At 46.6% G+C, this 142,736-nt stretch overlaps 3 protein-coding genes and 1 pseudogene across 5 annotated transcripts; 2 read left to right on the top strand and 2 right to left on the bottom strand.

The window, feature by feature from the left end:
• Window positions 1–5,253: 5,253 nt before the first annotated feature.
• LOC308431425 (large ribosomal subunit protein uL6-like) lies at window positions 5,254–19,521 on the bottom strand (annotated as a pseudogene). Its single transcript has 4 exons — window positions 19,156–19,521; window positions 18,623–18,843; window positions 18,222–18,262; window positions 5,254–5,342 (listed from the first exon to the last, which is right to left on the bottom strand). The product of its transcript is annotated as a large ribosomal subunit protein uL6-like (transcript).
• Window positions 19,522–21,532: 2,011 nt separating this feature from the next.
• BUB1B (BUB1 mitotic checkpoint serine/threonine kinase B) lies at window positions 21,533–79,432 on the top strand (the record flags this gene model as incomplete). Its single annotated transcript, XM_080930927.1, has 25 exons — window positions 21,533–21,684; window positions 33,025–33,064; window positions 33,537–33,646; window positions 34,945–35,094; window positions 40,964–41,023; window positions 42,067–42,211; window positions 46,135–46,331; window positions 46,974–47,140; window positions 49,103–49,317; window positions 49,595–49,686; window positions 51,528–51,760; window positions 56,092–56,204; window positions 61,001–61,116; window positions 62,101–62,150; window positions 63,767–63,824; window positions 64,823–64,931; window positions 68,872–69,134; window positions 69,878–70,014; window positions 70,560–70,700; window positions 71,120–71,220; window positions 73,355–73,504; window positions 74,942–75,084; window positions 76,785–76,959; window positions 77,782–77,888; window positions 79,201–79,432. 25 exons carry the CDS (start codon window positions 21,533–21,535, stop codon window positions 79,430–79,432), a joined length of 3,456 nt encoding a protein of 1,151 aa, XP_080787053.1.
• Window positions 79,433–124,294: 44,862 nt separating this feature from the next.
• Window positions 124,295–131,479, top strand: LOC308431397 (serine/threonine-protein kinase PAK 6; the record flags this gene model as incomplete). 2 transcript variants are annotated; one of them, XM_080930859.1, is made up of 8 exons in its annotated part: window positions 124,295–124,498; window positions 125,307–125,960; window positions 128,316–128,813; window positions 128,949–129,082; window positions 129,374–129,500; window positions 129,588–129,713; window positions 130,255–130,389; window positions 131,312–131,479. In XM_080930859.1, the coding sequence occupies 8 exons, from the start codon at window positions 124,295–124,297 to the stop codon at window positions 131,477–131,479; spliced, it is 2,046 nt and encodes a 681-aa protein (XP_080786985.1). The 2 variants fall into 2 exon arrangements, with proteins under 2 accessions (XP_080786985.1, XP_080786986.1); XM_080930860.1 differs by lacking the exon at window positions 130,255–130,389.
• A 5,319-nt stretch (window positions 131,480–136,798) lies between these two features.
• On the bottom strand, window positions 136,799–137,977 carry ANKRD63 (ankyrin repeat domain 63; the record flags this gene model as incomplete). The annotated part of the gene is made up of 1 exon (XM_080931792.1): window positions 136,799–137,977. One exon carries the CDS (start codon window positions 137,975–137,977, stop codon window positions 136,799–136,801), a length of 1,179 nt encoding a protein of 392 aa, XP_080787918.1.
• Between the last annotated feature and the right edge of the window lie 4,759 nt (window positions 137,978–142,736).

Consider the following 142,736-nt stretch of genomic DNA (forward strand, 5'->3'; position numbering starts at 1 on the left):
AACTGTGGGTACTGTCTCAGGATTCCCCATGATGCACAAATCAGGACCACCCAGACAGGGTACTACAGTTACCTTCTCTCTTCAAAGGATTATTCACTAGGGTGGTTTGAAAAGGAGCCCAAAGACCTTAGGCTTCTTGTAGCCCATGCTAAGACCTACAGGTACCACAACTAGAACCCCTTCTTTGGGGTTCACAAGGCCCTCTTAAGACACAACTATTAATCCAGAAATGGTGGCACACACTCGTAACCCTTCATTTGAGAAGTGCAGACAAGATAGTCAAGAGTTCAAGGCCCGGCTAGAGAGATGGCTGTTCTTTCAGAGGTCCTGAGTTCAATTCCCAGAACCACATGGTGGCTCACAACCATCTGGAATGAGATCAGATGCCCTCTTCTGTCGTGCGGACATACATGCAGACAGAATGGTGTATACATAATAAATAAATAAGAAAGAAAGGAAGGAAGGAAGGAAGGAAGAAAGAAAGAAAGAAAGAAAGAAAGAAAGAAAGAAAGAAAGAAAGAGAGAGAGAAAGAAAGAAAGAAGTAAAGGAAAAAAAGAATTTAAGGCTAGTCTCAGCTACACAGAAAGTTCTATGCCTGTATGGGCTGTATGAGGCACTAGTATTAAAACACACCTAATTAATAATGATGATGATGATGATGATGACAAACAAAATCTTCAAAAAGAAAGAAAAGCTAGCATGTGATAGAGGACCTGCAGAAGCAGGTCTTGTAGGTTGATGTCAAGGTGATGCATGATTGGACAGCAGAGAGTTGGGCAGGGACAAAGTTTTGGTAAGGTGGAAGAGAACTCCGGAGATTTAAGATGAAGACAGCAGAGGAGGATGGTCCAGATCAAGGTGAACTAGATCAATTTTTATCTTGTCTAGGTGGGCAGTTTATATCTGAGGAACGAGATGTGTGGGTGCCAGGCATTGTAACTAACAGCCTTGAGGATGGTTTGGTAGGGAAATAGACCGAGTGTCCGACTCCACACTGGAATGGCTCCCTTGGAGTGAGAGCTTTCAGAGTGAGACTCGGGTAGCAACAGACTCTAATATTTACTGCTACAGGGTCTAGTGGCACCCTCCCAAAGCTTGGCAGCCACGTGAGTGGGCTTTCTGAGGGCAGGATGATTAAGTCTGGTTGTCATTTTAGCTTTGCCTTCCTATGGGATTCTGCTACAGTGTAGGTGTGTTCTTAGTGTGCAGTCCAGTGGTTCGTGTGTTGAAAATTAATCCACATTAAGAGGCATTAAAAGGGTGAATGTAGCTAGCACTCTAAGATGTGATTAACATAAGTTTATTCAATCTTGGGGATAATTTAATCCTGGTGGCTTACAGTAAGAGGGAGGGATGCCCAAAGACAACACCCCCCACCCCCAGATGTGTGTGCTCGGCTCCCTGACTCTCTCTTAGTTTTGTTGTTGTTGTTGTTGCTGCTGCTCCTCCTGTTGTTTGAGACAAGGTCTTAGGTCACTCAGGCTCGTTTGGAATTTACAGTATAGAGGAGTATAGCCTTGAATTCCTAATCCTGCTTCCATTCCTAAAGGCTAAGATTAGCTGAGATTAGAGACAGATCTGTAGCGACAAGCCTGCTACAACTAATGGTCTGTTTTTATTACAATTATTTATTCATGTGGTGTGTGTGTGTGCGTGTGTGTACATGTGTGTGTGTGTGACATTGTGTAGGTGTGGCAGTTAGAGGACAACTTGTGGGTGTCAATGAGTCAGTTCGCTTCTTCCACCATGTGTGGCATGGGATCTGAACTCAAGTCAGTGTTTCAGGCTTGGTAGCAATGCCTTATCCTCTGAGCCATCCTGTTGGCCCTTCTAAAAAACTAAAATATGTATTTTTGTCTTTGTTGTTTGACATTACATTATCTTGGGACTGTGCCAGCAAAAAAATAAAATAAAATATTAACTAACTAACTAATTAATTAATTAATTAAAAATCCATCCCAGATATGGCTTCTCAACCTTGGACCACTAGAACTACAGTCAAAATAAACCCATACTGCCTAAGTTGGTCTCACAGGCTCAAATGATCCTCTACCCACTGCCTCGGGTGTAGTCTGTGCAGCAGCCAAACATCCTTCCTTCCTTCCTTCCTTCCCTCCTTCCTGCCTGCCTTCCTTCCTTCCTTCCTTCCTGCCTGCCTTCCTTCCTTCATCCTTCCTTCCTGCCTTCTTTCCTTCCTGCCTTCCTTCCTCCCTCCCTTCCTTCCTGCCTTCCTTCCTTCATCCTTCCTTCCTTCCTGCCTTCTTTCCTTCCTTCCTTCCTCCCTGCCTTCCTTCCTTCCTTCCTCCCTCCCTTCCTTCCTCCCTGCCTTCCTTCCTTCCTTCCTCCCTCTCTTCCTTCCTCCCTTCCTTCCTTCCTTCCTCAGTTCTTCTTTCTGCCCCGTACCCTCCAGTTATTTGTTTGTTTGTTTTTTGAGTCAGTGTTCATGTTCATGTAATCTATACTGGTCTCTAATTCTGCATAGTCAAAGATGACCTTGAATTTGTAATCCTCCTGCCTCTGCCTCCTAAGTGTTGGGATTATAGGCATTCTTCACCTGCTTTATGAGGTGCTGGGGACCAAACCCAGGGCATTGTGCAGGCTACTCCAACATTTTACAAACTTAGCTACACCTCTGGTCCCACCCTTGATTCTTCATAACTTGTCCAGATGGTAGTATAGTGTTACCGGTGACAGTAAACAAACTAAAGCAGACACCATATTTTTCTTTCCATGGAGACAGGGTGGTGCTACCTCTGCCCACCATCCCATAATGATCCTCAAGCTGGAGGGTGTGGGGGGGGACTTCATCCCAAGCCTGCAACACCCATGAGCTCCAAGCATGCACACAGTGCCAGTCCTCATGTGATGCCACCAGAGTCCAGGTCATAGGTGAGACTCCAGCTGGTGCTCTGCTTAGCCAAGGAACTCTTGGTGAGGGTCTCAGCAGAAAAGTCATGAAAGGGTCAAAAGGTGGCTAGTCCCTGAGCCCCTCAAAGGCTCAGATTCCTAAAGAATTTGTAGAGCAAATCTGCTATACCTGGCGTGGCCTGCCCATCACAGACACTTAACTGAGAAGCAGACATCTTATTGAAGGCAGGCTTACCTTGGGTATTTATTACCCAGAGTAAGACTTATTGCCAGGTGTGGTGACGGACATCTGCAATACAGCACTTAGAAGATGGAGCAGGAGAATCAGGAGTTCATGACCATCCTCAGCTACGTAGTGAGTTTGAGCCCAGCTGGAACTTACATTCTATTTAGTCCCAAGTATAATTGAAGACAATTAATAGTCCACAAGGATAAACAAGAGGCAGGTAGTAAGTACAGGGTAAGCATTATTCCAGAAAATGTGAGTTAGCGGTAGTTGTCATAACAGCATGCACATCTAACTTCCTTACAAACAAATCAGATAGGAGACACCTGGTGACTCACAGACTTCTTTCACGTTTATCAGTGAGGGTTGTCGACGAGAAACACGCTTCCAGCACCAGGACTACAGGGCCCGGTACAAAGCAAATTTGTTATCAGTAGGCAGTTCTGCTGCAGGGAGGTATCAGGAGAACCCTGCACTTGATCGTGAGGTCCCCTCTTCACACACGCACACACTTCTACCAAGCTTAACCCACCTGTTTTCTCCTCCAGTCTTCCTCCCCCAGTGGTCTCTTCCTGGAAGCCCTGTATCACCTGGTCTTTTTGCCCCCTGACTTCTAGTTCATTTGGCCAATGGGAAGCCCTGGGTGGAGACCAGAAAGCTGGAGGAGAGAGAAACTGGAGGGGGTATCTTGGGGGAGGGGAAGCAATTGTTGAGGTCTCATCTTGACCTGCTCCTGTCAGGATCTGCCTTGGTTGCTGTTCCTCAATGAGTTCCTGGGTGACTGTCATAGTTCGTACCATCAGAACTAAGGCCAACTGCTTCCAGACACTGCTGTCCCTTAGTCTCTCATGTCTGTTCCCGGTCTCTCTGCTCTTTGTAAATCATCATGACTCATCTCACTTATAAAGTAGCACTTGTTTCGGGCTAGGACTTTGACGGACATAGAAGGTGTTTCCTTAGAAATGGTTATGTGGCCTGGGAGATGGCTCAGCCACTCTTGCACATGAGAAGTGAAGTTTGAATACCCAGAGTCTATATAAAGTTTGGGACTACAGCATGAGTGTGTAGTCACAAACACTCCCAAGGAGAGGTGGAGGCAGAGATAGGAATCCTTGGACCTCACTGGCCCTCTACCCTGTATACACAGCAAGCTGCAATAAAGAAACCTTGTCTTAAATAAGGTAGAAGGCAAAGACCAATCCCAGAGGGTATCCTCTGACTTCTACGCATGCAGAGTGGGATGGAGGGAGGGAGGGAGAGAGGGACTAGGAGAGGTAAATTTGTTTCTATGACAAAGAGCCCAGCAAACATGATGTAAGTAAAGAATATTTTTCCCCTACATAAAAAGAAGCCTTGGGATGGCCAAGCAGGATACTCTGCTTTTCCTGTCTGCTTCTCCTTAGCATATAACTTGTGCCTTCCAGTTTCTATCCCACAGTCACATGATACAAGACCTGTTCCAGACATCACCACTGTCTCTAAGACAGGCAGAAGCTAAGAGGAACAGGCAACTTCAGATGTTCGTTTGGGTTATAACTAGAACACGGGGACAAGAGAGACGAAGACACTGGGGACAGAACGGCAGGCTGAGGTGGACAACCAATGGTCTACTGGGTGAGGTACAATGGCCCATGTGCTTGTCCGGTTGGTGGAATGTTTTCTCTCTCTCTCTCCCTTCCTCCCTCCCTCCGTCCCTCCCTCCGTCCCTCCCTCCCTCCCTCCCTCCCTCTCTCTCTCTCTCTCTCTCTCTCTCTCTCTCTCTATTGTTTGTTTGGTTTTTCAAGACAGGGTTTCTCTGTGTAGCCCTGGAACTCACTCTATAGACCAAGCTGGCCTCAAACTCAGAGATTGCCTGCTTCTGTCTCCTGAGTGCTGAGATTGGAGACTGGAATCACCATTGCCCAGCGAGCCTTTTTTTTTTTTTTTTTTTAAACATTTTCTTGATTAGGCTTGATGAGGTAGGGTCTCTAGCCACAGTGTTCTTTTAAGGCCTCTGCTTCAGTTTCAGTCTCCAGGTTCCTTCCTCCGACTTCTCTCATTGACGGACTATAATCTGTAAGAGGGAAGAAACTCCCCTGTCTCACATTGCTTTTGGTCTGCGTTTTATCACAGCAACAGAAAAGCAAACTAGAACACATCCTAAACTCTCATCCTGCCATTACAGGAAAGGGCGGGGGTTGATGTTGGAGAAGTCATCCGGACAGTTAACCTCTGAGATGATGTCATTGTCAGGGCTGAGGATGCAACCTGTGCCCAACATGATAGCGGAGCATGATGATAAAGAAGAATGACTTCCACTAGGGACACGCTTGAGGAAACAACTAGCTGTCTCTAAAGCTGCCATGTGTCCAGTGCCTCACCATGCTGACAATTATCCAGACCACATACGCAGGGGCCGAATCAAGGCACAACCTGAAGGCTCCTTTGTGAAATCTTCCTTCCAGTCCTAGAAGCTCCCTCTCCATCCCCCATGTACCTTCAACCCCTGGCCATCTGCTCTCACTGCAATGAAATTGGCCTTTTCACAAGATGATGTCCTAGACCATTGGACTAGGGCCTACTCTGAGATCCTACCTCGATGAAAAAGGAGAAGGAGAAAAAGGAGGAAAGAAGAAAAAAGAAAACAAAAAGAAAGAAGGGTGCCAGTGAAAACATCATCGTCAAAAACAGGAATGGTGACATACACCTATAATCCCAGCCCTAAGAGGTAGAGGTTGGAGCATCAAGGAAAGTTCAAGTCCAACCTGGGGTACAGAGGAAGCTCCATCCCAGGAAAGTCTCCACCACAAACAACCAAAAAAGATGAAGAAGTGGAAGAAGATATTTTTGTCATCAAAGTCATTGACCCCATCACAGTTGATGGCATTGTCACCTTTCTTATGCTTATCTATTTCCCAATAATGCAAGGAACACTTAGGAAGGGTCACTGGTGCTGGAACTAAAGCATGGCCCCTCCACTTTCTCAGGCTCCTCAGTCCTGCTCCCCTCTGATACCCTGTAGCAAATTTTCTTTTCCTTTTCTTTCCTTTTTCTTTATATATATATAAAGAAAGTGTGTGTGTGTGTGTGTGTGTGTGTGTGTGTGTGTGTGTGTGTGTGTGTGTTTTGAGGCCTCAGATTCCCAAGAGCTAGGATTAGAGCTACGTGCCACCCCTGTTTAACATCTGTAACATGTCTAAAGCCAACATAGATTTAAAAAGCATCTTGCTAGCCTGGTGGCTCACTCCTATAATACTGCCCCTTTCCAGGTGGGAGGCCAAAGCTGTATATCAAGTTCAAGACCAGCCTGAGCTCAGACCTGCCTCAAAATAACAAGTGTTTCTTAAATTGGGTGAGGCCAAGAGTAGGCGTGAATCTTATGCTGTATTTCATGATACAATGGTTAATATGATGTGTCTGGCTGGAGAGATGGCTCAGAGGTTAAAAACATATGCTGCTCTTGCAGAGGACATATTTCAGTTTCTAGCACCCATGTCAGTCTAAAAGCCATCTGTAACTCCAGCTCCAGCAGACCCAGGGCTCTCTTCTGGACTCCTCCCTGCCACAAACAAATCAGAAGTGAAAACAATGACATGCCTTCGAAGTGGAACTTCCTGGTTTCTTTAACAACCCAGTTGTGTCATGTGATGTTTTTCTGGAAGTTGTCTTGTGAGAGGGCATGTGATGTTTAGAAAGAATATAAATGGAACCCACAAACAGTGAGGGAAGGTTTGTGCATTGCTATGCCATGCACCACTTTGCTGGACTTTGCAGGTCTTCACTCCATAGAGAGGAAGGCACCAAGAACTTCTCATGGTATTCCAGCTGATTCTGGCGGTTTCTGCTGACTCAAGCTGATTCGGTGGAGCCTTGCTGTTTCTGCTGCGTCAGGCTGACACTCCACTATTGATTCATGATTGGTGCTTGCTATTGGACTGGATGGACTACTGGCATCTTGACAACAAAGAATGGAATTGCCCCAAGGGTTTACTTCTAAACAGATCCATAAGACCCTTTTCCTATTAACCTTCTTTCCCCGCTACCTCTGGATGCTGAGTTTGAAGGGAAGTTGAAGTGTTTAAGAACCCTAAATAAAGTAGGTTTTGGGGAAAAAAATCTAAGCTTATATGTCTTCTCTAGAGTACATGTTCAAACTTGACTGGCATTGTGGCAAGATTGGTAAGAAGGGCCTGCATGCCAAGAACACTGTTCTTGTTGAAAGGGGATTAAGGAATTAGATTATTGTAAAGCAATATGAGTACCTATGGTAGGGAACCTGGACTCAGATGGCCTTGAATAACAATGCATTACTTTGCAAGAGGTTACATGGATTTTAATTATCATACAGAAACAGTACAGTCATAAATTAGTTAATTAGAAAGGGCATCAGTTAGATTGGTGTGGTAGTTTGAATAAGAATTACCTACATCTTAGCCATTCTGATGGCTGTAAGTTGAATCTCAAGATCATTTTGATTTGCATTTCCCTGATGACTAGGATATCAAACATTTCTTTAAGTGCTTATCAGACATTCCAGATTCCTCTGTTGAGAATTCTCCGTTTAGCTCTGTACCACTTTTTAAAAATTGGATAATTTGGATTGTTGGTGTCCAACTTCATATGGAAACACGAAAAACCCAGGATATTTCTTGAATTCTTTCTATATTTTGGGTATTAGTTTTCTGTCAGATATAGGGTTGTTAAAGATCTTTTTTCTAATCTGTAGGCTGTCACTTGTCCTGTTGACAGTGTTCTTTGTAGTACGGAAGCTTTTCAGATTCATGAGGTCCCATTTGTCAATTGTTGGTCGTAGAGCCTGAGCCATTGGTGTTCTGTTCAGGAAGTTGTCTCTTGTACCAATGAGTTCAAGACTATTCCCCACTTTCTCTTCTATTAGATTTAGGGTATCCAGTTTCATGTTGAGGTTTTTGATCCACTTGGATTTGAGTTTTGTGGAGTGTGATAAATATGGGTCGATTTGCATTCTTCAACATGCAGGCTGTAGCGTGTAGTTTAAAAAAAAATGCTACCACCTTTTGCCCCCAAGACTGCAGCCCAAGCTCTGGCCCCTTCTAATTCCCTTTTGTTCCACTCTGCTTAGCTCTGGGATCAGCCACCACCAGCCCTAACCTGGCTTCTATTTCTCTCTGCCTTTGCTCCGGGAAGGTTCATGTTATCAGCCCATTCCAGAGACCCTTAAATCTGTGGATAAAAGACACATAGACAGTTCTATTACTTTAGAACTTGTCTGCTAGGCACAATTGCTGGGTACAGATAACTCCTGCCTGGAAGGCATGCCCTTACAAATTTATTATCTCTGTCTCTCCCTCTGCCCTAAACTTAGTGGCTTGTATCACTTAGCCCCTACCAACGTTCTTGAACATCTGCCTGTAGTAGAGTCCCCAGGTCCTAGCCTTACACGATTGCTGCCTGCTTGTTCCAAAGCATGGCAGAAAAGCCCCCCTCTTCCCCTTACAGCAGACATCCAGTTAGACCAGTGACATTTGTTGAAGATGCTTTCTTCTTTTTCTTTTTCTTCTTTTTCTTTTTCTTCTTTTTCTTCTTCTTCCTCTTTTCTTCTTCTTCTTCTTCTTCTTCTTCTTCTTCTTCTTCTTCTTCTTCTTCTTCTTCTTCTTCTTCTTCTTCTTCTTCTTCTTCTTCTTCTTCTTCTTCCTCTTCTTCTCATTGTATGGTTTTGCTTTCTTTGTCAAAATCAAGAGTCCATGGGTGTATGGGCTTATTCTAGGTCTTCAATTCAATTCCTTTGATCAACCTGTCTGTTCCTATACCAATAACATGCAGGGTTTTTTAATTACAATTGCTCTGTAGTATATAGCTTGAGGTTAAGAACAGTAATGTTTCTAGAAGTTCTTTCATTGTTCAAGATTGTTTTAGCTATCCTGGATTTTTTTGTTTTTCCATATGAAGTTGAGAATTGCTCTTTTAAGATCTGTAAGATTGTGTTGGAATGTTTGTAGGAATTGCTTTAGATCTGTACATTGCTATCAAAAAATAACACATGCTAGTGAGGATAACACACGGAGCAAGAGGGACATTCCTCCATTGCTGGTAGGAGTGCACTCTTATACCACTTTGGAAATCAGTTTGGTGGTTTTTCAGAAAACTGGGAATAGTTCTATCTCAAGACCCTGGGCATATGCCCAAAAGATTCCCTAATGGACTCTGTTCATAGCAGCTTTATTTTTAATAGCCAGAAGCTGGAAACAACCCTCAACTGAAGCATGGATAACGAAAATGTGGTGCATCTACACAATGGAATACTCTTCAGCCAGTAAAAACAAAGACATCCTGAATTCTGCAGGCAAATGGATGAAACTTGAGACTATCATTCTAAGTGAAGTAACCCAGAGCCAGAAAGACACATATAGTATGTACTCATTTAAAAGTGGACATTATGCTATAATCCACAGACACAAAGAAACTGGGTAAAAAGGAGATCCCAAGGAGTATGCGGGAATCTCACTCAGAAGGGGAAACTAAATAGTCATCAGAAGTGTATGGAGAGAAGGAACTGGGAAGGGGAAGGGGTGAGGCAGTTAACAGGGATGGTGATCAGGTGTGTGGTGGGGAGAGGGCTGGGAGTGAGAATAGAAATCGGCATGGGGGGTGCTGGAGAGATTGCTCAGTGGTTAAGAGCACTGACTGCTCTTCCAGAGGTTCTGAGTTCAATTTCCAGCAACCACATGGTTGAGTCACAACCATCTGTAATAGGATTTGATGCCCTCTTCTGGTGTCTCTGAGGACAGCTACAGTGTACTCATATAAATAAAATAAAATCTTAAAAGAAAGAAAGTAAGAAAGAAAGAAAGAAATTGGCATCAGGGGCATCTCTGGTGACTAACTGGAGGCCAGAGACTGAGGAGGATATAGGGAGTCTAAGGGGTGACCCTAGCTGACATTCCTACCAGAGAGGGATACAGAGACTGAAGTGGCTGCCTTCCATAGCCAGACAGGATTGACACTATTAATGATATCCTGCTATACTTGCAGACAGGAACCTAGCATAACTGTCTCCTGAGAGATTTCAGCTAGCAGCAGATGAAGGCAGATATAGAGACCCACAGCCAAACATCAGGCAGACTCTGGGGAGTTTTTTGGAAGAGTAGGAAATAGATATGAGCAAGTCAGAGAGGTCAAGGACATTACAAGAAGACCTACAGAGCCAACTAACCTAGAACCATGGGGGCTCAGAGAGCCTGGCCACCAACTTGGGAGCATTTAGGAACTAGATATAGACCCTTTACACATTTGTAGCAAATGTGCAGCTTGGTTTTCATGTGGGTCTCCTACCAAGTATAACAGGGGTTGTCTTGGTCTCTGTTCCTGGCTACTGGATCTCCTTCCCCCTACCTGAACTGCCTGGGTGGGCCTCAGTAGGTGTACTGGCTAGTTTTGTGTCAACTTGACCTGAGCTGGAGTTATCACAGAGAAAGGAGCCTCAATTGAGGAAATGACTCCATGAGATCCAGCTGTGAGGCTTTTTTTTTTTTTACTAGTGATGGGGGGGGGGTTCAGCCCACTGTGGGTGTGGCCATCCCTGGGCTGGTAGACATGAGTTCTATAAGAAAACAAGCTGAGCAAGTCAAGGGAAGCAAGCCAGTAAGTAACATCCCTCCATGGCCTCTGCATCAGCTCCTGCTTCCTGACCTGCTTGAATTCCAGTCTTGACTTCCTTTGGTGATGAACAGTGATATGGAAGTGTAAGTTGAATAAACCCTTTCCTCCCCAACTTGCTTCTTGGTCATGATGTCTTGTACAGGAATAGAAACCCTGACTAAGACAGTAGGAAATGATGTACCTAGTCCTGTTGTGACTAGATGACCCAAGGTGGATTGGTACCCAAGGGTGGCTTCTCTTCTCTGAGGAGAAGGGGAGGAGATAATGTGGGGAAGGATTTGTAAGGGTGGGACTGAATAGAGGAGAGTGGGGGGCTGTCATCAGGATGTAAAGTGAACTAAAAAAAACACAAAGAAAAATATAATGGTAATATTATTTTTTTAAAAGTCAGTACACATGAAAAAAAAAAAAAAAAGGAGAATTGCCCCTATAGGCTCATATATCAGAGAGTGGCACTACTTGAGAAGGATTAGGAGGTGTAGCCTTGTTGGAGGAACTGTGTCACATGGGTTTTGAGGTTTCAAAAGCCCAATTCAGGTTCAGTATGTTTCTCTCTTCCTGCTACATGTGGACCTGGATGTAGAACTCTCAGCCACTTCTCCAGAACCATGTGCCTATGTGCCACGGTGCTCCCTGCCATGATAAAATTTGACTAAACCTCTGAAACTGTAAGCAAGCCCTTACAAGAGTTTGGTGTTCATGGTGTCTCTTCACAGCAATAGAATATGACTGTGACACTCAGTTATAGCAGGGTTCAGAGAGGATTTCTCCTATAGATTTTATATTTTATATTATCGCACTGTGGTCTGTTACATAGATACATTTCAAAAGTTTTATTTAATAGTCACAGAGATGCTAGCTCCGAGAGAAGAGGTCAGAGGTAAATAGCTATTGAGGAGACTAAAGACACCCCAGCATAATTTGGCTCTTGAACAACAGCCTTCTACCTCTGCATGGTCATTAAATTCTAATCAGCCAGACTGCAGCATCTTTAGCTCAGATGTGGCATCTTCAGGGTGAACTTTAGTTCACAGGCCTGTATGAGGAAGTTGGGTCATTTAAGGAATTCATGCCTTCCATGCAAGACTGAGTTAATTCTTCAGGTAGTGAACAAGCTCTTGGTTTCAGGAGACAGGTTGCTGTGAGCCTGAGCTGGCTAGAAAGTGAGGCTGCCCCTTTCATTTTCTCTCTTGCATGCCTGCCTTCTCTTTTACCTTTCTGCTTTCACCATGAACTGTATGAGGCCTTCACCCCTATGCTGCTTCTAGTACAGTGATCTCAAATAGACCTCTTTCATTTACAGTTTTCCTGGTCTCTAATATTCCATCCTCCAAGTGCTAAGTGGCTGATTTGCTGATGCTCAAAGGTGACCCAAGCCTTAGACCGTGGCACATGTTCAAATCATGGCTGGAGTTCCCATCTTGCTGTGAAACAAGTCTGCTCTTAAACATATTGTACATTATTTACAATTTTCATCTCACCAGGGGTCTCCCAACCTCAGCAGTATCCAACTGGTTGGGAGGAGAAGCTGGATACATGGCTCTCCTTACTCCTCCTGAACTAATGAAGATGGTGGCAGCTGGACAAGGATCACACCTCACAACTGTGACCCTAACAGATGATGGTTTGTGAATGAAACCATTGGAAACTGAGTGGGAATAAGAACAAAGGCTGAGACAAAGCCTGTCTAGGTACAACCCATAGTTCTCAGCCTTCCTGCAGAATGAGTCTAATCTCTTTGATTGATGATATTGTGGGAGGGTGATCACAGGTAATGGTGTTTGTTTGGCATATCTGGGATTTAAGTAGACCAGGGAACTTCAGAATCAAACCTTCCCTGGTGCTTGGAAGGAGGAGAAACAAGGGAAGGCTTGTGAGACCGTCACTCCAAGACCTTCCAGCTTTCTTTCATTCAGAGTATTCAGTGTGTCAAGTGTCATGCTTTGAGTTACTCTTTCCCACAAGAACCATCTTGTTATTGTATTTCTATTTATTAATTAATTGTGGTAGTTTGAATGGCTCCCGTAGGCTACTATAATTTGAATGCTTGAGCCCCAATTAGTGGTGCTCTTTGGGAAGGATTAGGAGGCAAGGCCTTACTGGGGCAAGTGTGGCCTAATTAAAGGAGGCATGTTACTGGGGGTGGACTTTGAGGTTTTAAAAGCTAATGCTAGGTCCTGTGACTCTCTCTCTGCCTTCTACCTGCAGGTCAGGATGTAAGTTCTCAGCTACATGTCTGCCTGCCTTGTTACCATGCTTCACCCTCTGAACCCATAAGCCAGCCCTCAATTAAATGCTTTCTTTTATGAGTTGTCCTGGTCATGGTGTCTCTTCACAGCAATTACACAGTAACTAAGATGTTAATTAATTAGTTTGAGACAAGGCCTAACTACATAGCTAAGTACAGCCTCAAACTCACAAACCTTTTGTCTCTACACTGTGAGAAGTGACCTGTTCTTTATAAGGTGCCTATCAATGTCTCTGGCTCTAATCACTAAAAGTCAGTTGCACCCCAATCTCAATATACTGTGCAGACAACATGTCTCCCAAATATAAATGTCTCTAAAAGAGAATAAAAGCAAAATTGTACCAAAGAACATTGCTCAGCAAAGTGTGGTTGGTCTTCAGACTAAAAGCCTACATCAAACCCCACAGCCAATCAGAAATCCTAGATCTCTTATCACACCTGAGACCTACAGAACCAAGATTTTGAGTTTTAAAACTGTTCCCAGGTGTTTATCTACACAATAAGGTTTGGGAAGCAATAGCACAATAACTAAGCAAGTTGTAATGTTTAATCAAATTACTCTCCCTTGAAAAAAAGTGGACCCCCATGTAGTGTTTCTTAGTGTGTGAATGTAGCTGGGGGATGCTGACATTTTGTAATGGTTAGGGTTTTTTTATGATTTTATTCTTATTTTTATGTCATTGGTATTTTGCTTACATTTATGTATGTGTGATAATGTCACATACCCTAGAACTGGAATTACAGACAGTTGTGAGCCACCATATGGTGCTGGGACTTGGACCTGGGTCCTCTGTCCTCTGGAAGAGTACCCAGTGCTTTTAGCCACTGAGCCTTCCTTCCAGCCCTGATGCTGACATACTGTATGGGACATTCTGGTATTGTATGGAATTACCTCCCACTTTGCAATACATCCTGTCCAAAGCCCAGTGTGCTTTTTGTATTTCATAACAAGTAAAAATATCTAACAAGTACCCTCTTACACTCTTTGGGACATGCACCTAGGTTGGGGTGCTTTGGTGTATGACACTGGAGAGAAGTGTTCTTTTCAACCAGAAGAGTCCTTCCACTCATAAGACCATGGGTACAGGGCTGGAGAGATGGTTCAGTGGTTGAGAGCACTGACTGCTCTTCTATAGGTTCTGGGTTCATGTCCCAGCGACCTCATGGTGGCTCACAACCATCTGTAATGAGATCTGATGCCCTCTTTCTGGTGTGTGTCTGAAGACAGATACAGCGTATACATACAAAATAAATAAATAAATCTTGAGAGAGAGAGAGAGAGAGAGAGAGAGAGAGAGAGAGAGAGAGAGAGAGAGAGAGACCATGGGTACATGCAATCTGCCTGACTCTAGCTCTACCTGTCTACAGATGGACTCAGGCACTGCGGAAGGATGCGGTAGTTAAAACATCATGGTGCTTTTTATTGCATCTTTCCCCTTCCCCCGGGGGTTGGGGCAGGAGATACAGCAGGATGGCAGGCTTGAGCCTGGCCTTTCTTACAGTGTCGGGGCTGTGGGCAGCAAAGCAGTGGAACAAGAGAGAGCCAGGAGCCCTTCAACCAGTAAGACCAGTTGGGCCAGTTCTCCTTGGCTCTAGCACTCTCAGTAAAGCAAACAAATGAGAACTTGACATCAGAGAGTCTGGGGTGAGGAAGGGAATACTTGGGGAGGGGTTGTGGGGGATGTGGGGGGATACTGACAGTCCTGTGCTCTGAGGGAAGGGATTATCAGGCCCTTTTGTCAGGAGGGAGGATTATGTGGCTCCATAGTACAGTCACCAGAGAGCTCAGAGGAAGCACCCAGACAGAAGGCAGACATACCACATACCCCACACCTGAGCTAAAGAGGCTGGGTTTACCCTCCAACCTGAAAAAGGGACTAGGTCTGCCAGGTTGGGTTTGGCCTCTGACCTTGCGCTCATCGGGCTGTGGACCAGGGTAGCTCCCGCCAGGACCCTACATCTCTCCTCTGTGCCTACCATTATGACTGGCAACAACCCTCACAAGTCCAGTGGGCTCTCGTTTTCTCTCCTTTAGGATTCACTTTTGTTTGTCAGACCCCTCTTAGTCACTCACCCTGCATGCCTCTGACCACAGCCATGTTACCAGTTGGTTGTCTTGATCACAGGACTTACACTCTCTTCCTATTTATGTCTCTGGTGACTGGGATAGCAGCTGACACACAATTCTCAAGAAATGTTTTTGTTTTTCGTTTTTTATTAGATACTGTCTGTATTTACATTTGAAATGTTATCCCCTTCTCCCACCCCGGTCCCCCACACACACTTGTCTTCACAAAACTACACTAGCTCCCAATCACTCTCTACACCTCTGTGCCTTGGCATTCCCCTACAATGGGAAAATGTGCCCTCACTGGACCAAAGGCCTCTTCTCATATTGATGCCAGATGCTATTCTTCGCTGCATATGCAACTGGAGCCATGGGCCTCTCAATGGTGCTCAATGGTTGGTGTTCTAGTCCATGGGAACTGTGGAGGATTTGGTTGGTCGACAATGTTGTTCTTCCCATGAGGCTGAAACCCCCTTCAGCTCCTTCGTCCCTGCCCCCAGCGCCCTCACCTGGATCCCCGTGCTCAGTCTGATGGTTAGCTGTAAGCATGCTCAGCTGCATGACTCTGGCAGAGCCCCTGAGGAGGCACCCCTATCTGGTTCCTGCAAGAAATGTTTGTTGAATTAACATATGATATTTTCATGATCTAATAAGGCCACATGCTGGTGTTTATTGAGCTCCTGTCTCAGGGCAGATGTTGAGCATTTGATGTAGAGCGAAGAACCTTTGTTCCATGGCTTCTGCACTCCAGGCAGGAGACAACACAGATCCTGAACATTTCAATGTTAAAAGGTCTTCCGATCCATTTCCTTGTTTACAATTGCAGAGGAAACTCTGGCCCATGGGTTTGTCATCCCAGAGGAGTTTTCCTCATGGTAGTAGTCATAAGTAATTATGTTCAGCATAATTCTACATGCATCTTACCGTTAGCAGGAGCACAGTGCCAGCTGAAAACATGGACAACGGTTACCAAACGTTCCCACCTCTCTCTTGGAATGCCCATTGACTTCTACAATTCCTTTCCAGGGATGGGAAGGTGGGTACAATTTCCCAAGTAAATTAAGAAAACAAAGCCCCTTTCAGCTGATTTGCTGAGATTGTGGTAGTGGCTCAGGTATGTGAACACTAGTCTGTTGGCCATGCGCTTGTAGAAGTTACAGAACCTTTAATGGAGCCTTGCTGGAGGAAGTGTGCCACTAGGGGAAAGCTTTGGGAGACTATAGCTTCACTCCACTTCCGGTTTTCTCTTTCTCGCTCTCTGTTTCTCTCATCCTCTCCCCATCCTGTGTGTGGATGGAGATATGATCTCTCAACTTTCTGCTCAAGATACCTGATACCAAGCCACCCCTACCATTATTCCATGCTCTCTGGAACTACAACTGGCTTAACACCTTCTAAATCTATATTTTATCTTTGCTGACCTGTTACCTTCCAGGCAGTCCCACCCATAGGGCTGCTTTCCCTTTCCACCTACATTGATGGATGGTTTTGAAAGACCAGGATAAAGCCTGACCCCCTAACAGGTAAAGTAGAAGACCCCTAGCAGGTAGAGTAGAGCCAAAAATGTAGGCTAGTCAGTTCTGCAATATTATCCTTCTATTCTAGGAACTAGCCAACCATAAAAGAATTTATGGCCCTAAGGTCAGGGTGACTCTGTTTCAGAAACTGACTGACCATAAAAACATAAAAATTAAATAACACATTATAAACAATCTTGAGAAACCGGATGTTCCCCTCGCAATTCTTCACAGGTAATTTTCACCTTGTAAACAATCTTGAGAAACTAGGTATTTCCCTTACGATTCTTCACTAGTATTTTTGGTATTCTCCAATGACATACTCCCTGCTATCCCGGGATGTGGTTTGTCTTCCTTAAAAACCCCTACTTTCAGCCACTTGGGGTCGAACTTCTCTACCCCTGCGTGGGATACGGGTTTCAACCCCAGCGCTGGACTTCAATAAACCTTGTGTGATTGCAGCAAGGACCATCTCTTGTGAGTTTTTGGGGGATCGTGTTATCCCGAGACTTGAGTGAGGGTCTATCCTCTGCGGGGGGGGGGGGTCTTTTATTTGGGGACTCGTCTGGGATTTACGACCATCCTCGTCTCCAAAGACACACTTGGAGGTGAGATATTGTCTGTGTCTTTGTAATTGTCTGTGTCTTTGTAATTCTGTGCTGGCTAAATTCTTGTTCTGTACTTTTGGTTCTGCAATTGTTCTGGTTCTGGTTTTGCAGTCGCTTGTGTCTCGGGTAGAGACAGAGGATCAAGTCTCAGGTGGGGAGTGTGAGTATTGGTAGACGCGCTGGGGGCTCACTGACTGTGTTTCCTTGGGAGACTTCCCAAGAGGTCTTAAGGAACCCCAGGGACACCTGAGTGATTCCTGTCTGGGTGCTGGTGAGGGTACAGTAGTTCTCCTGGATTGGAGAAGCTGTATGCCCTTCAGGCCATCTGTATTTCTGGAGTGGTTTTGTCTGTCTAGGTGGAGACAGGCATCTATTAGTCTTTGCCGGTGTGTCTTAGGTTTCTGTATTGTGTTACTTGTGACTGACGGTGACTGTGACAACTCCTGAGTTTGACTTTTTAAATCATTGGCCTGAAGTTAGCGATAGAGCACACAATTTGTCAGTTAAGATTAAAAAAGGACTATGGCAGAGTTTTTGCTCCTCAGAGTGGCTGACATTTGGCTTCCAGAGAACACCTTTGACTTACATTACTGTCTGGAAAGATATAGTTCAGAATCCCCACCTTGGGTCCAGCCCTGGGTGCACAAATGGAAGCCAGGCTCCCGAGCCCTGGCTCTCTGAGTCGGAGCACAAACCAAAACCTGAAGCTCAGAAGTCTGAGTTTGCCCAAGAACCAGCCTTTGGCTCCTCCTAAAATCTATCCCAAGATTGAAGAGCCTCTGGAATGGCCAAGCCCTCCACCATGCTGGGGGCGGACCAGCCGCTGGGACCAGAAGACAAAGAGCTCAGAGTCCAGGGGGACCTGACTCAACTGTGGCACTGCCACTATGTGCCATTGGGCCCCCCAGTAGACCCACCCCACCTTCAGCCTCTTCAGCCTCTTCAGCCCCTTCAGTTTTGGCCATTTTTCTCTGCAGATCTTTATAACTGGAAAACTACTCACCCTTCCTTTTCAGAAAACCCTGCCAGCCTGACGGTGGAGTCTTTGATGTTTTCCCACCAACTCACCTGGGATGATTGTCAGTAGCCTTTGCAGGTCCTCTTTACTACTGAAAGAAAAGAGAGGACCCTATAGGAGGCCCGAAAAACTGGCCCCGGAGCAAATGGGGCACCAACCAACCTTCCGAATGAAATAGATGCCCAATTCCCCCTTAACTGACCTGATTGGGACTTCAATATGGCAGCAGGTAAGGAGCAGATGACAGTCTATCCCTGGGTTCTCATGGCAGGTCTCAGAGGGGCCCCTAGGCACCCCACTAATTTGGCTAAGGTAAGAGAGGTTCTTCAGGGACCTGTTGAACCGCCATCTGTGTTTCTTTTTTTTTTTTAAATATCTAAATTTTTTATTGTCCCCAAATTGTACTTGTGATCAGGGTCTTGTTTCTGAAGCTAGGAAACTGAGGTCTCACTTGTCAGCCTGCTGCACCGTTCCCTTCTCAGACACATAGATGCCGTCCAAAAACTTTCTGATATCCTTGTTTTTAACCGTTGTGGCTTGCTGAATCAGAGCCGCTGAATTTGAAACAAGTTCAATATCATTTCCTTCAAGGATTAATTCATCCTTCTGGGCTTGAGAGACCGAACAAGCAACACCTGTCCTCATCTGAACCCTGCAGATGTATTTTTCACCCTAGAAATTTCGGATTTCAACCAAAGACTGTAGAGAGCTGTTTGTGCCGCACCCAAACACGGTGCCGGCTTCCCGCCAAGGACTCAGCAAACAGAGCTGTTGCCCAGCCAAGAGACTTAGAGCGCATGCGCCACATACGTCATAGCCCGCTCTCCGGGCATACTAATGAGCTACTGGAAGGCACACCAATCAGGTAACGACACGAGTCTCCTGGGCATATATAAGCAATGCATTTCTCTCCCACGTGGAGATCCCCTGCTTAGAGTATTGTACAATAAAGGTTGTTCGCAGAAGAATCCTGTTGTTTCACACCTTTTCCTGCCGGTGGGACTTGGGGCGTGCGACAAAAGACCCATTCTCCTGAATAACGACGTTGATAGGGAAGTGAGCACACACAGACCTTGTCTTGTAACGGAAGCCCAGTGTAACACCCTTGATCAAGTTCTGAACATGACTGCAGATGGTTCTGACAGTGGCCAGCTCCTTTCTGTTACCCTACCATTTGTCAACACGGATCCTCTTCTTTTTCTTCCCAAGAAGACTCAGCTCTACATTGAAGTGATTGAAGTCCCTCCACAGAGTTCCCCTGGGGCCCTTCACAATGACTGTGAGCCCCTTCAGAGTGATTTCAACATTATCTGGAATGTCGACCGTCTGATTGCTGAGAATGGTCTTCATTCTCGCAGTAGATGGGGGCAAAAAGAGCGCCATCTGTGTTTCTTAAACGTTTAAGGGAGGCTTACAGGCATTATACTCCCTTTGACCCAACCTCTGAGGGTCAGCAGGCAGCGGTGGCTATGGCCTTTATAGGGCAGTCAGCATCAGATATTAAGAAAAATTTACAACGGCAAGAGGGGTTGCAAAACTATACCTTGCAGGATTTGGTGAAGGAAGTGGAGAAAGTGTTTCATAAGCAGGAGACTGAGGAAGAGAAGCGAGAAAGAGAGAAGCAGAAGGCAGAGGAAAGAGAGGACTAGAGGTAGTAAACAAGAAAGGAATTTGTAGGACTTTGGCCACAGTAGTGAAAGGCCAGGGAGTTAGGAATCAAGTCTGACACTAGGCGGGAGCCTCTCAACAAAGATCAATGTGCTCACTGTAAAGAAAAAGGCCACTGGGACAAGAATTGCTCCAACAAGAAGAAAAGCGGACCCCAGCAACAGGACCCCTGGACCTGTGGCCCCAAAGTTATTTTTTGTTTTTTTGTTTTTTGTTTTTGTTTTGTTTTGTTTTTTGAGAGAATAAAGCTATTTATTGACTAACAGCTCAAAAGTTTTAATCCAAGTTAAGACAGTGTTGGGATAATCGATCTTTGACCACACTAGCCCCCCGGCCCTCCTCGAACACACGCTGGAATGAACCCCTGCCCTGTGTTCCTCAATGGTCCCACACCTCAAGGTTGTACTTCCAGCTTGTAGTGCCAGTGCAAAGACGGAAGGGGGTCAAAAGCTGGACTGTAATAGAGTGACTCTCAGGGGCCATGTCCCCTCTTCCTGGGCCAGAGCTGGAGGGGCCTTCCCAGGGTTCCACCTGGGCTCCCACGGGACCAGGCCTCTCCCCCTACCTTGGCGTGAGAACCCTGTGGTAACCGAGTCAGCCTTGTGAGAAGTTGGAGACGAGGTGACCCGGAGCAGTTCTTCACTGGGAGGCTGTGGGCTTGGCTGGAGACAATCCCCCCTGGCGTCCAAATTTCTCTCTGGAGAGGCTGCCATCAGCCTGTGCCACTGGGAAGCTTCTGCAGCTAGAGCTTGGGAGAGGCTGAGCACTTGCTCCCGGTGGCCTCCAGGTCCTGGAGAGTAGGTTTTGGGGTGCCTGGGACCTAACGTCTATGTCAGGCTGGCGTGGAGCTGGGGACACTGTCCTCCCCAGGGTCAGGAGCCTAGGGGAGGCAGGGCGAGGAAGAGGGAGCCCACATGCTTGGTTTCTGCGCATGCGCTCCAGCTGCTCCTGAGCGCTCATCCAAGGCCACCCCAGTGGGGCCTGGGAAGGGACAGACCAAAAATCTAACCTCCGTTTTTTCTATCCCAGGACCTTCTCCTCCCACAGCCTGGCACTTTACAGAGCATTTGTCACCGAGGGGACCCCTGGACACCTGCCGCATCCCCTCTCTGGCCCTGGATGACCCGGCAGCCGAGGACAAAGGCTTCCAGGCTGGGAATGGCCTGATTCCTACCCCGGTCTCTGGTCTCCTTCCATCCCCGTCCCTCCTGCTTTAGAAGGAAATATCACAGTTCTCCCAATAACTTGACACTGTGTGAAAAACACTAGCTCTCGGCCCCAAAGTTTTGACCATAAAATTCTTGGGTTCAAGGGGCTACCAGCACCAGAGAATATTTATGGACTACCCAAAGATCTGTGGATCTCAGAGTGGGCCGTGTATCCCACTTATTCATAGTAATGCCAAACTGTCCCTGCGCCCTGTTGGGGAGAGACCTCCTGACTAAGATGGGCACAGATTCACTTCCACTCTGATGGACCACAGGTTAGAGGGCCAGAAGGAGAGCCTGTGCAGGTGCCAACCATCCGGTTGGAGGACAAGTACCAACTCTAAACAGCCTGCCTCAGATCAGACGGACTGGTGGCTGCAGGGGTATCCCCAGGCCTGGGGGGAGACTGCAGGAATGTGGGAGGCTGAGAACCAGCCCTGCCCATATGGAGCTGAGAGTCCAGGCCAACAGTGCATCAGTACCGCATGTCAAAGGAGGCACGAGACGGGATCAAGACCTACATCATCCGGTTACTCCAACTTGGGGTTCTGCGTGTCGATCAGCCTGAAACGTGCCTCTCCTACTGGTGCAGAAACATGGAACTAATGACTGTCCGACAGTTCATGATCTCTAAGAGGTAAACAAATGCATGGCCGAACTCCACCTCACAGTACTTAACCCCTATAACCTGTTGAGCTCATTGCCCCATCCAGAACCTGGTGTACAGTACTGGACTTGAAGAAAATGCATCAATGGACTCATCTAGAGGTAGACAAACTTGTAAAGACTGTCTTGAGGTCAAATTCTTTTGTGCCGGATTTGAGTAGATAACTGTGTGCCATGCCAGAAAGCAAATGTATGTAGAAGGCCGGGAGGAGAGAAGATAGACCTGAGGTTTACTGAGAAGTGGATTTTACAGAGACTAAGCCAGGAAGATATAGATATAAGTATCTATTAGTCTTTATAGATACCTTTTCTGGGTGGGTGAAAGCCTCCCCACAAAGAGAGAAACGGTGGCAGCAGTCATAGCTAAGAAGATTCCAGAAGAGATCTTCTATAGGTTTGGCACCCCTAAGGCAATTGGATCAGACAATGGGCCATCTTGTGTTGCCCAAGTAAGTCAGATATTAGCTTGTTTATTGGGAACCAACTGGAAGTTACATTGTGCTTACGACCCCAGAGCTCAGGTCAGGTAGAAAGGATAAATAGAACCCTAAAAGAGACTCTAACAAAATTGGCCTTAGAGACCTGCAGGAAAGACTGAACAGCCCCCCTTCCCTTTGCTCTATTCTGAGTACGGAACACCCCTGGACAATTTAAACTCACCCCTTACGAAATTCTGTGAGGGGGGCCACTGCTCACTGAGTCGGGAGGAGTGCATGATCCTGATGCTATTCTTTCTAAACCCCTGTTTGTCCACCTAAAAGCCCTAGAGGTAGTGAGACGTGAAACCTGGAAACAGCTGAAGGAGGCCTACGAAACTGGGAGTTTGGAAGTACCCCACCAGTTCCAGGTCAGTGACACTATCCTAGTCTGACTTTATCGAGTGGGAAACCCAGAACCTCGCTGGAAGGGGCCGTATCTGGTGCTTTTGACAACTCTTTCAGTGGTACGGTTGAAGGCATTTCAGCTTGGATCCATGCATCCCACGTCAAAAGAGCATCCCGGAGCCATCCCAAGATGAATGGAAATTGGAAAAGACTGCTGATCCTCTGAAGTTGCGTCTGCACCGCAGGTGTCTCACTGGTAGTGGGTAAAAACCCCCATGCCCCTCAAAAATTGACTTGTCAAGTTTCCTCACAGACTGGAGAGCTGATATTGTTCAGCTCCAAAGTGGCCCCACCATACACATGGTGGCCTATGCTCACTCCTGACTTCTGTCAGTTGGTAGCTGGGCTGGACTCCTGGGACATTCCTGACACAGATCCTCCAAATATGCCCCTAGAAGTCCCTAAAAGATTTTCACCTGGAGGCAAGTTTGGGTGTGGGACTCCAGAGGCAAGGTGCCACTTGGGGAGACAAGGATTTTACATTTGCCCCTGAGATGGCCGAGACTGGGCCACCGCTCGATGTTGTGCAGGTTTAGAAAGTTTACTTAATCCTGTTGGCTTTGCCTCTCCTCAGGACCCCCTTATTATGAAGGCATTGCGGTGTCTGGGACCTTTAATAACACCACCAACCATGACCCCTGTGTCTGGAACAGTAAGAACAAGTTAACCCTTACAGAGGTCTGAGGAAAAGGGACCTGCATAGGGAACCCGCCAGCTGCATATAGACATCTTTGTAATGAGACCCTTAAGAGCCCACAGACATCTACTAACAGATTCTTGGTACCCATGCTTAATAAATGATGGGTATATGGTTTGGGATTAACCCTTGTATATTCACTTCTGTCTTTGATGATACCGAAGACTGTTGTATACTCATCCAGCTGGTCCCTCAGGCTTATCACCCTGCCAGCACTCTTGAAAATGAATTTGATAAGCACCCGAGACATTTCCATAGGGAACCCATTTCGTTGACGTTGGCAGTCTTATTTGGACTTGGAGTAGCCACAGGTGTGGGAATAAGCACAGAAGCACTAATACAGACCCCTCAATATTTTCACCCATTGAGATCCACAATAGATAAAGATTTGTGAACCCTAGAACAATCCATATCTAAGCTTGAAGAATCACTGACCCCCCTCTCAAAGGTGGTCTTGCAAAACAGAAAGGGACTAGACTTGCTGTTCCTTAAAGATGTAGGGCTATGTGCTGCTTTAAGAGAAGAATATTGCTTTTACGTAGATCATTCAGGAGGGATTAAAGACTCTATGAGTAAGCTGAGAGAAAGACTAGACAAAAGGAAAAGAGACAGAGAAGAACAACAAGGATGGTTTGAGGGATGGTTTAACAGATCCCCATGGCTGACCACTTTAATCTCCTCATTAGTGGGGCCTCTTTTAATTTTGCTTTTGCTTCTTACATTTGGACCATGCATCCTTAATAAGTTAGTAGCTTTTGTTAGAGAAAGAGTGAGCACTGTGCAGATTTTGATGTTGCACCAGCAATATAGCGCTTGACAAAGTCAAGAAAATCAATATATGAAGATACTAAGACCTAGTTCTATGATTAGAACTAGGCACTAGAAGAAGTGGGGAATGAAAGACCAGGATAAATCCTGACCCCCTAACAGGTAAAGTAAAAGATCCCTAGCAGGTAGAGTAGAGCCAAAAATGTAGGATAGCAGGTTCAGTGACTCTGTTTCAGGAACTGGTTGACCATAAAGAATTTATTGCCTTAAGGTCAGGGTGACTCTGTTTCAGTAACTGACTGACCATAAAAACATAAAAGTTAAACAACACATTATAAACAATCTTGAGAAACCGGATGTTCCCCTCGCAATTCTTCACTGGTAATTTTCACCTTATAGGCAATCTTGAGAAACCCTTATGATTCTTCACTGGTATTTTGGTATTTATGATGTATTCCCCCGCCCTTGTGGTTTTCTTCCTTTAAAACCCCCATCTCCCAGCCACTTGTGGTTAGACTCCTCTACTCCTGCGTGGGATATGAGTCTCAACCCCAGTGCACTGGTTAATAAAAAAACCTCATGTAATTGCATCAAGGATGGTCTCTCGTGAGTTCTTGGGGGGGTCCTTTTATCTCAAGACTTGACTGAGAGTCTCCCCTCTGTGGGGGTCTTTCAGTTTCTCTCCTGCAGCTCTTAAATCTGCTCCTTCTGCCTCCAGGTCTGTGGTGATTCTCCTGTTCCTCTCCCACAAGCCTCAGATCCTTGCGCCATAATCTAAAAGTCCCGCCTTCATCTCTCTGCCCAGCCATTGGCTGGAGGGCAAGTCTTTATTACCAATTGAAGCCATCTGTGAGCAGGGACCCTCAGCATTTGGAAGCCTGGGTTTGGAGAGCCGAATAAGACAAAGCATCAGAACTGATCCCCAACAATGGTGTCTTATCATAGGTGCAGAAAAGTACCTGATACGAGGGTCAAAGCCAAATGTGGAACAGAAGCCAGAAGTAGGACCAACTTGGTTCAGGGAGGCCTGTGTCTTTGGATAGTAGGGGAAGATAATTTTGTAATGCCTCTAGATTCTTTTCTCTCTGCTTTGGCTTAGAGAATGTGCTGAAAGGAACGTAGCAAAATGTCCCAGAAGCAACATATCCTGAGGACCCCACGGGGAAGGGAAAGTGTTGCAGTTCTGTACTGATGCTGAGACTGGGTCATCATCTGTGGATGATCAAAGGCATGGTGGGCCAGGGTTTCCTCAACAAACCTTCCAGAGCGCTTGATACAGCATCTCCGATGGTCCTTAATCTCTTAAGGTTATATCAATCGAAGTTCAATGTTGGCCAGTTCTAGCCTACCCTCCAATCCAAGTGAGAGAGGGAGGGGGAGAGGGAGAGGGAGAAGGAGGAGAAGGGTAGAAGGAGGAGAAGGGAGAGAGAGAAGGGGAGTGGGAGAAGGAGGAGAGAGAGAAGGGGAAGAGGGAAAGGGGAAAAGGGGGAGAGGGAAAAGGAAAAGGGGAGAGGGAAGAGACAGAGACAAGAGACTGGGGAAAATGGTATAGGTGGGAACAAGGGCCAATTAGCATATTTCCTCATTTAATCCTTTTTCTGACTCAGTTTACTGCCTACATTCAGCCAAACTGTATTGTTTCTAATGGTATGGGGATCTCTCACTTCTGCCCTTTCCTCAGAAGAGAACTGAGGAGCCCAGAATGTCCTTCCCACACCCCCCCCCCATGCCCATGGCCTCTCAGAATGTCAGAGGCTAGCTTCATACAGTGTACCAAGCCTCAGGAAGCAATGTCTTGAGAAGGAAGCCTGCCTAGTAGAGCAGCAGTGAGAGTCAGTTACGTCCACTCTTCTAGACACTTCACCATCCTGTCAACCATCCACATTTGCTGGTTCATCTTGGAATCATCCTAGTCAGGTAGTTTACCGTCATCAGCTCCTAGAATACAGATTGAATGGTACAATAGGGTGTCCTTGAGCACTGAGTCACAGGAACACTCCAGAGGTCTAGCACACAGTGCTTCTGCCTGTTGATGGGTTTGTAGTATTGGGGATGGAACCCAGGACCTTTCATGCACTGGGCAACCATTCTACCCCCAAGCTACACCCACAGCCCTTGGTATTTTGTCACAGGATCTTGTTATATAACCTACACTGGCCTGAAGCTAACAACTCCCCTGCCCTCTGCATCCCTCTTGCCTTGGTCCTGGAACCCTGACTAGGGGGTGTTAGAGGAAAAGAATAGAGCCTACAGAAATGACAGCCATGTACACAGGAAAGCTGGGATACTGGGGAAACACTAAGACTGTCCAAGATCTGCCAAGAATATGGAAGTGGCTGGGCTGATGTGAGGGTGAAGCAACCTCAGTTTTGTACTTTCTGCCAGCTCCTGAACTTAGTTAACCCTGCATCTTGTCTTGTTTCTTTCTCAGTTTTGATGGAGAGGGGCTACTTTGTTTGTTCCATACAGGGTGAGTCACCTGTCACCCAGGCTAGCTCTGAACTCATTGTGTGTTTGAGGATGGATGACCTTGAATATCTGATCTTCCTGCTTCCACTTCCCAAGTGTCTTAGTTTGGGTTTTACTGCTGTGAACAGACACCGTGACCAGGACAGCTCTTATAAGGACAACATTTAATTGGGGCTGGCTTACAGGTTCAGAGGTTCAGTCAATTATCATCAAGGTGGGAACACAGCAGCATCCAGGCAGGCATGGTGCAGGAGGAGCTGAGAGTTCTACATCTTCATCTGGAGGCTGCTAGGAAAATACTGACTTCCAGGCAGCTAGGATGAGGGTCTTAAAGCCCACCCCCACAGTGACACACCTACCCCAACATAGCCACACCTTCTAATAGTGCCACTCCCTGGGCCAACCATATACAAATCATCACACCAATTGTTCAGATTAAAGGCTGTAATTTCCTTTTACAACCTTGCCCTATGGTTTTGCATGTTCCTGGCCTTTGGTCTGTTCTGACTTTTTGGTCCTCTTCAGCCAGATGTCAGAGAGTTGATAACTGGTACCCTTTTGTTCTGCAGAGACATTTATTGCATATATCAGTGGAAATTTGGAGTCTAGAGATTCCCAGTGTTGAGATCGCCAAAGTAGGGTACTTCTGCAGAAAAGCAGAAGTATGGTCCAGTAAGGATTTTCCACTGTACTGAAGAGAAAACCCCAGCTTTCTGTGGAGAGTTCTCTAGTACCCTGTCAGCTACTATGGAGACACAACTGGGTAGCAGCCAGCACCCAGCAGCCCTCAGTCTTGAGCCATCCTCCACTTCCCTTCTTCCTGGCAACAAGTAGGTTGGCTCATTATACCTCCGTCTCATTGGTTCTCCAATGTCAAGACACCCAATCATTGGTTCATTTAACAAGTCTCTGCTGTTCTGATTGGCTGTTCTGTTGTCAGGGTCAAGGTTCCGGAATAGCAACTGCTTTACCAGATGTAGTATCCTCTGATTTCAAACACTGTTTCATTATCCCTAATGCTATTCCCCAGACCTTACTTCTACCCCCAGAGAGACTCTGTAACAGTGAATTAGTTAAACCGTGGGTCTCACATGTACACCTACCCAAGAGTTTCTAAATTTGTGAACGAAAGACACACACATGCCAGCTAATTTTGATATGCCTTGACTATCTCAATGGTTGGGCATTTATAATTCTCCCCGTGGCTAGCACACATTTCTCTCTAGTATTCCCGGTTTAACACTTTCTTTGCTGCTCTGTTACCTTCTAGGAACCTACCACCACCACCACTGCTGTAGGGAGTTGGTTCTGATGATCTGTATTTACTGATGCTAAAGATCCTCGACCCTAGTTGGGTTTTGATCTATCAATAAAGATGCCAGTGGCCATTCGCTGGGTAGAAAGAAAGAGGCGGGAATTCCAGGTCCCCTAAGGCCAGGGAGAGGAGGAGAATGGTAAGACTGGAGAAGAGAAGGGGACGTCGTAACAGTGGAGATAAAGCCAACCAGCCACTTACCTGACTGGCTTGAGGTAACAGGGGAAGATTTAAGAGTGCCCAGTCACTGAGTCAGCCACGGCATTTCAAGATTAAATGGTGTATGTGTGTGCGTTTTCTATTCACCGATCTGAGCTAGCTCCTGGACAGGTGCGCTCCTGCAACTTGCTGGGAGCTCAAGGCTGTAAAGCAAAAACTCCACGCTACAGGCCGCATTCCCTTTCCACCTACGTCGTAGGGTGCTTTCTCTCCTGCAGCTCTTTAAATCTGATCCTTCTCGCTCCGAGTCGTGGGGATTCGCTTCCTCTCCTTCAGTTCCTGGGTGCATTCTAAAAGTCCCGCCTCTTTCACCTTGCCCAGCCATTGGCTGTTGGCAACTTTATTTTCTAACAAGAGCCAACAGGGGGCAGGCTTCCCTTAGCTCCTGAACGCAGATTCCCGTATGATTCTGGGAGCCGAATTAGACAAAGCATTAAAACCAATCCCTAACAACTCTCCTCTAGTGATTGCACAATAAACAGCCAATCCAGGAATACCCTGGATTGGACCCTGACCCTGGACCCTGAGTTCCCACCTTTGGACAATTTGTCATGCCAAAACCATCTTTGTACAACCCATGAATGCAAGGCTAACCTGGGCAATCTGCCACTGCAGAGTCAGTCACACACTCTTACAACACTGAATAGACCATATATAACCACTAAATCCATCCAAGAGCCACTCATGCAGAAAGATATGGCTTTGACAAGCGTAAATGCAAGAAGTCGAGACCAGTCTCAGACTATCAAAATTAGTATTAAAATTATATATATGTTTATATATATATATATATATATATATATAATATATATATATTTGTGATAGGGTTTCACTACGGAGCCTGGAACTGTCTGTGTAGACCAACCTGGTCTCAAACTCATACAGCTCTACCTGCCTCTGCTTCCCAGATCCTAGAACTAAACACCATTATACCCGGTCCCAGGTTTTCATTGATATGAATTTCTTATATTGATACAAAATCTGAGATTAATATTATTACTCTTAAATAGGCATTGTGCCTATGCAGCTCACTTAAGAATACGAAGCTTGGTGAGAGCGGCGGCGGGGCTGCAGCGTGCTGGAGGCAAAGCTGGAAGACAGCGGGGAGGCCAAGGCTAAGGCAGTGTCTCACTAACAGAGAGTGGGCGCCACGGCTGCCGCTGCGTTCAGTGCCGCGGTTCTGGAGTACCTCACAGCTGAGGTGTTGGAGTTGGCAGGTAATGCTTCTGAAGATCTCAAAGTAAAGCGCATCACTGACGTCACTTACAGCTTGCAGTCCGCGGCGATGAAGAGTTGGAATCACTTATCAACGTTACCTTAGCGGGGGTGGGGGATGGGGAGAGGTGGGGGGGGGGGTAGGGAGGGGTGATCCCGCACATCCACAAGTCTCAGATTGGAAGGAAAGGGCAGCAGAAAAATGCTCAGGACATGAGTGTCTGAGCTGCTCGCCTCACTGTGTGTACCTGGGACAGAGGGTACCAATGCTGTAGACAAAAGACACAAGTGTATGCTTTTAGACTCTCGAAGTTCGATTAGCCCCTTTCCCTGTGGTCACAGTCATGTGTTGATTAGCCAGGTTTCTCCCTCGTGTTTTATAAAAAAATAGAATGGATAAAACATTTTTTTTTTTACAAAAGTAAAAAAAAAAAGAAAGAGAGAAAGAAAGAGAGAAAGAAAGAAAGAAAACAAGAAAACAAAACTTAGACGTAGTCCTTCTGTAACTATTACAAACTGTTTTTAGATGAATGAGCAATGCAAGGGCCAGATAGCAAACTCATGGTTGTGTTAGATTTTGATTTAATTACGAAAAGGTGTTTTTGAGACATTTCAATTAAAAATGGCTGAGAGTAGTCAAGGTTTAACAGTTCAATTACCTTATATATTATAGTCTTCAAAAAATGTCAGAAATCCACAAGATGTAACATTTAATGTTACTTAATCATTTGATGTTGAGATATCTGCTCCTAACAGTACCCCCTTTTTGGCTCAAAAAAAAAAAAAAAATTGAGTATCTTCAACTCCAGGCAAGGTTATTTATCGTGGCAAGGTAGCCACTGGGCAGAAATTGCCTATTTCATTTGCAGACCAATACTGTTCGGGAAAAGGACACTTTATGCAAAATAGTTGACTGTTGGCTTGACCAAGACGGGATAAGCAGTCCTTAAATAAGTCTACTTTGCAAATGTCTGTCAGAAAGATGATCTAGGGCCAGACGGTCAAAGTCTGATGCTCCAAGGTTTTGAGGAATTGGGGATCTATCCAGGTAGTCACTGCCTCTCCAGTTGTTTGAGAAGCTGTGTCTGGTGCTTCCTATACCCAAGTAGTGTTTAAGTCATTCTCAGATTTATGGTAGGGTTGAGGACCAGTTTTAGTCTCATAATCAAACTCAAGTTGTTTATATAGTGGATGACATGGTTTTTAGATGGTGTTACAGACTAAAATCTAAATATTGGGGTGGAAAAAACATAACTCTTTCAGCTAGGAATGATGGTAGAGTATTTTATCTAACTGACAAATAAGATGCACTGGATGTCATTTGTATCTCATACTTGATACAAATTTACTTGATTGTTATGATTTTGTTCAATTCATATCTGGGAGAAGAGGTTTTCTTCTTCTTCTTAATTTTATTAGACAGAAAAGTTGAGGTGTAAGAGGAGGTTCTGATGCTAACCCTGTTCCCCAACTGGTCCTTGATTTGTCAATAAAGAGGGCCTGGGCCCAACTGTTGGGCAGAGGGTATAAGTGGGACTTCTGGGTCCCAAGAGGAAAGGGCAGATGGAAGGAGAGAGAGAGGGGCTTTTTGGAAGGAAGAAGAAAGCATTAATCATGTAAGGCCTGTGAGGTGGGGGGTGGGGTGCCTCCACTGCAGGGGGGTTGCCAAGGATGCTTTACAGGGACATGGTGGAACAAGCCACTAAGTTTAGGGCAGAAGGAGAGATGAAGGTAATAAATTGGGAAGGGCAGGCTTTTCCAGGTGGGAGATATCTGCATTCAACAGTGTCTAGTAGGGTTAGCAGATGGAGGCAGTAAGCCTCAGAGACAATTACTCCAGGCAAATAAAAGATACGACTACTTTGAGGGGTGCAAAGGTGATGCTGAATTCCCCAGGTGAGTCCCATCTTATCTCATGAACTCTTAAAAACAGAACATTTCCTGACTACGATGAGAGAAAGGCAAGTAACGCTGGAAGCCAGGTTGAAGAGATGCTATATCCCTAGCTGTGAGAATAAAGGGGGAAGTATGAACCAGGGATGATGGTGAAGCCTCCAGAAAGCCATGGAAAGAGAAACATAGAAAACAAGTCAGAATTCTTCCTGCCTTGGCCAACCCAGAGAACCCATGTCAAACTTCTCATTCTCACCAGAACACAATTAGTTGGTGTCGTTTTAAGCCACTGAGTTGTGGCATTTCCTACATGCATCAGGAATACTGACACCCTTAGAGGTTCCTGGTGCAGTCGGACAGATTGAGTCCTCAGGGGAGCTGTTCACATAACCCAGCATTCCAGAAACAACCAAACACTAATCTCTAGTCTCCTATAGCATGTATTGGTATCTGAATATATCCTGAACTCTCAGGAGCACCTCATCACCATTTCGCCCTGCATTCTATGATGGTTAGGTGAGAAAATGGAGCAGAATCTGGCAATTTTTGATGGAGCGGCATGCAGGTCCAAGAGGGGAAACCTGAGTGGGGAAACTCTCTGGACAGTGGTGAACAGAGAAGTGGAAACCTACCACAGACACACTCACTTGTTTCAGAACTTGCTTTGTTCTGAGCAGTAGATTGTGCCAACTCATCTTTTCCTTCAGGTTCACTGTCTTTTGTAGAGAAGTTACCATGGCTTCCCTTTCTACTCCAGAGCCTAGTTGGAAGCTCTTCCTATATGGTCGTATGACAAGTTTATCTACTTCGTCTCGGCGGTAGTGATGCCCTAAAATTATTATTTTTTTGTAATTATATGGCTTCCCCCTCCCAGCAGAGAAAAATGTTGACAGAATAGGCTATGTACACCTCTGAGGAGAAGAGAGAGGAAAGGGAAGCTACTTGAGGGAGACAGTGCAGGAAGAGAGTTCAGTACAGCAGGAACACGGAGCAGTAGAGGAGAGAGAACAGTACGTAGAGCAGCAGAGAGGGAGAAGGAGGCAGTTTTACCCAGAGACTTTTACAGAGGCGGGTTGAAGAGAGAACGACCCAGAGAATGAGGAGCCAGAAGGTTAGAACAGATTTCCAGAGTTAGTTTGAGGCCAAGCAGAGCAATTCAGGGGCCAAGAGAGAAGCCAGGTGGAATCAGTCAGCCTGGAGAGGGGTTTGAGCCAGAGCAGCTCAGCTGAATCAGCCAGCTTGAGTTCAGAAAGAGCTGGAAAGGGTGAGTTTATTCAACAAGTCTCAGAGGCTGACTTAGATTAGATTTTATGGAGACTAGAAGTTTCTAGGACTGGGTCTGGGTTAGCAGATGGTGGCAGTAAGCCTCACTGACAACAATTACAAATGGAAAATAAAAGTCACTTTTTTAGCTTCCCTACAGAGCAAGTCTCATGACAGCCAGGGTTACACAGAGAAACCCTGTTTCAAAAACAAACAAATCAAACTAAACCAAACAAAAACCAAAGCGAGTTTTTTGTGTGAGGTAAGGGCTCACTAAGTTGTCTTGGATGGTCTTGAACTCTTGATCCTAGTATCTCAGTCTCCAGAGTACCTGAGGTATGGGCTTGGCCTTTAGCTGCAGTGAAACAAGCAAAGAGTTTACCCTGTTTGTATTTTGTGTTATATCGTAGTTTACGGGACATCTGGCTAGGCTGCATGAGAACAAATGGTCCACTTCCAAGAGAATTTAAAGGAAGTTGGTCAGTTGAGAAGTTGTAGAGGTGAAAGGGCTTACTGGGGGAAAGGAAGTCAAGTGTTAAACCGGGTCCCTTGTAAAAGATAAAAAATGAGAACACAATCTTCCCACAGGAAACAGCTGGCTAAGAGTGGCCTAAGGATCCCTGGACAGGTAGGTATAAGATCTATGTCGCAGACAAGACCTCGGGGAGTACAGTTAATTGTTCTGATCAACCCAGAAAGAGCAAAGACATGCTATGACGCTCAAAACATCAAAGAACCTCTTGTTATTAAGGTGTTCCTCCCTGGGTTCGAAGACTTGCCTTAAAGAGGAAACACAGAGCAAACCCGAAGTGCCTGTTTGAGCCTGCTGCCATGCCAGGACAATCATTGGTCGCAGCACCCAGACCCCGAAACTACAAACTCCCATTATGCACCGCGCAGAGCGGGATTAAACCCGGGATGCACTACGATACCCAGAATGCCTTGGGAGGAGCGAGGCGGGGACGGCTGGGCTACGTCTGCGTCAAGAGACGTTAAATTTGAAACTTGGCGGCCCTGGGGTTATGGGACGTTGGTGGTTGCTTAGAGAAGGATTCGGGAGCGTGATTTTGTTTAGGAGAACGGGGTGACGGTTTTCACAGCTTCAGGGCCAGCTGAAGGTTAAGGGAAGCTCAGACGGTTGTCACTCCGAGGAAAAAGGTCTGCGGACGGGCGAGAGCAAGCACTGGGAATGCAGGATGGCGGCGGCGAGGTAAGGACTAAAGCCAAGTTGTTGCAGCTGGGTGCTCGGCTGGCGAGGGGAGGATCGCGGAGGATGGCAAAGAGCAGGTCTTCCCAACGGCGTGGAGCCCTGCATCCAGCTAAGGGGCAAAACTGAGAGAGTTGGAATTTGCCTTGTGATCTGGGGTTTGAAGCTAACTAACCTCAGTCGTTTTTATTTGACCTTGAACATAGTTATATGGGGAGGGGGTAATCAAGCAGACGTTTACACTGTTTAATGGAGTTCCTGGGGACATTCACTTTATTTGTAAAGTACCTGCTTTCAACTAATAGGCGTTCTCATTTTGCTAGTTAGCATAAGGATCTAAAGAGGAAAGACTTGGAGCTTTTCCTCCTCATGTATAACACAAGAGAAGTTTTTCTAGGTTAGAATTTAATATGCATTTCAATTCTGGCACTCAACAATAACTGGGTCACTGCCCTATCATAAGCTGTCATTCATGGGACAGAATTGATTGACTACCATTTGAGCACTGAAGGTGAACAGTAAAAGACACAAAATTCCACCCAACCTTTGTGAAGCTTAAGTTCTGGGGAGCAGTGAAGCTGGGGGGGGGCAATAAGACACATTTAAAATCAGATAATATCAGTATTAAAAAGTGTAAAGCAAGAGCTGACAGGGAGCATTGGAAGTGGGATTTGTGCAGTTTCAGAAAGGTTTGGGAGAGTAACTCTGGTAGGACACTTGCTTAAGGTACACAAGGCCTTAGATTCATTGCCAGCAATGAGGCCTGGGGGTGGGTAGGGGATGATTTGAACAGAGTCCTCACTGATGAGGTGGTGTTTGGGTCAAAACTAGAAAGAACTAGTCATGGACAGGTGAGATGGCTCAGTGGATAGAGGTGATTGGTACGAAGTGTGAGGACCTGTTTGCTCATCCCCCATGGTGGAAGGAGAGAACCAGCTCCCCAAAGTTGTCCTCTGATACACACACACACACACACACACACACACACACACACACACACACGGGGGGGATAAATACATATTTTTTAATAAAGAGCTAGTCATGTACATATTTAGAAGCAGGAATGGAAGCTGCTGCTGGCACCTCATTGTCACTGGAACCCACCTGAACCTGTGTCAACACCCTTGCCACCTTTTCTCTTCTGTTGGGCATCAGCATGTGACAGGCTCAGAAGCTTAAGAGAATTATGTTCCCAGTGCACCAGCCCCACAGCTCACAGAAATCACCTCTCTGAAGATAGTTTCGCAGCGATGTGCTGTAAAGTGTTGGTGTTGGGTTCATTTCTATTCCCTCCTTCACAGTGAAGCCCCGGGCCTGGACGGAGCTGCAGAGTGGGAACTGAGTAAAGAAAATGTACAACCCTTACGGCATGGACGGGTTATGGCCACACTTCAGGGAGCTTTGGCACAGCAGGAGTCAGCCTGCAATGCTACTCTGCAGCAACAGAAATGGTATGTAGTGGGATGGGTGGTGTTTAGCTGGTCAGTCTCAGGTGTTATAGGCAGTGTGGGGGTGAAGCTGCAGATGGTCTTAAAGAGGCAGTCCTCAACCTTCCTAATGCTGCAACCCTTTAATACAGTTCCTCATGTTGTGACCCCCCTCCATAAAATGCTTTGTTGTTACTTCATAACTGTAACTTTGCTACTGTCCTGTATCTTCGATATAAGGTATCTGATATGGGACTCTGTGAAAAAGTCCTTTGACTCCCAAAGGGGTTGCAGTTGCAGCTCACAGGTTGAGAACCACTTCAGTGGCAGTATAGGAATCTATTCTCCTGGTTTTCTGATTGTAAGCTCTTCAGTTGCATGAGGTAGTATTTATTTCAGGCTAAATTGTAATGTGTAGTCATACTCATTGAACTAGATCTTTGAAAACAGTGTTTTTATGCTTTTGCTGTAGAGTGTAATATTCTGTTTTTTGTGTTTTGAGACTGGCTCTTTCTGTAACCCTGGCTGGCTTAGAACTCACTATGGAGTTCCAGGGAAGCCTTGAACACACAGAGATCCGCCTGTCTTTGCTTTCTGAGTGCTGGGATGAAACCGGGTGTCCCTGTACCTTTATTTTAATGAGTGTCTGGTGCCTGGAGCTTGATCCTGTACTGGTTTCTCTCTTAGTCTGACTCTTCTTGCTGTCAGCTCCCTGCCATGTTTTATACCAGTCCGTGCTTTTACAACTACCACTGACTTCTCGACATCTGTTCTGTAACCATGTAGACAGCCCTGAGCTTGAGAAGATTCAGCTTATGATTGTATGGCGCTGGAGTGGAAAGGATGCTCATTTGATGGAAGTCACACTTTGGAATGGAATCTTTTCAAGGGTGAGGGATATGCAGGAGGGCTGCCTTGAGATGCTGGGCAGATGCAGACAGCTGTAGTACCCAGTGCCGCTGAGGCTGAGGCTGAGCCATGTGCTGTGTTGCTAACTTGTGTCTCTGGTAGGACAGATGTAGTTCATGCTTTTTCACCTAGGCTGTTTCCAAATACACATTTATCTGGATGTCATTCTGTTGTCAGAGAACAAACCTTCATTCCTAAATGACCTTCCTTTTTCTATTTCCCCATTTTGGTTAATGTTACAAAAACTCATCTGAATGACTTTTATTCATTGCTCTCTCACCCCCCTTTTTAAAAAATTACGTATTTTCAATTATCTGTGTGTGTGTGTGTGTGTGTGTGTGTGAGTGCAGGTTCCCAAGGAGGTTAGAAAGGACTTTGATTCTGCAGAGCTAGAGTAAAGGCCTATGGGAGCTGCCCACAAGGTGTCCTGTGGGAGAGCAGTGAGTTCTTGTAACCCTCGAGCCATCTCTCCAGCTCTCATGCTGTCAGGGATTGGCCCCAGGCCTCCTGAACACTCAGCATGATTTGCCTGAGCCATTCCCAAGGTGCTGGGCATTTCTTTTGAGTATGGGACACAGTGAGTGCTCAGATCTTTGAGTGGGCTGTGAAGCAGTGCAACTTCAGGATTCTCCTCTTCCTCCTCAGTCCTTCTTCTGTCAAGATCAGTTACTTTGGAGTTTTGTTGTTGGTTGGTGATAGGGTCTTGCTCTGTAGCCTAGGCTGGCCTCACCTTGTGAGTCATCTCCTGCAGGGTCCCAGGTGATGGACTTGTGGGCACAGGTGTGTCGCTGTGACCAGCTTATTGTAGAATGTTCTGTAAGTAGCCTCCTATGGCTCCTTCATGGACGTTTTGAGTGTTTCTCATGCTGCTTGTGTCAAGTGTCTCTTTCCACAGCTGAGCAAGTTCTCTTTACCTCTCACCACCTGCTGGACATTTCCCATCCGTCTGTTGTTTGAAAATCAAGCCAGTGGATATTTGACAAGGCTTTTTGTGACACCACTACCACCCTTGGAATGAAATTGCTGGGTCATAGGGCAGCTTAAACCCAGGACCATAAATGCAGATGACCTATTAGAAAAATTCCTCTTTAATATATTATGATTGCTTCCCAGTTCCTACCTCTGTTTTGGCATCTAAAACCCTGTACCATCTGTTCTTGGCAAGTGCCATGCCTGTTTTGTATTGTTGATTGGTTTTGGTTTTTTTTTTTTTTCCACGTGTATACTTGACCTTTTTTCTTAGAGGCATAATTCTTTTGTGTCCGAAACCGTTTTGTTTATTTATCTATTGTTTTTGGACCGGAGTTCCCCAAGTATCCTAGGCTGTCCTTGAACTCATTGTGGTAGCCATACAGGCCTTGAACTTCCAGCCCCTCTTGTGCAATAATTACAATTACAGACATATGACACCTTGGCTACTTATTATTACTATTTTAAAGGGTTTCCTGTTTATTTTCTGGTTTTCGGTTTTGGTTTATCAAGACAGTTTTCTTTTTTTGTGTTGCCCCGGCTGTCCTGGAGCTTGCTCTGTAGACCAGGGTGGTCTAAAACTCACAAAGTGATAGGATTAAAGACTTGTGCCTGCCGAGATTAAAGTTTTCTTTACAGTAATTATACTTTTTATTATTTGACACTTTCATATGTTCATATAAATTATCTTGGTAATTTTCACATCTCCCCTTCTTCCTTTTATTCCCCTCTGATTCCTGCCCAACTCCTTTTTTATTCCCAATAAGAACCATTCCTATTTACATGTCTCATTTTGTTGTTTTATTGGGTCATAGGTTGTGTGTGTGTGTCCCACAGAATTGAACTAGGGCTGCTTCCATGAATCATGGGGTACTCCATGAGTAACCAATAATGACTATGACCTAAAAAAAAAGGCTCCACTTCCTTTAACTGTTAACTGCTGGTAGTGCTTCAGGGAGGGGCTTAGCCTCATAAGCCTGTCCCCATCCATCATTGAATGTCCCCGGGCCTGATGTTGGTTGTAGGGTTTTTGCTTTTTGCTTTTTTTGTGTTTTTATTTTAAGTATTTATTTGTTGTATGTGTGGTGGTCAGAGGACAATTTGCAGGTTCTAGGTTCCCACTCCTGTCCTCAGGCCTTTACCCACTGAGCTGTGTCTCTGGCCATTGACCCTTTCTTGTTTAGGGCTGTGCAAGAAACCACAGCTACTGTGAATTGGTGGAGAATAGGCATGTTGTGTCCAGGAAAGAGCGTTTTATGATGCTTTTCTCCGGTCATCTCTTTGTACTGTCTCTTCTGTGATGTTTCCTGAGCCTTGGAGGGGTGATACAAATGTCCCATGTACAGCTGAGCACCCAACAGTCCCTTATTCTCAGTGCTTTGGAGTCTCTTCCTTCCCTGTCCCCCACTACAAAAAGAAGCTTCTCTAACCAAAGCTGATATACAGTCTCTCTTCTGACCTCCGTGGTCACCTATATGCCCATACCCACACAGACAAGCACTATTAAAAATATATCTTTACCCAAGTGGTGGTACACGCCTTTAATCCAGCACTCTGGAGGCAGCGACAGGCAGATTTGTGTGACTTTTGAGGCCAGCCTGGTCTACAAAGAAAAACCTTGTCTCCAAAACAAAGCAAACCAAAACTCTTTAAAAATGTGTATATAAACAAACCTAATAAGTAATATAGTATGGTGCTCATTTTGTAGGTGAAGAATCAGAAAGCAGAGAAGAAGATACCCACTGTCTGAGCTAATGAATGTAGAGCTGGGCTTTGTTAGTTTTTAATAAGCTTTCATGGAGAGCCCTGGCCAGCCTGGAACTCACTGTGTAAATCAAGCTGTCCTCACATTCACAGAGATCTCCCCTCTGCTTTGAGTTCTGGTGTTGAGGACAGTTGCACCACCATATGGTTCAGAATCTTAATTATTTCTGTTCTTTTTATGTATTTATTTAATATTGCTGGACTTTCTTGGACCCACCAGTAGATGAATAATGACACAGACTTATGAATTTTTGTTATAGCTTAGGTTACCTCCATTTTTTATTAGCTTAAGTTAGCTTATTTAACTTACTAACCTTACTATTCTGGTTTCTCCTCCACTGGCGAATCTTTCCTGTCTGTCTCTGCCTGCAAGTGCCACCCTCCCTTTCTACTTAGCTATTGGCTGTCAGCTTTTTATGAAGCCAATCAAGAAAGGGTGGGGAAGCTAGAAAATATTGAGGCAAGTGATGACCCTTAAGAATGACAATATCAAAAAAGAAAAAAAAAAGATTGACAGTGTCAAAGTCCAGCCAGTTTTTAGCTTCCTGACAGTACAGAATTAACAATAGAATAATACAAAGACACAGTGCATTCCTTAACAACTTAAATTTTATTTTTATAATTTAAAGTGATATATATGTGTATTTGGGTATGTGCATTTGTTTGCTAAGGTCAGAGGTCATCAGATCCCTGTAACCTGGAGTTCTAGGTGGTTGTGATTCACTCCATGTGGGTACTAAGAACTGAAGTTGGGTGCTCCGGTTTTTTGTTGTTGTTGTTGTTTTAGTTTAAAGGTTTTATTTTTGGAAGGGTGGGATTGGAGAGGCGGCTCTATGGTTAAGAGTACTGACTGCATTTGTACTGGATTCAGATTTGGTTCCTAGTTACATATGACGGCTCACAGCCAACTGTACTTCTCTCATATTTCTCCCAGTCTCCTTGGGCACTACATACATGTGGCACACATACATGCAAGCAGACTCATACATATAGCTGAGGTAGTTGTGAGCCCCATGGTGCAGGTGGGTGCTTGGAATCAAGGGCAAGCAGAATAGACTTGGTCTCCAGTTGGTAGAACAGTTTGGGAAGGATTAGGAGCTGTGTCCTTGGAGGAGTGTCACTGCGGGTGGCCTTGGGGTTTCAAAAGCCCACAGCAGGCCCAGTTAGCCCTGTCTTCCTGGCGCTCATAGATCAACACCATGAGCTCTCAGTTATGCCCTAGCTGTGCCTGCTGCCATGCTCCCCGCCATGGTGGTCAGGAACTCTAGCCATCTAAAACTGCTAGCCCCCAATAAACTCTGCTGTCAGTTGCCTTGGTCATGGTGTCTTATCACAACAACAGAAAAGTAAGGGAGACAGCACTCTCAAATGCTGAGTCATCTCGCTAGCCTAAACAGTATTCCATAATTGATTTGGTGTGATTTTTGTCACATTATTAAAGCTGGCTTCTGAGTCCACAAGGGTCTTGATTACTGTACCACGAGTTAAACCCAGTCTATTCTTTTTTGGTTTATCAAATTCTCAGACTCTAGTTACTTTGATCACTCTGAACACCTTGAGAAGTGATCAGTGTTGCAGTAAATATTAAAAAATATAAGACAGTTTATCTCTCTATCGGCCCTGAGGTCTCACTCCTCAGGCCCGACCCTGATACGGAGCCGCACTCACCTCTGGCACCCGGTCTGAGCCACCACGGCCCAACTTGTCTGCGCAACTCCCTTCCCTTGGCGGTTCACTACCGCCTGTTCTTCGCCTCTGCCCTGGGGTATTTCTGTACCCCAGAATCCCACCAACACAACTCTACATCCCGATAGCTTTTCATACAGGTTTATATATCCAACTCTCAATCCACAAACCCTCTACACAACAAGATTACATCAAATAGACAAAGATACAAACTGCCCTTCTACATGAGATTCTAGACCTATAAAACCCTTAATATTCATGGCTTTATAACACCAGTCAATCCCACCTGCGTCCAGCTGGTCCTTGGGAAGCTCCTTGTTGCCACAATCTTTCCCCTCTGTCTGACCTCCCCTGCCCTATGACCTGTCTGCCCTCTCTACTTCCCTCGCCCCTCCCAGTCACTGGCTTTCCTTTATTTTACTAATTAAAATGGGAAGGTTCAGTTGGAGTCACATAACTAGGCAGCTCTTCTTGGGGAAGTAGAATTAACATTAAAAAACTAACAGCTTCAGGAAAGTCTACAGATCAGAACTGCATGTGCTAACATACTCTGTTTCAATTCCAGGGCATTTGAATCGGAAATCCGCTTTTACTCTGGAAATGACCCTCTGGATGTTTGGGACAGGTGAGGATTTTACAAAAAAGGACAAGAAATTCACAAATGAGTGTTTTGGGCTCCATTTCTCATATAGAGGGAGAAGGAATGGTGGAGGGAGCAGAAAGTGCTGTTTGGCAGAACATTCCAGAACAGCCATAGTGGTTTTTAAGGTTTGTTTTTCAGAGCTGGGCATAGAGCCCAGAACTTTACATATGCTAAGCAAGGGCTGTACAGTAGTTAAACTGCAGCTTCTCTGAGGTGTTTAAGGTTGGAGTGTGACAGGACCGGAAGCTATGTCTGTCTCCTTCCTCAGAGTATTTGATACAAGTACTTCAAGAAAGTGTGAGAGAGGCTTAGCATGTGCCACTGAGAACTTCTAAAGAAACATACTTTGAATGTGTTAAATATTTCTGCTGAAAAATCTAGAATAGAGGGACTTGAAGAGATGGCTCAGTGGTTAAGGGCACTGACTGCTCTTCCAGAGGTCCTGAGTTCAATTCCCAGCATCCACATGGTGGCTCACAACCATCTGTAATGGGATCTGATGCCCTCTTCTGGTGTGTCTGTAGACAACTACAGCATACTCATATACATAAAATAAATGAATGAATCTTTTAAAAGAAAGCCAGAATAGAGGGCTTGAACAATTGCTCATCTGATAAAAGAACTGGCTGTTCTTCCAGAGGGTTGGATTGGGTTTCCAGCTCTCATATGATAGCTTACAACTCTATATAACTCCATCCTAAAGGATCTGATGTCCTCTTCTGGCCTCTTATGGCAGTGCACACATGTAGTACACAGACATACATGCACACAAATAATAAAGTAAGTAAACCCAGAGTAGGGTGGGTGTGGTGGGGCATGCCTTTCATCTAAGCATTCAGGAGGCAGAGGCAGGCAAATCCCTTTGAGTTAAGTCCATCTGGTCCATAGAGTTGGGTACAGGCCAGCCAGGGCTTTATAGTGAAGCTCAAAAGCAAAAAACAAAAACCATTTAGAACGAGCTTTAGAACCAAAGCAAAAGTATACATCAATGCAAACTATGTTCTTTTCCTTCTCCTCTCATCCAGGTATATTAATTGGACAGAACAGAACTACCCTCAGGGGGGAAAGGAGAGTAACATGTCAACATTACTAGAGAGAGCAATAGAGGCGCTTCAAGGGGAGAAGCGCTATTACAGTGACCCTCGGTTTCTCAGTCTCTGGATCAAATTGGTGAGTGACATCTGAACTCAGAATATTAAATTGATAGTTTTCCTAAAGAGGTATCTAGTTAAAAGGCAAAAATGGAGCCCTTTATAGTGATAAGTATTTAGGATCTATTGACTTGCTTTGACTTAAAGATTTAAATATAATATTGTCGCAGGATATTTATTTGATCACACTGTAAACCCTGAGATTGTGTTATTTACTGGAAAAAACTGTTTCTAGTTGTGGTGTGGCTTAACCCTAGCAAACCTTTTTAACTCAAGAACTTTCTCTTTATCGCAACAGGATTAAATAAAATCAACTGTCAGCCAAGAGGAGGAACAAGCAGTTGACAGGGAGTGGACCTAGAAAAAATGATAGAGAGTAGGAGGGAGCTAGGAGGGTGGATAGAGAGATAGATGCACAGGAAGTAGAAGGGAGGGACATCCAGCTTGAAGGGCTTGAGACTGGTGTGGGGGAGGAGAGTTTCTCTTTCCTCTAGCAGGCTCGCTCCTGAGTCTGCATTGGTAAAATTGAACTTTTGAGATTTTATTAAAAACAACATAATATCCTAAGGCTTTGTGCTTTAAGACTGACCATAAAGTCTGTGGATTTTTAAAAAATAAAATGTAGGGTTGTTTGTTGTTGTTGTTGTATTGTCTGTTAGTTGTAAACATAGTTGAACCATGTAACTGTCTTTGAGGAAGAAAATACAGAACAAGCTTCCTTGGCGAGTAGAATCCCTCTCTCTGTGAAAGGTGATATTTTAGTTTTATTGGTCTTTGGGCGTCTTTCTCTGCCTACATATCTAGAATATGCCAGAGGAGTTTCTCCATGACAGTATTTATGTCATAAAGTAATCCCAATGTCTCTCATATTAATTTCTTGCATTAACCTTAAAAGAATTTTTAAAAAGGAAAGGTGTTTAGAATTGTTGGCAATCACGTTACATAATAAAATACTGATATTTGAAACTGACAAAATTTAGAGCTGAAATATATTCTTGAGGACTATCAAACTTCAGATAAATCAGGGCTGGTGGCTTATACTTGTTTTCCTTAGCAGGAGGATCTTGAATTTAAGCTAGCTTGCACTATAAAGTGAGTTCCTGGCCATCCTGGACTTCATAGCAAAGCTAGAATGACAGCACTGCTAAAGCCGCATAGAAGAAGTGGTGTGATTTTTGTTTCTGTGGGATGTTGGCATGTTTTGACATTCTAATGACAAGTTAGAATTCACCTGAGAGATAGTAGTTACAAGGCTGTATTTATAGCAAAGGATTGTTCTCAGAGAACATTACATTGATTTGTTAGCTCAGAAGCTGTGCTACCTGCTGGCTTATCACGATTTTTGTCCTTCATTCTATCCTGTGTAATATTTGTACATGTCTGCTCACTAAAATAGTCTTATAATGTAATTCATTCAGTAGTTAGACTGAATAACTTCTCAAGTTATTTTTAATTCTAGGGATTCATGACTATATCTAAGGACTTATTAAAATAACAATTACAGGGGTTGGAAAGATGGCTCAACAATTAGAGTTCTTGCTTCTCTCTCTTTTTTTTTAAGATTTATTTATTTATTATATGTAAGTACACTGTCACTCTCTTCAGACACACCAGAAGAGAGCATCAGATCCCATTACAGATGGTTGTGAGCCACCATGTGGTTGCTGGGAATTGAACTCAGGACCTCTGGAAGAGCAGTCAGTGCTCTTAACCACTGAGCCATCTCTCCAGCCCCCTTATGTTATGTCTTACATGTTCTTATTCTACACTGAATGATTTGACCATATGCAAGAGTGAAGGTCACTCAGAAAGCCGCAGGTATTAAATTGTTAAGCTTTTATCTGTGTGCTGACAGAACCAAAGGCTGGATCTTAAACTGACATTACACACAGTAAGTTTTCCTAAAGCATCATCATGAGAAAACATCACTCATTTAGGTAAGCAAAAAAAAAAAAACCACAAAACAAAACAGTATTTACTGAATTACTGCAAACCTAAACTATAAAGTAATAATGGTTTTTGTTAAAAATATAAACGGAATCTGGACATAGTAGCACAAGTCTGTAGTCAGTCTACTTTAAATTTAGAAACAATAAGATCCTCAAAGTTTGAGGCTGCCTGGTCCAATAGGGACTTCCAAGCCAGCCAGAGCTAAATGGTAAAACCCTATCTCTAAAAGCAGAATAAAATAAGATTAAAGATTTTTAGATGGCATGTTTGATTCAGTCCACATTTTTCAAATGGACTATTGCATTTACTCCAGACTAGTCAAATAAAATCTTGGTTCGGTAGCAATGCGTTGTGCCTTAGTGGAGACTGACTTATTAGAGAAGGCAGGCCCGATGCCATTGAGTGTAAGTGTAGCAAAGCCACTCGGAAAGGCTGCGCATGTTAACTGCTTCAGGGAGTAGGAGGGTTAGGAGCACACGGGCCTGAGCTAGTGTTGCTGTAGAAACAGACAAGCATGCGAGCAAAGTGTGACTGCTTACTCCTGGCTTTTAATTTACATAATGCTCTTAGAAAGCAGCTTTCTACTTCTAGTAGGATTTGATCTTGTTTACTTGTTTCCTGTGTTTGTTACTGTGTGTTTCTGTGAACCACCTCCCCAGCCTGCTTTAGGTATTTTTAAATGGATGTATAATGTTACATGACATTCTCTTAATTTGTTAAGCAATTTTTCTGTATTTAAACAACTTCTAATTTTGCTCAGTTATAAATAATTTGTTAGCAACTCTCTTCATGCATTGTGCATTTGTTCCTTAAGCTCCTAGAAGTTAGAAAGGTGGCTTGGTGGGTAATGTGCTTGCAGCACCCAGGCTGTGACCCTAGCGCAGTGCGTTCCTGGAGCTCGATCAGAGTTAGTCAGCTCCAGGTTGAGTGAGAGACCTTGTTTCAGAAAATAAGATAGTTATGGAGAAAGACCTATCTCTGCTCCCCTCTCCTCTGTATGCACCTATACACACTGGTATACAAGCACACACACAACTTACCCAAAGAAAGGGGAAGACAGACAGACACAGACACACTAAAATAATTGCAAACAGTCAGAATAGCATGGGAAAATGATGCATGTTGTAATTGCTATGGCTACTTGGGCTGTCAGGTTTGTGCAATAGTTGAACATATCTGTACTCAGACTTACTTTTAATTGTGATAATATTGGGTGCTTTGGAGGACTTTTCCCCATTAAAGAGCTCTGACTCAACTAGGTGAAGCTAGTTGATTACTTGTCTTCCTGTTCCATTCCTAGGTGTTGATTCTTTATTAACCTTCCTGCAGTGTCTGACTCTCCACTGTGTTCTGAAATGCTCTGACAGTGCAGGCTTACGCTCTGAGTTAGATGATTTTCTAATTGTTTAGATGCGTGAGTGAATTATACAGTGTTTCTACACTAGCTAGGTAGTGGTAGCACATGCCCTTAATCCCAGTGGGCAGAGGCAGGTGAATCTCTGAGGTCCAGGCCAGTTTGTGTCTACAGAGCAAGTTCCAGGATAGCCAGGGCTACATAGAAAAACCCTGTCTCAAACCAAACCAACAAAATTCTACACTATACCTGATCTCATAAAGTTTCTTATATTCAGACAGACTTCACTAAATCTCTCCTTTGCTTTTAAACTCTCAGCCCCGAATATATTTACTATCAGACAGAAGCAAAATCAGTTAGTTTGACATTTAAGACCTGTGACAGTGTTTTCCTCGGATTCCCCACCTTGCCCAGCCTTGGTAGATTTTGTCTTTTCTTCACTTCTGCCAGACACAAGAACACCCTTCCTTCCTATTCTGTATCTGTTCCCTGTTCCAGTTCCCTGTCCAGGCCAAGTCAAATGGCACCTCCTGTTTGAAGCCTTTTGTCCCCTTGCCTACTTGTGAGTTGATCTCTTCCTCTTGTGCCTTTCTTGGGTCCTTGTCCCAAGTGTATTCTTTACCTATTCTTCAATGCAGGGGCGTTTGTGCAATGAGCCTTTGGATGTGTACAGCTATTTACAAAGCCAAGGAATTGGTGTTTCCCTTGCCCAGTTCTATATCTCATGGGCTGAAGAGTATGAAGCTAGAGAAAATTTCAAGAAAGCAGACATAATATTCCAGGAAGGGATTGAACGCAAGGCTGAGCCCCTGGACAGACTGCAGTCCCAGCACAGGTAATCTATCTGCCTCTCCGGAGCCACTCTTAATGCTTATTTAAATATCTAAAGAAGGCTTAGTTGTGTTAAATTTACTGTGTGGCCTTTTAAAGACTTTTTTGTCTTTCTGGAAAACCCCTGTAGGTGTGCTTAAATGTTTTTACCAATTCTCAAAGATGGGATGACTCCATTTCCTGTATACCATGCTGTTCTTTATAGTCAATACCCATTCTTTTTCCCTAACCCTCACAAACACCCGCCCTTCAGTTTTATAGCTTTGATTTCCTAGGATGTCACAGATGCCAGTATGTAGCCTTTTGAGTTTAGTTTCTTTAACCAATTGTGCTTTTAAGATTTCCTCTTATGAGTAAGGCATGTCAGCACACACCTTTGGTCCTGGCACTTGGGAGGCAGAGGCAGATCCATCTGTGAGTTTGTGAGTAGCCTGGTCTACAAAAAGAGTTTTGGAATCTAAGTCATCCTAGCCAGTCCTTGTATTGTAAGCTTGCCTCCTGATTCCTAGAGAATTAAGTTTCCGTGGAATAGTTCTACATTATCTTTCTCTATTTGTTCTTATTAGCATTAACAAATTAGAAATGTAAAGTCTGGTGACAACTGGTCATTTCTATTAAAAGCCGGCTGTCCTTTGTCTTGCTTTAGACAGTTCCAGGCTCGAGTGTCTCGACAAGCTCTCTTGGCCCTTGGGAATGAGGAGGAGGAGGTCTCGGTGTCCTCTGAACCACAAAGAAGCACGCTGGCTGAGCTGAAGAGCAGGGGGAAGAAGATGGCCAGAGCACCCATCAACCGTGTTGGAGGCGCCCTGAAGGGTGGGTGAGCTTGTTAAGTGTTTCGGAGAGCCTGTAGTCTCTTGTGGTAGGCAGGTTATGTAAGAAGCAGCACATAAATACACATACATGCATGTGTAGATGCTGCCCTAGTTTCCTGAATACTAGGTAGCAAAAAGAAAAGCCAAAAGAGAGCTAATATCATAGACTGTAGGAAATCCAAAGATGTAGACTTTATGCTGTGACTGCGAATGAGGCTGATAGTTGAGATGTGACATTTCCAAATGTAGTTGAAAGATGTGTAATAATATAGTAGATATTATCAAATTAAAGCTTAAGTGTACTAATTCCATAGAGGGCTTAGCTAATACCATTTTCAACTGTTTAGCACTAGAAATGGATACTCTTTTGTACTGAGTCAGGGTTTTATATAGTTCAGCTTGGCTTCAGACTTGCTGTATGTTAGAGTCTGGCATTGAACTAATTCTTTTGCTTCCACATCCAGGTGCTAGGTTTATAGGCAGTACCCCACACCTGCCATAAACCTTTCCCCTCTTTTTAATTAGTGCTGACTATTTTTCAAAACTGTTCTAGAGTCACAGCAAAATTGTCAAAGTAGGGAATAAAATTAGCTTTTGTTACCTGAAATTATAACAATCAGACATGTTAACCACATTGGTTTCCCTTACCTCTTTCGTGGTATCATTTTAGCAAAATGTGGATTGGAGAGCATAGAAATTGAGGCAGAGGAAGTACGTATTGTCAGAGGCTATTCCATGATGATCACAGTAAAGCTTAAAATAATTGTCTCACAACAGAAGGTACCCCTAGTAAGTGGGCTGCTTCTGTGGTTTTGGTTCTAGTACATCTCTGTTGTTTTAGTTAAGATAAAATAGAAAGCTGAAAAATACTTAGATTAATTTCTGATAAAACTAGACAGTGTGGTAATACATGCCACCGATCCAGCACTCAGGAGGCAGAGGCAGTGGATCTCTTGAGTTCAAGGCCTGTGTGGTCTGTAGAGTGAGTTCCAGGACAGCAGGGTTATATAGAGAAATCCTGTCTCAACAAAACAAAAACAAGAACATTGAACACCTGAAAACTAGCCAACGAAACGACATAACATTAGGAGCGGCACAGTGATGACTGAAAGAAGTTGTCGGCCCTTTTAAGTTATGAGTGAAGTTAAGAGAGGACGTGGGTCATGTGTGGTAGTGGACTGCTCTCATATAGTGCTTGGGACACACAGGCAGGCAGATCTGACTTTAAAGCCAGCCTAAGTCTATATAGTGAGCTCGAGGCCAGCCTTGGCTATATAGCAAGACTCTCTCTCAAAAACAAAGACAGCAAATTTGAAAGTACGGGTCAAAGAGAAGGCTCAGGAATTAGAAAATGCTCAGAGGTTAGGAGCCCTTGTTATTCCTACAGAGGACCTGAGTTCTGTTCTCAGCACCATACCAGGCAGCTGTATGTAAGTCAGTTACAGTGACCCATCTCTCTGACCGCCATGGGCACCTACACTCCTGTGCTTATACTCACATGTAGACACACCCTTACACATAATTAGAAATAGTAAAGATAAATCTTAAAGAAAAGACTGACATGTTAGGACAAAGGGAAAAAAGTAAAGAAAAATGTATGACAGTGTTACTAGTTGAATCGTTGAGAATTTATTATTATGTTTTACTAAGATTTATTTATTTTAATGTAGGTCTGTGTATGTGTGTTGGGTGCAGGTTCCTTGGAGGCCAGGGAGGGTTTCTAGTGTCTCAGGAATGTGGGTGCTGGGAACCCAGCTCAGGTCTTCTGCAAGACTAGTATGTGCTTTTAGCTGCTGAGCCATCTCTTCACCTTAACTTAAAGTTTTTTTTTTTAAATCGTTTAAGTCTCATTTTGAAGAAGTATCCCTCTTAATTTGGAGCAGAATATGTGTATCTTCTGTGAAGTCTAAGTTAATAATTAAAGCTTTTACATGACATTGTCGTTGTCACCTTTCTCTTCTAGCGCCCGGTCAGAGCAGAGGATTCCTAAATACAGTTCCTCAGCCGCTGCACAGTAATCGCAGGATCACTGTTTTTGATGAAAATGCCAATAGCGCTTCTAGACCGGAGTTATCTAAGCCTGTAGCCCAGCCATGGATGGCACCCCCTGTCCCTAGGGCCAAAGAGAACGAACTTCAGCCCGGCCCGTGGAATACAGACAGGCCCTTGGAATATAGGGTAAGGACTCATGGTATTTGCCAGTAATGAAGACTTGATTGTACTCTTGGTTTATTCTTGTTTGATTAGCTTAGGCTAACCTTGAACTTGCTGTGAAGCCCAGGCTGGCCTTCAACTCTCTATGCTCCTGCCTCAGCTTTCCATGTGCTAGCATTATACTCGCACACCACCCTGCCTGGCTGTGTTTAAGGTGGCTTAACTCCTAGAATATTTAGATTGCCTGCATAAGTGTGGCAGAGTGTAAGTTGATCATTTTAACTTCTTTCTCCATTCTTAGCCTCACGGCAATCCAGCCTCTGTGATGTCTGCACCCAGTGTGCTTCCCAGCTTTACCCCGTATGTGGAAGAGAGCGCCCAGCAGACAGTAATGTGAGTGCAGAGGGGTTGCCAAGGATGGGCAGAGTACCTGAGAGTCCCAAGAGTCCCAGTGCATCTGGTGGTGGGAGTCACGGCAGATAAGCCTGAGTGTCCTTTGTATCTGTTGTCTATGCTGGTGAACTTAATAATCGGGATTATGGTCCTCTTGCTGTAGCAGAAACAGCCACTGTGATCCACGTGAGAGACACTGCTTTGCGACTGGCAATAATCAGACAGTGGAGTTCTCTCGTCTTACCCCATTTTTCTCTTCTGAGTGTCTTTTTTTTCCTTCATAATCCTTATCACTTTAAAGAATGTTTTTAGATTAAATAATGTATATGAGTGGTTTCCCTGCATGTATGCATGTATGTGTTCCACATGCATGTCTGGTGTCCACAGAGGTCAGAAGAGAGCATTGAATTTTCTGGGACTAGAGTTACAAACAGTTGTGAGCCACCACATGGGTGCTGGGAATTCGGTGTGGGTTCTCTGGAGGAACAAGAGAAGAAAAATTAGGCAGAGTGGTAAATAAATAATCACCCCAAGCTTTAATCTTTAAAGATTGTGAGTTCTAATACTAGGTTCAATTTGTGTTTCAGTGTAAGAATTTTCTCATAGCTAATATGTACATATATATATGTATATATATATATATATATATATATAAAGACAGAGTTCCTGTTTAGACCATTCTAGCCTTGAACCCATAGAGATCCATGTCTCTGCCTCCTGAGTGCTGGGATTAAAGGCACTTTATATTTTTAGCTTCATAGCTAATGTATATCACACTATGTGATAGGAACCACAGGAATGCAAATTTAAGTACAATATTGAGCAAAAAATTCTGTCTAAGCATAAAACACAGGAAGCTATCAGAACCTTTATAAAAATTAATATTGAGCTTTATGTCAATTTCATTTTTAAATTTAGATTTAAATTATTTGTTTTTTTGAGACATGTTTCTTTGTGTGTGTATGTGTGTACGTATGGTGTGTGTGTGTGTGTGTGTATGATTATGTGTGTGTGGTGTGTGTATGTGTGTGTGTGATTGTGTGGTGTGTGTGTGTGTGATTTTGTCTATGTTGTGTATGTATGAATATGTGTGTATGGTGTGTGTGTGTGTATGTATGGTGTGTGTATGATTGTGTGTGTATGGTGTGTGTGTGTGTGTGTGTGTGTGTGTGTATGTGTGTGTGTGTGGTATGATTGTGTGTGTGGTATGATTGTGTGTGTGGTATGATTGTGTGTGTATGGTGTGTATGATTTGTGTATAGTGTCCGCCCTTGTGTATGGATGAGAATGCTGACGGACACATGGAAGAGAGAATGCTGAAATTATACTCAAGTACCCTCATGCCCAGTCAAGTGGTTTTTCTTAATGATTTATAGTTGTTCTCCCTGTTAGGAGAATCATTCTTTCCTGGAATTCTCCAACCTAACTGTGTTAAGTAGCTTTCAGTCACTGTCACAAATGCCTAAACAAACAGCTCCTAAACAGAACAGGTTTATTTTGGCCCAGGTTTAAGAAGTTTTAGTATGTGGTCATTTGGACTGGATGACCCTAACTTGCTACTAATTCTTTTCACAGTCTGGGTGGTCCTTAGAACTCACACCCACCCCAATGTTAGGGACCAAACTGTGCCTTGATGTAAGCAAATGCCTTACACTGAGCTCTGGAACATAATTACTGTGATCCTTGTGAGTTATCTTAGCCCCATTTTCAAATCTCACTTTGGTTTTGTTTTGGAAACAAATTACATATAGTCCTGATGCTGGTATTGTTCATCTGTTTGGGCAAAATAAATAAGAAATGATGCACTTTGACTTTGATTGATAATTGTTTCCCTTCCTTAGGACACCATGTAAAATTGAACCTAGTATCAACCATGTTCTGAGCACCAGAAAGCCAGGGAGAGAGGAAGGGGACCCCCTGCAGAGAGTTCAGAGTCATCAGCAAGGGTGCGAGGAGGAGAAGAAGGAGAAGATGATGTACTGTAAGGAAAAGATTTATGCTGGAGTTGGGGAGTTCTCCTTCGAGGAGATCCGAGCTGAAGTGTTCCGGAAGAAGCTGAAAGAGCAAAGGGAAGGTACGGGAGTTGTTCTAAGAAAATAACTTTCCAAATCTGAGAGGCTGCTTCCCTTGTACCTTCAAGTGCTGATGTTTCTATGCTCATGTAGTTCCTCCCATAAAACATTTATATTGAGAAAGCGGCCTGTTCTCAAGAGTAAAAGAAGAGGTGGTCAGACTACAGGAACGTCCACTGCACAGCAGAAGCTGTGTACACAGGTGCGCTCCTCAAGCTCCGTTCTTGGTGCTGCCTGAAGCTCTCAGCCTCAGTTTCTCTAGCAGCTTATTTATATTAGCACATTCACTCATATCATTTATGATATGCATTTCTATTATTTTTCAAGTCATTATCTCATTTTAAAGTTAAGGAAAGATTTGGAAATTGAGGGGAAGAGAAAGCAGTTCTTGTTCAGAACTATGTGTTCTGGGTTAGGAGGCAGCTGATGGGGCAGGATGGACTGATAATGGAAAATCAGGGAATGCTGGAGACTTGTTAGAACAAGAGGGTAAAATAAATGTTAAATACTTTATTGTACTGCATGTGCCTATTTGGGAAGAAGACACTGGTGCAAAACAAGGGGCCAGCTGGGTGAGGCTTGGTTTGTTTGTTTGTTTGTTTGTTTGTTTGTTTTGGGACCAGGTCTCATCTCACTATGTAGACCAGGTTCTTCTCAGCATCCGGAGTGCTGGGATTAAAGATGTGTACCACCACACCAGACTGAGACTGCCTTTTGAAATCGGGGACTGGAGGACTGGAGAGATGGCTCAGTAGTCAGGAGCGTTAGCTGCTCTCACAGAGGACCCAGGTTCACCACCCAGCACACGTTCACACCCAGCACACGTTCACACCCAGCATCCTCCCCTGGCCTCTGAGGCACCGAGTACACAGTAGTACACAATCATATGCAGGCAAAACACCTGTGCACATAAGGGTGAGGATAATTTCTGTGCACTGTGTAAAAGCATCACCTGCCAACCAAAAGCTGATGGCCTCTAGCAAAGGCAGAAAGTAGAAGGTGGGACTTCAAGAAGAAATATAAACTAAGCTGAAGAGTGGGGCTCAGTGATAAGTGTGTGTGTGAAGAGCTGCATTCAGTCAGTCTCTAGCACAGGAAATACCCAAACTCCCAAAGAGCCGAGTTAATTAACAGTACCTGGATAAAAATATTGTTCTAAGGAAAATTTCTAGTTCATACCTGCTATAAAGAAGTAAGGTGACACACATCTTATTCTCAGCCGAAGAAGTCTCTGCTGAGGTGTAGTGGGATTTGGGTAGATAAATTCAATTTTGTTTCAAATTTTCAAGTCTTACATCTGCAGCTCCGGTTTTCTCCTGTAGTTCGTTGAGAGAGCCGAAGCATCTTATTTCTCATCACTGTCAAATCGCCATCTCTGTCTGCTTACCCTCCCTGGCTTTCCATCTGTAAACACTGTTTACAGTTCCCAGTTAATTCTGTTCCGTTTACAGTCCATCTTTTCTCAGGTCAGCTATTTGTCCGGAACAATTTTTCTTCCCTCCAGCCTTTCTCCCTCTGCTGTTGTCATAACATGGATTCCCAGTGTTTTGAAGTCCTTAATTGTCCCCACGGCCTTCTCAAGCCATTAACTCATCATTTTGCTTCCCCAAAGAACAAACTTTATTCTTTAAAAAAGAAAACAACAAAAACTTTAGTCAGGGGAGGGAAGGGCATGGCATGCACTGGGGAGGCCAGAAGACATTACTATAGAGTTGTTTCTCTCCCCATTCTGTGGGTTCTGGAGACAACTTAGGTTAGTATTTCATCTTGGAGTGGCAGGGCTTTCTTTTATCCACTGAGCCATCTTCCTGCCTCTTATTTTTCTCACGTGTGTGTGTGTGTGTGTGTGTGTGTGTGTGTGTGTGTGTGTGTGTTGTAGACAGTGTGGGGTTTACATTCTGTCTTAGTTACTGTTCTGTTTCTGTGAAGAGACACAATGACCAAGGCATTAATAATTCTTAAAAAGAAAATATTGAGTTGAGGCTGGCTTACAGTTTCAGAGGTCTGATCCATTATCATCATGGTGGGAGCACGGTGGCATGCAGGCAGACATGGTGCTGGAGAAGGAGCTGATTGTTCTACATCTGGATCTGCACGCAGCAGGAAGAGAGACACTGGGCCTGGCTTGAGCTTTCAAATCCCAAAAGTTTACTCCCAGTAATATTCTTCCTCCAACCTGGCCATACCTACTCTAATAAGTCTCCTAATCCCTAAGTAATGCCATTTCCTGGTGGTTAAACAGTCTGGTTTAAGAGTTTATCAGGGCCATTCTTATTTAAACCAGCGCCGTGTTGTGGGTTACCCTTAGGCTGTTTGTATTCTGATGTTAATTCTGCTTCCTCTAGAGGGGCTGCCCTACCCCCACCCTCCCTCAAACTGTGGATCCTGAACCCCAGTGATCTTATGTGAACCTTTCCCCTATTTTATCTGGTTCAATAAAGGCTAGAGCCTGTGATTGGGCAGTGGAAGAGAAAGGTGGAACCAGAGAAGAAAGGGAAGAGGGGAGGACAGAAGGGGAGGAGAAAGAAGGTGGAGCAGAACCATGTAGCCAGGAGAAACTTCAAGTACCCAAGAGTCTCATGGCTGGGGAATAAGTTTGTGTAGTGCTAGGTCTACTCAATCTAGGCATATAGCTTATAATTATAATAACTAGATTGTATGTTTTTTTTTTAAAGGATTTATTTATTATATATATAAGTACACTATATCTGTCTTCAGACACACCAGAAGAAGGCATCGAATTCCATTACAGATGGTTGTGAGCCACCATGTGGTTGCTGAGATTTGAACTCAGGACCTCTGGAAGAGCAGTCAGTGCTCTTAACCACTGAGCCATCTCTCCAGCCCCCAGATTGTATGTTTTTATATAGGCTTATTGCGGTTAGAAATGACTGTTACATATGTGTGTGTGTGTGTGTACACACACACACACACACACACACACACACACACACGTGCACATCTGAGGGAGTTTCCCTTCATCACTCTCCACCGTCTTGATTGAGGCAGTCTTGGTAAAAACAGAGCTTGTCTGTAAGACTGGTGTGGCTGGCCAGTTTGCATGCATGGCAGGGGCTCACACCGAGCCACCTTCCCACTCCCAGACCTCTCCAGGCTTCTCATTGTTCTCTTGGGTATCTGTCTATTCATGGTCTTCAGAGGCCTTTACCAAGTCCAGTGCATATTTCTTCACAATACCACATGACTACCTCTCCAACCCCACCTTTTACTGCTTTTCTTCTAAGAAGCTACAAGTAAGTTGGCTTTCCTCTGGATTCAATACTGTAGTCTTCCTGCATTGACACACTTTCCCTAGATCTTTATCTGACCCCTATTCAGTTTTAGCCTTATCATTGCATTTTATCAAAAAGACCACTGGTTTTTAGTAGATGTGATCTGCCTATCTTTCTTTTTAAAGATCTTTGTTTACTTTATGTATGAGTGCTCCATCTGCATGTACACCTGCATGCCAGAAGAGAGCATCAGATCTCATTTCCAAATGTTGTGAGCCATCATGTGGTTGCTGGGAATTGAATCAGGACCTCTGGAAGAGCAGTCAGTGCTCACTGAGCTATCTCCAGCCCTGCTTCCACCCCTCCTGCATATCTTCATCCTCTAAACCGTTTTGCACCCTCTGTTCGGTACTGCTGCTGTTTGACATTTTGCTGTACTAAGTATTGAGCTTCAGGTTTGCACTGTAAATCAAGTGATCTACCACTGGGCTATAGTGCCCCCTTCCTAAAAAGTTTGGTGGGGTTTTGTTTGTTTGTTTGCTTGTTTGTTTTAGGTGGGGTTTTGCTTATTTGTTTGAGAAATATACTCCTGTAACTTAGTCTGGCCTCGAACTTACATGATACTGACTTCTAAATCTTCCTGCTTCTCCCTCCCAAGTACTGAGCTTACAGACAGGCCTCACTGTGCCTAGTTCTTGCAAACCCAAGGTTTCATGCCAGGCACACACTCTACCACAAGCCACATTCCATGCCCTGTTCTATAGACTTTTATGTTTTTGAGAAAGTCTTGCTTGTAGCCCCAGCTAGCTGAGAACACTATGATTCTCTTATTACTTTGTGTGTTTCTGACATATTTGGATATTAGCTTCTTATGGCCAAGGATTTTATTTCATTGGAACCTATTTTCTATTGTACTTGTGCATAGTAGGTATTTTTTTCCTAGACTAGATATGCAAAAGAATAGAGAAGCAGACCTCAGATTGAGTCCTTGTTCTCTTTTTCATTAGTATTGACATGTACACCGAGGGGATGAGTCTGAGGCAAGTTTTACAAGATTAGTTGTGAAGAAGAAATGCCTCAACTAATTTCACTGTTTCTAGCTGAACTGTTGACCAGTGCAAAGAAGAGGGAAGAAATGCAGAAGCAGATTGAAGAGATGGAGAGAAAGCTGAAAGCAATCCAGACTATTCAGCAAGAAAGAGCTGGTGACCAGGTACATTTTTATTTTATTTTATTTTATTACTACTATTTAATTCAGAAAACTCAGGCATGCCAGGCAAGAGTTCTACCTTTGATGTACATGCCCAACCTAAAAAAATTTTTGGTAGTTTCTTAGTTACTACTAGCAGGAAAGTAATTTAACAAGAGACTTCAAATGGGATTTATGACCTGTGAAATAAGTGATATAATTCATTGACTTCTCAAGTATATTTTTGTTGTTAATGCTGATATTAGCTTTCTATTTTAGTCATGGGCCATTAAAATGGGGTTAATTTGTAAAATGTAATATATACTTACCACTACTCAGTTGAGTACAACAGTACCAGTTGGACTAGGAACCTAAACTATTGGCAGGACTATATCCACAGACTTTTCTACCTATATCCAAGTTCCTAAAATAATGATTGTGAAATTGAATTATTTATGAATGAATGCCTAGCCAAAACTTTTGGCTCATTCCTACTAGCTCATAACTCAATTATCCAGTTTAAACTAGTCTAAATCCTGCGACATGATTAGTTACCTCTCCTCAGGTTCATGTATCTGTCTCCTCAGAGTTTGGGACAAATCTTTTCTTATTCCTGACTCTATCCCAGTTTCCCTCTCCCTATTGGAACTCCCGTCTCCTATTTTCTGGCTCGGCTCATTGGCCAATCAGCTTTTAATTTACAGGCAATGCTTTCATGCAGTACACAGGAGACTTTTCTCTATGTTTCCTCTCCTTAATCCAATAAAAGGCTCTTTCTTTTTCAATAATAAACTATAAACAATAATAACAATTATGAAAACATCAGGTAAGATTTTATTCACAGCGTCCAGCTCATATGTAGTTGGCACCTTGGAGAAAGTATTCTATTATCTGTTCTGTCTTGCTGATTTCAGAGTTCTGTACCTAAATTGTTTTTCTATCATAACTTGCATTACTGACCTGAAAACATCTTAAATCCTGACAACTTGAGTTTAATTGTGAGACTATAACTACTCTTCAACCCCATCAGATACTTGAGTAGGAATAAATATACCTGAGTGTGCAGGAAGTGCAGGCAAGCAGCTTCCAAAACTATAGAGAAGACAGAGAAACTGTTCAGCCCCTCAAAATTGTCTCTATAACACTGGAGTGTCCATCTTCGGCCCTCTGGCCCAGTCCATCTGATAGACTTTTCTGTGACATAGAGATTGAGCAGGGCTGCTTACTGTGTCTTGGCAAAGCTTGGCAGTTGACTTCCCTGTGTCTCATGTGTCCAGTTTGGACGGCATGCTGTCAGCAGTTGAAGCAATAGCAGTGGTGCCCAGTGTCTAGCTTTGCCACTTTTGAAGCAAACTCCACAAGGAGGATCTTCATTGCTCATCTTCTGTGAAGCAGAGTGGGAGAGCTGCCAGGAGAAAAAAAGGCCTTTTATGTCTTATTAATGACTTCCAGCTATTTTCTCTCTGTTTAACTTTGAAAACATCGAACTAGAGTAATTAGTTAGAGTTGTATATAATATGACCACGAATTTGATTGTCTGACTACTAGCTTTTTTTAGTCATCCTAAACATTTTGCAGTAGCAGCTTTCAAGGACTAGAACTTCACATTACATAGGTACAATACCTTAAACAAGAGTTGAAACATATACATAGTATGTTGTAGCAAAATATAATTCTACCTGTATTAACATACAAAGCCCATACCAATGTAAAGTATTTCTCTTGTTAATATTCTTTGATCTAAAAGTAGATTTAGTAATCTACTCTTTTGTCTTGTTATTCCTATATTATTCCTTTATCCCTCTTTTTTTCTTTGCATCCCTTCTCCCCTCTTTCCCCCTAACATTAGATAGGAGAAAAAGGATAGATGAAAGAAAAAGAGGAAAAGAAGTCCCTGAAGCTAACCTTCTTTGTTTTGTTTCTTCCCTGCCCAAGACCAGAAATATTTGTAAATGTTCCCCTTAAATGAAGACCAACATCCAATATTCATTGAACTACCAAAAACCACCCAGCCCTTGTCTTGGGAAGGAAGCATCACTTTCTTAATTGTTTTCTGCTATCTGGGGGCATCATTTTCCTTTTTGGGGTGTGGGGGACTAAGAAAATTGTGATATTGGTTAACCTTAAGAAAGCTATCTGTAGCATTTGCTGTCCAGTCTCTGTGAGCTGAGGAAGCTGATGGTTTAACTGAAGTCCTGACTAAAATGGTCTGTGATGCCAGTTGATCTAGCTAGCTGTTTTCAAATTGTCCCAGATGTAGATTTGTGAGAAAACAGCACTGAGTCAGTCTGAGGTAGGATCAAGCAAGATACTGGAGTAAATATGTCTCAGCTTGTCCGCATCCTTCTCAGCATCCCCAAGGGTGAATCTTGTCAGAGCCTCTTTAACTTCATTGGTGCCTGTAAACATAAAAACTTTGGCAGGTAATATACGTTTCTGCCTTAACATATATATATGGAATGTGCACTGTGCACAGTAAGCTAAGGACGATTCTCTGCTGTCTCTACTCAGCAGGTGTGCCATCTGTAAGTTATTTTGAGCTATATAACTAAACTGTTAATACAAATTTCTACCAGTACCATTTGAAAGGATGGCATAGTTAGTCCTGAGGATTCTGTAGCCAACAAGATTGATTGGTTATGCATTGCTGAAATCCTGGGTGGAAACATTTTCATGTCTTAGCCAGTTTCAGAGCTGCTCCCATGGAGAGTGATCAGCAATTTACGTTACATGTTTTCTTCTTCTAGGTTTCTTTCTTCACAGGTGCAGTCTAGATCTTTAGGGGGTCTCCCCTGTCAAACCTGTTTTTATCAATTTGGAGAGAAGCCATAGCTTTTTTCTCCTGTTGTAACAAAGGCAAAATCTCTTACCCTAAAGTAACACATTTCTTTTCTTCCATTCTGAGGTTAGGACAACGACCTTCATATAAACAGGCTGATTTCCTTCGGTGGTTCCCCATGATACAGTTTCTCAGCAGCTGTGTCGTCTGTCTCATTGACAGTTTAAAAAATTAAAGTCAATAAAGCATTATTTAATCTGTCTCTGGGAAATCTCATATCTCCCTTCTGCTCTATGAGCATTTTCTTTAAAGTCCTATTAGATTTTTTAAAATAGTTCTTGACATGTAAGAGATATCTGCAACAGGCTTTACGCCATAATGCCTAAAATATTGTTGTTTTCTAATGGCTGCACTATCCGAGCATCATCAGCTGTGACCTGCAAAGCACTGCTAAGATAACTGCCAGCACTAATCAATGTGCCATCTCAGGATCGGCCTTTTTAGAATTTAAGGGAGAAGCCCATTGGAATTCTGAGTGTATCAACATGTGTACATACCTTAATTCTCTAACTGTGCAGAATAAAACATAATCTATTGTATGCCATCACTCTAAAGTAGCATTAAATCTAATTTGTATTCTTAATTTAAACATTGCGTTTCTATGGGTTGCCATTCTAATTCCTCAAGCCTTTATGAATTTTTCTTACCTGGAACTACATCTTTTGCTGTTAGTGTAGATTCCAAATTGGATTTTTCTGAAGGTTCTTTGTTTCATTTAAAGAATTCTCTAACCTCTGTTCTATGGCCCCCAATCTAGCATCCCATCTTTCAATTCTTTCCTTATCTAGATGTTTTATTCTGATCTGTCCTAAAAAGGATATATAAACGTGTAGTCATTACTATAAGAATAATTATTTGTATGCTGATAAGAGAAAAAAATTATATGGGATCCAGTTACAGTGTGTCATTGCATTTTCCATTTTAACATAGAAAGGATTTTTCTATTTAATTCCTAACTTTCTCCTCAAGGACGTTCTTATTTTCAGATTAAATATTTCTTTCTATGATACCTTTTTTATTCCCAGTGTTTGTATGCTTGTTTTCCCCTTTTATTTTCAAACTTAATACCTTACCAGTTCAGAAGTTTGGGGCTTTTGAGTCTCTCTGCATCTCCAGGATAAAGTTCCTTTTACCTTTATGTGTGTCTTATAGGCTCCTGTGGCCAACACGTGTCTATGGTGACTAACTGTTTCTTCGGCTCAGTCTAGCAGGCTGCCCTTATCAGTTCTGGACTGCAGACTCAGTTTGCACTTCCTAGAGAGCTGAGCCTCATTCATACCCTCGGGTTCTAACTGGAAGCTAAGCATATCTGCCCCAGCTCTGGGAAGTTTTCCTGCTCGTGGGACTTGCCTGAGGCTCAGCTTGTTCTCTCTTAAAGGGACTTAGCCTCCTGCACAGCTGGGAACTGCGTCTGGCCCTGGAAAGTGCTTATCCTGCCTTTCCAGCTGCTCTCACGACTTTCTTGCTGGTCTTTCTAAGCCTTCTCATGCCCGGTGCTTGGCTAGCATGCCCTTGTTGGACATGATTCTGTGCCCAAGTTCCAGAAATGACTTTTGAGACTGAATTATTTGTCAGTTTGTGCCTAGGCCAAAAGCTTTGGGTAATTCTACTAGCTCATTACCCAGTTATCCAGTTTAAACTAGTCTTTCCTGCCATGTGGTTAGTTACCTCTCCTCAGGTTCAGGTATCTGTCTCCTCAGAGTTTGGGACAAATCTTTTCTTATACTTGACTCTTTCCCAGAATTCCCTCTCCCTATTGGAACTTCCGCCTGTTTCCTGCCTCAGCTCATCGACAATCAGCTTTTTATCGATAGGTGATGCTTCCATATACTACACAGGAGATTCTCTCTGTAAGAGACCTTTTGTCTGATGTGGTTGGCAGATGTCTAGAAAGTGGTAAAGCAAATTTTAGTACTAGAACTTAAAAATAGCATTTTCTGTATGGGAGGGACATTTATTTTACTTATATTAATGTTAGCAGCAAGAAGAGAAGATGCTTACAAAGGACCCAGACAGATTGCAGATTGCTTCAGAGTCTCAGGAAATGTCGGGAGTGCCTCTGTCCTGTTCCATCTATCCACTCAGCTCGATCCCTGGGTAAGTCCCCTGTGGTGGAAGGCATAGTGCTCACAGATCATAACAAACTTGGATCTGGCTGCTTGGAGTCTCCTTAACCTCTTGCAGACCTGGGTGATGAGTTGTACAAACATTAACATAAGGTTTCATGCTAAGAGGGAATATATGATGCTGACTGGTGAAAATAAAAATAAATGTTGAGCCGTAAAGCTAACACTTGGGCGGAAGCAGGAGGATGGAGAGTTCAAGGCCAGATGCCTAACCTAGAGTTCATGACCCTGTCCCTACCCCACCCAAAGTGTAAAAGTGCTGACGCGTGTTTTGCAGCTCTAGAACTCAGTGTCGAAGGCAGAATGGTCAAGTCTGGGAGGAGGACGTACACCTAACGTACATTACAGACTTTACATGCAGTGTCCTCATCAACCCGGTCCAATTCTGTGTACCGTGAATATGTACTAATAAAAACACACACCTTTAATATCAGCACTCAGGAGGCAGAGGCAGGTGGATCTCTGAGTTTGAGGCCAACCTGGTCTACAGAGCAAGTTCCAGAGCAGCCAGGATTACATAGAGTAACTCTGTCTTATGAAAAAAAAATCAAAACTCAAATAATTACCACACCAAAAAATCTGTTCATACTAACTAACGTGCGTTCTGTGGTGCTGTTACTTCTGTTTTATAAAATTGGTGGCTTAACTTACTGTACTCTACTTTACTGTGCTTGTGTTATCAATATATTCATAGCATTTTTACTGTGTGATGGTTCCCTCGTCTGTATGACAGACAAGACTGTGTTTGATAGAAAGTCCTCGATCATTAAAAGCAGTATGGCCGATTGTGAGGCAGGTGCTGTTGTCTCTGTTTTGGGGAGGTAGCAGTTCCAGACCCCTGTCCACTGACTGCATTAGTTAGTGTGCCCTGGACAGTGTGAGCTTTTCTCTAAAACAGAAGTTCTTCTTGTGGGTATTGAACATTTTTTTTTCTTTTAAACACATTTCTTCACAGGGAAACTTCACCTGCTGAAAACATTTTGCAAGAACAGCCTGACTCCAAAGGTAAGTTGCATTTGACAGCATTTTAAGAAATGCAACAAACGTATTACATAGCAACAGTAAATGCTTTCCTTACCTATAATAAAATAATTATAAGACAGATTGGGCACAGTATTTATTACTGTGGTTTGAGAGAATATTTTCATAAGATTTTTCACTTCTTTGAAATACTTAGTTTAGGGCCAGCAGGTTACGGCACTTGATGTAGAACCCAAATCACCTGTTTTTATCCTCAGAACTTCACACAGACACTGACTACACAAATATGCTGATACATATGCAAAATAAGCAATGATTTTACTTTGCACTTAGGAATGACAGAAGTATTCCGCAGTCAGCTTGTAAGGAAAACAGCTCTTGGAGAGGGGGATGTCTTAAACTACTTTATATTCAGACTGGTTTTCTATTCTGCTAACAATATGTAACAATATGATAAAAGTATCAGGCTTCCCATCTGTTAATCTCAGTTGAAGATTCCAGGGTTTTTCTCTCAGTTTTTTCTGCATCAATGATTATTGTTGTGTAATAGCTACTAAAGAAAAAAACCTGTAAGCTATGAAAAATATAAGTAAAAGGAGACCTAAGAGCAGTCAGACAGCTCAGCAGTGATACTAAACGAAAGACTGAAGTGCACCAAGATGTTTTAATTGCTAAAACCATGAGGAGCCATTTAAACGTGAACCTAGTGTTCTCTGACTCTAACCTGGAATATGGAGGGATCGCAGAGCAGACAGACGCGTGTTCACAGCAGAGGGGCGATGGCTGCTGAGCCTGGCATAGAGAGATCACAAATGAATATAAAATAGAAGACTTGGGCTTTATTTCATACTTATCTGCACACTTATTTATCTGTGTGTGTGTACACATATGTCATGGCACATGTGGAGCTCAGGACAACTTTCAGGACTCAGTTCCAGGGATCAAGCTGAGGTTGTCAGGTTTAGCTTTTTATCTCCTGAGCCATCTCATCGGCTTCACAGGGCGTTTGCCTCATTGACATATACAGATCAGATTATACATTTCCAATTCAGACACATTTAAAAAAACACTGGAAATGGTTTCTAAAGTGTAGAGCTGGCTAGGTATTGAGAGATTGTTAGTTATATAGATTTATGTCTTAAATAATAAAAGCCTTTTTAAGGCTTAGAAGACACTGAAACATTTGCAGATGAAGTGAAGTGTTCTGAATCTGTCAGGCCATGTCGGGTTGCTTTTGGGGGTTGGTAGCAAGGCTGGGGAGCATAGAAGTAAGATCATGCATGTGGTTAGATAATTATTATGAAACAGTCTTTACCTTAGATGCTTTTCCTCTTATAAAAACAGATCTGAGGCTGACAGGATGGCCTAGTGGTTAGGGTACATGCTGCTGTAGAGAACCTCTGCCTGGTCCCCACACACATTGTGGTGGCTTTGAGGGTCTAAACTTTTTCTTACTCTTCAAACAGCTGAACTCACTGATCTCTATGTAATGTACCCCACACAAGACACATGCATGCATATGTAATTAAAATAAAATCATTTTTAGTTGTAGTTTTTCTTTCAAGCAACACAGAATTAATTACTTTCTATAGTTTTCTTGAAGAATGAAATACTCCTAAAACCTTTTTCTCTTTCTATAGGTCCCAGTATGCCTTTCTCCATTTTTGATGAGTCTGTTTCAGACAAAAAGAACAAAAGGTTTGGTTTTATTGTGTTTGTTTGTTTGTTATAAAGAAATATATCTTCCTATACATATATATACACTTTTTAACTTAAAATTTTAGATTTCTCAGGCTAGAGAGATGGCTCAGTGGTCAAGAACACTGACTGCTCTTCTAGAGGTCCTGAGTTCAAATCCCAGCAACCACATGGTGGCTCACAACCACCTGTAATGGGATCTGATGCCCTCTTCTGGTGTGTCTGAAGACAGTGTACTCACATGAGATAAATAAATAAATTCGTTTTTAAAAGAAGAACAAGAGGGTGGTCCTCTTTTAAAAAATTAGATTTTTAAAACTTAAAAAAATAAGTAATGTGTGTGGGTATTTTGCCTGTGTTATATCTGTACAAAATTTGTGTGACCAAGGTCGCCAGAAAAAGGTGTTGGATCCCCTGGAACTGAAGTTACCAAGAAGCTGTGAGTCTCCATGTTAGTGCTGGCAATGGAGACCAGGCCCTCTGCAAGAGCAGCCAGTACTTAACAGTGAGCCATGTCTCCAGCCCTTATCTTAGATTCCTTGAAAAGCTTTATTATATCATTTGTATATATATTTATAGTATATATATGTATTATATACACATGTATATTACATACATACATACATATTTATGGGGGTACGTGCCAGTCTATACATATGGAAACCAGAGGACAACTTTGTGAGTTGCATGTCTCTTTCTACCATTGGGTATCTCAGATACAACTCAAGTTAGCAGGGTTCTACTACAGAGCACTGTTGCCCACTGAACTGAGTTGTTCCTCAGTATCTCAGACTTGGGAGTGAGTGAGCGAGATACTGTGGTGTACATGGTAAAGGCTGGGAAGAAGGAATTGACATAGGAAGATAAGTTCAAGGCCAACCTGGGATATATAATACAACTTTATCTCAACAGACAACCAAAAAAGCACAAATGAGAAGTTTACTGTTATTTTGTTATGCAGTAACAGGGAGAGCTAACTGGAATATGTCTTTTTCCAGTCCTGCTACAAATGTTCCACAGGTTCTCAGTGCCCAGCGAAGACCCCTTACAGTTCTCAAAACTACAGAAGTCACCACTACAAATGAAGATATGTCTCCTGATGTTTGTGTAAGTTAACATAAATGGACTTAGTGAATTATCTCACTCAAATATCTCAGAGGTTTGGCATTTGGCTGGTTATATGGCTCAGCAGGTAAAGGCCATGCCTGATACCTGAGATGGGTCCCTGGGTCTCACATGGTAAAATGAGAAGGAACTCCCATAAATTGTCCTCTGACCACCGCATCTCTCTCTGACACACAGGTGGACAAATAGATGTAATAAAGTCAAACAAATGTTGAAACTTGCTTGTTGTATTCTCAGTCAGTGGGCAGTGGAATAGAAGAGAATCTCAGATTTATAGGCAGCCTAGGCTATGCAGTGAGTGGCAGGCCACCTTGAGCAGATATTCATAATTATGTTACCAGGGAAATGCCAATTAGAGCCACAGTGAGATACTACATTGTACCCACTGTAATGCCTATAATCAAGAGACAGATACTAACTAACACATGCTTGGGGGAAAGATGTAGAAAAATTAGAACCTTCATACATTGCACGAACAGTCCTTTTGGAAAACATGGTGGTCATTCTTTAAAATGTTAAGCCTAGGGGCAGTTAAGGGCACTTGCTCTCACAGAACACTAATCTGGGTTTGCTTCCCAGCCCTAGTTAGTTGGCAGCCCACAACTGGCCAACCATTCACAGCCCTCTTGTGGATTCCTTGGGTACTGCACACACAAGCTAACATACACGTAGGTGAAACATCCATGCACATAAAATAAAAGCATAAAATAATTACTAGACAGGCGGTGGTGATGCACACCTTTAATCTTAGCACTGGGGAGACAGAGGGGGTGGATCTCTGAGTTTGAGGACAGCCTGGCAAAGCAGGTTCTGGACAGCTAGGGCTACACAGAGAAACCCTGTCTTGGAAAAAACAATGTTACTAATTAAACATATTTACTATAAGCCACAGCATATCTCATCTATGACATACCCACGTAACTAAACTCATACACATAGCAACCTAGATGTGATAACTAACGAGTAAATAAAATATACATCAGCACAGTAGCACATTACTTGATGATTCAGAGGAACGAGTGACAGACTGATATTTGTTACAGCATGGTTGGCTCTCACAGGAAGTGCAGGAAGCTAGGCATTTCAAGTAGTGAAATCATGTGTATGGAGAGAGTATTGCTTTGGAAGGGACGCCCATGCTGTCCTTGCCTAGTACAAGTAGTACGTTTTTCTCCACTCATAAACATAAAAGGAAATGTGTTGATCTGGTGTGATATAAAGAGAAGTGTCCACAATAAAATAGAGTAGTTAGGAATTATGAAGAAGGTGATGGCAAGACGCTGGTAGTGTAGTGTGCTTTCTTTCTACCAAAATAGCACACTGGTGTGAACACACTAGAACACTGAGATGCATGCTAAAGTGATAAATTATATCTCAGTATTAAGGGGAGGTTTTCACACTTGCAGTTATTTTTTTTCCAACATATATCTAACATGTCTTTTGTGACAATGGAAACATTATGTAGACCAACCATTTTTCCTTCCTCTTCTATTTTTTTTTTTCTTGTAATTGTTTTATGCTTCTGTTTGGGGAGTGCTTGCATGTGTATGAGGGCAGAAGTTCTTTATGTCATGTGAGGCGCAGGATTGAACTTGGGTCACCAGGCCTGGCTGTAGGTGTCTTTACTCCCTGAGCTGTCCCATGGCCTCCTATTCTGATCTATCTACTGTCATAGAGACTTGATAATACCAAGGTTAGAAAGACAGGATATAGGCATTCAGTCAGATAAAAAGACACTGGCACTGGAACCTCACTTGGTTGAAACTTTGGGGAAGGAAAACTCTCTGCAGATGAGCCTCAGGCATTGCTGGAGGGTGAAGAGAACGGGGGTGCGGGGGGGGGGGGGGGCTGAGTAGCTTCAGTGACTGCACTTCCTCTACATCCAAGGAAATGAGCAAAGTTACTGGGAGACAGTGACTTGTTAATACAGTTTTCCTTTTATTTACCTTTTTGATAGATATTTTATATCTGATAAAGTACACAGGATTTTAAAGCTAGATAGATGTAAATGTCAATGCTATTTTGTATCCAAAATGTAGAATTTCTAATGACTTAGAAGAGCCTAGGAGACTTTTTTATGACTGAAGGAAGATATATAGGCTCCATTCCAGTTTTGTGAGATTTGAATTTCCAGAGAAGGAATGGACACACTATGATCCCCTTTGTTTTAAATAATTTGGGAACGTTATTCTGTAATTCAGAAATTCTGATTCAGTTGGTTCCCTGGTTGCTATGTGATTGAGCATAGTGATTGAGTGAAAAGTGAAAAGCACAGAGACTGAGAAGAGCAGGCAGTATAGTATGTGTTGTGTTCTGGACAATACCACCCAGCGCAGGATGGCCTGCTAGGGAGGATCAGGCAGTTGTGGGTTCAGCTCTTCTGTGATGACTTGGTTTATTAATGTGGTTCTCCTTGTTCACTCTCTGCCTCCCTCTCCCTTCTCTCCCTTCTCCTTTCCTCTTTCTCCCTCTTTTCCTTTTGTTTTGCAATGTCTTCCTTGGATTTTTTTAAAGAAATATTTACCCACCCCTTCCCCAAGTCATATCCTAAATGTCTAAACTGGTAAATAGATCCATTAGTAGTATTTTATTTTACTTTAAATGCTAATTACTTATTTATGAATGTGAGTGTGTGTTTGTTTGTTTTGGTGTTTGAGGCAGGCCTGGTTTGAGCTGAGCTATTTTAAATCTACATTAACTGTCTCTTTGAGATATACCTCTACTGCTGCTTTCTTAATTTTGAGTCAGAAATTGTGTCCAAATGTGAAACTGTAGCTAATCTAGGAAATTAATACCTAGTATCTGCAAGGGTTAAGTGAGTGGACATTTCTTTCTTTTCCTTTCTTTCTTTCTTTCTTTCTTTCTTTCTTTCTTTCTTTCTTCCTTTCTTTCTTTCTCAAGATGTATTTATTTTATATATGTGAGTACACTGTAGCTGTCTTCATATGCACCAGATCCTATTGCAGATGGTTGTGAGCCACCATGTGGTTGCTGGGATTTAAACTCAGGACCTTTGGATGAGCAGTCAGTGCTCTTAACCACTGAGCCATCTCTCCATCCCCATGAACATTATTTATATTGTAGTAAGTATATAAAGTGGTTTAATCTCTCTGCGCAGCTAAGCAGTGCATGTTTAAAAAACAAAAACCCTGTAGTGTTTTTAACCTTTGAACTAGATAGTTATTTTAGAAATATTTATCTTAGGAACATTTAAATTATCATAAAAAATTGTGCATATTTTGAAATAGTTTTCAAGTGGTGGGAAATAGAGAATAACCTGAATTCAATCCCCAGGAGCCTCATGGAGGAAGGAGAAAAATGACTCATACAAACTGTCCGCCAACCTCCATACAGGACATGGCTCACATGTACTTTGTAGCCATCTGGTTGAGTGTTTTTATTTATAGGAATGTGTGTGGTTGTGTAAGTAAATGCTGTGTGTGTGTGTATGTGTGTGTGTGTGTGTGTTGATAGATCAGTGGAACCAAAAGAGAATACCAAATCCTTAGAGCTAAGCTGCCCCGGCATGGGTGCTGGGAACTGACCCTGGGTCCTCTGGAGAGCCATCAAGAACACTCTGAGCCCGCTATCCAGTCCCTGGAATACTTTTCGAGTGAGTGTCAGTTCTTCGGTGCTCAGGTAAAATTGTTTGGGGAAGGACACTAAGGTTTTCTGTCTGCTGAGTCCTGGTATATTTTTTGATGAAGTATAGTTTTCTTTGTTAACAAAATCATTTTCCTCAATTCTGTCTTGTGCTTTTTAAATTGTGTTTACTAGAGGGCCTGGTTTATTATTCCTAAATCCCATGTCAGTAATCTGATATCTACGGTTTTGTTTTTTTAATATGTGTGTGTGTGTGTGTGTGTGTGTTGCTTCACATTTGTTGAACTGTCCTAGCTAAAGTGCATTTGTTTTATTTTAGGATGAACTTACAGAAATTGAACCTTTGAGTGAAGATGCCATCATCACCGGTTTCAGGAATGGAACTCTTTGTCCCAACCCTGAGGACACTTGTGACTTTGCTAGAGCAGCTCGTCTTGCATCTACTCCTTTCCATGAGATACTGCCCTCAAAGGCCATCACTTCTGATCCCAAGGGACTGTTGCAGGAAGAGGATCTGGATGTGAAGGCCACTGAGAGTCACCACACGGTTCATCTCCAGACCCTCAGCATAAAGAAGCTGAGGTGATTGGATGTTTGCTCTCTTGGTCTGTGCGCTTATCAATACAGTGACCAGGCGTCAGGCTCTTCCTGTCTGCGCAGTGCTCAGTAAGAGAGAGCCTGTCCCGGGGTACACTGTCGGTGAAGGTTCGGTTGGTGTGGACTTGAGGATTAGAAGGAGTAAATTATGATGCTTATGAGACTCGGTAAGGAAGGAGAGGTGACTCGGCAGTTAAGAGCACTTCCTTGGATTTGATTTCCAGCACTCACATGATAACTCAACTCTGTAACTCCAGTTCTCGGGTATCCATTGCCCTGTTCTGACCTCTACATGAACCAGACACGTGAGCAGAATGCCCATATACATATATTAAATACATCTAAGACTTCTTTATCTATTTCTGGTTTGGGAAAAATGTGCTTTAAAAGCGAAACTAATAAAATTTCTATTAGAAGATGAGTTCAGTATAAAATTTATAATTTAAAAATGTATAAAGTTAGGATCTAAAGAGATAGCTAGTGGTTAAAAGCATTGGCTGCTCCGGCAGAGGTCCCGGGCTCAGTTCTTGGCGCCTACAATGCTACCTCCCAACCCTGTAACTCCAGGGATTTGACATCCTCTTGTGGTTCTGTGGGTGCTTTCCCCACACTGGTGCACTGGCGTGCATGCAGGCAAAACCCTTATCAAAGGAAATGGGTCTTTATAAAATTTTGACAGAAGTTGGTGTATACTGTCCCTGACGAAGCTTCACTCTTGTTTCTTGCAGCCCAATTATTGAAGACAGCCGTGAGGCCACCCACTCATCCGGCTTCTCCAGGTCTTCTTCCTCGGCTACCAGTACCTCCTCCATCAAAGGCTTTCAGACTCTGGAAAAGCTGGAGCTGACTAATGACATAGCAGGGAGTGTTCCAGCCCCAGGCAAGCTGCTGAGTCTGCTTGGGGACCATTCGATTCCTCCGCAGGCTGACCTGTAAACCAGTAACACTGCTCTAATTGTGCAGTTTCCCAAACAAACCAGTACTAACTCAACTTCATTTCATACGCCCAAGGCAAATGAATGTGGTCAGGTCAGCACTGTTGATTTTGTAATGTTGGAGTTCCCCTCCCCTCCGCTTTTCTGTTTTTATTTTTGTTTTGTTTTCCTGAGACATGGTTTCTCGGTGTAGTGCATGTCCTGGATCTCTCTGTAGACAGGGCTGGCCTTGAAATTAGAGATCTGCCTGCCTCTGCCTCCCAGACAGACAGGCAGACAGATCATACAAAGGCTTAAAAACTGGCATCAGGTCTCCAGGAGCTGTGGTTATAGGCACTTGTGAGCTGTGAGACATAAGCCAAACTCAGATCCTCTGGAAAATCAAGAAGGGGCTCTTAACTACCAAGCTCTCTGTCCAGCCCCTTTACTGCTGTGTTTCACACTAATTTTTATATTCTTCAACTTTTCTCCACAGAAAGTGCTGTTCAGTCGCCCTGGTGCACACATTATCGCCTACAGCTGTTAAAATCTCTACCGGAGTTAAGTGCTTCTGCAGAGTTTTCTGTGGAAGACAGACCGATGCCTCTGCTGGAAATAGGGAAAGAAGTGGAGTTAGGTAAGTGGTGCTGAGTGCTTGTCCTTTTGCTTGTGACGGTACATACAGACAAGTGGCTTGAGTGCCACCAGCCCTTGAAAACTGTTGGCAATAGAGGGTTAGCACATTGATACATTCATGCCACAGCAACAGCACTTTTATTTGCCTCTTTCAATATTTTTTCTTAGATTTATGTATTTTACTTAATGTTTTGCCTGCGTTTTTGTGATGCCTGTTGGATCCCTCAGAACTGGGGTTGCAGATGGTTGTGAGGTAGCATGTTGGTGCTGGGAATTAAACCCAAGCCCTCTACAAGAGTGATTAGTCTTCTTACCTGCTGAGCCATCTGTCCGGGGCTCCTTTGGATTTTTATATACATGACTTTGAAAAAAGTATTCTAGATGCTACTCATGACTTTAAAATGGATCCAAACCTCACAGGCCATGAAGATTACTGCATCAAACAAGAGCACCTGACGTGTGAAGACTACAGGTTATTCTGGGTGGCACCACGAAACTCTGCAGAGCTGACCATGATAAAGGTGAGCTGGCCCTTTGCAATCTCACCACCTTGTAAGTAAGCAAAGAAGACAGTGTGTCCTGTGGTACTATAAATCCTGGGATCAGAGACACCAAAAAGTCAGTCACCTTTCTAGGTCAAGGTCAGAGCTAAGAAGTGAGGGACGCATGGGAACAGACGCTTGTGTTAATCATACTAAGTATTCTCTTGACTTTATCTTTCTGAGGAAATGTGCCCTGGAGTGTGTGGATTGCTCCCTCTGGACAGGTTGTATTCTAGTCGTGACACACATCAAGGATCACCTTCAACTCTCCGTTCACCAGCACTATGAGGAAGCCTCATTTTGTTTTCTTATATTGGAACACAGATACCTTTTTTCTCCCATTCTTTCTTGGTTTAACTGCTCTTTAGAAAAGTACATCCTTTAGTTGCTTTCTGAGGAATCAACGGCAAAAGTTTTTAAGGGCTGGAAAGATGGCTCAGTGGTTAAGAGCACTGACTGTTCTTCCAGAGGTCCTGAGTTCAAATCCCAGCAACTACATAGTGGCTCATAACCATCTATAATGGGATCCAATGCCCTCTTCTGGTGTGTCTAAAGACAGCTACAGTGTACTTATATATAAATTTTTTTTTTAAGTTTTTTAAATCCTCTGGATCTAGAAATTTCTTATTCTCTATCTTTTCATGATTGGTAGTATGACCATATATGGAATTCTTTGTTAAGATTTTTCTTTAAAATTTTAATTCCTTCTTTTATAACCATGCTTGATTTTGTTTATTTTCTTATCACTTGGCTGACTGGTTTTTGGTGTATTTTTTCCTACAGCTTTGGAAACAATATAGGCATTGCATAGGCAAACATCATACCACTGAGCCACATCCTCACCTCACCTTTGAGATCTTCTGCTCTCCTGATCTTTTTTTTTTTTTAAACTCAGCAAAGCAATCTTGTTTGCAAAAGGATGTGCTAGACCCTAAACCAAGCACACCTGGACACAGACACGCGTTTGGTTTTTATTCTAATGGATGTAGTGATGTGGTGACTGTGCCTTTGCCCAATTGGCTGGGGTCCAGCCTCACAATCTTTAGCTTCTGGCTAGTATTAAAAGAACCAGGAAGAAGGGATGAAGGAAAAGGGGTCAGGAGTCAGCCACTCTGCCATTAGGTAGGGCTTTCATGTGAACAGAAGTTTACCCCAGTGGGAGTCAGTCATCTTGGTGTTATAAGATAAAGGTCATTATGTAGGCCTGATTGGCCTCAAATCAGTAATCCTCCTGTCTCTGCCTCCGGAATACTTGGATTACAGGTGTGTGTCCCCATGTCCAGCTGTCATTTAATTCTAGTGGCTTAGTGTGGAATTCCTTCCTATCTCTAGATCCTAGAAGTCTTGTTTGTGGCCAGTGTGTAACAGTTCCATGCTTTGATATTTGATAGGAGTCTATTTTCATCCATGTGCTAGCTCGTACTGTGTTGCCTGTAGTTTTAAAAGCATGTTACCGTTTTAGCCCGGGAGCTGCAACTGCACTACCAGCCCCTCCTGGCTCCCTTTTGCTCGGTCCCCAGCCCAGCTTCCTGTTCTAACCACCTTTGCTCCCGCTTGGCTCTGGCTTGGCTCCATGATAGGCTGCTTTCAGCTTCTGTCTCTTCCTGCCTTTGCTCAGGAGGGATTTCATTACCAGCCAATAGCCGAGACCCTAGACTCCACGGCTAAAGGACACACAGACAGCTTTATTATGTCAGAACTTGCCAGCTAGGCACAATTGCTGGGCACAGACTCTCCTGCCTGGGAAGCTGTGCTCTCATGAATTACTATCTCCATTTCCCCCCTGTCCTAACTTAGTGGCTTGTATCATCAGCTAGCCTCTGCCTTACATGATTTTACATAATTGTTGTATGCTTCTCGTTCCAAAGCATAACAGAAAAGGCCCCCACTCTTCCCTTGCATCTGCCTTTTCCTCCTGGGACCTGGAAATCCCATCTGTACCTTCTACCCAGCAACTGGCTCCTGGCCTTCTTTATTGACAAGTCAAGAACCAATTAGGGAACTAGACCTTAAATCCAGGGCTACATTGTGAGATCTTGTCTCCAACTGTGTTTTCAATCAACCAGCCATCAGCTTGTTCTAATTGCCCTTCCCTGTTAACTATGTCTTACAGGCATCTTCTCAGCCTATCCCGTGGGATTTTTATATCAACCTCAAGTTAAAGGAGCGTCTGAATGAGGACTGTGACCAGCTCTGCAGCTGCTGTCAGTACCAAGATGGTCATGTCGTTTGGTACCAGTATATAAACTGTTCCACCCTTCAGGTCTGTGACAATCCTAAACACATACATCTATGAATGAGATGGCTCAGCAGGTGTGGCACTGGCTGCCAAGTCTAATGATCTGAGTGTGATCCCTAGAACCACAGTTGTGATAAGAGAATTAAATCCCGTAATTGTTCTCTGCTTTCTACTCCCACATCATGGCCTGTGTACATATACACACACACTTACACAGTCACACAGAGGGGGGTGATATAATTAAAATTTTAAGATACTTAATACAAAATCCCTTTCGATCATCTAGAAATAGACCAGCCAGTGGTGGTGGTGCACACCTTTAATGCCAGCACTGGGGAGGCAGATGGATCTCTGAGTTCAAGCCCAGCCTATGGATTGAGTTCCAGGATAGCCAGAGCTATACACAAAGGGAAACCTTGTCTCAGAAAAAAAGAAAAGAAGTCCAGTTTTAAGTTTTATTTATTTAACATTTAGTGTGTGTGTGTGTGTGTGTGTGTGTGTGTGTGTGTGTGTGTGGTGTACATGTGGAGATTTAAGAATAAAGTCAGTTCTCCTTCCAATGCATAAGTTCTAGGGATCAAACTTAAGTCAGGAGGATTAGTGGTAAGGGCATATACCTGGCTGGCCTTGAATTTATGGACATTTTTCAACCTCAGGCTTCCAAGTTCTAGAATTACAGGTGTACCATCTGTAGAGAAAGACAAAGTCAATTAAAAATTTAAAGTATTAATGACTTTTCTAGGGTAGTACGTGGTTAGTTGGTTGCTTGCTTTTTTAGTGTTGAGGATTGGCAAGAGCCCAGTACAGTCTAGGCAACCACTGAGCTGTATGCCCACCTTCTTCTCCACGTGGCTTTGATCAATTACCTATTTGATAGACGTTATCATTTTGTCTTGAGAAATGGGAAGAGGGGGCAGGAAGAAGAAATGAACAGGTCACCTAACTATCAACTCTTCTATAACTTATCAACTTATTTAAAGCAAAATACAATCTGTGTCTTATACTGTATTGTGTCCTCTGAAACCTTTAAAAATTCAGACACAATATATCATTTTATTCTTTGCTGTGTTCTTTAAGTTTTGCTACCAACATGATTTTGTTAATGTTTTACTTTGTGTGTGTGTGTGTGTGTGTGTGTGTGTGTGTGTGTGTGTGTGTGTAAGTGAGCATGCAAGTGTCTCTTAGAACAGCTTGCAGGAGTCCTTTCTCTCTGTCCATCTTATAAATCTCATGGATCAAAAAGGATTTCCAGCTTGGCAGCAAGCACCTTTACCTTTTCTTCAGTTCTTCATCCACAGTCTTACTAAATCCTTATAGTCTTGAGGAGACCTTAGGGTTACAGTTGGCAGGGACCCAACTGCATTCCAGCAGGGAACGAAAGGAATTCACACAGCAGCGGTCATCGGGGTGTGGGCTGCAGATGCGACAGCCTGAGAAATAGTTTTCTCTCTTTGTTTTCAGGATCTTCTCCAACACAGAGAATTTGTTACTCATGAAATAATAGTGTTGATTATTTATAACCTTTTGGCAATAGTGGAGAAGCTACACAAAGCTGAAATAGTGCACGGAGACTTGAGTCCCAGAAGTCTGATCCTGAGAAACAGGTTGGTCCTTTTTATATTTCTTCATTGACTGCTTTTTTTAAAAACATGAGTTATTCTCATATTTATACCTTTAAAAAAGGCATGGGAGAGTCCGCTAATACGTGTCTGCACCATGTGCATGTCCAGTACCCACCAAAGACTGAAGGAGTCAGCAGCATCTCTGGAACTGAAGTTACAGATGGTTGTGAAGCTGCCATGTGGGTGCTGGGAACATATAGGTGCCATGTGTGTGGACATATAGGTGAAGGGTGCTTGCCTTGCACGCACAAAGCCTGGGCTCCAATTGAACACTAGGAAAACAATGTAAAAGGACATTTTCTTTTATTTAACAAAATTGACAGGAAATACTATATAGAGTTATAACTACTAAAACCAGAAAGCTTTTTGTTTTATATATATATATAATTTTTATTTTTTTAATGAATGTTTGTCTGCATGTATGGACGTGTACTACCTGCATGCTTGATGTCATTAGAGGTTAGGAGAGGGCATGGGATCCCCTGGAGCTAGAATTAGATGGTTGTGAGCTTCTGTGTGGATTATAGAAGTTGAGCTCTGGTCCTCTAAAGAACAATAGCGCTCTTAACCCTGAGCCATCTTCAGCCCCCAAGAGGTGACTTTTGAAGTCAGTTAGTGTGCAAACTTTGTGAGGAAAATGAGATTGTGAGGTAGGAATATTGCTCAGTGGTAAAGCGATTTCTATCCTGGGCTTGACCCCTTAGAGGGAGAGGAGAGAGAGGTTCTGCCTGTGGCAATACTGATAGCCGAGAAGAGAGCTAGAGAAAGGCCATGGTTCTTTATTCTTTAGTGAAGCACTCTCCCAGGTCTAAGTGGTCATAGTTTATAAAAGCAAACTTAGGTTGGGTCTGTGCCAAGGGAAAGTGGGAACTGCTGTAAATGTGAGATCCTCCTGCTGGAGAGGGCTGTGGGTGAAGAATGTCCCTTCGGCACATCGATTCTAGACAGCCATAGCAAATAGCTCATGTTAAGAAATACACTTAACTTGATAGTAAGTTTCTTATGAGGTAAAAGATAAGGTTACAAATAAAAGTAAAAATATGATGTTGGTTTCATCAAAACACTATAGTTAGCAGTTCACTAGAAAATGAGCTTATGGGGCTGGAGAGATGGTTCAGTGGTTAAGAGCACTGACTGCCTGAGGTCCCGAGTTCAGTTCCCAGCATCCACATGGTGCTTCACAACCATCTGTAATGGGATCTGATGCCCTCTTCTGGTGTGTCTGAAGACATCGACAGTGTGCTCATACATACAAAATAAATAAATAAAATCTTTTTTAAAAAAGAAAGAAAACGAGCTTATAAATTGTTTATTAGACTTGAGAGGTAGAGCCTTTGCTACTTGGAAAGCCCACTGTTGCAGTGAACAGGAAGGGCTGTGACAGCTGAGTGGGCAGAGCTCACTTCTAATGCCTGTCCTTACTGCATTCTATAGAAGCTTGAGAATGTTCTGAGGCAGCCATGCACTAGATGTGGTTTAGATTAGATTCCTTGTGACCAAAGCAATCTTAATCCTTTGGGCTGGCCTGGCCAGTACTTCTATGTGTGCATTTTCACAACTAACCACTGGAAGGCACTGTTGGCAAGGCTAAGATACACCTGCAGTCCTTTCGGAAAGAAAAGGCCGTTTCTGCAGCTGCTTTCTGAGCTTGTTTTCTGTTTTCTCCTCTTGCATGTCCTCAGAATCCACGACCCCTATGACTATATAAATAAGGACGACCATGCTGTGAGGATCGTGGACTTTTCCTACAGTGTTGACCTGAGGGTGCAGTTGGATGTGTTTGCCTACAGTGGCTTTCGGACTGCACAGATTCTGGAAGGACAAAAGATCCTGGCTAACTGTTCTTCTCCCTACCAGGTAAGTGGAAGACAAGCCTGGACAGATGGAGAGCATCCTTAACCTCTTCCTTGTCTAGGTGAGCTGTGAGCGTTCACTGTCCTTCCTGTCAGCGTGCTCAGGGATAGAAACATACACATGTAAATACATAGCTGAGTGGCTCACGTGCTCCAGCCATCCGTGTCATCTGTAATCACTCTCACTCCTCACTGTGCAGTAAGAACAGCCTGTGTGCTCCGTATACATGAGGCTTGGGAGGATGGAATGCAGTGCTGTGTATCACATGATTGTATCATGTGCAAGCATATCTTCTGACTTAGCTCTATCATAGGGTATCTGCTGACTGGATCCACAGTGTGTACCTGAAGTGGTCATGTAGCCACAGTAGATCACAGCGGGAGTCCATGCAAATGTACGAGGTGTCCTGATGTGATTTGGTAATCCAGATAATCCACAATGACAAATCTGTTGTCATTGGTTCTTAAAAATAACCCCTTAAACTGGCCAGTGGTGGTGCACACCTTTAATCCCAGCACTTGGAAAGCAGAGGCAGGCTGACTTCTAACTTGGAGGCCAGCCTAGTCTACAAAGTGAGCCCTAGGACAGCCAGGGCTACACAGAAGAGCTCTGTCTCAAAAAGGCAAAATCGTAATAATAGTCCCTTAAATAATGTGTGATCATTTCTTTGGGGAGCTTCTCCCTGTTCTGTAAGGATAGAAATGTCTACTAAAGATATGTCATGGGATAAACAGCTGAGCTCAGCCGTGCTTTTCAGCACTGTCTGAAGGAGTTCATGATGGCAGCAGAGACCGGTATAGCTCATGGAAAGCTTTGTGATTTCAGGTTGATCTGTTGGGGATAGCAGACCTAGCACACTTACTGTTGTTCAAGGAACACCTGCATGTCTCCTGGGATGGGCACCTCTGGAAACTTAGCCAAAATACCTCTGAGTAAGTATCTGGTCCTACAGGGTTTCCCCCCATCCCAGTAGTTTGTCCTCTCTTCAGTGGTCTCTGCTGTGGTGGCAACCTGAGTTTTAAAACCAAGTACTGTGGTTCCAATGATGTCTCTGTGTTCACTTTAGTGTCTGCAGAGCACCTAGAACAGGGAAAGGAATGGCAAGTTGCAAACAAGACATAGACTGCTCAGACTTTAGAGCATTCGGAACCTTGCCATGTCATATAGCCATATGGAAGTTTCTTAGAAATATTTCAGAAACGTTTTAGAAAAACTAAGTTTTCTAACCACCTAGTGTTAGTCTTTTTAACAGCTGTTTCTCAAAAGTCAGTTGTCTTCTGAAGAGAGTTAAATTTCCAAATTGTATACTGACTTTAGATTAGCCTCTGTGTAATGATTAGGTAGAACCAGACTACAGAGCAGTCTCCTGGTGCAGAAATATGTGTTTGGGAACTTTTTATATATCTTATGTACCGCTTTAACTCACCTTTGCCAATGGCTTCCCCGCATAAGCTCATCAAGTAATGACATACTGCCTCCTTGTTCTCAGGTTTGTTTTAATTTTAAATCAATATTGAAGATTTAATGTTTCTTCCCTGCTTTCTTCTCCCAAACATTAAATTATATTTTCTTCTTCATGTGATTTGGAACTTGGTCAAACACATTTGTCTCTTGCATGTATTTTTAAAAGTAGGTTTGATTTTGACATGTTGGCTAAAGCCTTTAACCCCAGCACATGGAAGGCAGAAGCTCAAGGCCAGCCAGAGCTCCGCATGGAGACATTGTTTCAGACAACAACACAGATAAATAAGTTAATGAAATTGCTTGAAGCAATGTGCAGGGTTAACAGGCATCTTAGGCTAGCTGTGGACCTGCTAGATGTAGTTAATTAACACAAGCGGAAATAGATAGGTGTGGCTGTGCTGGCCTTTGTTCAACACCCCTGCGAGACAAGGAGAGTAAGAACAAGTCACTTTAATCAAGTTGGGATTCAGAGAACGGAGGCTGACAGAGCCTGAGGTGGGAGTGATGTCTTCATGACCTGCAGTGAGAAAGCTAGATGAAGTATCTTTTGTTTCTTTGTACCCTTTGTGGAGGAAAAGTGCCCTTCTGTGTGTGATCAGGGTCACCATGGAAACTTATTTTTATAGTTCTTCCCTGTTCATTCAAGAGTGTCTGAATGGTCTCCAGCCTTAGATCTCTAGGTATTATTACTGTTTCACTTTGGCACGCTAATGTACTACTGAGTTGAACTGATTTTCACAAACCTGATCATGATATAAATGATTTTTTATACTTTCTTAGGTTAAAGGACGGTGAACTGTGGAATAAGTTCTTTTTGCGGATTCTGAATGCCAGTGACAAGTCCACAGTGTCTGTTCTGAGGGAACTTGCAGCAGAAATGAGTGGGGCTTTTGATACCACATTCCACAGCAACCTGAACAAAGCCTTGTGGAAGTTGGGGAAGGTAATTAGTCCGGAAGCTTTGCTCATTCAGCAAGGCAAGCAATCAAGTCTCTCGAGGAACCCTGCCTAAGCCAAGTCTGTGTTGTGAAACACTGGTCTGGAGGGCTGTGATTGACTTAGACACATTACCAGAGGGTCACACTCAGTAGCACAGGTTTCCACAGGTGGCTGTGCTCCAGCCCTCGAGTCCATACAAACAGCTACTTGTTGACCCTCTGGTCTCTGCCTTTTCTCTTTTGTAATTTTGTAACATGTACTCTCCCTCTCACCACCTATTTGATAATAAAATTGTTTTTGTTACATTTCTGCTGCAGCCATCTACAGTTGCAAATCAAGGTGATAAGTGGTTTCATTTTAGAGAGGAATTACTTTACCATGGAAACTTCTGTATCCCAGGTTTAGAGCAGCTGCCTTTGGGTTAGAGGAAGTCAGCTGGCTGCCATTTCTTCAGGTCTCTCTGGCTTCTAGCAGGTGTGCAGAAGGAAAGCAGGTAAATGATGTGCAGGGACCAACTGTTGTTAAGTTCCGAAGGTGTGTTTTACATTTACAGTATAGTGGTTCACAGTAGTGTCTTGTTTTATTTGGTAGTTGCCTAAAGTACTTACCAACCATTCAGAACAGAGTATTCAACAGCCTGTCATTTCATGCAGCACACAGGGCTGCTGAGGGGACAGAAGATGGTCTTATTTAAGCTGGAAGAAAGCAGGGGTCAGAACAGAAAGAGGTCTCTGAAGTGGAGACTAATTTGGGAAATGGTCTGATGGAACACTGGACACCCAGCGGGGAGCACCAGCTACATGTGGTTTTTGTTTCTTCAGTATTTATTTTACGTTAAAAGTCAGCCACCCGATGTTCATCCACACTGGGGTCCAGGTCCCTCTACTTGTCACTCTTGTTGCTCCAAGCTTGTTAGACCGCAGGTTCCCTAAGTAAATCTCTCAACTGAAACAATAAAACAGGTTAAGCAAGTGTACTGGCTGGTTTTGTGTCAACTTGACACAAGCTGGAGTCATCACAGAGAAAGGAGCCTCAGTTGAGGAAATGCCTCCATGAGATCCAGCTGTAAGGCATTTTCTCAACTAGTGATCAAGGCGGGAGGGCCCAGTACATTGTGGGTGGTGCCATCCCTGGGCTGGTAGACCTGGGTTTTATAAGAAAGCAGGCTGAGCAAGCCAGGGGAAGCAAGACAGTAAGTAACATCCCTCCATGGCCTCTGCATCAGCTCCTGCTTCCTGACCTGCTTGGGTTCCAGTCCTGACTTTCTTTGGTGATGAACAGCAATATGGAAGTGGAAGCTGAATAAACCCTTTCCTCCCCAACTTGCTTCTTGGTCATGATATTTTGTGCAGTAATAGAAACCCTGACTAGGACAGCCAGAAAAAATGTTTTGTATCTAAAAGACAATAAAGTTTCTTCCAACCAAAATACAACTCTGCAAACATCTTCACTTTGCTTCTTATACTGAAGATAAGGAAGGACACAACTGCCTTTGTGTGGTCACATCCTCCTTAGTCCCCTCCTTAGTCCCACCCAGTTCCCTGTGTTGCCTGGGAAATTGAGAGCCTTTGACTTCAGTAAACTTCTTAGTGAATGCTTCAGCCAACTTGCTGTATGGACAAACCTTGTTTCTAAAGGTACAAGCAGGAGTGGGGGGAGTCAGGATACCCTGCAGCTGTGTTCTCACCGGACCCCTCTACTCTCCGAACTCAGCCACCTCCAGCCTAAAGCACAAAATCACATCAATTTCCAGTCACTGTCCCCAGAGGGCTGGGGTTCCAGGTGCCTGCCCACCAAACTCCCTTGTATTTGATGCCTTTTGCCTTGGGGGAAGAAAGCCTTTGTTTTTGTGTAGATGCTTCAGGTGGCTCTTGATCTGGTCTCACTAATCTGCACAATCAGCAGAATGCTGGGCCTGGGAGAAGGGTGCACCACTGGGAAGAACAGGACCCGTTTACTTGTTTGGAGGAAGACTGGAATAAGGTCTCCCCATTCACCAAGTGTGCTGTGCCATCACTGGTTTGGAGCCCTGTTAGAGGCATCCTCCCCACAAGTCAGAACATCCTAACTGATGCCAGGCCTGAGTCTGGAAGTGAACTCCTGCCTTCCTGCAAAAGAAAGTTGTGGCCTATTGCTCAAGCCGGGATGTCACATAGGTAGGAAAGCCTTTCAGCATTAGCTCAGGCCTTGAGGGTAACTTGCTGATGTCTTTAGATGAGGCCAAGGCAAGGACAGTGAAGATGTCTTCATTGCAACTGAAATAAGGAGTTCTTACTCTGCCAAAATTACTGTATTCTGACTTCACAAACAGCACATTCTTAATATGGCAGACTGACTTTAGTGAGGTCAGAGGCATGGAAGCTGAATATTTACCAAGATAAAGATGATTCTGTGGAAGGGCGTGTGCCACTAAGCCTGATGACCAGAGTCCGACCCTCCACCTGGGAGAAGAGACTCCATACATGTGCCTGTCACAGGAGCCCATTCAAACACACACATACCCACAATAAACAAAGCCTTTTAAAGATCAGCGTGAAAAAGGGTGCACTACACCACATCAGTACTGAAACCGTGACCTAAAGCTTAAACTCTGTTCCCAGTGCCCCGTAAGTCAGATAGTGCCTTAGTGTGAGCTAAAGACTGCTCCAGTGTTTCCCAGCTCACAGCTCGACTCCATTTCAGCCAATTAACCCCGTCTGGTGCCTTGTGCAGAGAATATACTTTATAATATCCTTATGCTGTTGCCTAACCTCTTACTTTATATCCTTTATGCTGTGGTCTAACCTCTTACTTTATAATCTTAGGCTGTGGTCTAACCTCTTTATATTCTTATGCTGTGGTCTAACCTCTTACTTTATATCCTTATGCTGTGGTCTAACCTCTTGTACTAATTGTTCCACGAACCAATTTGGTTAGGTCAGGCTTGAACTAAGTATGCAGCCCAGGGTGGCATTGAACTCCTGCCTCCCTCTCCCAAATACTGGCATGTTCTACTACAACCAGCTTGAGATGATTCCTTGTTTCTCGGTGCTGCGTCTTCTGTCCGTCTGCAGGCGTCTGCATCACCTGCCCTCTGCCTCATCTCGGGTTCTAATGACTTGCTTCTCCCCATCCTTAGCCGTCTCAGAACTCAGTGATTTCCCATCTCACACGGCCCCAAACCAACAAATCTGTCATAGTCCACAGAACACCTGCTGCCCCACTGCCTGATGCCTCTGCTTCCTTACTCAACATGTCAACTCCTGTCCCCCTGGGCACTTCTGCCTGGAATTCTTCTCCAGTTCTGTGGATGACTTATTTACTTTCCTCAAGAAGGTGCTTTCTCAAATCTCTTGACCAGAGAGGTCCTCACCAGCTTCCTTTTCCACCATAGCTTCCCCCGGGGTCACTCCTACTTCCTGTTCTGTTTTGTTCTTTGTATTTCTTCATAGCTCCTCTCACTGTCTTGTGCACATCGGAGCTAAGGACCAGGAATTTATGTTCTTAACTCTAATACCTAGGTATAAATAAAACTTTTTACCAAACTACTCACAAACAAAAGAAAACCAGAATAGAAGTAGGAAATGAACAGCCTAAGACGTTTACGTGAAAAGTTTGAAACTCTCATGCATACAATGAAACCACATTATCATTTACAAGAATGAAAATTGTGTTGGTAAGAAGCTGGAGAGACTCAGAAGTTAACAGCTTGTTTTTCTTCCAGAGGACATAGATTTGGTCCCAGGTCCCAGGCTCGTAACTATCTAACCCCAATTCCAGGGGATTCAGCACCCTCTTCTGACCTCTGAGAATATCAGGCATGAATGTGGTACACATGCATACATAGACAACACTCATAAAATCTAATATGTACGTTTTAAATATCTCTAATATATATGTGTGTATATTTTAAAGAAAAGAGTGAGTTTAAGTGATCACTCACTAACAGGTGAGTTGTACATTGGTTCATTCTTAGAAGCCAATTTGGGGATCTTTTTGAAATAATTCTCCAGCTAGAAATTTCTCTAAGAATTTGTATTACTAAAACATTGCTACAGTGGATGAACACTGCTGTCTTAGGGTTTCCATTGCTGAAAAGAAATACCATGACTAATGGAACTCTTATATATTTACTTGGGGCTGGCTTCCTGGTTCTGGGGTTCAGGCCATTAGCATCATGTCCAGAAGTGTGGCACTGGAGGAGTTGAAAGTTCGACATCTTGTTCTGAAGGCAAACAAAAGACTGGCTTGGAAGCAGCTAAGGGTTTCAAAGCCCAACCCCCACAGTGACACACTTCCTCCAGCAAAGCTACACCTCCCAACAGTGACACTCCATGTGGGCCAAGCATATTCAAACCACCACAACTGCTCTTGCTGCTTCTAAGACTCTTTGTCACCAGTGGTGTGACCCATGTGACATCTAGACATCTTACCATGAGCAAGCACCAGTTTGCCATGAGTTCTCCTTAGGACAGAACCTGAGGCAAGTAGTCACTTGCAGCTTGTGTTTTTAAAAAGCTAGGCTGTCATTTGTAGTTGCCCATACTTCAATCCCAACACTCTGGAGGCAGAAGTAGGAGGGCTTCTGTGAGCTCAAACTAGCTTGGTCTACATAGGACTCAAGCTCAAAATAGGAAAAGAAATAAAAGAAAGGAAAAAAAAAAAAGAAAGAAGGCTGGGAATTGTGGGAGCCTTATCATTTTTGTTTATTACTAAGGATTTGATTATGTGTACAGGTATGTGGTGGTTTGAATAGGAATGGCCCCCACAGACTTGTGTGTTTGAATGCTTAGCCTATAGGGAGCGGCACTATTAGGAGGTGTGGCCTTGTTGGAGGAAGCGTGTCACTGTGGGGCAGGCTTTGATGTCTATGTTCAAACTTTGACCACTGTGGCATGACATCTCTTCCTGCTGCCCGAAGATCAAGATGCAGAGCTCTCAACTCCTTCTCTAGTACCGTGTCTGCCTGGACACTGGCATGCTCCCTGTCATGACAATGATGAACTAAACCGCCTCTGAAACTAAGCCAGTCCCAATAAAATGTGTGCCTTTACAAGAGTTGCCTGGGTTTTGCCGACTCTTTGCAGCAATAAAACCCTAAGACAGGATATTTTTCCTGCTCATATGTCTGTGCACAACATGCATGCCTGGTGCCTGGAAGTCAGAAGAGGGTGTTGAATCCCTTGGAACTGGAGTTATCGATGGTTGTGAACCACCATGTGGGTGGTTGCTGGAAACTGAATTCAGGTTCTCTGTACGAGCAGTGAGTGCTCTTAACCACTGAGCCAGCCCTCAGATCTTTGTTTTAAGATTATTAAAGAGAATGCATCTAAATGTCTATTTGTAGTATGCTAAATATTTTCCTATCTGTTAGAAGTTTCTAAAATCACTGTTTCTGTTACATTACACTTCCTTATGTCTGTGAACAAGGGACTGAATGACATACAGTCCAAATATTTCAGTGTCCCTTGAAGTGATTCAGTGAGTAGAGGCACTTAGCACCAAGCCTGTCAACCGGATCTCTGGAGCCCACGTGATAAAATAGAGCTCCCGAGCATTGGTCTTAGACCTCCACACATGTGCTCTGGCATGTGCGTATGTGCATGCATGTGTGGGGTGGCTCAGCAGATGAAAGACCTTGCCACTTAACCTGATGACTAGAGTTAGATTCTTGGGTCCCACACAGTGAAAGGAGAGAACCACTTCTTACATTCGTGCATGCACACATGCACAAATAAATAAGATGTAATTTAAAAATACTGCTTTGGAAGAGAAGCCTGAGTTTCCATAAGCTGGTTTTGTATGATTGTGTGATGGGTGTGAACATGTTCCTTCCTCTACCAAAGCATCTGCTGTCATTGCTCCCCAGAGGCTCCGGTGGCTGGCTTGAAACTGAGCAGTAATTGTTCACGCCAACCTCTCCCTGTGACACCGAGGTTGCCCAGACTAAAGTTTTCAAACCCCTTGTAAGCAAGGGACTGTGTATCTGCTATCTCTCTGTGTCCAGCAATGTGGATAATTCTCAAAGATGAAAAACCCGGGAAGGGGTTCAGCTACAAATTTAGAGATGAATTATACTGGTCCTGAGGTTAATGTCCATCCTTAGTGCTAGATCTCACTTTCAGTCCACCATTTTATGACGCTGATGTGACTGTTGAGTTCACATTACAATATGCTTTGCTGTCTAGGTCATGCTATGCCAGTTATTGGGGGGCACAGCTGTAAACCAAAGGCTGAGCAGGGTAGCTCAGAGACTCTCTCTTTTTAAAAAGTTATTTCTGAAGGGTATTCTCTGTGCCATGGACTTATTATTTCCATGTATACTTAGTTTAGGCTCTTGCTTAGCTGAAACAGATGTCTCTGTGTGCTGCAGTTTTAGAGGACTTTGAACTCGCCAGCTTGGTCTTGTGGTACTTTTCATCCAATTGCTGTTTTTCCAAGATTTGCAAAGTGAGGATTGTACTTCATAAACCAACTACTGGGCTAGGGATGTGACTCACTTGTTGAAGTGCTTGCCCTGGTATGTCCCACATCCTGGGGTCAATTCCCATCACCGAATACTGAAGTGGAAACTGCAGGGCTCTTTGGAAAGTCAAAATTTTGGTAAGTTTTGGATGGTGTTCTGCTGGGGCAAACGTGTGGAGGAATGTTTCGCTGAAGCAGACACAGGAGAGAGGATGTTCTGCTAAAGCAAACGTGAAAGGACACATGAAGGATTCTTTGCTAATGACACACATGTTGGTCCGCCTTACGCTGCATAGCTGAGCTGCATTTGTCAGGACTCCTCGGACTCAGGCTGGTTGGATGCACGTGCTGAGGTACATGGTATAAACAGGATGGACAGAGTGACAGACAGCTCGGCCTGCTGGTACAGCTGGCTCTGCAATGCTTGTGGGTCTTGAGTCTTTGCTGATCTTTGCTTCCCTGAGAGAGGCACAGCTGAGAACTTCTACTGGTGTCCCTCTGGGTCCAGCCTGCTGACCCGAGTGGAGGCCGAGGCCGGGCTGCCTCTGCTAGGTCCGGTCACCACTGTAGCTAACGACTCTTCTGAACTGGACTGAAGTGTTTGTGAGCGGATCAAGCTGCTGCTGCCTTCTAACCTGTGAACTGAACTCCCGATTTCCAGACAGCACAGATGAGAGTTGCTCCAAAGAGCCTTTCTAAACAGGATGTTTCTGTATCCTTTCTTTTCAACTACCTTTGGGTAGTGGGCTAAAGGGAAGTAAACGTGTGTAAGAGCCATCATTGTAAATAGGATTTGAAAAACTAAAGTTACAGCTCACTCCCGCTGCACTGGTACTCCTGTAATCCCAGCTGGGGGTGGGCAGGAGGTTCAGAAGCTGATTGTCTTCTGCTATACAGTGGGTTTGTAGCCTGCCTGGACTGAATATCACACAATGGAGCCATACTTGGTGGCATATACCTCTTATCCAACACCCTAGCAGCAGAAGCAGGTGGATCTCTGAGTACCAGCTCAGCCAAGGCTACAGAGTGAGACCCCATCTGTAAACAAAATAAAACCACTTAAAATCGGTAAACAAGAGATGAATGTGTATTCATTAGCTTTTCCATTTTATTTTATTTCTATTTTTGAGTACACACTGTCGCTGCCTTCAAACCCACCAGAAGAGGGCATTGCATCCCATGACCGATGGTTGTGAGCCACCATGTGGTTGCTGAGAATTGAACTCAGGACCTCTGGAAGAGCAGTCAGTGCTCTTAACCGTTGAGCCATCTCTCCAGCCCTGCTTTTCTATTTTAAAATTGAAAAAATGTAATGCTACGCTAAAGTACTAGTAAAGGCAGAAAAAGAAGCACATGAGACATTTTACCAAGGTTGATAACGGCTGAGGGTGAGTGGTGCAGTGGAGAAGCTGCATTTAGTACAGGGTCAGAAACACAAGCCGGGCATGGGAAACAAGGTCATCCTTCCAGATCTAGGGCACGCCATCACTACTAGATGAGAAAGCCATTGCTCAGGATCCAGACAGGCATGCCCTTCGCCCCGGCGTGGGGAGCTCCGGCCTGACCTTTCAGAGGCTGTATGACCAGGTGCATTTCCCCTGTGCTTGCTTTGCTTTCCCTGTTCAGGTGAGCTCTGTGGGGGTAGAGATAGGTTCTGTTAACAACAGCCAGTTAGGATTTACATTACAGGGATCAACTTTACAGGTCCGCACCTGCCTAGAAGTTCCCGGGGTGTGATTCCGGCCAGACCAGACAAAGTGTGAAGGTCAGAAAGCTGACTTTTCTTGTTTGCTCATTTGATTGTTTTTAGGACAGCCTCACCGTATAACACCAGTGACCTTGAACTTGCTGTGAAGACCAAACTGGCCTTAAACTTATGGTGGTCCCCCTGCATCTGCCATCCCAAGGGTGGAATTGTAAGTGTATACAACCTAGCCAGGTCTAAAAATGCTTCCTTTGAAGCGAGAATAATTGGACTTGACTTTCAGCTGTGACCTTAACTTTCTTGAGCCAGTGCCATCCTCTAGATGACACTACCCCAAGCTCCTGCTTTACAGTGTTGAAAGCGATGGTCTCCGAATAAGAATATGTGTGTGTGTGTGTGTGTGTGTGTGTGTATACGCGTGTGTATGTCCGTTTGTGTCCATGTCTGAACAGTCTATGTACCCATGGCTCTCCTGGAACTTAATATGTAAACCAGGCTGACCTCCATTCACAGATCCGACTGCCTCTGCTATCTCTGCTGGGATTAAAGGTGTGCACCACCGCACACCTTCATCTCCCATTTCTACTGCGCGCCATTCACAAGCCTGTCTCGGCCTGTCTCCTGAGGCACTGAGGGTGGAACCCAGGCTTGCACGTTCCCCAGATCACATAACACTTTTCAAAAGCAATTATAACACAATTTAAAAGGAGGTATACTGTATACACTATTTATTACCATGTGTCACAGAGTGGGTGGGTAACAAAGAAAGGACAGTGACTGTGGGAGGGGCAAGATCACCCCAGACTTCCTAAGGGCCGCTCTGAGGCAAGTGGCTGTCTTGGTTTGTGAAGCTGGTTTGATACCTCCACTCCGTATCCAGGCAACGGAAGTGATAAGAGCAGTTCCTAGTGCTTTGATTGGCACCAAATTCTACATCTCCCCCACCCACTTCAGCGAGGTATGTTTAAAAGCATTTTGGAGCAGGAGACATAGCTAAGTGTCAGAGTGTCTAGCATCTGCAGGACCCTGGGATCCACCACTGGAATAATGAAGATAAATGATTAATTTTTAATAAAAACTGGGACCAGGGTGTGGCTCAGCGGTACAGCACTTGCTTTGCACACATGAGTCAGACTGTAGTGAGAATTATGGAGTTTGGTTTCTTTTAAAAACACAGAAATATTATAAGAACATGCTTTCGCTTTAATCCATGTGTGGATATGGGGCTGCTTTGAACTGTCCTTACCTGCTGACCCTGATTTGCTTCGTGTTCTAGCAGAAGTACGCTTTTGCCAGCTGCTGTGGATACCGGCTCCCTTTGGGTCTTACTGCTGTGAAGAGACACTATGACCAAGGCAACTCTTATAAAAGAAAGCATTTAATTGGGGCTGGCTTACAGGTTCAGAGGTTCAGTCCATTATCATTAAAGCAGGAACATGGCAGCGTCCAGGCAGGCATGGTGCAGGAGGAGCTGAGAGTTCTATCTCTCGTTCTGAAGGCAAACAGAAGACTGGCTTCCGGGCAGCTAGGGGAGGGTCTCAAAGCCCACGCCCACAGTGACACTCGGACTCCAATGAAGCCACCTCTCTTCTTAGTGCCGCTCTCGGGGGCCGAACAGATACAGACATCACAGAGGGGTTGTTTGTTGTTTGTAGGTGCTCAAATAAGAAACAAAAGGAAAGAAATTAGATTCAGAGATCTCTGTCTCTGTGTATCTCTGTCTCTCTGTGTCTCTCTCTCTCTCTTTCTCCCCACCCCCTCTTCTTTCTTCACTAGTGTTAGGGGAAGAAATAGGGGTGGGAGAAGGGATAAAGGATGAGAAAAGACCCACAAAGTAGGGAGGACTAGATACATCAGATGCTGATTTCAATCCCAGCAGCACTAAGGCAAAATACAACAGCTTGGAGTCGTTCTTCAGGCCTGCAGTTTGCAAGAGGTCATCAGGGCAGTCACTACCTGTGTCCCTGGGATTCCTGAAGGTTAGAAGACGCTCAACAGCAGGATATGGAGAATCATGTGAGCTTTAGAACTTCGTGTCACGTCTTCCAGGAAATAAGTGCTCTGTAATTTAAGCACCCAAAGGCCAGCCAGCACCAGCCATAGAGCAAGCTCTCAGATGTGAACCCCCAATGAGAATCTCGTCTCAGGAACACACTTGCTCTTCTGCCGACGCTTCAACGTGGCAAACTGGAGCCACAAGAGTACAGAAACGCCCTGGACACAGATAGGGATGGATCAGCCTAGGCCGTGGGGAGCAGTAAAAGGAGCAAGAACTAGGGGACAAAGCTCCCCGTGGATAGCAGAACACCCCATAAATAGTCCAGAGAAAGCCCGAGAGACTCTGGATGGAAATAGATGTTACAGGAGAAACTGAGGCAGAGCTCTGCACTCAAAACATTCTCCAAAGTGCCTTTTGCAGAGGAGCTGTGTGGTGTGTACATGACCTGGACATGGTCAAGGTTCCCAAAATGAAGGGCACCACAGACCCTGTAGCTGATCCAGGTATTGGCAGTTTTGATATAGGGGTGTGGAAATGTCCTTGAAGCAAACCTGAAAGGAGGGTGCATTGCAGCGTTCGCTACAGGGACAGAACCAAGGGAATGAATAAATGTATTGGCTGACCTTTAAAATGATGGTAACAGCAGAATCACACCTGAGGTGCTAAGAACCTGGTAGTTCCTCCGTGACTGAGGTTGTAGCTGGCTCACTGGGGGTGGTGAGACAACCAACAGTTACTAGGTCCGAAGGAAGGGTGCTTTGCTAGTTCCTCCCTGGCCACTGTGAATCTGGAAGGATCCTGGAGAGCCGCTGGTTCCTAGTCCACCACGGAGGCTTGGAAACTTCTTCTACTCTCAGTGGAGGGATCCTCAGTGAGGACAATCAAGCTGGTGAAGAGAGGGAGGCCAAGCCGGCAAAAGTGAGCCAAGCATCCTTCCCAAATGCCTTTCTATGCATGATGGCTGCTACCTGACGCTGCCACCCACAGTCAGGGCAACCAGGACAGTTCCTAAGGTGAGGCTCCTTAGGTGATGGTAGGGCATAGGTGGTCTGTGGCATGGCTTGGCCCTTCAGTGTCCCGCCCAGACGTTATAACAGGATCCTCCCTCTCTGTGGCTTGGGGACTGCAGGGTAAACCAGGATCTGCACTGGTCTACTCCCTCCCTGTAATCTGAAGCACTGGGAATGTCTGCTTTCAGGCTCTGGTTTTCTTCCTCTCTCCTTTCCTCCAGCCTGTAACTGCCACGGCCTGTTGCCTGGTGGGACACCATGGGCCTGGTAACCTCAATACCCTATACATTCAGCTTGGAGAAAGAGTGGAGTCTGTTAGCCCCAAGGGATAGAGGTCTCCGTGGGTAGATAGGCAAAGTGGTCAGGCTCTGTTGGGGGTCATATTGCCCCTCAGTGTTGGAGACAATGTTTGGCCGAGTGACCTGGGTTGTCAGTGTACACATGATGCTGATCATTCTGTCTGTACTTTTTTGAGGCCCTGGGGATAGAAACGGGTCCTTCTACATCCTAGACACACCCTCAGCCCAATTAATGTCTTGCTTGCCTCAATTCCTAGTACACAGTGCACTGAAGTGGAAACATAAGGGTTCTTTGGGAAGTCAGTTGTGTTGGATGGTGTTCTGCTGGGGCAAACACCATGAAGGAGTGTTTTCCTGAAGTGGACACAAGTGAAAGACTAAGGCAGACTCAGGAAGGAACATTTCACTGAAGCAGACATGGGAAAGAGGATGTTCTGCTAAAGCAATACATGATGGATTCTTTGCTAACAACACGCATGTATTGGTTCGCCTCACATTGATTGTTGAGCTGCATTTGCCGGGACTCCTTGGGCTCAGGAAGATTGGATGCACATGCTGAGACAGGCTCACGAAGGACACGCGGTGTTTAGAGGGTATAAACAGGACAGGAAGGAGTGACAATGGACAGACAGCTCATCTGGCTGGTACAGCTGGCTCTGCAATGCTTGTGAGTCTTTTGCTGATCTTCGCTTCCCTAAGAGAGGCACAGCTGAGAACATCTGGTGTCCCTCTGGGTCCCTCCTTCTGTCTTGAGCTGAGGCTGAGGCCTGGCTGCCTCTGCTAGGTAGTGCCACTGCTGTTGATTTGTGTGTGCTATCCTTACTCCACTGAACTGGACGGCTGGTGTATCCATGAAGTGTTTGTGAGTTGATCGATCTCCTGCTGCCTGCTAACCTGTGAACTGAACTGCCGATTTACCCGCAACACAGGGGGAGTTGCTCCAAAGAACCTTTCTAAACAGGTCCACTTCCTCTCCCCCAATGCCCCTCCTCCATATCCTTTCTTTCCCACTACTTCTGGTGGGTGGTGGGCTAGCAGGGAGGTTAAAGCCTTTAAGCATCATTAAAAATAAGGTTTGAAATAATTAAAGTTACAGTGTACCTAAACTTGGACTGTAATGAAGGCAGGTCAAAAAAAGTGTTCTGAAATCTAAAGGTTGGGAGGAATATCAAAAGAAACAATACAGGATAATTAGGAAGATGAATTTGTTCCTCTACCCTGGTCCAAAGGGTCACTGGTTCGCAAGTGGGGTCTCTGCCCTGTGTGCAGAGTTCTGGGATGTTTCCCTCAGTCCCCCTCTATACTCCCTGCTCATCCTTCTTACCTTCCATGGGAAAAGAGACAGCTGCTGTTAAGAGGCAGGGTCTGCTGCCCTCATAAGGTCTCACCCTGCTTGGACCTGGGCTTTTGGGAAGCCTTCAGTTTTGGGTTGGGCTCTACTCCTTTCTGGGTCAACAAATTTGAGGCCATCGGTGACTCTGTAGGAAAAAGTAGGGTGTTGGGAGTGGCCATAGGAAGTCCTGGGACCTTGGCTCAAGAACTGGAAAAGTAGCCCTGCTGCTGACAGCTGTGTGTCAGAGCAGGCCAGTCTGCCATTGCTGTCCTCCAGGGCCCCTGCTTTCTACCTCCAGGGTAGGAGAGAGATGGGCAGGACTTGGCTTGGACTCACAGTGAGCCACAGATTCATCTGCCTGCTAGGTACCCAGCTTAGGGCAAGCATGGCTGGAGCTGCCCCATTACTGACGCCAAGCCACAAACAAGTGAGATGCCTCAACGCAAACTCCCCAGGCCTCTGGCTGCAGCCGCTGACTCCTACCTAGTTCACTGCTTGTTGAAACCAGTTCATGGACCTCCTTCAGGGCAGCAAATGATATATTGGAATTCGGAGGGGAGGGGGGACGGGGGGGGGGGGATCAGCCCATAAATATTCATTAAGCTCTACCTTGGCCCTTTGTTTATGATGGGATTTAAAGAAATAGAAAGCCTGCTTACTCCCTGGAAGGAGTTTAAACTTTAGAATTAATAGGATACAAGAAAGAAATCAGTCAGAGAGAGAAAGAAATTAGTCAAAGTCAGCGTGGGCCTGCAAGATGGCTCATGGATAAAGCCTGCAATCAAGTTCACTCCCTATGATGTAGAAGTGGTTGAAGAGAACACAGAGTTGTCCTCCGGCCTCACAGACCTTCAGACAGCCTAGGCACAGGTGCTCCTCACCCCACATCCTGACACACACAGTAATAAAGGAAAAAAAACTCAAAGGGTATTTTTGTCTGTGTGTATATGTGCCACCTGTGTGTGTCCACAGTGGGCATGTGGGAGCCAGCAGAGATCAAAAAAGAGTATTGGGTCCTTGGAAGTAGAGTCACAGTCAGTTAGGCATCTCCATGTGGATTGCTGGGAACCAAACTGAGGCTGGAGAGAGCAGGGAGTGCCCTTAACTGCTGAGCCATCTCTCTAGCTGGGACGTGGGGGTGGGGAGACATTTTAGAAAGACAACTCAAGGAAAGCCATAAGCAGGAGTCAAAGATGTAAGAACCCATAGCCTGTCCTACGACTCTCAAGGGCAAAAACCAGTGCACAGGGCGTCCAGGAGCTTCCACAGCGGGGCTGCCTTCAAAGTAGTCTGTAACAGGACTGGTGATCAGAAAGGCCAGACCACCTCATATATCATAACAAAGCCGGGAGCTCCGCAGGTAAGTGGTATTCAGGGGTCTTCTAGCCACTCCTTATCCTGACATTAAATGTTGACTTTTGCCTCAGGCTGGTCCCCTTATGAGAGGAGTTGGCTACCACAGTTTGGGCAATTTGAAGTTGACAAAACCAAAACATCCCTTGCAGAAACCCAATCTCCCTATGACTCTCTTGGCCAGAATGTTACACATTTGAGGCCTAAACTAATAAGGGGAGAAAAAGAAGTTACTAAAGAAAGTTTTGGTCTAATCCACATTCATCCCCAGGGCTGGGAAGAGACTCCTCCTCAGGCACATGAGGAGAAGGTGCACATTCATGGGCTTCATAGAGAAGGGAGGTGAGCTGGTTTAGAAAGGCAACCAAAGGTGTCTTTGAACAGTGCTAGGAAGCAGAGCACGCAGAGAGAGGGACGCATGGTTTTTCAGTTTTGCTTTGTTACTACCTGTTACTAGTCTTGGGAAGCCTTAGTTTCTTCATCTCTAAAATGGGATAATAGTTTTTGCTCAGGTTACAGATTCCATGCAGATGGGGACTTGTTGAGTTAGCAGGCACTCACTAGGTGTTTGTTGAATGGGGAGGATTACTTCACTGAGGTGAGGTTTACAAGAGCTCATGTTTAATAAGGGCTTAGCATGGTAAGTAACCTATAGCGTCTATGGAGAGAAAATTCCCTTCAACTACAGCTCTTGTGGAGTTGCAGGAGAGGCCTTCACAGGCCCCCTGCAGTCCTTTCTCTCCCAGTAGCTGGGAGGTTTTAAGAAGGTTCCGGTGGATGGTGCTGGAACACAAAAACCCATCACTTCCTAGGCTGGTAGGGGCGCACTGAACATCAGTACCCGTGTCTCCCCGGCTTCCAGCTGGTCTGCACTCGGGGCACTTGGGTTTGTAACTCTCCTCTGGCCGGCTTCTGAGGCTCTCCACACTACCCTGAACCTCTCCGGGTTAGCCCCGCCCCTCCCTGGACCAGCCTCACTCACTTCTAAGGCCACCTGGCCAGAATCTGGATGGGTGCCCATTACTGACAAAAGGCTTCTCTTTTTTCATCCTTTTTCCGACTGAAATGCCAGCCAGTTTGGGTTATATTCTCTTCTCTCGGCTCTGACAGCAGTGGGGAGCTCCTTCTGCAGCCACTGCTGCCTCTGCGGGCTTCTCCGTAGGGCATGCAGCACTTAGCCATCGATAAGCTAAGCTGCTGCTGGGCCGGCTGCCAGCTCCGGAACAGCTAGAAGCCCAAGAGCCACTCCCACCCGAGGTCTAACTTTCTGGCTTTTCTGTCCCACAGTCATAAAACCTCCAGCCACAGAGGCAGGCAAATGACACAATCCTGTGCTGTGTCATTTAAAGAAGGAACGCAAAGCTCCTCTGTAAGCCCCGCCTCTGCTCCGAAATGCCTCTAAAAGCTGGACCTCGACCCCGGATCCCTAACCCTAACAGTCCCTCTGTGACTTGGGACACTGAGCTTCAGGTTCCGTGGTGTAAGTACACTCAGGACTCAGCACAGAATAAAGGCAAAGAGAACCTCCCCTTTCTGAGCCTAGTAGAGGCCTCACAACAAGGGCTTTTCTCTGTGTGCATCTTCCCAGTTCCACACACTTCGTCCTGGGGGAAAAAAAAATCCATCTCCTAAATAGGGAGTCTTCTACTTGGAAATTCCTTTTCCAAGCAAAACCTTCCCTGGAGGAGAGTCCCTTCCCAGGGTCACTCCTGACCCTGTGACATTCTGACTCATGATCCCTCACTCATCTCCCCATAGCCTTGTGACCAAAAGTGTGCAGGACCGGAAGGAAGGTCGTATTAAAGTGTGTCCCTGCTGCCCTCTCTCTGAGTCTGTTCTCTCATTCCCCGGCTCCCTGAAACAGGTAACTGTGGGTGTGGAGGCTTCTCAGGGAACTATCCTCACCCTCCTTCAGACCCCTCACACTTCTTCCTCACTTGCTCCTGCCCAGTGGCAGCCAGGAATGTAGCCCAGTGCTGGGCATTGGAAGGCTCCTCTTTGCTTCCGGGAAGAGAGCCAACCTCACCTCAGGTTAAGGCTGAAGGGGTGTAACCCACAGCAGCCTGTAGCAGGTGGTCACTGGTGGTCCCTGGCACTCCGGCAGACATTCCGTAAGCTGATGCCCCCGGCACCCACATCAGGGTACAGAGCAGTGGCAGGCGTGCCGTCAGACCAGGCTTTTTGGCTTCTGCATCTGACAGGAAAGGGGAGCAGAGCAAGGAAGGCACACACAAGAGACTTGGAGCAACCCCACAACAGGACCCTGGAGTCTTCTTCCCTCTAGGAACATGTTGAATATATAATGATTCTCTCCCCTGTGGCCAACACCCTAGAATGAATACAGTAGCCTAGGATGCCTGTGACCGCTCCCTCTGGTCTAGCTCCCCTAAAGGCCAGGGGTAGGCCAGCTCTGAGGTCCTGGGCACATGCACCTCCAGTGGCCACACCTCCAAGCTGTTAAACTGTTCCTCTCAGGCTTGCTCTGGGTTGGGCTGGGGTGGGGTCCCTTCCAGGCAGGCGCTGACAGTGTAGGCAGGTGGAGACAAGCCGGACTCAGTCAGCAAAGAGGCTATAAAGGTGGGTGGGGAGTCTGGGGAACCACCAAAAGATCTAGACATTTGGGGCCAAAAGGGGGGACAATTTGGACACACTGGAACCCCAAAGTTCGTGTCTATTTTTTTTTTTTATTTCTTATAACAATTTTGGGATTATTGGTTTATGAAAACTTCAGATTTTGTTATTGACATGGCTTTTCCAAACACGCCCGCAAATGACAGTTTAAAACCACAAAGAGAGACGAGGTTAGTATAAGCAGTTGTTCCTGCTTGGCTGACTCCATGAAGGAAGGCCGGTTACTGTTGAGTTTGGAAGTATGTATTCATTCACAAAATCAGAAGACCGCAAAGTGAAACTTTCTTTTAAAGTTGTAAGGACACTGGCTTTGCTCACTCACACTGCGAGATCCCTGGGAGCCAACACGTCCACGAGACGGGCTCCTTCCTCAGTAGTTTTCAAAACATCACTCTCAGGGCTGCCTCTAAGATGGGCCTTGTCAGCATACGGGGAGCACCCAAACCTGTGAGCAGGGAAAGTTCAGTTCTGGTCCTGCCGGCCTCTAATTGCCTCTGTGTTTTTGCTGAGTCACCTTATCTCCCAGCGCCACAGTTGGCTGTTGGCCTCCTTAGGAGGAGGGGTGGAGCTTCCTGGAATCCGTCTAAAGCTCTGAACATGGGTTCTAAGTAAGCTGGAGCACAGAGCCTCTTCACTCATTCATTCAGCTAAAGGGCAGGAGCAGCCGCTATATCCTGTCCTAGAGAGCTCATGGCTACTGGAATGAGAGCAAGGATTCCGGGAAGATAAGGAGGGCACAGGATGTGCCACTGGCCAGGACTTGAGATAACTGGGTACTCTCACTTGCAACAGGCAGCCAAGCCTTTTCAAGGAATTCTTCCTATGGCTGGCAGCTCTCCCCTTTATATAGCCTCTCTGTGTGTGCTCACATACAAATACATGTACACGCATGCGCATGTGGATAGACCCAAGATTACAGCTGCCTCACTACATCTTTCGTCCATGCAGCATCAGAGGCCTGGGTCTCAGTTTGTGCAGGCATTTGGTTTTTCACAAGTCCCGAAAGATAGGAGGAACCCAAGAGTCAGCAGCTGCTGACTCTCATAATCAGGAATTGACCTTCATTAGAAAAGGCGGTGGAAAGGTTGTTATGACGACCCCTGGTTGATGTATTTGTTGTTGAGGGTACTGGGGGGGGGGGGCTGCCCCGGGATACAGTTCCCTTTCCTTTAATGGTATCACTCTAAATTCCCAGCCCACATCCTGAAGATAGGCAAGGCACTGTCTCCAGAATCTCCCTCCCCTTTGTCAGGGTGAGTGGTCATATGACCTCAACCAGCCAATCAGAATCCTCTTGGTCCCTGCGCAGGGCTGTAGTAGGTGTTTCAGAGCACCTTTTGTCCAGGTGTGGGCATCTGTGAAGACTGGTCAGGACTGAGGCTTAGAGCCCCCAAGGCCGCCCTGACTTCTCTGTTTTGACCTCCATTCCCCGGGCTGGTATTTGGAAAACGTAGACGATTTGGGAGGTATGAGGAGGGGCTTGCGTTGCACTCTTTCTGCATCCCTGGCTGTTGGGATTGTAGCAGAAGGCAGAGTTGCCTGGACTGGAGCTGCTGACAGTTTCTTCAGCAATTTCTGTTTCTTATAAACCGACAAGGGCTTAAAAAGATCACATTTCCTAATGAGAGCGGATGTAATCGTTATTCCAATCAATCATTCCTTCAAATCATTCCTTTATATTTAGTATAATAAACAACCCACCTCCTTAACTCCTTCAATCTTGCTCTTCCTTCTAAAATATTTCTGGACATTTGAAAGAAGAAAAGGGACTTTTCATATGCCCACATTGCCTTAAAATGGAATTGTGGAGGACGTTCAAATGGATGTACTTTGTGTTTGCTTTACAGATTGTGGGCTTCCATGTTAGCTTGGCATTCTGCTTTTCAATTTTTAAACCCTTGCTTTTTGTAATTTTATTTTATGTGTATGAATGTTTGCCCACATGTTTGTGCACCGTGTGTGTGTGTGTGTGTGTGTGTGTTGCACAGAGACCAAAGAGGACACCAGATCCCCTAAAATTAGGGTTTCAAGCAGTTCCAACTGCTATGTGGTGCTGGGAATCAAACCTAGGTTCTTTGGAAGAGCAGCTGGTGCTCTTAACCACTAAAATATCTCTCCACCCCTTCTTGCTTATTTTTAACCAGGTATTTTTAAAAGTTGAGAAATATGCCCAGTAAAACTTCCAGATAATGCAAAAGTTAAAATAATAGAGGGGGAGGGCTGGAGAGATGGCTCAGTGGTTAAGAGCACTGACTGTTCTTCCAGAGGTCGTGAGTTCAATTCCCAGAAACCACATGGTGGCTCACAACCATCTGTAATGGGATCTGATGCCTTCTTCTGGTGTGTCTGAAGACAACCACGATGTATCCATATAAATAAAATAAATGTAAAAAAAATAAAAATAAAAAGAAGATTCCCTAGTAATTATCGGGGTAACAGCAGAGTTAAAAGCAGGCATAGAAACACATCCTAGGCTTTTCAGTGAATGTGACACAATGGTTTCTATTGTCTTGAGCAATAAATGACAATAAATAGGCCAATGGAGAAGAACGCAGATGTTTATTGAGCTCTCAGATGAATAGTCCCACTGATTTCCCATAATCCTGGGAGGCAGGTGAAATTGTTTCCATTTTACAGATGAAGACACTGAGATTCATTTGGTTAAACAACATGCCAGAGTCACTCAGCTAGTGAACAATGGAACTGAGATGTGAGCCCAAGACTGAAAATTCAGAGTTCAGGGTGTTAGCCAAATTTTAAGAATGTATATCCAAAACTAATATGTACACCTTAGTGCCATCTTGGGTGGTGAGCTTTCTATTGTCAGTACTTGTGGATCTAGGAATGCGTGTTAAGCAGTGTAGGCTGGACTCCCCACAGTGGGGTAGTTGCTACATAGGTTTGAAGTCAGCCTTCAGTAGATTTTAGTGGAAGCCATGGAGAGGTGGGGCGATTCAACGGAATGGTGCATGGGAACGGGTAAAAGACGAACAATTGGCCAAGACGGGAGGGAATATGGGCATTTCCCAGATGGACCTGAGAAAAATGACCAGTGAAGGAGGCGGGAGGCTCAAGACAGGGAGGGAGGGGCCAAGCTCAGCAAGTGCTCTCCAGGGAACTGGCAAGTGGGCATCCTGAGAGCCCAAGTCTCCTTTCCAGTCCATGCAACTGTTTCTGGTAAAGGGAGGGGCGATACTGGGGCTGGGGAGAACGGAAAGATGGTACCCACAGGGCTGAGTACCCCACCCTTCATTTTCACCGTTTTTGCCCTTTAGGACAAAACCAGATTAGAACCAGGAAGGGCGTTCAGCCCAGCTGTGGCCACGCCTGCCAGGGCTGAGACCCACAGCTGCAAACCTGGGGCGGGGGATGGGGAGGGGGTTAGGCTTGGCTGTGAGCCAAAAAAGGTCTGGCTTCTGGGGAACAACGGTGAGGTGAACCACAGTAGGCTCCTCTGAATCCCACCCCTCAGTCCTTCCTCTCCCTCCCCCTCAGTAAAGGGAAGCAGTGTGAAACGTGTTTTTTTTATAAATAGCTCCAGCCCCAGCTGATTTGTAAATTCAGTGGGTTTTTTTGTGTCAATGACATCACCCTCCTCCCCATGGCAACCCCCGACGATATCAAAATTGCCAGGCAACGTTGGAGCTGCTCGCGCCCTACAGGAGCAGGTCGCTGCCTGAGGATCTAATGGAGAAATCCCAAAGTGAGCTGGGGTGCACGGTGGAGGAGGGGTGCGCCGCGGCCGGGGCTGCCGGGCCCTGATCGATTGGCCAGAGGAAGGCGGGAGCGGCTGTCGCTTGCTCCGCAGCCTGGACATACCGGGGGCTCCACGCCAGCTTCTCCTGACAGCAGCGGCGGACCACAGCAGGTGGGGGGAGGGCAGTGCTCCGTTCCTGACATGCCAGGAGCAGCAAGCAGCCATCCAGGTGACTAAGCCGGCCCACCGCCACTGAGTCACCCACCCACCCTGGCTTTTCTTCCTTTCCCCTTTGCATCTGATTATTTGGGGAGCTGAAAACTTGGAGGTGTCCCTGAGGCCCGCCCCTTCTAACTCTCCCCGCCCTACCTCGGCTTGGAGGAAGATGGAACTCGCCGGGAAGCTGCCACTACCCCCTAAGGACATGGAAGGCGCGGAGGGAGCCAGAGGTGCCCATGGAGAGACCTCAGCTGGCAGAATACAATGGCAGACGTGGTGTTCAGGCTGCCCGTGTGTCCTCTGAAGGTTCTCGGAGAGAAAGGGAGTCTGGTCCACACCGACTGGAGTCCTTCTGGGTTGCCTTTGAGCTCACCTCTCAAGGGGATCTTTCTGTAAAACGTGTGGCTTCCAGGGTCATTGGTATTTGGAGAGCGAGACTGGATTGGCATAGGCAGGCCTGTGCAGGTAGGTGGCTCTGTGTTGGGTGTGGATCCACGTGTGTGAGAGGGTGAGGGTGTGTCACAGTGTGTATGCGCCCAGCCAGATCGGAGGACAGCCTGCTGGTCAGCAGAGAGCTCAGATGGGGACCTGACAGCAATTGATTCTGACTGATGCCGGGCCAGCCTAGTCCGGAATGCATGCTGGGGAGAAGGGACACCAAACGCACAGCCTGAGCAGACTGAAGAACAGCTGCCTGCTTAGGCAGGCCCAAACCCTTGCTGGGTCCACAGGACAGAGACGTGGCCAGATGCCAAGGTAGGAAGAAGTCCTGAGGCCTGGCCAAGTGTTAAGCGCTAAACTCATAGGGCATGGCACTGCAGGTCCACCTCTTGTTTGCCTGAGAGCCCTGAGCACCCAGGAAACACCTTCCTACCAAGGATATTAGAGCTGTTCAGTGCTCATGTGTGTCCCTGCTGCGCTCATAGACATTCAATGAGCAGGCTACGGGCCAGGGCTTAGCTGGGACTCAGCTGGGACCCACGCTGAAGCCCCCTTTCAGACATGCCTCAATGTGTGTCAGGCAGAGGGGTGTGGGCCCCCTGCCTCCCCCACACAACTGGCAGGCTTTTAGGCACACCGGTGAGTAAGCTGCCGCAGGCAAGGAGGTTGTGCCTAAAGAGATGACACCAATCAGGGACCTTCTGGAGAAAAGCAGATGAAAGAGAAAATCACTGGGGTTTTTCTTTTTCTTTTTCTTTCTTTTTTCTTTTCCTTTTTTTTTTTTTTTTTTTTTTTTTTTTTTTTTTTTCTCTTTTTCTCTTTTGCCTAAAGGTAGCAGCAAGCTTCTGGGCTCCAGACAAGCACCAACCTGCTGTGGGAGAGGGTGAGGCCCAGCTGCCCAGAAGGAGTGCCAAGGTAAGGTCTCTACTGTGGCAGCAGGCTCTGGACTCATGAGCCGGGGACAAGTGTCCATATTTTGAGGCCACTCCTCACCTAGGCCATAGAAGCTAACTCCATATTCACAGAAAAGCTGTGAGCTCTTGGACTAAAGATTCCTGAGGCTGCCTGACTGTTGGCCACCCCCCTCTTTAGGTGGATTTTGAAACAGCTCAGTGGAAACCAGTTTCTGACTCTGGGCTTGTTTCTACAATTCCTGTGTTTGCTTCCTGCCTCTGCCAGACCAAGCCAGGGCTACCAGGACTCCTTCCAAGAAGCCCTGCTCACCTGCCCCTCATGTAGTCATTCCACAAATATTTATGGTGCGTCCTCTGCCCACTGGGTTCCTGCTCCCTACCTGTGCCCTTTCCCTGAACTTAACCTGGCAGGCTGGGACTCTGAAAATCAGCGTGAGGCCAGGGACCTGCCTTGGGGGCAAACTGGTGATGCCCTTAGTCTTGCTTGGGCTCTCCACCTCAGCTCAGGGTTCTGGGCTGGTGGGTTTCACCAGGCCCTGGGAACTCAAATTCATGCTCCAGGAAGCAAGGCTAAAGCAGTGCAGCCTCGGGTGTAGAATGCCAAGGTCAGAGAATTTTGCATTTCTTTGTGGGGGAGGAAGCAGGGAGGGGGTGTGTCTTTCCCTAAATTGTTTCTGATAAAAACTGAGTTCCCAGGGTGGGCTTGGGAGCTCACCTAGTTAAGATCAAGGACTGGTCTTTAATCAAAAATGGTCTCCCTCTGGGAGCATTTTTACCCACTTTTTTTCTTTTCTTTCTTTCTTTCTTTTTTTTTTTTTTTTTTCTGATGATAAGCCTGGGAACTCTAATGACAGGCACCAGGGGACTTGGCACCAATAATAAACCCTTCTAGAAGTATTTGACTTGGGTGGAAACTCTGAGCTCCTGCAGGGCATATAGGCACTGCATAACCTTTCTGATGACCCCTCCCCCACCACATACACTGAGTGCCTTTGAGATTTGCCAGGCACGGGGAAGGTGCAGGCCAGTGGGGCTCCAACCTGCTCTGTGCAGTTTTCCTCAGGATGACCCACACTGTTCCCTGTTCTGGTTCTGGGAGAAAGAACACCAAGGGCCACAGTCAGGAGGAAACTATAGTATCTTCTATACCTGGTTCTAAGATGAGGAAATTGACCAGGCTGTGGAAAGGCTTCTTGCTTCCTCTCAGAAGGTGACTCTTAACCTTGGGAGCCTCCGGGTCTGCAGAACTGAGCAGAAGCCAGAGGCCAGCTGTGAGCAGGATGGCAGATGCTAGAGAATTATGCAAGCAAACATTAGTGCCTTATGGAGGCAGCCCAGGGTGGAAGCCGGGCCACTGGGGGATAGAAGGTCTGCTGCGGTCTTAAGAGGGTTCAGTAAAGCCTTTGGGCTGGTTTCTGACCATATCTGTCTATGTGGAAGATTCTGGGCACAGAGGACTGGCAGAGCCAGTCAAGGAATAGGCTGAGATATTAGAAGATGGTATTCCTTACCCACATGGCCCAGAGGTTCTCCCGATACAGTAGATCTCCCTTGCAGAAAGCAGAAGGAGCTTCTGGGAGAGCCGTGAGAGAAAGCAGAGAGCCTTTCCTAGTGGTTGCCATCCAGATGTCAATGGGGACACCCAGCAGTAGAGCAGGTGGTCAGACCTGGGCAGTGTTGGCCCCTGCAAACCTTCTTGTCAGGCATTTTGTAGCCAACCTGGGCAGGGAGGCAGCTTGAGAAAAGAGTTCACTTCTGTGAGTCTCCTGGTAGAACTGGGCTAGCTAGCAAAGCAGGGCACAGGATAGGAAATGGAAAATGCCTAGCCAAGGTTAGCCCTCCTGCATGTATGAGCTATGTGCATGACTTGAGAACCTGTCGCCCCACCCCCAACCCCACGCATACTTTGCCTCCATCATAATTTAGACTCTGGGTCCAGAAAGGAATAAGCCAAGAATGGGACCAACGAGAAGAAGGAGGTGTGTCTTTTCTGCCGTCTCAGGCTGTGTGCGCTCCTACAATGTAGTATGTACACAGAATCCCAGTCATTCGCTCTCCCAAAAGACTGATGAACCAACACTGTAGTGAAAGCCTGCTAGCTCAGAGAACCAGAGAAGCACCCAGCTGACCTTTGTACTCTACCGACATCCCAGAGGGAAAAGTTCCTTCTCCACGCTTCTCCACGCTGTCATAAATACCTTTACTCAAAGACCCTCCTTTCTGTTTACTTCTGCTCAACCCTGTCAGCTGGTTCCCTGTCCCCTGGTTACTTGCTCCGCCTCTTGACCTAGGGATGACTTATTTAGCTCTTGGACTGAACCATATCACAAGTTTTTTTCTAGTTCATGATCTTGGGGTTCACAGTGTGATCAAATATCCTGCAATAATATCCAGCTAAGAAATTTACACAATAACAGACTGCTAAGTAATTTATGCACAAAGGAGCTTTATTTGTACCTGGGTTTCAGAAGCCAGGAAGTCCAAGGTCACAGGCCCACTGAGACAGTACCTGGGAGAAGGCAGTGTAAGGACAACAGTCCTCTCATGAGGGTGATACCCTGATGACCCAATTACCTCTCAACCCTGTTGCATTGGGGGTTAGGTTGCCAGTTGACCATAGTAGCTGGCAGGCTGTGACATCCAGACAGTGATTGTCCCTGCTCACTGGCTCATAGCTAGCTAGTGACTGCCTGGTTACCGAGTACCAAATCCAGATGGCTGGAAGGGGGCGTGGCCATACAGAGATAAAAGGGACAGAGCTCTGGGCCTGGGGCAGTTTGTACAGTTTGTACAGAGTAGAGGGCTGAAGAGAGAAGCTGAGCTTGGAGTCAAGGCTGAGCCACAGAGCAGGCTATAACTGGATGGCTTCTCCTTAGGCCTTCGATGACCCATCTCATTTCTGAAGCTGTCACCCTGATTTATCCAGTCTAAATAATTTATGAATTCAAGCCAGTCCTAAATTAGAACTTCATAAAAATGTACTCCACCTTCCACAAAACCCCTATGTTATGAGAGAAAACTCTATGGGGAAGCAACTCCTATCTCTAAGTCCAGGTAAAGAATGCTCAGGGTTAAGTCCCAGACCTGGGACATTTGACAGTACATAGAAGTGTGTGTCAGGCCTGCATTGATTCTTCTGATGTCTGGATGAGTTATTTCATGCCTCTCCACCTCAGTTTCCTCTCCCAACCCACGAAGATAATTAGCACTCGTGAACTAGGGCTGTTGAGGGGGTGGCTAGGATGCTTTGGAAACTGCTAAGACCATCAGAGAAGAAAGGTTCTCGAAAGAAGGGACCCATCTTACTTAGGGGATGCATAAAAGGCTTGCTGGCTGGTTGTGGAAGACCCTGCCCTGAAAGAAGTGAAGGTATCAGAATGTTGATGGGTCCAGGCCCAAGAAAGCCAGAAAGAACAGTGACACCAGACCCATTTGCCCCATAGAGCAAATCGTGTGCCCAGGATACTGAAAACACATCCTTCTGAGGTTCAGAGTTCAGGGTCCTGAGGATTTGGAGTGGGCTGTAAGGGATGAGGAGGAGAAGTGATTGCTTGGTACCACTTCTCTGTGGGCCTGACATCTTTCCTCACAGTGGAGGCTGCAGTTCCTGAAGAGTTATGTTCTCACTACACCCATCTGAAATACAAAGCTAGGAAGGCTTCACACAGAGAGGACCACTGATGCTCAATCCCCAAAACTTTTTAAACTTTTCCTACCAAATGGTTATCTGTCCTAGTACTTTAGAAAAGTTAACCACCATACCACCACCAGCACCAGCACCACCTCCACCACCACCACCATCCCATTCTGATTTTACCTAGAAACAAAGGCAAACCCAGAACAAGTTCTTTTGTTACGCTGGAAGAAATTTCCTCTCTGGACAAGAGGCTACAGGACCTCAACCCCAGCCAAGTCACACTCATGCTGGTCAGTATGTCTGTATAAGCTCATTGTGGCGTTCTTGCAGTGTAGAGACCCAAGCATTTACACAGGGACAATGATGCCCATTTTTTGGACAGTTGGGACTTCTCTGGAGCACTGATTCTGCTCATAATTTACACAGCACTATCCTGAAGATGCTCTGCTTGGGTCAGCATTTGTGTCTGTATTCTAGGGTCCTAGACTTCTGGCTAAGGAGGGAGCATCATAGCTGAGTCCTTTCTTCTCACTTCAGGCTACCCAGAGCTTAGAAAAGGCTTCCCTGAGTGCTCAGAAAAGTAAGTGCAGAAACCTCAAGTCAGCTGTGCATTGTTCTGGCCTCTGATCTCAGTGGGGGGGGCAGCCCATTCTCCCCCAGGGCAAATAGCAACAAACCAGTCACCTTGCTCAAGGCTGCCTACCTGGCAACCCAGACTCCCAGAAGCTCAGGCATCAGCAGAGTTGCAACTGGGAGGACTGGTTCTGTCGTTTGGTTTCCTGGCCTGGAGCACCTCCAGCTTCATTTTCTTTCTTCCAGCTTCAAAGGAGGCTTCATGTGGAATTGTACAAAAAAGTACTGAGGTAGAAGGAGCTAGGGGACCATTCGGCCAGAGTGCAAGTTGCCCAGGAGAGGAAGGGCTATTCTTAAATGAACTGGACCTCTTAGATACTGCAGCACCTTCAAGACAAAGGACGAGTTCTCTGACAATGTTTAATCCAACTCTTGTTGATGCATAGAGGAAAACTGGCCCAGAGAGAAAAGGGGGGTCCTGAGGTCACCCCACTAACTAGAAACCCTGCCTCCCTAGGCCAGCAGCAGAGGAGTATAGCTGGTAGCTTGATGATTTTGAGAGAGGAGGCTTGGCCTGACAGTGGGAGGCTGGACAGGTCCCTCTGCCTCCTCTGTGCATGTTGCTCTGACAGCGGCCTGCGCTGGCCATCTCACCCTGCATTCTGCCCGTGTTTATTAACCAAGTATTCCCCAAGGACAGATATCATTCCTGGGCACTGCACTAGGCCACTGGCCAATAAACAGATCAAAGTAATTTGTTAATGGACTGACTCAAGTTCTGTTGTGTCCCAGACCGTGACAGAGGCTGTGAAAGCCTTAAGCCAAGAAGGGGGCAATGATAAGAATATCTGGAAATGAGAGAATCTGGGCAGAGGAGAGGGGAGATTGCAGGTCCTCTCTTCACCAGAATATATTCTTCGAGAGATAGATAGATAGATAGATTGATTGATAGATTGATTGATTTCTATGTGTGTGTCTATGGATGTGTATGGCAACATGTATGCACAGGCCAGAAGAGGATGGTGCATCCTCTGGAGCTGTGCTTACAGGCAGCTGTGAGTCACCTGATATGGGTGCCAGGAACTGAACTTTGTCTCCTCCGGAAGTGCCGAAAGAATTCAAGTGTTGAGTCATCTTTCCAGCACCCCTGTTCAAGATAGGGTATCTCACTGAACCTGGAGCTCATTATGTCTGCTAGGCTACCTGGCCAGTAAGCCCTGGGAGTCTGTCTCCTGCTTGCCCCAGAAGCTGGGGCTACACTCTGTGCTGGACCATAGCTGACCTTTGATGTGGGTTTTGGCAGGGGACAGAGTTTGGGTCCAGGTTCCCATGCTTGCACTGTGAGTAATTTGCCCACTGAGCCATCTTTTTATCCCAGAAGAAGGAATGTAAGTGTGCAACCATCACCATCTGAGATCAGTTCCCAGGAGGAAGAACATGGTCCCATGTCAGCAGTTCTGAGACAGGCAAGAAGATTTTAGGGTAGAACTTGCTGGAGGAAGAGGATGTGCCTATTGTTCAGAAAGAAGGGGTGAGGTAGAAGTGTTAGCCCATGGGAAGGATGGAGCCAGAGTCACAGCAGATGAGGCAGGAAAAGTAGAGCTTCAGGACTCTATAAAGTGTGTAAGAGCAATGTGGGGGACCATCATCAACCATCCACCAGCTAAGCAGGGGCACAGGTATGGGTGTGTCAGTGGTGTGATCAGGACCCACCCTGTCAGCGTCCACAGGAATGTCCCAGTAAGCCAACAGGAGCTTTGCCCAGTATGTGCTAAAGAGCCAGAAAAGGAAATACCCAGGGAGAACAGTCAGTCAAGCACAGACCAGCCAAGTGTCCGTTAAACAAGCCATGCCTTCAGACATCAACCCAGAGGACAGAGCTTCCCAATGGCCACACGACCCAGACCCTATGACTTTCATGCAACTACAACCAAATATAGTTTCCTATTCAAAGAATCTGATTGGTACCTAGGGAGGGCAACGTCATACAGCCTCAGAAACTTTGGTCCTCATCTGTTCAGGCACAGGAGTCTCCCCCAGCCCCATACCATCACTGTCTGTGGCTCCCTGAAAATCAGACCCAAGGGCTACAGTGATAGCCCTTCCCCAGTTTCAGACCTGAGGTAGCAACAGAGGTCCAACAGAGAGAAAGGATAATAAAGGGGTTCTATACAAGGGGCCTTCCAGAGGTTAGTTCAGCCAGGAGCAATGGAAGCTAGAGAGCTGAAGTGCCAGCCAAAGGCATTCGGATAGAACTTTGGAGGCCATTTATAGCAGAGCCTGCAAAGCAACTGTAGCAAGAAAATATTAAATGAATTCATCATGTCTCTAAAGCAAGTGTCCTTACTGTAGACAGAGCTTTGCTCCCCAGGCCTTCCCAGGATGGCTTAGCTCATAGTCCACGTACCTGGGAAGGGTGCCATGGTCTGCAGAGAGGCCAGTGTTCCTGAATGGCCTATCTCAGGTTACCAAGTCCCTTGGGAAGGTCTGGCTAGTTGAACTGAACTTGTACTGCCAGTTTTCATTTGGAGAACAGTCTAGAAAAGGTCTGAATTTGAGGAAAAAGTAGAGAGAGAGAGGGAGGGAGGGAGGGAGGGAGGGAGGGAGGGAGAGGGAGAGAGAGCACTATGGGGTGAATCCAGTATGCCTGAATTCTTGTCCCATCAGCAAATGGATGGGTTGTCCCATCAAGTGGTCACTCTTGTACTTTTCCCGACAATAACTGGATGCTAGGCAGAGCTGGGTTCTTTTTCTAAGTTATAGAGTAAATAGGCCTACTCTATAAATTGGTTGAGTAGTAGGTAGTTTATCTCCTGGAAGAGTCCTGGGATTTAGCTCTGTGGCATACCACAATGGGCTTGACTGATCTTTATGGAAGGTGTGTGGATACACTCTGTGTGTGTGTGTGTGTGTGTGTGTGTGTGTGTGTGTGTGTGTGTGATCTTCTTGCTCTTTCATCAGGTGTATTCACTCTGTTTGGAGGTCCTGGTCCTAAGGACCGCTGCACCCCAATGCTTCAACCTTATAATTTCATCATTCTCTCAAGGGAAGGGAAAGTTCCCTCCCCAACTATCCACATCAAGAAATCAATGCTGAGGTCATGGTGAGCACCCAGGCAGGGCAAGGGACTCCATTCCTGCAGGAATTGGTGGTTTCTATAGTTAGACAGTCTGCCTCCTCCTACAGGAGGACCCAAAAGTCTGACAAAGTTAGCTCTCCCAACTTATGCTGCCAGACCCTTAGAGTTAAGCACTGTGCTCTTGTCCCACCAGCAAATGCATGGATGGGCTGTCATGGGAAGGCAATAGCCAGAACCAATCCCAGAGCAGAAAGAGATAGGTGTGGAGCATCCGAGAAGAGAGGGCTGGGAGTTCCAGGAGCATGTCCACTGCCCCCCCCCCCAGTCTCCACAGGACCCCTCCTCCTCTCTACAGTGTACAGGTGTGCCAGTGCCTGCCTTCCCAGTAGTCTTTGAATGTGGTGGGGCTCATCAAGTTTATTTTGGTCTGTGATGGACAGATAGCATGAAGCAGGGTCTGCAGGCATGGTGTTGGTTGACTCATGGCTACTGAAACCTAGTACTTGGTTCCTTGCAGTGGGTTCAGTGAGCACCTTTTTCTTGCACACTCGGAGGCTCTCCTGTCCTCTTCAGATTATGGATGGAGATATCTACTGTACAGGACTCGACTCATCCTTCCTCAGTAGTGGTATATGGTAGCCTCTTCCCACTGCCACCTGTTCAGACTGTCCTTGGCCTCAGGGACTTCTGAGCACCTACACCTGTGTCATATTCATTCAGTCACTGGCTTAGAACACTGGCTGCTGTGCAGAGTCCCACTGACCACACACTTCACATACAGAAAGCTCAGAAGTTCAAGGTTAAGATGCTGGAAGATTTGATGTTCAGTGAAGACTCATTTCCTGGTTTAGAAGTGGTTGTATTTCATAAGAACACCAGGTGGCTAGAGATGGGCCTACTCTGGGGCCTCTTGTGTAGGAAACTGATCCCACTCCTGATATGCCATAGGTTTTTTAAGGCTAGAAGCCTGTGCTCTGGCAGCCCCAACAAGCGAGGCTCAGCCATCTCACTGATACAGGGCCAATTAGAGAAAGGAATAGTGGGGATTGGGAGTGGGGGGTGGGGAAAGATGTATGCAATATGGCCACACTGGGAAGAGGAACAGAAAAGGGATCCAGTGACTCCTAAGTCCATCTTCAGGAGAACCGATGGGTTTGGTTTTAAGAGAGCGGTAAGAGTGTGTAAGTAACCAGTCCTTATTGTCAGTGTGTTGTTCTGCACTTTAGAAGCCCTTCTCTGTCTCAGCAACATCCTGCTAGGTGGGTGGATAGATTGTCAGATCTGTATGAAGTCCCTCCCTGGGAGGCAAGTTCTGGCTGGCACCAGGGCTCCGCTTATCCTTTCCCTTAGAAAGGAATTCAAGCAGAAAATCCCAATTCCTTGTGGTCCACTACCTCATAGATTGATAACTGGAAGGGAGGGGCACCCGTGTTTCTTTTTAGAATGTTTCCCTACTAGCCCGGAGTTACTCGGTAGCATTTGTTTGTTTGTTTGTTTTTGGAGACAGAGTTTCTCTTTGTAGCCCTGACTGTCTTCTAACTTGCTCTGCAGACCAGGCTGGCCTCAAACTCACAGAGATCTGCCTCCTGAACTCTGGCTGGGGTTAACCACTAAGGTAGTTACAGAGCCTTTAGGTGCTAAACACTTCTCAGACCCTGCCTCTTAGTAACCTTCTCACACTGATGATTAGATCACAACATGTGAATAGGTAAGTGTGGAGGTGAGGTGGGGAGGACCCATACATTTGCTTTACGAAGGAATTGTGAGTCCTTTCTTAGCCATGAAGGAGCCTCAGTTTCATCACCTGTAAATTAGGAATAGTAATATGGCACTTCCAGCCAGGGTTATCTTGAAGACCAAATAAGACAGTATATGCTAAGAGCTACGCTCAAGGCTCCACCCACAGGAAGCATTCAGTAATTGGCAGGTCTGATTACTACTGTTAGGGAGTGGAAGCATCTGTAGATAGAAAACTCACAGGGAGCTTGTTAGCAAGCTCCTGGTTCCTAGGAAGCATTTCAAGTCCTGAACAGAAAGGTGCTGGGAAGGATAATGTGTTTGTATTTCTAAACCACAAGTTGATCCATATCTTTCCTCTTTGGCCCTAACCTGGGCTCACAGCCCTAGATGAGCTGGTCAGATGTTTCAACAGGCCTGACAGCAACTGGCTGAGAGAATTGGGAAGTGCTCACCCCACCCCATATGCCACCCCAAGGCATTTAAAGATTGTGCTGGCTGACTGGCCAATATTCCAAGAGCCCTTTCTCCTGGCATTACCAGAGCATTCTCCAAAGCTCCTCCTGATGCGTGAACAAGGAACCATGTCTCCTCAGGGGAGCGTATGCCCGGTATCCCATATCCTTGGTACCACAATGGGGAACGAGGCCTAGAACCAGCTGCATGTACACCGGAGGCGATGCTCTTTCATCTGTCGCTAGGACTTTCCCCACTGTGGTCCTGATCTGTCCTCTGAGGCAAGGTTGAGCAGGGCATGGATCAGAGGAACACAGAGAAGAGGGAGAAAGAGACACAGGGGGATCAGCCCTCAATCTACCCCCCCAGTCATCTCAACCTAGTGCAGCTCATGTAGAAGCGGCGGGAAGTGTAGACACGGGGCTCGATGTGTGTTAGACCGGACGCCTGGAATGTCCCCCAGTGTGGTCCTGTACTGAGCATGGGAACCTTTCTCTAGCAAATCTTACTGATAGCGGGTTTGGTTAACTTCATCAGTGGAGGAGTTATTGCTTCCTTGGTCCATCTTGCTTGGGAGCCCCTGCCTTTCTTGAGGCCCCAGTCTCCAGTTCAGTATCCAAGGGTGGAGGGGGAACCTAGGGTTTTCTGAACCTATTCCCTGTAAAGAAAGGGTGAGACTTGGCTGATATCTGGGATGTGTAATCCTTGATTCAAACCAAATTAGATGCTAATTGATTTCTGATCATATTCTAGCATTCATATTTTACTGTAGTCCAACGACTCAAAATTAATGCTTAGAGCCATGGTTTTGGCACATGAAGGAATCTTATTAAGACATAGTAATTTACATGTACACTTGTGGGTCAGTAAAAAGCAATTTAGGGTGCTGATTCTAGATTCAATGCCACATTTCTTTCCAGCTTTGGTTCGTAGTTCATTTTAAACACACAACAACCAATCTTGTTCTTTCCTCCACACGAAATCTGTGGGGAAGCCATTTGTATCACTGCAAGGGACTCGGGCAGCTCCCTGGCTGGCCACAGAAGTTAGGGTCTGCTTACACTGTCCAAAGGATAGAGAATGCACTTAGGAAAAAACAGAGATGGGGCAAAGTCAAGAGCAAAGAGCCAGGAAATGCATGTATATGTGTTGAGTGGGGGACCAGAACCTGGGACCAGCTGCTGAAGCTGTGCCACCCTCCCACTGCACATAAGCCTGGCACCATGCCTTCTCCAGTACTACAGAGGGCATGGAGGTCTGGGGGGCAACCAGACAGGGCATAGGCCTTTGTGGGTCTGGCAAGTTCCCATGGGCCACCTTCATGGTGGTTAATGGGAGCCCTATCATAAACTCTAGGTAAGCTACCCAACCCACAATGCAGATGACTTAATCATTAGCATCACCCATAGGGCTGAAGAGCAAAAATCAGCGGCGAGTATAATGTCACTTACAAACCAACGTTTGAGGTACCAGCAATGGTGGCAAAAGAAGCGGTCCTGTACTGTTCTGCGTCCATATTCCCTGTCTGTGACACCAGCAGTCACCTAGCACCCATAGGAAGCAGCCCCTTGGGTGCCAAATGGCACATATTTCTAAGTCAGAATCTCCTTAGCACTCAGCAAGCACAGTTCTCTCCGAGGGCCAAAGGGGAAGGACAGTGAAGGTCTTTCCACTCCTTGTTTGGAGAGGAGGCAGACAGGTGGCCGCTGCTATTCCAAGCCAGGTAGAGGGCTCCTGCAGGGACTTATCATTTTGTTTCCGTGTGTCAAACTGCTGGAACCGATCTCTCCCTAAAGTCCCTTCCCTGTAATCTTAAAGCCACATAAAGTTCTCAGAACTAAAGCCCTGATGACAAAGAAATTGGAATCCCTTTATATCCTGCACAAAGAGGCCACTCCAGGACAGTCGCAGAGCTGGGGAACTTGTCCAGACCAAGATGCGGGATTTCAGGGCTCTGGATCGGGACCTGAAAGATGTGCGAGTGGGCATATTTTGGAGAGTGGGCCTGGGGCTCCCCAGCCGGCATTTGCGAGCAACTCATTGAGCTGATTGCACAACAGCCGCTTAGTAGATAATCCCGGTCCTGGCTTGGCGCCGCGGGGGAGGTCGCCCCAGGCCAGCGGTGGTCGGCAGGGCTGGGGCTGGGCTCCTGGAGGGAAGGTGCGGGGGGTGGGGGGGCATGCAGCTGCCCCTTTGGTCGAGCCTGGAGCGCCCTGGGCGATCTCTCCGGAGCTCCGGCGCTCTCGGCGTCCCACCTGAAGCCACACCCTGCAGTCCAACTCCGCGCCAGGTGAAGCGGGCGTCGCACCGACGTGCTGCCGCCCCTCCTTGTCGTGCCCGCGCCGAGGTCCCTCCCGCGGGAGGGCGGGCCCGGCTCCCGCGGCCTCTCGGGGCTCTCCGTGGCTTCCCGCTTGGCAGGTGGGTGCCCGGGGTCCCCGCGGCGGACCGGGGATCCCCCGGACCGGAGCAGGGATTACGACTCCCTAGGGGACAGGCTGGCCGCGTACGCACGGCCCCTGCCCCGAGTTCTTAGTCCCCGAAGTTCGGGGATGGCTCGCTGCAGGTCCTAGGGGCCTTTGGGCTCCGGCACACGGGCTCGGCGACCCACCTTGGCGCGAGCACTGCACGGGACCGAGCGCGCAGGGACAAGGGCGACCTCCGAAGCGGCGCTGCGCCCCCTCCCCCACCCTCTCCAGCCCCACTCTTTGCGGCTCAGCAGGCACCCGAGTTCGCTCAGTCGCTAGGCGGGCGGGGTGCGGTTCCTAGCGTTCTGGACTCCAGCCAGTCGCAGAATCCGCGGGGACACTTAATTACATTGATCACAGTGTGCTTCTCCCTAGGCCGGCAGAGGACTGGCCCTGAACGGTCCTGGGATCTTTCCTGACCTCCATGCTCTAGAGAGCTGACCGCAGAAAGGAGAAAGGAGAGGAGAGAAGGCCACAGGAGGTGAGTAAGGGGCCTCCTGCTCCAGTCCTTCCTAGGGGGTAGGTTAGGAGGGGCTGTGGGAGGGCAGGGGTTTCTCCTGAGCTAGATTCCTCCAGGTACTGTTAATGTCAGTGGCCTGGTGGAGGTGTAATTTCTCAATCCATAAGCATGTGTCAGATAAGTCATTTGCAACCTCTTCCAGCACATGGAAGGCCAGCAGGGAGTCAAATGGCCCGCCCAGTCTTGGGCCCAGCCTCTGATGTCATCAGGTTTTTTGCCTCTGAACAAGGCAGTGTCCCACGGCTCAGGTTCACAGAATGCATGCGAGAGGCTTCCGGACAAGAAAGACGGTAGCAAACCGAAGCTTGTGCTGATCAGTGAAGGAAGCCTTGCTAGCACTCCACGCGAGGAACTGCTGCGAGGATCACCAGGGGCACAAGAGTTCCTGCGAGCTCTAGTCTCTGAAATTTCGCCACATTCTACTGCTTTTTAAGTTTTTCTGGCTTTTTTTTTTTTTTTTTCCTGTGTGAAGGTGGGGAGTGGTCCCTGGTCCAGGTCGGCTTATTTTGCACAGCCATCATGAACGGCTGGGAACACATTTGGAACCAAACGGTGGTGTGTTCAGACCCCACCACTTTTCTCTTGATTACTTAGTTGTTTTTTCCTCCGGAAAGTTTGAATGTCTGTAAAGTGGGGTTCCGTGTCAAATGGTGAGGATAGAGCTGTCGGCCTAGAACAACTGGAATGGTTAATGGTCAACAGCCATCTGTGTGTGTTCACATGTGTCCTCACATGTGAACACATGTTCATGGCCTGACCTGAATGTTACCTTGGGCACTTTTGGGACACCGGGGAGCCTTTGGCTTGTGGCTTCTGTGTTCATCTCTGCTCTTAAGTGTGTCAGGGCAGGCTGTTTGACATCTCTGGTACTCCTCTTGGTGGAGGAGCTTGGAGTCAGAGAGTGTCCATGTATAATGAAGGAGGGCGGCTTTTCTCAGAACCTCAGTTTCTCCATCTGTAACATGGAGCCCAGAATGGCTGCACAAACCGTAGATGTGAGAATCAAAAACATCCAGGAGGGCTTCATAACTGGGGAGCAGAGGCAGAAAGAGCTCTGTGAGTTCAAGGCCAGCCTAGTCCACAAAGTGAGCTCCAGGACAGTCAAGGCAAAGCAGGTCCACCTACCTCACAGTGGTTTTGAGCATACGACAGGGAGGTAGACAAAACAGAGCTGGAAAGCTAAGAGCTATAGGCATGTAATGCAGTCTGTGGTTGGGGATCACTGGAATTCTTCTGGAAGGTTCTAAGGACCAGGGCTTCTACATGGAATTCATTGAAATCTGGCAGTAAGGTGCCCTGACCTATGGCATCCTAATGGAATGTCATTCTTCATCCTTCTTAGAGCCAATGCCCAACTTAGAGCTTCATGCCCAGGACAGCCCAGAGCTGCCTTGCATCTTGCACCAGAAGCAGGACGGGACAAGACTTAGGCTCTAGATGCAGCACAGAGGTCAGAGAGCAGCTGCTGGACCACAGCACTGTTAGAACGTCTGGAACTGGGCCCAGACAAGGCCCGAGTCAATATTGACTGTCCTGAGCTGGCTAGCCTGCTCCTCAACCTCTCATTCAGCAGGAGTGTTGACATTAGCTACTGAATGAGCTCCATCATTGTAGTCTTTTAAACAACAGCCCATTATCTCTCCCCTAGGATTCTCTGCGGCCTGTAGTGTGGGAATGGTAGGAAGGTTTAGACCCACTTCTTACCCTGGGTCGCACAAGTGAAGTAATCTGTTACCCTGTGTCCTGCTTTCTGGAGCCTTCTACACCTCAGCACCATGGCCCTACGGAGCTCTACAGAACCAGCAGAGGGCCATATGTCTAATGTCTCACTCTGAAGATAGCAACTGAGCAAAACGCAGGTGAAAAAAAGAAAAAAGAAAGCAGGTGAAGCTTCCTCCTGGTTTGGGAGATCAGAGCAGGCATCTGGGGTGCCACCTTTTCTGACTCTCAGGTCATGTATAGAGAAACAAAGGGCAGGTCTGGACCCTAGCGGAGTCTGAGCAATAAGGGGACCGACCAGATGGGCCTTGGGCAGGGACAGGAGCTCCCTGTTGCCGAACATACATAAACAGAGTACGTCCAGACTCCTCTTGGGAATTCTGTGGGGACAGAAATCTGGGTAGAGGCAGAAGTGTGGGTCAGAAGCTTCATGGAGTGGGTATCACTTCCTCTGGGGCAGGATAACCTGCATCTATTTGGAAGAAGCAAGCTTACCTTTCCCCCAAAGTGAAGTCTTATTTATATGGCGTGCAGAGCTAGGAGTGAAGTTGGTGCACAGTAAATGATGTCATTTGATATTTAAGCAGATCATTTACTCCAGAGAGTAAAGGCTGAGGAAAATCTTCCTGGCCAACAAGACACTTGAAACTCTCTTCTGTTCCCAGAAATTTCCAAACAGGGGCTGACGAGGACCACCATTCCTCCTAGGGGGTGGGATGATGGGCCCAGGGTAAGTTTCAAGAAAGCACATCTGGAAAGGGCCCACTACAGGCCACACAGGGCCTCAGTAGTGGCAAAAAATGGATACATTTCTAAGTTCTGTAGACTCCAGGAAGGTTGCCTCTGTCTTACAGTCTGATTTTGAAGTAAGTAGGACCTTTCTCAAGAAATCTTGGGAAACACCACTTGGGTGGGGTCCTGTTGATCGACTACAGCCAAATTCGCCTCAGGTCTAAACAGACCTTTTTTAAACTTGCTGCTATCCTCGGATGAGCAATTTTGGCTTTGTGGCCATCTCATTCTCCATGATAGAAAGCAAAGAGGGGTCCTCGCAGACCAGCAGATACAGATCTTGAATTCGAGGCACGCCTGGCACCTCAAACTTGAGGGATTCTTTTTCTAGCAGTTCACTTGGTAGGAACAGGCTGTTCTCTCTTGCTGTATTTGAAGATGCTAGGTAAAGGGAAAGAATTTCTTCTCTTGTCAACAATGGATACAAAGGCTGAGACCTAAAGATTAGGTCAAGGCTACAGATTCCAAGATTCCTGCCGAGCCTTAGGGCCCTAGACATGAGCTCTAAGAAGTATAGTCTGAGCCTTCGTATGAGGAAACTCCCCACTGTGTCACTGGAACCTGACAGTGAGTGTCCTTCACTGTCTTGTGACTCCTAGCCTCCTTCCAGAATCCAAGAACTTGCTTGTGTAAGTAACTTAATCTAACCTACTCCAGTCCCCTTCCCAGGAGCTTCACACCCCTCTCCTTCATTTGTTCTCTGACTGTGGTCCCTTCCCCGAAGGCATTCAAAGTGCAGAAACCAAAGTCATCCAAAGCCAGGTGTGGCAGGTTAAGGTGGGTGACCACACTGGACACTCACTCCTGGTGAAAACAGGGCTGTCGGGTTAGGGGAACAACTGATATTGATTCAAGCTAGGACCCAAAGGTGATTCCCAAATAGAAGAGCATCGTGCAACAGATGTATACCCTAAGGGCTCTGCTGGGAGGTTTCTGTTCCTCTTGGGCTTCTATATCTCTGTCCTGGATCTGTGAGGAGCTGGCTGCATTGTCTTGTCTCCTCTGGGAGCAGCAGTTTGAGAGCTACCCTCCCTTGAGGATAAGTGGATGCTTGAATTGTTTTCCCTTGTCCCTATGGAATGATGGAACCCTGCCCACTTCCCTGTGAGGCAAGTCTATGGTTGCCACCCCCAGGGGCTTTGTTTTTAATATATGCCAGACCCCCCCATCATCACAGTCTCTAGTGAAACCTTTTAAAAACATTTTGCCCACCCCCTTACAGAGTACAAAATATTCTGGTTTCATATAACGTAAGGGACAGCCTACAAGTCAGGATAGCTCTGCTTACCTGAGCTCAGACAAGCCCCAGGTCAGGTGGAGGGAGAAGGCCTCATTCCTCCCACTTGAGACTTCCATTGGTTTTCGTCGGACCATTAGCTAGATCCTGTTTCCTGTAGGTAAAGACTTCCAAGAAGAAGATCGTTGACAGAGCGTTGCACATAGTACATACATAGGTGGGCATAGGAAAGGCATTGCTCACTGCATAGGTGGGCACAGGAATGACCCTTCTAACCATGCATAGGTAGGCGTAGATACGGTACTGCTCACATGCATGGGTGGGCATGGGCATAAGCATAGAGCAGGGCTCATGGCATGTGATCTGGGTTTAGTCCCCACCTCTATCCCCATCTCCCCCCAGTCACTTTCTGTTCTGTGATCTGGGGCAGGCTCTGCCCTCCTGAGCCCTCCTGAGCCTCATCATCTAGACATGATTACTCCCTGTCAGAGCTGCTAGGCCTCAGAAAAGGTCTGACAGGTACTCAACAACAGCTCTGACCCTTTCAGATTCTTCTGATCCTTCAAACCTCCTTGGACTCTGATCCATCTTTCAGTGATCCCAGGCCTGTGGTTCCCCGAACTGCCACACCAGCGTGCCTACTGTTTACTGCGTAGAGCTGCACTTCACCCAGAAAGCTTCTGCCAGGGACTGCTACATTCTTTCTGCTAGGCTCCCTGCCAGAGGAGCCTCCTTCTCTAACTGGCACTGGCTGGAGTCAGCCCCCCCAGCACTGGGCACCCTGCTCTGATCCAGCTATGGGTCAGAGAGCTGGAAGGTGATATTGGAAGCACGCCGCAAACACCATAGTGGTCCTCAGCTAGCCTCCCTCTTCGGGGAAGGGGAGAGGCCGGCCACCTTGTGTCTGCCCATTTCTGCATCAGGTCTGAGGCCACACCCTCTTTCTTAGGCTGGGCAGAAGGAAAAGTATGGCTTGGGAGGAAACTCCTGTCTTGCTCCTCTTTGGATGAACAGAGTGGTGACATTAAAGACCGGCACAGCCTGATCTGACTGAACACCCCACCCAGCATGGTGGCCAATGTAGCAACTGCCCTCTCAGGGATCTTGGAAATATGTGAGAAGGAGGCCCTAGAAATGACAAGTTGGAGGCCTCTGACTAAGCCGCTGTCCTACACACAGGTACACACATGTGCACACATGTAAAAGTAAAGCAAACCATTACAAAGTAGATTTTAAAAAGTTTTTATCTGGGTGTGGTGGTCCACTCCTGGAATTTCAGCACTTGGGGGTGTGAAGCAGAAGGATTAATATAGAAGGCCAGCCTGGGCGACATCTATAATGACAATTTTGGAATTTTGGTTTCTTTTTAAAAAACACAGAAATATTATAAGAATATGCTTTTGTTTTAATACCGGGTGTGGGATATGGGGCTGCTTCCGACTGTTCATAGCAGCGGACTATGATTTGCCTTATTGATCTTGCCAGCGGCAGAGAGTTTCTGAGATTGTGTAGTGTTTGGGATTCTGGGCACTTCTCAGGGGGTATATGAATACTAGGCCCCAATAGGTGGGATGTTGGTGGACTATGGTTGGTTGTTAGTGGTTGTGGTTTGTTAAGTAGTTGCTCACAAAGAAGAAACTAAAACAGTAAGAAGTTAGATATCCTGACAGTGAAGATCAAACTTTCTCCAAGGAATCTGATGTCCCTGCTCAGCAGGAAGTATCATCACCCCTTTCTGATCCCTGACTTTATTCAGGGATCTCTCTCCTTTCCTCTCTCTCATTTTTTCTCTCTGATCTAGTGTGGGGGAGTTGGAAGGGTAGAACAAAAGTGGAGAAGGGTAAAAGACAAAGTAGCCCCCAAAAAGCTACATATGTTGTAAAAACCCCATCTAAAAAACCTGGTTGTTTTCCTTAGAATAGGGATGCGGCATTGGAGGAACTCCCCACTACCCCACCAGATGAACTCAGCAACTATTTTCATGTATTTCCTTTCTACTGCACTGACAAATGGCAGAGGGGAAACTTTAAGTAATGATTCCCTATTCCTGTTTGGACAAAGGAAACCTTGATGTTTTAATTTACCTCTGGGATCCATGAACACAGGCAGGTTGGGGAACACAGCATGTCAGAAATTCTAGACGAAATGATCAAACTTGGGCCCAATATAGTAGTATAGTCATCAAATATTGGAGGAACAGGGAGGGGATAGCCAGACTCTATACACACACACACACAAACATACGCGCACACACACACGCACACATGCACACACATACACACACACCTGTCACCAGCTTTATGATTTTCCCTTTCACATGTGGGTTATGATTTATCTCTAGTTAATTTGAGGGTATGCTAAGAGCTCATTTCTTCAGTTCACTCCCCCCCCCCCCATGGATATTTAATTGCTTCAGCTACATTCAGCTATGGAAAAGATCATCCATTCCTACCACACTGCAATGTCACCTTTGCCATAAATCAAGTGACCTTATCTGAGTGGATCTATTTCTGGATTCTTGCTTCTGTCCCGTTGCTCTGTTTGTCAGTCCTTGTGCCGTTTCTACAGCATATTAATTAGGGGAGCTTTATGGTAAACCTCGATATATATTTAGTCTAGTCCTCCAACTTTCTCCTCTCAGATTGCTGCAGCTATTCCTGGTTCTCTGTTTCCCTGCACATTTTAGAATCAGTGTGTCAGTTTCTGCCACAAGAAATATGCTGAGCCTGAAATAAGTCTGTAGGTTGACTTGGGAGTAGCTGACATCTTCACAGTGTGAATGCCTCAGCAGACAGGCATTCTCTAATACCTAATAATGTTTTGCAGCTTTCAATATGAAGAAATGTATGCCTGGGTGTTTGCTCTTTTTAATGTTAGATGACAAACAATCTCATTTCATTTCTCTCTTTTAAAATTCATCTTTATTTTATTTTGCATGTGTGTACTTTGTTTTTTTTTTTTTTTAAAGATTTTATATTCATTATATATAAGTACACTGTAGCTATCTTCAGACACACCAGAAGAGGGCACCAGATCTCATTATAGATGGCTGTGAGCCACCATGTGGTCGCTGGGATTTGAACTCAGGACCTCTGAAAGAGCAGTCAGTATTCTAAACCACTGAGCCATCTCTCCAGCCCATGTGTGTGCTTTGTATATCAGCCTGCAGAGGTCAGAAGAGGGTGTCAGATCAGTTGGAACCGAAATTCCAGGCAGCTGTAAGCTGTCATGTGGGTGCTGGGAACCAAATCCAGGTCTTCTGTAAGAGCAGTAATTACTCTTAACCACTGAGCCATCTATTCAGTCCTCTTCTTCTTCTTCCTCCTCCTCCAAGACAGGCTCTCTAGCCCAGGCTGGCCTCAAACTCATATAATACAAGCTGGCCTTGAATGCCTGGGCCTCTGGTCTCATCTAATAGAGGTGGGGGCTACTATCACAGCTTTAGTTCATTTTATATTGAAGTTCAGTTGACTCTTACTTATGCTGACCTTGAATTGAGAACTTTCTAAATTAATTTGGTTGTTGCAGATTTTTCCGACTTTTCCACTTTCACAAATACGCTCTCCCAAGCACAGCTGACCTGACCATGTTCTGGATGAGCCCTTGTGGCCTTCCTTTAGGTTACAGATTTCCCGCTGTTTAAATGGTTAGCCGATTTCTTAAATCTGATCTGACCTCCTACTCAAAGCTCCATTGACGACTTCTGTTAGCCTCTAACCTCTGTAATCCCTCTGCTGAAGGTCTTTCTCCTCAGATCCCTCTGCTGCCTCTGGGGGGTCTTGTCAAGGAATAGCTGTTAGGATTAACTTTGGAAGGTATTAGAGTCACAAACCACTTGATGCTGATGTCTTCCCTTCCCTTGAATTCTTGTGCAAGAGCCAAGAGCCGATATCCTGGTGGGCCTGGAGGAGTTGAAGAAATCAGGGTTCTTGGAGGAAGGCCTCAGGCAATTCTTTTGTGGCTCTGGATGTATTTGTACCTCTAGAAGATTTCCCAGCTCCGGGGAAAGAGAGTGGATCTGTGTCTTAGGGTTTCTGTTGCTGTGGTAAAACAGCATAACCAAAAGCAAGTTGGGGAGGAAAGGGTTAATTCAGCTTCCAGTCCCAGCTAACAGTCTATCAGGAGGGAAGTCAGGCAGAAGCTACAGCAGAGGCAATGGAGGAGTGCTACTTAGTGATTTATTCTTCCTTGCAAACCCAGGGATGGGACCACCCACAAATGAGCTGGGTCCCCCTCATCAGTCCTTAAGAAAATGCCTGACAGCCGGATCTTAGGGCCGCACTTTCTCACTTGAGGTTCCCTCCTTTCAGATAACTCTAGCTTATGTCAAGTTGACATAAAACTAGCCCACTGTCTGCTAACAGTCCAGGGAGAGGGTCTGCCTGAGAGGCTGTGGGGACTGGCCCTGTTGACCGAAGCAAGAGGCAGAGGCCTAAGCAGTCCAGAGAAGCTTCATAAGGAAGATATGGAGTACAGTGCCTGGGCCCCAGAGCCCAGAGTTTGAGTCATGACCCCTGGAGAAGTAAACGAGAGGGAAGAGCTTTCGTATCACTTCCAGACCCAAATCTACCCAAGGTCAGTGTCTGAAGACCCCAAGCAGAGGCACAAGCCAAGAGAGAACACAACTAGGGAGATGACCGGCATCTGTTGGGCATTCCTCCATTGCAGGTAGGAAAGGGGCACAGAGGCTCAAGTTGCTTGGGTAACTGTTTCAAGTCACTCCTGTTTAGGGTAGAGACTCTCTACGACTCAGTGATGCATTTTTTTTTTCCACCAAAATTTTTTATTGGAAATTCTCTGCATTTACATTTCAGATGTTATCCCTTTCCCTCAATCCCATCCCCCCTCCCCCTCCCATTGCCTCCATGAAGGTGCTCCCTCTCCCAACCTCCCTCACCCACCTCAGCACCTTGGTGTTCCCCTACACTGAGAAAACCGGCCTTCGCTGGACCAAAGGCCTCTCCTCCCATTGATCAGTGATGCATTTCAATATAAAGTCTTCAGTCTATGGGGTTCTGAAGCCACCAGTCTGCCCTTAGGGACTATTAGAGTCTGCTGATCCTCTGGTGGGGGCGGTGTGCCATGGATTCCTGGTGAGGGAGCGGTGATCCTTCCACCTTTCTTCGGTGAAACTATTACCTGCATCCTCTCCAGAACCCACCCAAGTGATGGGGAAAATACCGTCTCTGGAGCGAGGCCAGTCGGACATGACAATGGCCCTGCATGGCAACTGTTCAATTGGAAGAGTGATCCAAACCCTCACAAGGAGAAACAGTGTAAGCTCTGCAAGGAAGTGCATTTGGAGTCCCAGATACTCCAGAGACAGAGGCAGAGGGATAACCCTCTGGGAAACACACTAAGACCCTATTCAGAGTCAAAGACGTATTTGAAATGATTCATTTCACTTCTGAAATGTTTTGAGCTGCTTCAAGGCACTCAAGTGTAGTTTATCAGCATGCTTAGTCAAGCCTGAGACTCCCTAAGAGTGACCAGGACAACCCTTTGGAAGCCCCTCTACTCTCTAGGTTACCATCCCCCCCTTTCAGATTTCGTCATATTACCTCTTTCAGATTTCGTCATATTACCCCTTTCAAGCCTACATCATTCCCATTGACAGAGTTCAGTAGCGCCTAGTGCTAACTCCAGATCAGAAAGGAGGGATGCAGGCTTGACTACAAGAGACATTTTGTGTGGATAAGATTAAAATCCACAGGAAGTGGGACTCTACTTTTTCTTTGGTGGGGGTGGTGAACTTGACCTATAAGGTAGCCACTGTGGCCCTACACAAGTGACTGTTTGGCTCAGCCCCTTTCAGAATTAAGGCAAAGTGTGTGCTCATCAGAAGGACCCCTTTGGCATTGCTGAGTCACGTGATAGCCACTCGACCTGGGCATCAGTGCTATGAATGGGCTAGCTGGCTTCTTGCTAATGTTGTGTGTTGCTCTAACAGGTTTTCTGTTAGTCAGTCAGCAACAAGCAAGAGTTGGGCCATGATAAAATGTTTAACAAATCATTTGATTCAGTTCACTAGTTTTGTTTAGGCCTTTCACGTCTATGGTCATGTGTGGGGGAGGGGTGTCACAGTTTAGACAGGGTCTTGTAATATAGTTTAAGCTCGCCTCAAACTCACAGCAATCCCCCTGCCACAACTTCCCAACAGCTGGCATTACAGCCATGTTGTATTGCAGCCATTCCCAGCTCACGTGTATGTTCTTAAGTGAGACTGGTTCGGACTTTCCTTTTCTTGTTTGGCCGAGAAGACAAGATCATACCAGCTTCAGAAAACAGGTCGGCTGGTCTCCTATCTCCTGCTCTTTTTTCTTTTTTTTTTTTTTTTTTGTAATTTTTTCAATGTGGATTGATGTTTGCAATGGGCTTTGGGTTTTATAAAAGCACTTCTTGGCAGGCAACTTGGCACAGCAGTAAGGTGAACACCTCTTTTTCTTGCTTGTAATCGATGCTGGCTATTTATTTGTTTATTTATGGTGGTGCCTTTGTTGTTTCTGCAACTGTTCTGCTGGGAGCCAGCCATCCCCCCCCCCCAACCCCAGAAGCCTCAGGGACAGAGTGGTTATGCTCAGAGAGACACACAGAGGCCTGAGCCTGGTACCCAGCCCACTGAGCCACCCCAGGGTCCCTGGGACCAGCTCAGCTAACCCTCCTCTTGCAGGCACTATGTTCCGTAAGAAAAAGAAGAAACGTCCTGAGATATCAGCCCCACAGAACTTCCAGCATCGTGTTCACACCTCATTTGACCCCAAGGAAGGCAAGTTCGTGGGCCTGCCCCCACAATGGCAGAACATCCTGGATACTCTGAGGCGGCCCAAGCCTGTGGTAGATCCTTCTCGAATCACACGGGTGCAGCTGCAGCCCATGAAGGTAATGGGGGGGGGCAGGCTTATAACCATGTTCAGTCTCTCCTACTCCACAGGAAGCTGTCTGTGAAACCCCGGAGGCACCAGGAGAGGCCACTTGGGTATCGGAATCAAGTCTCCTGCTTCAGCTCTCTGCTAACCAGCCCTCGGGTGTGGGGGCTCTCGATTATAAGCCCAGCTCTTGACAGGCTGAAGCATTCATATTGCTAGGAGTTGAAGGGTTAGCCTTGGCTACAGGGTGAGGCCCTGAATTGAAGAAAAAAAAAAAATCCCCAAACCGCCAAAACTAATTAATTTGAATTTTAGTTACTAATAATCTTTATTTTAAGAGTGTAAATTTACCATTTACAACTCATCTGTAACCCCAGATGAGTTTTAGCTGTTATAGACCAGGAGTCACATAGGAGCTGGGGTCAGGAGACCTGTCATAGAGTATGGGAGGTGGTGGGGGTGTTTGTGTGGACACACACACACACACACACACACCTCTCTGAGGACCACTGGAAGATCTAGAGCCTGAAGTGCCTCTTCTGAGTTCGCCAGCTCCCTAGGCTCAGCTGGCCACTCTTGATGTTGGATCCTAACCCTGTGGCTACCTACCTATCCTGCTGACCAGGGCCTTCTCCCCACATCCATAAAGAGAGCACAACACGGGGCCTGACCCACTGTGAACACAGGCGAATAACTCAAATCCTAACAGATGGATGGTGATGGTGGGGGTGGGATTACTCCCCAGGGCTCCCTGGGAAGCTCTGAGCCACCACCTGCCATGAAAGAGCTGTTTCTCCATACTCTTTCGTCTTCCTCTACAGACGGTGGTACGGGGCAGCTCAGTGCCCACGGAGGGCTACATCTCGGGGCTGCTCAACGACATTCAGAAGTTGTCAGTTATCAGCTCCAATACCCTGCGTGGACGCAGTCCCACCAGCCGGCGGCGGGCACAGTCCCTGGGGCTGCTAGGAGATGATCAGTGGGCTGCTGACCCAGACATGTACCTCCAAAGTCCTCAGTCTGAGCGCACTGATCCCCATGGCCTCTACCTCAGCTGCAATGGGGGCACACCAGCAGGTCACAGGCAGATGCCATGGCCAGAACCACAGAGCCCACAGGCCCTGCCCAACGGGATGGCTGCCAAGGCACAGTCATTGGGCCCTGCTGAGTTCCAGGGTGCCTCACAACGCTGCCTGCAGCTGGGTGCCTGCCTACAGAGTTCCCCACCTGGTACCTCACCCCCTATGGCCACAGGGAGGCGTGGGGTGAAGGTTGTCAAGCATAGCTCGGAAGAGGCGCGGCCACAATCTTGCCTGGTGGGCTCAGCCACTGGCAGGCCAGGTGGAGAAGGCAGCCCTAGCCCTAAGAACCAGGAAAGCAGCCTCAAGCACCGGCTCTTCCGAAGCATGTTCCTGTCCACTCCTGCCACAGGCTCTGCAAGCAGCAGCAAGCTGGTCCCTCTGCCACAGAACAAGGTATATGACCAGGGGCTTCCTCCGGGGGTCACTCTGAGGAGGACAAGAAAGCACACCTAGCCGACATCCATAGGCCAATAAGTATTAGAGATGCCGAGCCTAGAGGGGCCCTCCTCAGTTGCTGGATGAGGATAAGAATGTGAGAAATCAAAATGGCCAACCAGAGTGGTCTTGACTAACGGCAACAGCCTGAATTCACCATCTGAATCCATGTCTTCCAAAGGCTTAGCATGTGTGAGTCACAGGCTGTAAGCCAAGTCATTTCAAGTAGAGAGAAGAGACCACTGTGGCTGACATTCCTGTTCTCTGAGGCTTGGTAGTCCACACTTAGAGGCAGACCCTCCTTTGACAGCATCTTTAACCAAAATCTCAGGACAGAACCTTGAAGCCCAAGTAGGGATGGAAAGGGCAGAGTCTCTTTGCCTCCCTCTGTGGGGGCAGTTTTGAAGCCCCCTGCTTCCCTGAAAACTACAGGGGAGTCTGGGTATCCCTTACTGCCTACAGTGACTGCCTCCTGTTCCTCTGTTTCCTTTTCTCTCTCTCCATCGTTATTTCTTCTGCGATGCGTCATGAGAAAACCAAAGGGCCAAGAAGGCTTCAGCTCTCACTTCTGTAGCAGTGTGTGCTGAATTCTTTAATGTCCCTGTGGGGTGGGGGTGTGCAGAGAGTGTGCTGTCAGAAACATGAGAACTGACTGCAGCAGAGCTTGGAGTAGCAGGACAGAGAACTTTCCTGAGACAGACAGAGGGGAGGGAGTCTTGGTGGCACTTCTTGGCTGGCAGATTAGTATGTTTTCCTTCCTGTCTGCCTGCCTGCCTGCCCATTCTATCTGTAGTGACAGGACCACCATTTCCCATTTGGCAGATGACCTACTCAGACTAGGCTGACACTAGGGTCTCTGGTGAATCACAGGAACAAGCAGGGAAGGGCCTCACTCAGGCCTTCCTGGCTCCTGGATCTTGTCTACAAAGCTTTGCAATCATGTGGATAGTTTCTATCTAGCCCCTGAAAGACAGGATGAGCTTGAGGGGTTTAAGCTATGTCTAAGAATCAGCTGCTGACAGTGGTGGGGCCTCCCCTTGAACAGGAAGATCGTGGAGAACAGGCTGGATCTTTTGCTGTGCTGATGGTTTGACTGTGGTCTAGCCTGAACTGGGCAGTGACCTGAGCCTACAATGTGTGACACCAGATGGGTACTGAGAACCCTCATGGGCATGTATGCCATCTTTTTTTTTTTTTTTAATGCCAGGGCATGCCTACCGTGGAAGTAGTTGGTGGTTGTCATGGACTTAGAACAGCATGGTTCCAAACTCAAGGGAGTAGTTCATTCAAAGCAGACTTTCCAGATAAATGCTCTCTTGCTGGGGCTCTTAAAGGCATGACAGAATCTCCCTTCAACCATCACTGTGTGCTTGCAGGCTCCCTGCAAGGCCCTGGTCTTGCTTGGAATGAGTCCCCAACACTTGGGAACAGAAGCATAGAGCTGGCAAGCCTTTGGCAGAACTAAGATTTGGGGCACCTGAGCAAGCCTGGTAGCTCCAGGAGATTGCCTTGGGTGGGTTCAATGCTGTGGCTATGTGCAAAGCCCGGAAGTGCAGACCTCTGCCCCGGACAGATTAGGGGAACCCTAGCCAGCCTTCTGTGTAGCCTGTGGAGGGTCCCCTCTCTATGTGCCTTTACAAAATACAGGACCCTTAAGGGGTGGGCTTCTTTTGCTTCCAGCAAGGGCAGGAAGACTTGAGCTCAGATAGGAGAGGGCTTCACCAGCTTGCAGGGATGAGCTGTCTTCTATCTGCCTCCTCCCTCCCCCCTCCAAACTGAGGCTCTAAGGCTAGTTCCCCACTTCCTTCTCTGAGGGTTCTTTAGCCAAGAGCCTAACCGCCTAGCTACACAGCCTCACAAGAGCGCCACCACGTGGCAGCCATGGCTTCCTCCCTGTCTTGGTTCTGGGAGTCAGTCACAGCTACCTAGGGCCCCTTGCGCAGGGCCTCTTCCACTCACACTAGGAGTGTGATTCAGCTTCTCTGAGAAATCTGTCTCCCTGAGGTCTGCTGTCAGTTGCTCAGGAAGAAATACCCAGCCGGAGGACACCCAGGGGACTTCCTGTCGTTGTCTTCCCTGCAGCGGTAGAGTGGGTAAAAAGATGCTCTTGAACCTGTCACCTGGGAGCTTGGGGGTTAGGGGATACAGCTGCTGCTCTGCTCTGGTTCAGCTTGTTTGTGTCCTCAATTTAATCTGAAGTCCTGGGTGACCCTGCTAGGGTCCAGGCCACTGCAGCCAACTCTGCCTCTAGGAAGTTTATCTCAGATGTTCCTTAACACACCCAATGTTGGTTCTCTTTCCTTGTCTGCACAGCTCAATTCTGCTTTCCGACCACCACACAAAGATTCCTCTTCCAACCTGGTAGCCAAGGCTCAGTCCTTGCCCTCAGATCAGCCCACGGGGACCTTCAGTCCTCTGACCTCCTCGGATACCAGCAGCCCCCAGAAGCCCCTCCGCACAGCCCCAGCCGCCGGTCCGCTTCCAGGCCGGTCTTCTCCGGCAGGCTCCCCCCGCACCCGGCATGCTCAGATCAGCACCAGCAATCTCTACCTGCCCCAGGACCCCACAGTGGCCAAGGGGGCCCTGGGTGGCGAAGACACGGGCATTGTGACACACGAGCAGTTCAAAGCTGCGCTCAGGATGGTGGTGGACCAGGGTGACCCTCGGCTGCTGCTGGACAGCTATGTGAAAATTGGGGAGGGCTCCACGGGCATTGTGTGTCTGGCCCGGGAGAAGCACTCAGGTCGGCAGGTAGCAGTCAAGATGATGGACCTCCGAAAGCAGCAACGCAGGGAGCTGCTCTTTAATGAGGTGGGGACCTGGGATGCCAGCAGGGTGGTAAAGGTGTTCAGTGAGGCTCAGCACGTGGGGCCGACATGGCAAGGGGGCAGGGGCGTGACCATGGGATGCTGTGCCAAGTACTCAAGTCTCTCTCTCTGCCCTCAGGTGGTGATCATGCGTGACTACCAGCACCTCAATGTGGTGGAGATGTACAAGAGTTACCTGGTGGGAGAGGAACTGTGGGTGCTGATGGAGTTCCTGCAGGGCGGGGCCCTCACAGACATCATCTCCCAAGTCAGGTGGGCAGTTGAAAGGGCTGGGCTGAGGGAAGACCACCCCACTACTGCTTTGATGTGGGGGTCAGTTGCCTCTGGCTAATAAGACTAAGCATCTTAGATTCCTGCCTATTTGGGGTAACTGAGACTCCACGGTCTTAGTAAAATGGGCAAGAAAAAGTGTACCCCAGGGTTACAGCCCACTGAGTATGCTGCCTGGGAATTGTGGGTCCCTTTGCCTGGGATTCCTCTCTACCCAACCCAGCCTCCCTGACCACATGGCTCTCCCATGGGTGGCTTGCCTTTCCTGTCCAGACTCAATGAGGAGCAGATTGCTACTGTGTGTGAAGCCGTGCTTCAGGCCTTGGCTTACCTGCACGCCCAGGGTGTTATCCACCGGGACATCAAGAGTGATTCCATCCTGCTGACCCTTGATGGCAGGGTAGGTCCTCCCTTTCCGTGGCTCAGCCCCATCCTCTCTGGCACCGGTCCTCTTCCTGGTCTCTACCTACTACCTTTTCTTCTCCAGGTGAAGCTCTCAGACTTTGGGTTCTGTGCTCAGATCAGCAAAGATGTCCCCAAGAGAAAGTCTCTGGTGGGAACTCCATACTGGATGGCTCCAGAAGTGATCTCCAGATCTCTGTACGCTACTGAGGTAACTATTAGCTCCGCCCCCAGGCCTCCAGCCTTAGGATCCTGTAGTTCCTGTCTTGCCCATGTTAAGTATTTCCACCACTAATTACCCAGTTCTGAGGTCCTCATTTAATCAGTACCTGTCTCCTGCCTCCTTTTTGAGACAGGGTCTCATTATGTCCTGGATGTCCTGGGACTCACTGTGTAGATCAGACTGGCCTCAGACTCTCAGAAAATATGCCTGTCCCTATCTTCTAAGTGTTGGGATTAAAGGCCTGCACCACTACACCCGGACCTTCCTCCCCTTTTTAGTGGAGCTCCTCTCACCTGGACTTCACTCTGAAGCAGGCCCTGCCATACACTGCTCTCTTCGACTCAGGAAAAAGTTGCTGTGGCCAGTGTTCTCGTTGTGGGGTGGTGTCTATGGTCACTGGCCACTCATACAAAAAGGGGCCAAGCACAGGGCCCATGGGGGGCAGCCTCACTAGGACTCCTGGAAGAAAACAAGATGCTCCACCCAAGAGCCAGACCCCAGCAGTAGAGTCAGGGCTATTCTCCTGCAGGTGGATATCTGGTCTCTGGGCATCATGGTGATTGAGATGGTGGATGGAGAACCCCCTTACTTCAGCGACTCCCCAGTGCAAGCCATGAAGAGGCTCCGGGACAGCCCCCCACCCAAGCTAAAGAACTCTTACAAGGTCAGTTACTGTGTTAGGTGTGAACTCCCCAACCTCGTATCTCCAAGTTCACTTCTCGTGAGACAAGAGGACGGGGACGTGGGGCACCATCGAATTCAGAAGGGTACATGTATGTGTTCGGTCCTTTTCCACATAAAACCTGTGCTGGGTGCAAAGTCACATGTATGTACCAACTCCCAGGGTCATGCCAACGAATTCCCACCTGTAGCTGCAGTGGGAGAACCATCCCTCAGCTGGCTCTTGACAGGAACCCACCTATACCTATGAAGAGCCCTAGCTTCCATTCCTACTGGTCTGGGGCCCCATACCAACAATATATATCATTAACTCTCCCCTGCCAAATCCATCCCCGTGCTGCTGATTGGAACAGGACAGACACCTAAATGGTACTGCCACCTGGTGGCCAAAAAATGTCCCAGAGGACTGAAGCACAGCTTCTAACAGGCTCTAAGACAGCTTGGTCCAGGGAGACTGCCCTGGGAAGCCTGAGATGAGCAGGTATCAAAGAGCACCCGTTAGTTAACTGCCCCCAGGGAGGCAGCCTTCTGTAGCATCCCACGGCAGCCTGATAAATCAGGAACTGGATCGCTGATGCCAGTTCCATGCCCCCTTCGCAGGGCTGCAGAGCCTGAATGCCAAGAGCCCCGAGAAGCAGGCAGGGGGAATGGGCCGTGTATGGAACCCAGCTACCCAGATGGCCAGACATCCTCACCCCATTCATTGCTCTGCCACTCTCATAGCAAGTGAACTGACCGCCTTCTCCTGCCTCATAATCCAACCCCCAGTGAGCCTGGGAGGAACCAGAGGAACCAGGAAGTAAGAAAGCAGAGAAGATGAGGTGTGAGATAGTGGGGGCCCAGCAGTCAGGCAGCAGAGAAGTGACCGTTAGCCATGGCTTCCCCTTCACTGCTATGTTCCACAGGTCTCTCCAGTGCTGCGAGACTTCCTGGAACGGATGCTGGTACGGGAACCCCAAGAGAGAGCCACGGCCCAGGAGCTCCTGGATCACCCCTTTCTGCTGCAGACAGGGCTGCCTGAGTGTCTGGTGCCTCTAATCCAGCTCTACCGCAAGCAGACCTCCACCTGCTGAGCCCACACCCAGGGTGCACCTGCCACCTGTGCCCACAGGCAAAGGACACTGGGCAGCCATTCTATTGGCAGGGCCGATCTGCCACATTTTCTCAGTGTTCTCTCCAAAGATTGAATGTGAAGTTCCACCCCTTCCCTCTTGCCCTTTTGCCCACTGGGCCAGGCCGGACCTGCCCCCCAGCCTCACTCCCCAGAGTCCCAGTTGCCTTTGGGATGACAGTGACCCCTTCTGCAGGTTTGGCCCTTTGCTATTTGCACAGGGATGTTTCTAAGAAACACGGAGAGTGGTGCTCCTGGCCACCAGCCAGCAAAGCTGACAGGCTGCTGCAGATTTTTAAAAGCAGTGTCCACAGTGACCCGGGCCACCAAGAGGGTGCATGCTCCATCTTCACGTGGACACTTGCTATTCTCAGCTAAAGTTTCAAGCCCTGGAGTCCCAGAGGGCCATGGGGAAGGATTCCACTGCCTGGATCCTTCTTCCTCCTTTGGTCTGACTTCTGGAAACCCCACTTGTACCTGTTTCCTGTCTGTCCCCTGGCACTGCCTCTTCCTAGAAAGTCTCTACAGAACTGTGAATCACCTGCGTGTAGGCCGTGGGAGCAGCGAGGGGAAATCTTCTGAGAGCGAGTGCAGTTGGCAGTAAGTGTGGTTCCATTTTCCAGGATGTAGAGAACATATTCTCTCTCTCTCTCCCTCTCTCTCTCTCTCCCCCCGCCCCCCCCGTGTGTGTGTGTGTGTGTGTGTGTGTGTGTGTGTGTGTATGTGTGTGTCTGTAAACTCCCCCCAGTGGCCCAGATTCTTCCACTTACCCACAGAGAGCCTCAGAAGAGCTGTCCACCTCTTTTTTACCGAGCTCCACTCTGAAGGAACCACTTTTTGGACCTGGCTTTCTGCCTCTCAAGTCTCATGTTATTACTGGTGAAGGGGTGTGTGTGTGTGTCACGTCTAACACATGCTGGGGGCCCTCGAAGTTTCTGAGTTTCTCCCATACTGAGGCAGGAATAATAAGGGAATAAACTTTGTTTTACCTGTCAGCAACTTCTCAGTAGCCAGATCAGGGACCCCTCCTCTTCAGAACCCTAGGCTGGGACAGGAAGGCGAACCACCTCCTGGGAGGAGGTCCCTCATGCCAAGGGATGGGCACCTCCTTGTGTGAGCCTGCTGCCCCAGCTGCCCTGCAGATACTTACCTGCCTCCTTGACCTTCCTCCCTTCCCACCTTCCTGGCTGTTGTGAGACAGGGAATGCCAAGGAAGAACTCCAGTTTCTGGACCCTATCCAGAAAATATTTTTAGACTCCTCTGCTCCCTGATGACCTGCATTAGGGCAAAGAAATTGCAAGGTCTTTTTTCTTAAGGGTCAGAGTTTTAAAACAAAACAAAACAAAACAAAAGCATCCTTCCCTAGAAATTTTTGTGACTTGTTTGCACTTGTGCCTGTTTTAAATTAAACTAAATGTTCAAACCTTTGGGCTTTTCATTCTCTGAGACTAGAGCCAGGCTTTCTTGGAGCCGGATTCCCTTGGTACCTGGAGGGCTCCTCCGTGGTCACTTGAGTCTACAAAGCACCCAGCTTTTTTGGCTTGGACACCTAGAACTGGGGAGAGGAAGGAGGGGATGGAAGTGGAAGGCCCTAGGGTTGGAAGCAAAGGGGGAAGGGGGAAAGAAGGCTCTGGTCAGGGCTGAGCCTTCTGAGGAACCACTGGGTAGAGGTTATGAGAGGGCTCTGGCAACCTGTGGCCCCAGAGGTTGACCTCTTTCAACTTTTCTCCCTTCTCTTGGTCTTCAGGCTGCCCGTAGAAAGTTCTCTGAAACTTCTACCTATGAGAAAGCAGCCCCTGTTCATTTATTAAAACTGGAAGACTCTGAAATCTCAAAAGAGCAGGAAAGTAGCCAGAAACTCCCCCAGGGTTGGGGAGTAGGAAAATGACCTTATAACTTTTACTCTGACAGTGATTCCAGTCTTTCTTTTCTGTGCTCTGTACCCAACACAGTGCTCAATGAAACCACTTAACTTGGAGCACACCTAGCCCCTATGACTCTCTAGCTGTAGCATGGCCATAGCCAAGGCTGACGAAGGTAGGGCGTGCCTCCAAATCAAGTGTGTGCTTCCATCCTATCAAAGGAAGCCAAGAGGCAGCAGTGAGCAGACAGGAGAGAGGCCAGTTCTCCAAACGGAACAACACTGGGTTTATTAGCTGCTCCTACCCCAGCTTGACTTTTCCAGCACATTGCTCCAGATGCACCGCATGTGCCGATGCCCTTCGCACCCTTCAAACTCCAACCAGTGCTAAGCACCAGTGGCTGGCACGACTCTTCACAATGATGACAATAATAGGAGAAGCAGAAAATGCAGCAACGTCAGTCATTTCTACTGCAGGAGGGAAACAAGGGAGGAGGGCAGCCTCAGGATACCTAGAGCTAACAGGAAGTCCAGAGAGAGTGAATTGTGCTGGAGTTCTGTACAGAGCCTTCGAAGGCTTAGCTAAGGCTAAGGGCAGACAACAAAGAGCCACACTCAGTTGAGATTGGGAAGATCTACAGTGTATCCGAAATGTCACTTCCAACTGCCCATCTTCCAGCAACTCCACAGAGCACAGACAGGAGCAGTCCTTTACTCAACAGGGACTCACCAAGGTAATGCTCCCACCGGGTACACATCAGTGACACTGGACGGTTGACAGCACCCCCAACACAACATGTGAGCCAGATTTCACGGTGCTTGTAAGCCAAAAAAAAAAAAAAAAAAAAATTGTATCCTTACACAAAATCGTCACTAAAAGGTAAACATCGTTGAAAATGAACTGTGAGCGAGGAAGGGTCAGAGAAAAAGCACTGTTCATCTGGACTGTCCCAGCCCTGACCTCTGACTTTGCAGACACTGTGGTATACTGCTCATCTGCCCCCCCCCCGGGTGAGAAAGGCAGGTGACGGGGGTGTAGGGGGCAGAGGCTGTGAGTGTCTCTGTGTGTCTGAGTGGGGTGGCACAGAGATCACCCCAGGATGGATAGCAACTGTCCTAAGACAACACACATGGTCAGGCCAAGGCTGAGAAGCATTATGGGTTGGCAGCTCCAGCTGTTCTAAAGATAGCAGGAGATCTTCCAACAGTATCCCTAGCTTGCAAAAAAAAAAAAAATGATTGGGTTTTTGGTAAAGGGGTCCTTGGTGGGCTTCTGAGCACTTCTTACTGCATCCAGTGCTGACTTTCCTTGTTCACTGTTCCTCACTTCATTAAAGTGAAGTGACTTCAAGTATCCGGATTTAGTATTTTACGAGAGGAAGACGCTTCATGGGTAAAAAGCATACAGAGGGCGAAGTTGCACATCGATGATCTGATGAAAACCAAGTCTGAGCTCCCAGGGCGCAGCGAGGAGAGTGCAGAGGTGCCACCAGGGGGCAGCAAGGATCACGGTCCCGCTTGAGGACTGGCGCGCGGCCTCGGACGCTAACGAGGGAGGACAGGAACTGCGGAGCTCTCTGGCCCCTGCGAAAACTGGTTTCCGACTTCCTACCCTTCAACCGCAGACCCAGTTTCTGAGCACCAGCATTCTCTCTTGGCAGTTCCCTCGGAGTTACTGGTGAGAAACCTTTCCACAAAGACGGTCTTTCACAAAGATCAACGTCTTAAAAGACTTTATGGGAGGCAAGTGAGGGGCTACATGCTCACTCTTCGGGGTTCGCAAACAGAAACCCGAAGCACTATCACGGCCAGAAAGCTTTCACTGCCTTGAAGCAGGAGTTTTTGCCCCCACCCTGCTGGTACAGCTCTTCCACCAGGAGCTAGCACTAACACTTGGGTCTTAGAGCCTGCAACCTGTCAAACTCTTTTCTCCGCCCCCTCTCGAGGCAGTACAGTGTTGGAGGGCAGGGGCGGAGAGGGAGAGGACAAAAGACTTCGCGGGGAGGGGGCCTAACTACTTCTCCACAGTTGCCTCTGACTCACTAATCTGCCCAGTAATAAAAGCTGGAAGCTGGGCTGGGCCAGCATCCCACGCGGTGGGGCTCAGGCGGGGGTCTTTGGTCTGGATCTAGCATCCACCATCTGCCCTGCCCTCCATTAACAGCCCAGCAAGAAGCAGGAGACGTTTAGCAGCCCCCTCCTATGCTCTCTCGGGAGTTTGATGTCATTTAGACCCGGACCTGCGGTTCGTGTGGGCTCTCAACTCCCGCGCCCGCCGCCGTTTAACGTTGCAAACACTCCACAAGTCAATTATCCCCCTCACGGAGGTGCTATTTAAAGAGACGTTTGTCAGGTTCTTAAGCCTCAAATCAGACCTGCTGCTTTCTGCTTCATCCACAAAGGCTAAAAACACGAGTTCTTTTGAGGGTTGGGAGAAATACAATTAAGCGAATCCTTCCCAACTTTTCCACCCCCCCTGGAGCACCCACGTGCGGGATAAGGGAGCTGGGAGGAAGGAGGAGGTGGGGTGCTATGTCCTTTCCATTTCAGGCCTCTGGGACTAAGTGGAAATCTAAGTAAGGCTGGGCCAGGATGAGGGAAAGCATTGAACCTCAAAGATGAAATTCAAAACGCAAGCATTTTGGGAGTCAGGCTGGCCCAGAAGCCAAGAGTTAGTAGGGGCTTTGGGGCAGCAATGACCCCTATAATATCAATGAAGCTGAATCCTGGGTTTGACTGAGACAGTCAAGGAAGTTCTTTTCCCCGAAGGGAAAGCTGGTAAACACCCAAAGTGGGTAGTAAGTCCCAAAATATTCTCATTGCCTTGAAGGAGGAGTTTCTGCCTCAGAAAACCTTAACCACTGGATTCCTTCACAATCAGCCTTCTTGTCCAAAAAGCTTATGGGGCCACCTCATTTCCTCCCTTTCTCCAACACTTACAGGGAAGGGAGACTTTGGTAGTTTGTCAGACTATTGTGGTCAGCATCCGCAGGCACAGGCGCCTGGGCCCTTGCTCTCCAAAGCCAGCTCTACTGTTACCTGACTGCCAGGCTGATAGGAAGAGCTGGAAATAGGCAGAGAGAGGATCCTGCAGGAAAAGAGCCGAGGCAGCGGAACCTCAGGGCTGGAGTTGGGCCTGAGCCGTCCACCTTTCTGGCTAGAAAACTGAAGCCTTCCAGAAGGCAGCCGTTCACGCCTCCTTTTCCCCGGGACAACAAAGTCAAGTTGGAGAAAGGTGGGAGATACCTATGAGCACACAAAAAGATGGGATCTCTTTCTTACATCTGGTGGAGGTCTACAGGAGGTCTCCCTATAGCAGTGGGGACGAGGGGGAGGGGCAGCAAATTGCAGGGAGGAAAGGGAGACAGCTCAGTAACTAGACACAGGGTGGACTTTACAGGGCTCGACCTTCGTGCTCCTTACCGCTGAGCCTGCAGTACCACAGCCTCTGTGCCGGCCTGCCAAGGCTTTGGCCCAGGCACTGAGAAAGGCAGAGCGTCGTTCTCTAATTCTGGGCCACTCTCAGGCCCTGAAGCCTCCCCGACCAGGCTGGGGATGTCTGGGGCTGTGGAACGTCGGCGCAAACCCAGGCGGCCAGAGCCAGGGCCACCCTCGGGATGAGGACTAAGGCCGACTGGGGCTTGCATTAAGGCCAGTGGCGCTCCCTCCAGCACCTCGTGTGAACGCCACCGCCCACTCCCCGAAGACTGGGGTGAGTTTGGTCGGGCCATCAGGGCTCCTGCCCTAAGGCGTGCTGTCTCCTCCTCCGTCATGGTACCCAGAGCTAGGCTCATGCTCCGGCCCAACTCTGGTCTCTCGCTACCTTGTGCCCTATGACGGCCCGAGCCCTTGCCAGCAGAGGCAAGCTCACCTCCGTGGCCGTGGCCGTGGCCATGGCCGTGGCCGTGGCCGTGACCGCCGGCAGCTCGCGCAAACCGTGCCAGAAGGGGGCGCGGTAGACGACGGGGGCTGGGTCGTCGATGCTCTGGGCTGGGCGCCGGGGCAGGGCGGCCAGGGGGACTGTCGGAGTTGGAGCCCCGGGCCGCTGCCGCAGCCGCTGCCCGACCCCAAGGCCCGGTGAGAGCTTGCACACAGGTCCCGTGGCCGCGGGAGGCAGCCAGCTGCAGCGCGGTGAGGCCCGCCCGGTTGGTGCGGTCAAGGCGTAAGCCCAGGCGGCGGAAAGAGCGCACCAAGAACTCCAGCACCGCCCCGTGGCCGCACGCCGCCGCCCACATCACCGGGCTGTTGCCCGCCGAGTCCGTCGCCTCCGGGTCGCCGCTGAATTGCACCAGCAGCTGCACGGCGTCTAAGTGGCCTCGCTCGCAGGCCAGGCTGAGCGCAGTGCGGCCGCGCTCGTCCCGCAGGTTCACGGCCGCACCCTGCTCCAGCAGCAGTCGCACGAAGCGCGAGCGCATCGCGGGGTCCGGCAGCCCCACGGCCACCATGAGCGGCGTCCGGCCCTGCTCCGCGCGGCAGTCGATGATGCTGCGGTCCAGCGCGTCCAGCACGAAACGGGCCAAGTGGACTTTGCCCGCCTGCATGGCCTCAAGGAAGGTGCGCGTACCCGCTCGGGGGCACAGGTCCTTGGGCTTGAGCATGGCTCCGGCGGCCGGGCCCGGGAAGTCCGACAGCTCCGCACGGGGGCGCCCCTGTTCCCTCAACCCACGGGGCTACGGCCCCGGCCCGGACACCGGTACCCCGCTCTTGCCGCTCGGCGCGTAGGTGGCTGCAACCGAGTGTCCTGCAGTTCCCGCTCAGGTCTCCCTGCTGCTCCGCTGCCTCGCCGCTCCCCGGGCGTCTTGCTTTTCCTCCCTGGCCCCCCCGCCTGGAGGTGTGGGCTGCTTGTTGCTCCTGACTCCCGCTCAAGCTCGGCCTCCTAAACTCTTTGGGCCCTCTTTCCAGTATCCGACGCCCCTTGGTCCCTCGTGGCTTGGAGCAGCGCCACTCACCCGCACCCCGGGCAGCCCCTGCTCCCCTGCTGAGCGGGTGGCTCCCGCCTGCCTCCTGCCTCGGCGGGGAGCGCCGCTCCTCCAGCTCCCGGAGCCTCTCCCCACCTCCTCCTCTCTTGCGGGGGCCGGGACACTTGCTTTTTTACTTGGGGGGGGGGCTCAGCGGCTCCTGAAGTGCCCGACGCCTAGATACCTGGCTTTATAGCTTCGGGGGTCTCCATGGCAATGGCTGCTCTGGAAGCAGGCTGCACCTTCAGGGCAGAGACGGACAGGGCGAGGGAGACCGCCTCTGACCCCCACCCCTTCGTGGGCCACGAAGTTGGGGAGCGGCTCCTCCTCCGCGCTCCCCTGGGAATGCGGCGGCGGTTGCGGGGTGGGGGCGGAGGCTGCTCGCTGGGGGCCACATGCACCCGGCGGGGCCAATCCTAAAGTCTCAGTCTTCTTTCCCCGCCCCCCGCCTCCACCCGAATCGGTAGCCTCGGCTGCTTAGAAACTGGCGGGAGTTCCTGCCATCGATTCTAGGTTAAAGAGACTGGGACCCCACGAGGACAGAACTGGACAATGTATGAGCTTGAGGTGGGCAAGAGACAGAGGAGGAGTAATTTGGGCTATGAGGCGTTTAGACTTCGGACTGAGGGCGCTCCAGTCTGGCTGCTGTCATCTAAAGTGCAGCGAATCGCAGCCACACACAATTGTGCCTCCCGCACACGCTCACTTAGAGCAGGGCGGGGGTGCACTCTCCAATCTCAGACGTCTCCAAACCTGACAGCGCGCCCGCGTGCCAGCTCGCTGTGGAGCAAGTTGACTAGACACTGGCCACTGTGACCCAGGCAGGGCAGGCGCCTTAGGATCTGAGAGTGTGCAGGTATTAGGACTTCCCAGGTACTACCTCCTATCCCCTCAAGGATGAGCCAGAGCTAGAGTCCAGGAAAGGACAAAAGACACACAAGACAAGGGCTGGGTTATCTTGAGCACAAAACCATGTCTAGGCCACAGAGCTCTAGGCCTGACCCCTAAAGAAAGGAGAGGGCCTGAGACCCACCCCCCCCCCAATCAGATGTGTGGAAAACCCATTAAACATCCTCTTCCTTTGGACAACCAGCTCATGGGCACGAGGGAGGGGTAAAACTGAAGGTCTCCGCTGAGTCTTACAGTGACTGTACCACAAGCTCTCATGCCTAGAGGGCTTGAGAATAGTCGGAAAGGGCTGGGGACTTTCCGCAGCTGGTAGAGTTATTTGTCCAAAATACACAAAACCACCGGTTTGATTCCCAGAATGAAACCAGGTATGGTGCTGCACACTCACAACCCCAGCACTCCAGAGATGAAGGCAGGAGGATCAGAAGTTCCAAGATCATCCTCAGCTACACGGTGAGGCTGAGGCCAGCCGGGCTACATGGGTCCCCATCGCTGTGTTTCCAGCAATGGTAAATGAAGATGTGTAATGAACTTGTCCTCTCAGTCAGGAAGACAAACCCAGGACTGAAAACATCTGCTAAATACAAAACTCAGATGGCCTGTGGAAGGACAGACGATGTTGGGAAGGAGAGGGGACCTGGGTCTTCTGAAGGCAGCAGCAGAGCTGGTCCTGTAAGGATGAGTGACATTGGCTGCTAAGAAACAAGGAAGATGGTCCAGACAGAGGGTTACAGGGACAAAGGCACCTGATAGAATTGAGGGGGTGTTCAGTCTGGAGGACACTCCTGAGCATTCTGTGAGGAGTGCTCTTGCTGGAGGGTGTGGGGGGAGGAGCACTCCTGTCTTCAGGATGGCCTAGGAGTGGATTCAGGCTACCCTACAATGGGGACTCACACTCTCCTTTGTCCTGTGAGGCTTATTACTAAGCGCAAAGTCAGTGAAGAGAGCCCCCACACAATTCTTGGCACAAGAGCTAGGTCTCGGCCTGTGTCCTGAACTGACAGTGTCACCCCCCCAGGCCTGCACATTCCCATCTGTAAGAGGAAGCAGAGACAGAAACTCAGCCTGCAGCACACAGGATCAGGAGCCACCGTTTGGAGAAGCACCGTATCAATTAGAGGGCTCTCAAAGTCTGCCCTGTCAATGACCAGGTGACACTCTCCACTCAAGGGAAGGGAACGGGGATCCTCGCCTCCTTCAGCAGAAGAAAGGCTTTTAGGACTCGGGTTTTCCCCATCTGCATCATGAGAGAAAATGTGTTCTTCCTTCCCATCTGCCTTCAGTATCAAGAGGAAGGTTAGGCTGTGTACCTCCAAAAAGAAAAGTACCAAAACCCCAGAAGAGCATGTTAGCTAAGCCCCTCCTCCCAAGAGCCTCCTTGAAGCAGCTCAGCTTTGTCTGTGCCTGGTTGCCTATGGTGGAGGGAAACAATGTTATTTGTGTGTGGAGGTCCTGGGGTATAGGGAAAAAATTGGTCAAGTCTTCTTTAGAGCCTCAGTCTGGTCTGTGCTGAGTTCCCAGATGGGTGGTGATTCCCAGGCCTCAGAGCCTTTGCTCTGACTTTCTTCCCTGGGCTCACTATGTTCGGAACAGAAAAGAAACAGCAAAAGCTGGGGGGGGGGGAGAAAAAAAAAAGCCGAGACTTCACTGTGGAGCACAGAGCACTCCAACAGCCGGAATTAGAAGCTGTCGCTTAGGGAGCTGAAGGCTGACAGGAGAAGGAGCTGTGCAGGCAGGGGACAGGCAGGCACTTCACACTCCTCCCCTCCTACCTGCCCAGCTTTTCCTCCTGCAGACCCCAGGCTGGCAAAAGGGCTTCCTCCCAGAGGTGCCTCAGTTTGCAAGTCTGTCTGTAACTGCCCCTCCTCGCCCCCTCCTTTCCTCTTCAAGTGTCACCAGCCCCCTCACCCTGTCACATTGCACTTGCTAGCTCCTCAGGGTTGAGCCTAGTGGCACGTGCCTTGGAGCTGCAGGGAGCTGGAAGGGGGGTACGTGTGCAAGGAGTGGGGTGAGTCAGCAGAGGATCTGGTACTGAGTCAACCATGGGACTTCTAAGGGTGAGGATCCTTCTCCATGTCAAATGGAAATCATAAGTGAGGAGGGAACCTGGCCCTGTGACAACAGGGATGGGACCCAGGTGTTTTTTACCTGTTAGTGCCCAGTACCCATGGGAGGGCATCAATTCTTCCTCTGTATTTCCCCCATGGCCACAGATTAATCTATCTCCAGGGCCTAGAACCGGCCCTTTGGGGCATCAGACTGAAAACAAGCAAGTGGGTATCCAGTCTGCCTGAAAAGTCATTCAGAGGCTCCTTCAGGAGGCAGGATTGCAACCCCTGCCTCAGCTGCATCCTGGCCTGGCAAGAGGAGAGCTGAAGGCAGCTGTTCTTATGGGTTCATGGGTATTAACTGTGGTTCTTGCCCAGTGGCCTCTGCTGGCTCTGACTGAGGCCCATGTACCCGCTTCAGAGAGTTCCTCTCAATCTAGATTCTCATCTCCACAGAGTTGCATCTTCGGGAGGTAGAAAGGAAGGGCAAAATAGGACTTCTGGGAATGGGTTGAGGTCAGGGCATTGCCTGGGGTGTGGATGTCCCATCCTGACGGTATTCAGTGTGACTATGACAGGGAGGCTGACTGACAAAAGCTAGGCTTTAGTTGTATGAATGAACAGGTCTTAGCTTTACTCTGTGGCCAGGGACAGGTAGGAACCCCTGAGGTCAGGCCCTGAGGGGGATGGGGGAGGTGTCCCTGTTCATTTTCCAAAGGCACAGGTGGTCACAGTTAATGGCATCTGCTGGAACTCTCTGATAAGAAAACAACCTCTTCCCAGCATTGCCCTGCCCTGCCAGCCCATTTGGGATTTGAGACAGAACTGTAGGTGTGGCCCCCAGGCTAGGCCTCCAGAAAGTTTATTGGAATTGACCACAGCAGGGGCATGTCCCTGTGTGTGTATGGTCACTCTGGGTGTTCCTAAAGAGGTCCAGATAACCAACTCAAAGGCTTGGGGTGACTAAGAGTGTGGGGTGCATTTTTGTACTGGGATCAGTCCTGGTCAGGGGAGACAAGGAAGGGGCACATCTGTAGGGGTGTAGAAAAGAGAGTGACATCATCATTTTAGGGTTATGGCCTCAGGGCCAGCAGACGGGGAAGCCAGAGGCAGGGTCACTTGACAAGGCCCCAGAAGGGCCTTCACCCTTCCTGCAGCTCCCAAGGGATCCGGTTTCCAAAACCATTCAGGCGGCTTCTCTTCAGAGGCCTCTCTCTCCTCTCTGTCCCTTCCTGACTGGAGAACAGAGGCCCGGCTAAGGTGGGAGATTCTGGGTTTTGGTTCTTTGGTAGGGAGGAGAAAAATAAATAGACCATATAAATTCAGTAAAGAAAATGATGATCAACTAAAGCCCCCACCTAATACTATGGCACACCTGCTAGGACATGCAGACCCAGATCCAGAAAAGAGGGTGAACCAGTTTCAGAGTTGGAGAGAGAGCA

The sequence above is a fragment of the Micromys minutus genome (genome assembly GCF_963924665.1).
Source record: "Micromys minutus genome assembly, chromosome: 17".
NCBI classification, from domain to species: Eukaryota; Metazoa; Chordata; class Mammalia; order Rodentia; family Muridae; genus Micromys; species Micromys minutus.